At 38.3% G+C, this 144,179-nt stretch overlaps 2 protein-coding genes across 2 annotated transcripts; both read right to left on the reverse strand.

The window, feature by feature from the left end:
• Positions 1–12,687: 12,687 nt before the first annotated feature.
• On the reverse strand, positions 12,688–30,133 carry LOC115922633 (F-box-like/WD repeat-containing protein TBL1XR1). The gene is made up of 13 exons (XM_030981842.1): positions 29,926–30,133; positions 27,397–27,549; positions 25,398–25,543; positions 23,715–23,889; positions 22,741–22,873; positions 21,901–22,042; positions 20,346–20,568; positions 18,738–18,859; positions 18,136–18,210; positions 17,515–17,627; positions 16,053–16,218; positions 14,203–14,304; positions 12,688–13,134 (listed from the first exon to the last, which is right to left on the reverse strand). Exons 2-13 carry the CDS (start codon positions 27,452–27,454, stop codon positions 13,108–13,110), a joined length of 1,482 nt encoding a protein of 493 aa, XP_030837702.1. The 5' UTR covers positions 27,455–27,549; positions 29,926–30,133; the 3' UTR covers positions 12,688–13,107.
• A 7,247-nt stretch (positions 30,134–37,380) lies between these two features.
• On the reverse strand, positions 37,381–67,565 carry LOC100888914. The gene is made up of 22 exons (XM_030981372.1): positions 67,482–67,565; positions 65,871–66,042; positions 64,490–64,557; positions 62,930–62,964; positions 61,975–62,035; positions 58,822–58,885; positions 57,275–57,355; positions 56,422–56,531; positions 55,728–55,765; positions 54,525–54,607; positions 53,468–53,603; positions 51,712–51,920; positions 47,052–50,690; positions 45,975–46,514; positions 44,820–44,963; positions 43,870–43,990; positions 42,928–43,043; positions 41,936–42,043; positions 40,870–40,993; positions 39,944–40,201; positions 39,379–39,474; positions 37,381–38,500 (listed from the first exon to the last, which is right to left on the reverse strand). Exons 2-22 carry the CDS (start codon positions 66,021–66,023, stop codon positions 38,274–38,276), a joined length of 6,411 nt encoding a protein of 2,136 aa, XP_030837232.1. The 5' UTR covers positions 66,024–66,042; positions 67,482–67,565; the 3' UTR covers positions 37,381–38,273.
• Positions 67,566–144,179: the final 76,614 nt, after the last annotated feature.

Here is a 144,179-nt window from a genome sequence, read left to right on the forward strand (position 1 = left end):
AGGTCGTTGACTCATATAAATTATATAGGGCCTAGATAGTTTGATAACGCCTTTTGCATCTAAGCGGACACTATAGGGGGTATGAAAGAATGATAAAAAGTCAGAGAGACAATGACAACGTGCATATCCAGGCTCCCTCGTCGTCGGGCGCATCATCGAGATCGTTATCATACTCCCTCGAGTTCGCCCAAAGATGATGACGGAAATGATAAGAAATTTTGTGGATCTCCCGGTATTGAAGTAACTGTTTGACCTTATTGACTTTGATTTATTTATTTGCATCAAAGAGATATGAGGGGAAGTTAATATTCTAGATCAGATTCAAGATACCGAGATTCCGTACGGACTTTCGCAATTTTCAAATATTTCGGTGCCCCCCTCCCCTCCCCCCTCTCTCTCTCTCTCTCTCTCTCTCTCTCTCTGTATCCCCTCTCTCCCCTTTTCTCTTGTTTGACTCCCCGTCTGACAATTGTTTTGTTTTTAAATAATTTTGCCCGTGATAAAGTGGTACACTCTAGCTCAATGTTCATACGCACGACTGTGCATCATAATATATCAATACTCATTCAGCCCCGATTTGGACGAACTGCCCTTAATCTTATCACCACAAGTGACTGCAGTATGGACGTCATAGCATGGTGATTCACACGTCGGGTGTGTTCACCTTGGACTTCAGATCATATTAGGTCTCCCCGCTCACCCCACCCCGTTCACACCATAAAAAATGTATACGAAACTCGTATAAGAAATGTTATATTCAAAAGAATCATCGGACTTAATATTCATACACACGCAAGTAAAAATTTGCTCGTCCAGAATAAAAGGATCTTGTACGAAGTTCATATAGAAACATCATAATTATAAAGAATTATCGTATAGCGAAAAAGGGGGTATGTTTTTAAATATATCAGTGGACATCACTTATGTTTAGTAGTCATCGGAGATGTTAGCTTGTTAAACGTCAGTGCGCACTCGATATAATAAACCTGTAAGGCTTTCACCATCCGACGTTCACGTTAGAAGTGGAATCTTGCTTTATCCAGTTCAAGTTCGTTACGATGCTGAAACATTCGTTTACGACATTTCGTTATACGATGTAGTCGACGACTAAATATTTCTTAGTGTAAAGCAATGCGATTCTCGCTGGTCTGAACGAAGGGGTCCTCAGACACGGCTGTCCGCATATAGCTGACTTGTGGGGGTGAAAAGTTCACGAAATTAGATTGTTGAAGATAGATGAAGGGGGCGGTGATCGGGAGGGGGAGGAGGTACAGATTTACATCGAGGTATGGAGGTATAGACCTACATATTTTTTTATGGAGACAAATTTTCGCTGTTTCATGGCCAAGAGGACCTGACTTGAATGTGATCACTTCTTCTTAATATAAAGCTAGATATAAGAAAAGTCAGATGTAAATGAGCCTATTTTTATTTTATTTCTTAGAGGAGGCGCGATGGCTCAGTGGTAGAGAGCAGTGATCTCGTAACCGGTGAGGTCCTGAGTTCGAAACTAAGGCAAAGCGCGCGCTCTCTCTCTCTCTCTCTCTCTCTCTCTCTTTCTCTTTCTCTCTCTCTATCTCTCTCTCTGTTTCTTTCTCCCCCCTCCCATCCCATTCTTCCTCACTCACTCTCCTGGAGGGGGGGGGGGGGGGGAAAGGGGGTTGCCATCGATTTTTATTTCTTTAACTAAAGTGTTACATCACCTATAACTCTCGCAAATATTTACAGATAGGTCAATAGGTAATCTAGTCTTAGTGATCTAAACCCGCCTTTATATTTTTCCACCCCAACTTGGCAACGAATGCCTCGCTATTTCCTCTCTTATAAATGCCGCATCATTCAACATACTCTGAACATCAAGACCGACACCATCAGATAGTCGAACAGGAGACTTCCACGGAACGAGGGTGACAGCATGTACCCTATATCAATCCCAATCAAGGTTGTTTGTTTGGAACGGTTGCCCCTGTCAACGCGGGAAGGCCATTTTGTCTTGATGGTGGGGGGGGGGGGGCACCTGACATTCCAAAAGAACCGTGTTTCTGCTGGACGGGGTTCCTCATTTTGTTAACGTTAATGTACAGAATGATGAGCAGAGTGAGCAGAGTGGCGTGTATCGGGGGAGGGGGCGGAGACAACCCCCCCCCCCCCATGGATTTTTTTTTGTGTGTGTGTGTGTGTGTGTGTTGCCATGAGTGAAATATGGTTACTAGTAGGATTTAAAGTGCATATACTTTCGCGATTGAAAAAAAAAAAAAAAAAAAAAAATCTTCTCGCCCGGTCGCTGACCTCTCTCATGACCTCAATGTAACAAAATGTAACCTATATACAATGGGAAAATATTTCAATATGTGTTGACAAGAGATGGAAAATGTAAATTGTACAATATTTGGAATATAGAGGAAACAAAATGGTACATGTAAAGTAGCATAAGTGATTCAAGAGACTTGGGGGGGGGTCGGGGAATACCTCTGCCTGAAAAATTACTCACGGGCACCCCATCCCCCCCCCCCCTCCCCAACAAAAAATGTATACATAATCTAAACAATCACTTAACAGGTTGTTGTTCGTGTTTGATAAAAATCCAACCTTGTGATTTGTATCAACTAACTTAACGCTTTCTAATCCAAGTGAGAGAAAGAGATTACATATTGTTTTTAGATTAAACTTTAATTTACCTATCTGAGCTAATGAGCTCTAAAATTTTCACTCGCCCGCTTTACTCCTTCACTTTAACTAATGAATATGATTTATAAAGGAAGTCACTAGAATACATTTTCTAGACCACTAAATAAATACAAACAAATTCAGGGGGAGGGGTTGATTTACCCACACAGTCACCTCCGCGATTTGTCGCCACGCTTTATCGCACCCCCCCCCCCCTCCTCCCCCGTCCCGACAAGAAACCGACACCCCTTTATTGCAAAGGCCAGGTTGCCTGGAGAAAACAGTTGGTTGCATTTTTACTATCAAGACGTTGATGGCGATGTTCCTCTCTTAAATCAAAGAGATTCGATCATACACAATTTGGAGTCCTGTGTGAGTGAGAAAAAAAAGAGGGAACGGGAAGTGGTTCTCTTTAAATCAATTTTCATTAATTTCCCTGTAATTACCCACTAAAGAGTGCGTTTAGGGTATTACAGTTTCATTTTCCATTGATGTTTCCTCTATATCGAACGTCTCTGTCATTTGGGGGCTATTTTTTCTCTGAATACCCGGGCCGTCATTTAGCGCGGGAAGTATCGGGTCGTAATAACCCTGGCGCCCGGTAGACTGTGTCGGCTGCTACGGGTCCTTTGATGCTTTCTCTATCATGCAGGTAATAGACCAGTCACCAAGAGAATGGTGACTAATAAATCATTGGATGACTTTCTCTATATCTTTCTCTCTTTTTTTCTTCTCTCTCTCTCTCTCTCTCTCTCTCTCTCTCTCTTCCATCCAGCTTTCCATCCCTCTTCACCCATGTCATTCTCTCCCGTTCTTATACCCCTCTCTCTATCTCTTTCTTTCTTTCCCTCTTTCTACCTTTCTTTCTTTTTCCCCTCTCTCCCTCTCATACAAACACAAACACATTTTACACATTCACTCACTTTATCTCTAAATATATCTTTCTCCTTAGATCCTCTCCTCTGTCATTTCCTTTTTATTGTTAAATATATCTCAACTCTCTCTCTCTCTCTCCTTTTCTCTCCTTCCCTCCCTCTCTACATCTATGTCTATTCTGTCTACTCCCTCTCTCACAGACACACTCACACATACCCATCCACACACACACTCTTCTTCTCCTCTCGCTTGCCCCCCCCCCCCCATCCCTCTATCTTTCTTTCTCTCTCTCTCTCTCTCTCTTTCTCTTTCTTTCTCTCTCTCTCTTTCTTCCTCTCTCGCTCTATCTCTCTGAATAATCTGTATACCCCCTCTATCACACACTCACACATACCCACCCACACGCACACTCCCATTTCCCTCTCTGTTTTGTTCTCTCTCTCTCTCTCTCTCTCTCTTTCTCATTTCTCTCTTTCTCTTTTTCCATCCATCTTTCTACCCATCTCCACCCCTGTCGTTAATTTTGCTCTCATCCTCTCCCGTTCTTACCCCCCCCCCCTCTCTCTCTCTCTCTCTACACACACAATGTCATGCGCGCACACACACACACACTTCCTCTGATGTATCTTTCTCTTCAAATCCTCTCTTCTCTCTTTTTCTTTTTATTGTTCCCATAACATATCTCATCCCATCTCTCTCTCTCTCTCTCTCTCTCTCTCTCTCCCTTTCCATCTCTCTCCTTCTTCCAAGTCTATTTTCTCTACCTCTGCTATTTATTAGTACCCTCTATATTGGGATATGATAGGATAAACCGTGTGGGTATGATGCACTCTGTGGTTTTTTTGTTTCCATCTTCCGTTCTATTTATTTCAGAATTCGGTAGTTTTAGAAGACTTTTATACACCGTAATTAATAATTATAAAAGTTCACAGGTGCCTGCCTCTACCTCAAGTTTCCTTCCGACTCTGTGTCACTCTTTGAGGGGATACCACATCCTGTATCATCGTCATCTTTATCTTCGGGAACCTGTTTCTATTATATCGGCAGGTGGGATTATGGAAGTTTAAAGCCCCACTGCACTACTTACTTGCGCCCTCTATATAGTAAACAATACCTAAGTGGTGACCGTTGGTCTCTAATGGTCCCCTCTTTCGTATGTTAATTGAGAGCTGATTTGATGAGATATGCATCTGTCAGTGACCTTGCAGGGAGGTCTAATCCCTCCTGGCCAAACTATAAGTACACATGGGCTTTAATACTCGCTTTCTGAAGTTGAAGAATTCCGAGGTTTAATGTACCTCCGACACACCAAGTCCCATACCAGCACGCAGGTTAATACTTCCGAAAACGAAATATGGTTCCGAATATTTTGTGGCCTTACTCCAAAGGTTCGTTAATCCAAAATTGAAAAAGGGTTCGCAATTCCGAAGGTTCATAATTCCGAGAAGGAAAAAAAAAAAGAACTAGAACCCTGTATCGTTTTCGGAAATACGAATCTTCGGAACAACGATCCCTATTTCATTTTCAAAATTATGTACCTTCGATCGGTAAAAAAAACAACGAACGTTCTGAAAAACGACATTTAACCTTTGCATCAACCCGTCAACAGGTATTTTTATTATTTAGAAAACTAACATCCAGTTTCCCCTCCCTTCCTTCTCCTTCTAAGTTGCTTCCCCCATTTCTAATTCCTGGTTATAATCAGGTGCGATTCTAGAAGAGTAATGTTGAAGGGGCTTTGTGTATTTTCTGCACTGTTCTACGCTGTTCTAGCTGAGCTATGCCGTATAATGTGACGATAATCTATCAAAATTATAATTGTTTTTAAACAGGTCAAACATGAAAGTAGAAATTGATCAATCATCCAGATTATGCCTATTTAGGATTTGCAAACTTTGAACAAAAATTCATCACCATCATCATCATCACTATCATCATCATCATCATCACCATCATCACCATCATCATCATCATCATCCCCATCATCACCATCATCATATCATCATCATCATCATCATCATCACCATCATCACCATCATCACCATCATCACCATCATCATCATCATCATCATCATCCCCATCATCACCATCATCATCATCATCATCCCCATCATCACCATCATCATCATAATCATCATCACCACCATCGTCATCATCATCATCGTCATCATCATCATCATCATCTTTAATTCCATAAATAGCGCATTAAAATATCCTTCCATCACCTTCCTTACTCCCGCCAAGTCACCATATTCCAGAAAATCTTACCCTATAGTCTTAAACAAATGTTATTTCCATCTGTGGAGGAGTCGCTGTATCTATATAGTGGTTGGTTATATTATGTCGACTTTCCGAAGATTCATAATTCTACAGGTTCGTTATTCCGAAGGTTTGATATTCCAAAAATTCATACTTCCGAAAATGACATGTATCGTTTTTCGGAAAAATTCAACCTTCGGAAAAAGGAAAACACGAGCGCATCCATAGAGGCCCGAATTCACAAAGCAAGGTTTGAGCTCAGACCAAGGTTTGAGGTCAAACCTCCTTTTGTTTCGCCAAACCTCCTTTTGTTCTTTACAAACCAGGTTTGTAAAAAAACGCGTAAAACGCGTCATATGACGTACGAAAACCAAGGTTTGTCGACAAACCTCCTTTGTGAATTCGGGCCATAGTGTTTCATTCACTTGACTCTCAATCCAAGGGATGAGGGTTCAAATCCAAGCCCGACACTAACGTCCTTTGACAAGACACTAATTAACATTTGCCACTCTCCATCCAGGTGTTAATTTTAATCTGACATTTGCTGTGGGTAATACTAATTGCAGGGCCCGAAGGAAGGGCAGTTTTTACAAGCCTGCTGATGCAGTAACCCTGACCCAGTAATATTGTTTTAATCACATTTGAAGTCGAAATATTTTGATGAACAAATTACTAGACAATATTAAATCTGCAACGTTAGACTTCTCTAGATCTTTCCATAATATAGGTATATTTCTTTAAGGCCTCCACTATTTCTTTAAGGTATTTCTTTTAATTCGTCCAAAAACACCCAAACAGTAGCCGATATTAAAAACCGAATTAATGTTTTATTTTCATAGCACAAACTATACCTCATTTTCGTGTCCGCATACCAATATTGTGGTATAAAATACATGTACAATCTAAATGCTTCAGAGAACAGAGGAATTGCCTAATTTGCTGGAATAATTACTGTTATCTTGTTATGAAATAGGATAGTTACGGTTACCAGTAATTAAAATCAATTATAATTAAGACGTCAAACGCACGTCAATGAACCAGAAGAGGCCCGTTAATTGTTATCTTTGCTACACTGAAAGACATAGCCGGATTAATTATTATTTAGAAGGCTTTGAGAATTACCTACATTTTGTGATTGGCGTCAATCAAAATTACTCAGAGTCCTAAAATAAATTGGGCTCAAAGAAAAAAAAAAACATTGTGTATACTGCATCGACAGGGTGTCTGATTCAAGAGGAGAATAACAATCAAAGTCTTTAGAATCTTTAAATTGGCAACATGTTGAATAAAGGGTTTTGACCCAATTGATTTTCCATGCATATGTGTAAATGTTTCGCTTTAGACATAACCTATGTCTGTGTATATACATTTCAGATATATTGCTTTTTATCATAAAAATAGAGTGATAAAACGAAAAAAAAGAAGTGTGGCCAATTAAGAGAGACAATTTAAAGACATTCTGATTTTTTTCTTTCCCCTACTATTGACTTGAAAACAATTATTATGAAACATAAACTATTTATATTTGCTCACTTAACCAAATAATCTCGTTAATTTTTATTTAGAGCATTTGTTTTCATTATCATCCGGCAATTTGTCAGCAAGGCACCACGTACTCAGCCAAGTTGAACCAAGCACTAAATGTGCTTATTTTGGGAACATTTTGTAAATTCTAAAATAGTATTTCTTATTTGCTGTTTTCATTTCGATCGTTATTGTCCGTTTCCTTCTAAATTTTTCGCATTTGTTTCTTTCACAGTAATCATTATTCGTCTTCTCCGAGTCCTTTCCTATTACATTTCGTCTTCTTTTAATTTTCCTTTGTAATTTTTATTCCTTTTTTTTAATTGCTTTGAATACTTCTTTTCTAATCTAATATTGTCATAATTTGTGTGAATTTTCATTATTTTATTATTGTTAGCATCACTGCCACGTATACGCTCACTCTCTCTCTCTCTTTCTCTTTCTCCTTTTTTCTCTCTCCTTCTCTCTCTTTCTCCCTCACTCTCTCCATATGTGTGATCAGTTCTTTAACAATAGAAGTGAGGTTGATGGCTTTGTATAACAAGTTTATATTTTTCTCTTCAACTTTATTGACTTTTATATCATTTTTTTCTCCTTTCTACTTTTCCTACTTTTCTTTTCATTTCCTATCCTTTCTCCTTTATATAATTGTCACCAGCTAGTTTTTATCTTTTTTTTACATGCCCCATTTAAAACCATTACAAGACACTGTCCTGTATTCATATGTATTTGAAAGAATAAATTATACTTGTTTAGAAGTCAAACGTCCTTGCTAACGTTCAACTTTCCTTATCGAGCGGAAATCGAGAAATTTCTTGTTTTCCTCTCCCAAATTACTCCTCGATATACATTTCCTCTCATTCATGTTGCAGTAGCAAAAAAAACCATGGAAAGGGCAATTACTAGTACTGCAACGACTTGATTTGAGGTGCAACAGGTCGTGAAAGAGATAAAACTTTTTTATTGGAATTTTAAAAATAAAACAGTTACGGGAAGAGCCTGTGCGCACCGATGTGAAACTCCGAGGCACCGCGGTCAGAAAATAGACGCGGGAAAAATGGAATGGCGGGAAACGAAACTGGGATCGGTTGCTAGGGTAACAAAATGCGAGGAGAAGATGATTCACGATTGCATGCTTCGTGGTGGAAATCCTCTTCAAATTAAGGTTACTTCTGAACTAGAGGTATGCGATTTCCACTTCAATTAATGTTTATTTACAGCTAAGTCCACTCCTAGTTCCTCACGCAGGTGTCGTTCACCCTATCCCACCCTTCATTTCCCTTTCATATATCTCTAATTATCTCTTTTCCCTGCAACTATTCTCCTTATAATATCTAATGGTTTAGAGAGAGATAGAGAGAGGGGAGGGTGGGAGAGAGAGGGGGGAAAGAGGGAGAGAGAGAGAGAGAGAGAGAGAGAGAGAGAGAGAGAGAGAGAAAAGAGAGTCGGAATGAGAGAAACAAAGACAGAGATTGAGAGAAATGCTTCTAATCAAATATAATATCTCCCAATTTCACTACTCATTTCTATGCGATCAGGACGCCCGTTTCTCATAACTTCTTGCGAGTGTTTCACAAAGACATTTTTTTATAATTCATTATTGAAGCAAAAAATATTTTCAAGATCTAGATGGTGAGAAAAACCAGTGGCATGAATGGCCTGCCATAGTTAAGTCCAACTTAAAGCCTATCTGTACTAGTTTTACCAGGAGGCATTCGACCTCCCTGCATGGTCACTGACAGGTGGTTATCTCATCAAATCAGCTCTCAATTCACATAAGAAAAAGGTCAACGAATAGGCCATGTTTGCTATATAGAGGGCGCAAGTAGCTGTAAGTAGTGTAGTGGGGCTTTAAAGTCAATCTTCGTCTTTGTAAAACACCCCCCTCATCAATAAAAAATGCTGAAATTCTATAAAACATTTGCTCTTAGCCAATCAAAGGCAATGGTTTTAGTACCTTACAACAATTATCGTATCTTGATATATCTTTTGTTACAGGGAGAACAACATAAGACAATGTTTCTTTTCATTTTCTTTTTTCGCCACCAAAACTGTATATGAGCAGGAGGACAACACACAGAGTACTCTTCAAGAACTGCAGAAAATCCTTTTTATGCAAATGTTTCTTTATTCAACTATAATTACAGAAAAAAAGGATGATGGGATGACATACTCTGTACAAATTTCCATTACATTTACGAAGGAGAATAATAATACGTGTGTTTTTAACAATTATTGTGCACAGATTGTATCAAGTATAACAACAAAACAAACTCACGCTACAAGGCACACGCGGACAACACACTAAACCTGACCCAACCTGAATGTCTGTCTGCCTACCTACCTACATCGTCCTGCATGTGATGAGTTTAATACTACATATCCTTCTCTCTCTCTCTCTCTCTCTCTCACTCTCTTAGATCATGATTGCCCTCCTGCCCCCACCCACCCCCGAGCTCCCAGCCCCCTCCTAATATTTGGGCATTTTTGACTCTCCAAAAGCCTACTACATAATATATGATCTGACCATAACTGAATTTTGAGGGAAAGTTCAGATTAAAACTGGTTACAGAAGACAATCGTTGTCAACTAATCGTCTCTAGCCCTCTCCCTGGCAACTCAACAATTTGTCTTATGTTTACTGAGCGAGTTTTAAAGCAGCATTTTCGCTCTGTAGAGGTAATATTTGATGCTCGTTATTCTAAATACAGTACAGCAACATAGAACCCCTTTAATACAACAAAGGCAAAACAAATTTTGGCAATGCATGTACAGTTTAAAGGGAAATTCCACCTTTAACAGAGAACTGTTCTAAAAGAAGCAGACTGGTGAAAGTTTGGATTAAATCGGACCAAAACATTCGAAAGTTATGAATTGTTTAAAGTTGTACCCTAATCACTATACATATGGGTACTACTTATTGGCTGAATCGGTAATGACATTGTGACAAAGTGCCGGACTACTTTCCAATTTGTTTCAACACACAAAATGATTAAGGTGTCATTTTTTTCTCAGAATGTATGATTCAGGAGGGGTCTTTCTTTTTAGAGGATCTATAAAGTCTCATGACAACGTCACAATCCACTGACCAAATTACCAATTTGAGATTCAAATGGATTTAGTGATCTCACATTTCAAACATCCATACCTCCCTTATTATTGGCCTAATTTGTTTCAAACTTTCGTCATTCTGTTTCTCTTATTTTTCTGCTTCCATACCCCTAAAGTTAGAGCAAGGGTTGGATTGCCCTTTAACCCTTACTGTACTGGGCTATTTTGAGCACCTCCTGACTGGGGGGGGGGGGGGGCCTAGGAGGCCCCCCCTATGATCTCAGCCGTCGGATGTCCGATGAACACAAAAATTTGAATGTTTGTAGATATTTACGTAACGAACAAGATGGTGTAATTAGTTTTTTTTGAATATGCAAATTTTTGTCGTTATAGCCTAATTAATTATGCAAAATGCTAATCTTATGCATTTTACAGAAAACGTGTCAGACTCCACATTTTGAATGTTGAAACTCATTATTCGTATGAAACTTCTTTTCTAACACAAAATATTTATTTTGATGTAATTAATAATGATAATTTATGCAAATTTGATGCGGTTTTCAAATATTTATTTTCTTATGTATTTTATTGTTTTTTTATTTCTTATTATATCTATTGTTTTTATTTCTCATGTATTCTTTTGTTCTGGAATACATCAAGTTACTTTGAGAAACATATAAAAGCAATTCGATATCAATTCATATCACCCACTTAGGAAGGAATACATCTAAACCTGTATTCACATTTCTGCTTGTACATGAATATATGCAATTATAGCATATTTTTTGATGACATGCGCATACTAATTGTTATGTAACACCTCACAGGTATATCTGATCGCGACGAAATTGGTATCAAAACGTGCGTAAGACTTGAGGGAAAAAATTTCAAAATTTCAAGCGGTTGCGGCGCAATCTCCGAAAATGTCAAGGAAGGGGCCTACCAGGCCCCCCCCCCCCCAGTACAGTAAGGGTTAAGCTTGCCTCTCACCAAGTTCCATCATATTCATTTTGGTATCCTGACTTGAAAAACAAACAGATGTACTGGAACTCCATAAATAAAACCAATGAAAACTAATACATAACTTGCAACATGATGAAACAAACGTCTGTGTGTGAATGCTGTTTCAGAGAAAATATGGCACATATATTTCTCTTTTTACTCCATAAACAAAAAATACAAAATCTGGGTCTTAGGAACATTTCTTGCAAGCGTACAGAAACAATGGAACTTCAGAACAGAACATTTCACGTACGATTAAACAGTAATACGAATGAGGACAACCCGTCGTTATACTACAATTAATACATCCCGTAAATCTATACTTGTCGAGACATAATGACTCTTCCAACCGACTCTGCAGAGGGCCATTTGGACACTGGATGCGGGACTTGCCCATTTCTGAAAAAACAATGAAGAGTGTCTGTTTTCTCAGTCTGGTGTGCTGCAGTTTAAATTATCAAAAAAATATTGCCTTTGGTACAGTGTCTAAGGGTGGGAATTTACGAGCTCAGTCACAGCACAAATGGCTGTTAGGAGCCTAAAAGACGTTATCTCAAATCATTTTACAAAGAGTAAATACCCTTCTGGCTCCAAACGGACAACATTTGCTTGCCCCTAAAATGTCTCTAAAGAAAATGTTTCTAATGGACACATGACAATATTTGTTTACTTTCCCTAAAGGTAACAGTGACAAATTGATCATTCTACCCAATATCGATTGCTCTCGGTAATTTTGGCCACTGACCTGCTACGTGTCCAATCGGTGTTTTGGCGGCCTATTTTGACATCGGAAAGGGAGATTGCCCCCTGCTTCCTCGCAGAATCTACTGGCCTGAGCACTCCCCGACATAGCACCTCTACTGAGGCTCATGCCTCAGCACATAGCTCAACCTAAAACCTGGACTAGCTGGGAGCCTGGTGTGGAAGTATGTACACGATTTCGTCACAAGCCCCTCAACCAACACTGCATATCCTTCATTAAGAGCCAGAAGGAGATTAACTCACATCGCTTTACGAAGAACCAACATCCTCCTGGTTCTTAAGAGACGATGCGGTAGCTAGCTTTGGTAGCTAGCTTTGGTAGAGAGAGAGAGAGAGAGGCCATCGGTCATCCCTAGCCACACTTCAACGTTCATCTGGCCCTGAAACATTACCTCTAACAAACGTCAAAACCTATGAAAAAACCTCACGTTAGTGTCCTTTCAGCGTCAGCCCTCACCGTATGTAAACACCATGAAGGGCTTCTCCCCGAACGAACACCATGAGTTTTGCATCATCATCCTTAAAAAAGAGGCCATTGGTCATCCCTAGCCACACTCAAACGTCCATCTGGCCCTGAAACATTACCTCTAACAATCGTCAAAACCTATGAAAACCTCACGTTAGTGTCCGTTCAGCGCCAGCCCTCACAGATCGTAAACACCATGAAGGGCTGCTTCTTCCCGAATAAACAACATGAGTTTTGAATCATCATCCTCATCTTCTTCGTTACCATCTACAAACGTGTTGTCCATGAGTCCATCATCTGTCCTTACCTTCTCCCGCTCTCATTTTTTTTCTTTTGCGTGTTACACTAAACACACAAGTCACATCTCTCACTCTCTCTCTCTCTCTCTCTTTCTCTCTCTCTCTATCTCTCTCTCTTTCACTCTCTCTGTGTCTCTCTCTCACTTTCTCTCTGTACAAGTGTAGAAAAGGGAATTCCTGACTATTCCACACGGCGTCTTCTCATTTTCTTAAGTCCAGTACAAACACCTGCAGAGAAGAAAGGTAAAAGAGACAGACAGTTGTAATATCTTGGTGCAAAATGGTAGCAAATGTTTGAATGAAGAAATGAGAAGTTGTCAAAGTGGGTAAGGTTGGCTGAAGGCAACTAGTCCGCTGAGAGCCCGGAGGGTGTTAGAGATGAAGTAGAGTTCTTGTCACGCGATTGCATTGTGAAAGAAACGGTATGGAATCGATCAAAATAAGTTGATCGTGTAGCATGTAAGTATTGATGTGTACTGCAAGGTTCTGGAGTCATCAAAATGATAAGAAATTGAGCCCAGTCTTGGTAAAGTAACAAACACTGTACACAGAAAGATGTATATGGGACTACACAAACATGTGGCATAAAAGTCCAGCCTCATTTTTAAGCTGATACTTGTCATATTTAGAATATGGAGGCATTTGAAGAGCCATGCTTTTCAGGGAATGTTTTTTTCTCTGATGTTCTTCCACACTTGCATAATAACAATGATAACGCTCACAAATTATTTTTCATCTCTCCCTAGAACTCAACCTTCTCTTTAACTCTGTATTGGAGGATGGCTCTTAGGTACGTAGTTGAGACGATCTTAGATTTGGGATCTGTTTTTGTCTCTCCACTACAAAAACTAAAGCTACATTAATGGATCCAGGCTAATTGTGAGTACTCCAATCTATTGCAAACTTACAAACTACTGTCTATCATCCTAACTCTCACATCCAACTCCAAAGGTTTCATTGTTAAAATGCCTTTTTAAATTATGAACGAGTGGTATAGTGGTTCATTCACATGACTTTCAATCAAAGGGGTGAAGGTTCAATATCCAGCCGGGCACTAAATATCCTTAGGCAAGAAATCAATCCACTCTTGCCACTCAGGTGTAAATAGATATCTGATATGCCACAGCGCTACAATATTTGGCTGCCAGTTATGACCAGGTGGTAGGCCAGAAGCATCTATGATGGACATGCATGCTGTTGAAGAAGCCACCATTGTGTTGATTATCATTATTATTACAGGTAAGCGATTTGGGACGGACCCCTGGTCAACTCAAACAGGACATGACAAGCACTCACCGATCCATCTGACGCACTAGCTCCTACTTTATCTCCCGTATGATTCCAACAGACTTCAAAGATTCCTCCTGTCCCTCTATAGCTATGAACAAGACTGCCGGTCTGAAAGAAAAATAGTAGAGGTGTCGTGGTTGAGTGGATATGTTACTGGACTGTGGGTCACAAGGTCCGCAGTTCGAGTCCTGCCACGGCACTAATGTCCTTTGGCAAGATATTGATCTACATTTGCCACACTCGATTCAGGTGAGGTGAATGGGTACCTGGTAGGATTATTCCTTGAAATGCGCTGTGCGCCGATTACGGCTGCCGGAGCTAAAGCTAGGGTAATAATTTCCCAAGCTCTTTGGAAGCGCATAGAGACGTTATATAATGTGATATGTGCTATACAAGAACCAAATATTATTATTATTATATGCAGGCTACACTTATACTAACAGATCACAAAGCTGTGTTTGAATACATCTATATCATTGATTTAATTCCAGTTGACATTAATACAATCATATCATTTACTTAATTCCAATAAACTTCATAGCTTCCTCCTGTTCCTCTACAGCTATGAACAATAGCATATGCATATGCACGGTACTGATATACCAACCTATCATCCACTTGCAAACACATAATCATTAACTGTCAAGTTCCATTTCTTTAACTCAGAACCAAAAGGGCAGTAACTTGAATCATTTAACACAACCTTGCTAATTGTCTGATGTCATAATGCTTCTCTGCCAATCTGGCTTTTTCTCCGTCTGGAAGGGGCCCACAAAAAATATTAGGCTTTAGTTTAAAACCTACAGATTATTACGAGAGGGTTCTACATTATTTATTATAAAATGGCTCTAGTATTTTAAGCATCGTGATTGGTCAATATGCGTCACATGACATTGACAAATTTTTGATGCAAGCACGATTTTGCAGAAATGAGTGCAGAAAAAGCGCAACAAAAAGTTATATTGCACGGCGCGTACGTGACCATGGAGATCCAGTGCGCGCGCGTACGCGTAGTACTAGTACGCTCCCTCGAGTGCATTGTAGGCTATAGGCTACGCGTAGCTAATATTGTACGCTCCATATCCACCATGATCCCCAGCGCAGCGTACGCGTAGCTTAGCTCTAGCTAGAACAGGGTATTATTAGAAAGCAAATTTTTGTTTTACTTTTGCCTTGGATTTAGACCCGTTTTGACTTTTGGATTTCATAATGAAGCCAGGAATTTCAGCTGTCTGAAGTAGACTCGTCTCTAGACACCCTATGCATTTTATTTTTAATCAAACAATGAATCCCGTGGACTTTTTGGTAAGCCTGCAAGGTCTTAGACCCTCATTTTATTTCTAGAACCAACATAACTCTAGATCTAGATCGAACTCTCGTATACTTAAGATCTAAACTTTTGTTTGTTGCTGTTTGTGTCGCTATTTTATAAAACAAATAACGCACTTGACCCTGTTGTGCGAAACGTAAATGCAGTGTTCGCTCGGTTTCTTCAGATGGTTCGCACTGTCAACTCGCCGCAAGCGGCTCGTTGCACAGAGCGGCACCAATCTAAAGAAACCTCGCGCATTCTGCATTCACCGCTATTGCACTCTGGGACGTGCGTTATTTGTATAATATTCACCCTCTTGCACCTCACAATAAACGGATACCCAAACAGCGAAAGTATTATCGAAAAACAGCCAAGATTTGCCCATGACTGAGGGTGGTTTATTGAATCTCCAATTCACCAACCGATCTAAAAGCGCAAGCGCATACATTTACATAATCATGATTATGCATAAGTACTATTAACAATAGTTAAGATTCATAACCAGATGCGAAAAAGAGAGATGGGCTCAAAACTATGGACTCACCTGTGTTGACCATATATGTACACATTTGTCAAACGAGCCGCTGGCTAGGTATTTGCCCGAGGGGCTGAAAGCTACGCTGTAGACAGGCTCTTGGTGTTTGGTCAGTGTATGGATACAGATCCCCCTTTCTACATCCCATAGCCTCACTGTCGAGTCAAACGATGCACTGTAGAGGGACAAACGGGAAAGGTAGAATCAAGAAAATGAGATTAAAGTGACTCGGTAACAATGCCTCAGATTCTGAAACAAATCCTGGATTTAGCTCATGCTGCAATGATAATTATAAACTGTTAGGTCAGTCAGGAACCCCATGAGTTTTACAAGCCGATCCCCTGTCTGATTATCAAGATGTCTATGATTGGAATTTGAAATTTCAAAAAACGTTTTCCCCAACGGTTTTTATAACACTACAGTCAATTATATCAAGTGTCTCTCCAAGTTCCTCGATCTTCAGCCATCCGCTTCAACGTTTCATAACCTGTTGCTCCACATTCTGTGATTAAATCATCTAGAAAGCCTTTACGAGGTCTTCCCCTCTTCTTCTTTCCATGAATACGACCTTCTATAACTCTGAGCATCAAGCCCTCATCATGCCGCATTATGTGTCCAAGCCATTTCTTCTGTCTCTCTCTAATCGTTTGAATCAGCACCCGCTTTTTTGAGCTCGCTGCAACACCTCTTCATTCAAAACTCTGTCCCTCCAGGACACACCTAGTAATATGCGCCAGCACCACATTTTGACCGTGATTGATATCAATCGTAAATCAGTTGGGATTAACATCAACTCTTTATATGATGTGGCCCTGGTCTGGCGAACCCAGTCGCATGCTGCACTCCCCCAGCACTTCCATTTAACGAGAGAGGGCTAGATATGATGATTTGAGACTCTAGAATACAAAGTCTTTACAGTTTGTGGTGCAACATCGTTATCCTTGAGCCTAGAAACATGGGGGAGGTAAATCCCCCCCCCCACCTCACTTTAAGAGCAAAATTATAGTTCATAGTTTAGTTCATAGTTTAGATGCTGCTTTAAAGAGCAGATCGAGCTCAAGTAAGGTGAAAAATAATTTGTGTGCTTTTTCAGTCTTTCCTGTCATATCTCTTCCTAGAACAGTTAACCCCCCCCCCCCCCTTTTTCATACATTCCTTTTCAATTTGTATTTATCACAAGTTTAATTCAATATCATGTATTATGCATAAGCTATGATATAGTTGTACTATGTAAAGTGTACTAAGTGTTATTTGTTGTCATTTTTACCTCTCTCTTTATCATTATTGTTAGTTTGGAAAAATATCGCAGAAGAAATGCCTCTTGAAAATAAAAATTTTGAAATTCTGTGTGTCTTATTTTTCTGCTTTCATACAAAATAACTTATTACAAGGGTTGGATTGCTCTTTACATTCAAACCTCTTCTGTGAATTTAGGCCAAGTTGGAAGCTGATGAGATGAATCGTTTCTTACCTAGCTAACATGAGAGGTGTATTGGGATTCTTTGGGCTCCATTTGATGGTGTAGATCTCTTTGCTATGCGCCTGTAGATCATGTACACACGTATCCTGCTTCATCGACCATATCTATAGGAATATAAAAAAAAGGTGACAAACACAAATTGATAAAACATGATCAAATTGACCGTATTAATCTCTTTCCTGTGCGCCTGTGACCCATGTACACACTAATCTATCGACCATATCTACAAGAGTATCATTTTTTTAAAGTGATAATCACAAATTGTTGGAACAAGATGAATTTGACTGTATTATTCTCTTTCATGTGTGTCTGTGAGCCACGTACACACGTATCTTGCTCCATGGACCATATCTACAGGAATATATATTTTATTAATGATAAACACATATTGATAGGACATGATCAATTTGATGCTATAGATCTCTTCAAAGCTTTTGTCTCTTTGTAGCTTAACAATTAAAACTAGTCATACTGAAATATAAAGAGTATCATTTCACTTCATATTAAGTTTGATCCAAGCTTAAAAGTAGGCTTTGAATCTGATGCATTTTACTAAATAAACCAGTTTACTGACATATTCAAATATTGTGCATACTTTTTAAAGCTACATACCTTGAGTGTCATATCATCTGAACAGGAAGCGAGCATCTGACCAGACGGGTCCCATTTGATAGCATTCACTTCATTCTGAACAAGAAAAAAAACCAAGATAAGTAATAATAATAATAATAAATGATTGTCACATTAGCACTCAATACTATGTTTCTAGACACTTTCTCCATCTATCTAAGTATCTTCTCCCGGTTCAGAGGTTGACTGCAACATCTCTCCATTTCACTTTATCTTCTGCCATTCTGGTGCACTCTTGCAGTTTTTGTCCTCTTCAGTTCTTGACATTCTCTTCCCAGTTGATTCTGGGTCTCCCTCTAGGTCTAGTTCCTTCCACTCTTCCCTCCAACACATCCTTTAAGAGGCTTTGGTGCCTTTACTTTGTAATTATTATTGGATTGAACTGTTATTGCACATATTAGATAATGCACACTCTCCCCTTCCTGGGGGCTATGGGGAATATTCCAGCCAGGTGCCATTTTACAAGCACACACACGTGCCAATCCAACCCCATTAATGCTTGCCTCTTGCTTGGTACAAAAAATAAATGCACAATACATGTTTACAATATAATTCTTTGATACCCAATCTTCGATGAAACTTACTGAATGTCCTTGGAATGTTTTGATGGGTTTATCACTGCCGAGTTTACACACATGTATACTCTGGTCTGTGGAACATGATGCAAAGCTTGTGTTGGTTTGCCAGTCAACGTCTAATGCCGGTGCTGTAAATATTTAAAAAAAAACATCAACATAAAATACAAGATTAAATCAAAGAATCTTGTCTTAAACAAACATACAAATTTAAAAAGTTGTCTCAAAATTTTTGGTGTTGTTACATGTTTTCAAGGTACAGTATAGAGCTGTCACAGTTAAGGTAAAAAAAAAAATTGGGATAGAAATAAAACATGTTTAGGCTTATGCCATTCGGTACAATGGTCTGAAAATCAAGACTATTACTTATTGGCTCTATAGCTCCTAAGTCCGTTTGACAACTAATAGTCGTTATTTTCCCACTTGAAGACATTTTCAAGCCCCACCTTTTTTAGGGAAGTTTTAAATAAGTATTATCTTTCAAAAGCCGTTGGAATTTAACCTTTTCATTTTTTTGGCCTGCAAATGGGACATAGTACCTTTAATAACAGAAATCAAATAAATCTCTTTTTTTTTCAGGGATGAGATTTTAGCCCTTCCAAGTTTTCTCCTTAGAATCAAGCCTGCTTCATAGCTGAAAAATAATCCATTAAGCATTATAACCTAAGCATTATAACCTAAACATATCAATACTACATGTTAATATCTACATTCTCCAGGTCAAAGGTCATTAAGTATTGTTCTTGTGACAGTTGCTTGATATTATCATAAAGGCCTGTTTTATTATAACACAATCAGAAATTAACATTTAGGCTTCTGATGTCTTGTTCTCACGATATGGGAAACCACTTCATTAATTTATTTATTTATATTTGCAAGTGAATAGCAAGAATAGAAGAGCAAAAGTAGCTGCATGCAAAAAAGGCTCTACATTATCTGTGCGATATAAGATCTAGAAATGTCAAATGTTATGTATGAATATTTTCAATAAAACAATTCTATGCAGTTGATTTGCAAATATAAATTTCTCCATGGAATTGTAAAACTGGTTCAGCTGATTCACAGTGAAACCATGACATAATGCATTTAGATACAGAGCTGCCAACCTTCAACAACCAAAAGAAGGAACCATGATGGCAAAAAAAAGGAATTTTAAGCAACTAATAAAAAGAATTCTTAAAAACGAAACTTACAACCACGGGCGACAAACTTCCAATGCAGAAATGTCCATTCTTTGTGCTTTTTTTTTTTCCTTTCCATATTAGGACCTATAGTTTATTTACAAGTAGGTATTTTGTTGTTGTCATTTTCGTATTATCGGCATTTCATTCTTTTTGAGAATATTTTTCTCTTCAAGTATGTTTTAACCATAGTTTTCTATTGAATATGTGATCAAATGAACATTTTAGGGCAGTTGTTTGACGTGCGGTATGTAAAAATATGTTTTTTTTTCAATAAAACAAAACAAAACACAAAAAAAATTATTAAAAATTATTTAAAAAACATATTTTATGAAGAAAAAACAGAGTAATTCCGGGAAAAACGGAATGGTTGGCAGCTCTGTGGATATGTTGTAAGAAAAGGGTAAAAGACATATGACCAGTTACAAATGCTTACCAACATGGAAAGGAAACTGCTGCTTGCATTCTCCAGTTTGGGCATCCCAGATGATGGTGGTCTTGTCCACCCCTGCGCTCAGAATGTAGTTGCCCTCTTTGTTCCATTTCAGCGCAAAAATGGGACCCTTGTGTTGACCTAGCGTGCTGACCAAACGACCTTCCGTAGACCAGATTCTTGCATAGCCGTCGTAGGAGCCCGTCGCTAATAAACTACCGTCACACTGCAGGGGGCAAAGAAATTGAAATTTCATAAGTCATTCAAATAATAATAATAACATTCCGTTTTTATATAGTGCCCAATATATCGATACAATGATGTGTCTAAGTGCTTTACAGATATACTATTACACCGGTCATCGGATTCAGGCTTAACCAATATGAAATATAAATATATATTGATTGATGGCGAGTCTTACAGCTATAAATCTTATGCAAAATAAATAAATGCCTACATCTGACAATATTCCCAAATAATATACTTTAAACAAATTAGGGACTATATTTTACACACATTCATGGTAAGTCTATATGCCTTCCGGTTTAAAACAAATTCATTTTGTTTTCCAAGTATAAAGATCATTTTGCGGATCAAGGATTCAATGACAAATTTTACAAGTTTTTAAATTAAAGGCACAACTTCTTCCAATAATAAACTTTTTGATAATAACCATTCGATTTCCGTGGATTATGAACTTATTACTGAGTATCTCGATCATCATAATACAAAAATTATTTTGGGAGAAATAAATGAAAATAATCTATTGTAATGCCACAATACGATCAGGGTGGTCTCAAAGTGTGCAGTATGACCCATTGACAGCTCATGATATAGTGTATGAATGCCATGTGCAACACCTGACAGGGTTTACTTTAGTGATTTCGACATGCGACATTACTCGCTGAAAATATTTTAGCATGTTTTGAAATTCATGATCAATAAGTGATTTGCAAAATTCGCGAAAATAGAACCCACACGAAAATCGCGAAATTAAGTTCAGTTTACAGTGCCATATAAAGGCAGGGCTTGACATTAACAGGCACTCGGGATGCATGAGCTCCCAAAATCTAAGTCTGGACCCCCCAAACAAATAGTTTTTACCTAGGATTCGTACATGTACGGACTATAAAACGTTAAATACAGACACCCTTCCAAAAAGAGTTATAGTGGACCTACCGTGGACCCTTGGTATATGAATGCATACCTGCCAACCTTTCAAGCAAAAATCAGGAATCTATGGATAAGGCTCCAAAATAGGAATCCTTCCTCCAAAATAGGAATTGTTGGCAGCTATGTGTCTTGGATATGTCACCGGACTGTAGATCACAGGGTCCGCGGTTCAAGTCCCACCGCGGCACTAATGTCCTTTGGCAAGACATTAATCTACATTTGCCACACTTGACCCAAGTAAGGTAAATGGGTACCTGGCAGGAATTATTTCCTTGAAATGCTAGAGCACCAAATTTCCAATTTCCAAATTTGGAAGCGCATAGAGAAGTTTAAATGTGATATGCGCTATACAAGAACTGAATATTATTATTATTATTAAACTTACATTCCAGTCCAACGAGGTGACATCTTTGTTACTTGGGACATCTTGCCCGCCTTCTCGGATGCAGTGCCGTAGAACCAGCTGGTGTTGTGATGAATTCTGACCTTCACTCAGGTTCCATATCCTAGCAGTCGAGTCCCCAGACCTACACGGATGGAAGAAGAAAGGAAGAAGGAGAAGGAGGAGAAGTAGAAGAAGAAGGAGAAGGAGGAGTAGAATATGTTAAGAAGAAGAAGAAGAAGAAGAAAAAGGAGAAGAAGAAGGAGATGGATTAGGAGAAGAAAAAAAGAAGAAGAAGAAGAAGAAGTAGAAGAAGAACAAGAAGAAGGAGAACAAGAAGAAAGAAGGAGAAGGAGAAGGAGAAGGAGTAAAAGATGTTAAGAAGAAGAAGAAGAAGAAGAAGAAGAAGAAAAACAACAAGAAGAAGAAGAAGAAGAAGAAGAAGAAGAAGAAGAAGAAGAAGAAGAAATGGAACAGGGAGGAGAAGGTGTTACAAAGAAGAGAAGAAAACAAAAAGAAAAGAAGAAGTAAAGAAAAAAAAGGAAAAAAAGTAGGAGGGGAAGGAGAAGAAGAAATGATGAGAAAAAAAGGAGAAGAAAAGAGAAGAAGAAATAAAATGAGATGAGTAATAAAAATATAAACAATAACAATAATGTAAACATAAGTTTGAAAAGGATTACATCTCACTCCTGTATACCGATGATGATGATTTCAACAATATAGAACCATGCTCTGATTATGTACACTGCATGATGATGATGATTAACATATGACATAATACCTTGGACTTGCCCATTCAGAAAAAGAAAATTGGTGTTGCCAATTTGGTCAGTACGCTCTTACCCTGATGCAAGAAGATCTCTGCATGGATTCCATGCACAACTGAAGACTTCTGATTCATGACCTCTAAGAACGGTTGCTTTACTAGGAGGGATCTCTATGCCACCATCGATTTCCATCGCTTCTGAGTGGTTTGCTGAAAGAAAAAGAAAAAACAACAGCCATTTTAATAGTCGTTTAAAGCATCAGTTAAAATTTTTGCCTTAGCCCTAATTAAAACGTGAAAACTTTTTAGAGCTCAACTTTAATGTCAATGCTATCTTGTTACGTCTTTCATCAGCAACCTTACAAACATGCTATCCCAAACAAGAGTATACCTTATCACTGGGTAGCATACATTCACAATGCACCCTCTACCCCCCCCCCCCCCCTTTACATCCCCTTCCCCCAAAAAGTACATTCATACATGAATGATATCTACAACACAAACACACAGCCATCTTCAAATAGTTATATTAGGCCCAAATTTTAATTGATGATCACTTGAATATGTTAAAAACATTTCCAAGGGTTGTTAGCTCTGTTTTTTTAAGGATCTTTTCATGCAACTTTCGAAGTGCGACAATATGAAGGGATATTGCAAGGCCTGTATGAATCCAGTTCAGGTACTGCTGTTTTGTAAAAACACTGATAAACTGTCATATATTTGACAAAGAGTGAAAGTGAGACAGGGCGAGCATCGTCTGCCGAGAACCAGAGGGTTGTTAACATCCAAGTAACAAACCGTTAAGGCCGCTCTGGCTCTCAACAGACGCTATACAATGTCTTATAATAATATTCCCAATTATAGCGCTTAATACATCGATGATGTCTCTATTACTGCATTACAGATATATTATTACCCTGGTCGTCAGATTCAGGCTTTCCCGCACACACAATCTATGCACATTCTCCACTCCCTAAAGAGCATTCCAGCCAGGCGCCACTTTAAAGACGCTCACAATGCATTACACTAAATAAACTACGACAATACTCACACTGAATTAACGTAACTGGGGGGTCATCGCCATTTGTTCCTTCTACTTTACAATTGTTCTGTCCGTTTGCTGCTACCTGCCTCAGTTCCAACTTTCTTGTGGAGATCACATCTGGCATGACTGCGTCGATGAGGGACAGCGAATCTAATGCCCTGCTGTCTACGACTGATCCATCCTGTGATATTCAATGCAATTTAGACAAAAATGTTAGGATAATTTCTCAAAACTAACAGTAAGTCTTTACAGTTATCATCATCCAGCACCAAAATGAACAATGATCATAATGATGAAGATCAAAATAAGAACAGTCATAATAAGAAATATAATAATAATAACAATTATAATACTACCGTAATATTATTTCTCTACTACTACTATTACTACTACTACTACTACTACTACTACTACTACTACTACTTCTAATAATAATAATCATCAGCATCATCATCATTAAGATCATATAAATGTCATGACTTTATTGTCACGTTTAAAAGTACTCATAAACATCTCACATAAAGACTTAAGCCCATCGCACACTTTATGACCCGTCTGCAATCTAATTTTTTCTCGAAGAAATGGCAATTGTACTAGATATATGGAAATCTAAACAAAGACCAACTTTCTGAATACTAAGAAGAATACTATTAGTCCGAACAAAAGCTTATCATCTACGATTCGTAGATATCGAACTATCGGTCTAACGTTACTACAAGTCTGAACCGATTTAGCTTTTCCCCTCCTCCAAAGAAACCTTGAAATCCTTTGAAATTTGTATTCTATCATTAATTTCTGTTTCTTCTCCCTTGGAGCACTACTCAAAGTATATTATAGGTTGCATATTGTAATAGGTCCTCTAAAAAGAAAAGACCCTGACTCTGTGAAAAATTTAAATTTTGGTTATTTTATATGTTGGAACAGATGGAAAAGTAATCCGGCACTACATCACATTGACATTACCGCTTCAGCCAATTTTAAGTGCCCATACTAAAATGATTACAACTTTCAAAAATTGATAACTTTTTTATATTTTTTCAGATCTAATTAAACTTTCATCAGTTTGCTTCTCTGATTTTGCTGCTTTTCTTTGTCGTAGTTGTCTATTTGGGTTAGGTCCTCTAAAAAGAAAAGACCCTAAATTTGTGAAAAATTAAAATTTTTGTCATTTTATATGTTGGAACAGATGAAAAAGTAATCCGGCACTACATCATCACATTGACATTACCGCTTCAGTCAATTTTAAGTGCCCGTAATAAAGTGATTACAACTTTCAAAAATTGATAACTTTTTTATATTTTGTCGGATTTCATTAATTCTTTCATCAGTTTGCTTCTCTGATTTTGCCGCTTTCTTTTAGAGTAGTTGTCTATTTGGGTTGGATTTCCCTTTTACTGTCACAACTGGGGAGGGAGGACGGGGTAGAACAAATACATGCGCAATACTCATTATTATGTTATTATATCTGTGTAGTTATTTTATTCATTTGGACGCCTGAATCAACAAGCTAACATAAGCTTCCTACAGGTGCTCCCTTTTCCTTCTACTCATTTTCACAGTTTGTTTAAATTAATTTAACACAATGCTCATGATTTGTATATTTTAAACTGTCTGTACTTTATCACATGTATATATTTGTATGTTTTTTAACGGAAATAAAGTCTTTTGAATTGAATTGAAACTTCTTACCTCATTTATACTGACTTCTGCCTCTACATATTGCAGGCCTTTCTGTATGATGGAGATGAGCGCTGCCGGCGGGACTAGAGCCCCGTTGATGTTGGACTGGCTGATGTGACTCTCTATTCCAAATGTGAATGCAGAGTGTGAAAAACCTGAAAAGAAAGTTTGGATTTGAATTGAATTGATGATTTATCACTTAAATTCATGTTATACAACGGCAACAACACATGTATGTAGTAGTATGTTCATAAACATATTTGGGTACTGTAAAATATTACTAAATATCATAATGCTAATTGAGGTTAGTCTTATCAACATGCATTGTATATGAATAAGTAATTACTTGACATTAAACATATTAATATATACAGTTTGCAAATATTAACAGATAAAGATTGGGTTCATCTATTAGACTGAAAAGCTGTCAAGCCACTGGCAGGTTCTAAACACACGCGCACATGCCACAAAGCAAATTTCCGATAACTTGCTTCTCAAGTGTTGACTGCTCTATGTACATGTTTCACCATTTTGTAAATGAGACAGGGCTTTCCCTCCTTGTCAATTAAAGGGATCGTTTAACAATGTTAAATCTGAGATACACGGTCCTAAATGTTACCAGTGTCTGTGATATGGTGTAATATTGAAGCCCTAAAAAAAATCGCGCTTCAAAATGGTCAAGAAGTGCCTCAAAAGAGTAAAAATCTTTGAGTGACCGGTTTTGCCATACTCGTTTTCCCCTATAGACTGTAGTGTTATGAAAACCTTTCGGCGAACGGTCTTCAAAATTTGTAATTCCAATCATTAATATCTTGATAATAAGACAGGCGATCGGCTTGTAAAAGCCATGGAGTTCCTGACTGACCTAAAGGTTTATAATTATGATTGCAGCATGAGCTAAATCAAGGATTATTTCTAAAGGATCTAAGACAAAGTTACCGGATCCCTTTAATACAAAAGAGATATGGATTGTAACTTCCTTGTTGGAGTAGTTCAATATCAACTGAGAAATTTACAGGCATTTTAACGCCAAAGACCTGTGTTTAATGCAATAGAGCTTGATTAGCAGAACGGCAAAATGGCAAAATGTCGTGGTCGAGTGGTTTAAGGCGCTTGACTGGAGATGCGAAGGTCGAGGGTTCGAATCCCGACACGGCACTAATACCCTTTGGCAAGATATTAACCTGCACTTGCTACTCTCCACCCAGGTGTTAAATGGGTACCCGGTAGGATGCGACCGTCATTGTTGGTCAAACAGCTTGTGAGCGTCAAGTAACGCCCGGCTGGAATGCTCCCCAGGGAGTGGAGATTGTGCACACAGTGTGTGCGGGCAAGCACTGAATCCAATGACCGGGGTAATAGTATATATTTGTAAAGCGCTTAGAGACATTTGTATTAAGCGCTATATAAAAATTAAATATTATTATTATTATACGCCCTTTAGCCAGCTGCAGAATGAAGTACTACAGTGTACATGTTTGATTCTTGGAGATATCTGTATACCAGGAAGTTGACCTGTATTTGTATTTTGTATTTATTAACATTTATTTCCTTCTCAACAGTACAATATGAAACACAATGTATATATAAACGATATATGTAACAATTATTTCAACATAGATTATACAGTAAATAATTCAGATACGGAAGGAGGCGAAAACCCGGAAAGCATAGCTTGAGTTGGGAACGACCATAATACTTATGAAGTTAAGGGGATTCTTACAATGATAACGTCCTTCTGCTTTATATGCAATAGTGCATGTTTGCATTTATCAGAACGGCGATATGCGCTTACGCCCTTCTGCCAACCGCAGGACGAAGCACGTACGTACCTTGTTCAGATATGGCAGGGCAAACCACAAACAAAAAAAACGGCCACGTTAATGAATGACAAATATTTCAAACAAAAGACTAGAGCTTATCAACTGAGCTCTATGCTATAAGATACAGAAATATGAAGCGTAGTATGCTTTAAAACGTCATGCGACGTCTCTGAACAAGCCTTTACCTGACTCCTGGAGATATCTGTAGACAAGAAAGTTCACTTCGTCACTGCTTATGCTCATCGTGACATGCTACAATTCCTCCAAACCTTTGTAGATGTGCTCTGCCTTCCGAGAATCGCAGGGAGATCTCTCTACTTCTCGTCTGATTTTTATGGCTATCAAAAATGAAAGATAAAAACCAGAATTAGACAAATCAACTTACAGTGTACCTATTACATTCCATTAACATTTCACACATGTATTGTAGATTCCAGGATTAAACTGCTCAAGCCTCAATGATCGAAAGTAATTTTTTCACTACGTCTACGTCTATGGTGGTACTCGTCAAAAGCTTTTTCAGCAACTAAACGAGGATATTGTGGTGTGGTGTCTCTCATAGTGGTCATGATTGATTAGTGCATAGTGCTTATATACAAGTTGTGCGAGTAAAAAAAAGTTCCTCCTATGATTTAGGCACTGATGGCTCCCTTGAACTTCTCCACAAAGGGCAGGTAATTACTTACACTTTTTTTTAACATTGAGGATCTACAGTAAGTGTACATGTACAGGAGCCCCATGGCCCTGTTTTACAGAGAATAGGCCATTTTTTTAATGTGATCAAAATTCAATGCACAAATCTTAATGCTCAAATGCAATTTGCATTCTGACTATCAAATTACAACTATTTGTATTACAACTGAATAAAATAATTTGTAACAACTTCACAGAGATTTATGCATCAAATTTGATTACATTACAAAAATAATCTATTACGATTGATCCAGATTGATCGCAAGTCCTCCAATCAATCACAGACAAACTCTTGTATCCTTTAGTTTCATAGTACAGAGTTACGAAATATGACAGTCGATTTTGAAACATTCAGATGATAGGAAATTTATACAAAACTCATATGAAGAAAGAATTATCTTATAATGAAAGGAGTGTACAGACTAGAAAAAAAACTGTATAAAGAAACGTCATGTCAAGAAACTAATTTAGAAGAGGTCAATCAACACGACAGCTGCATGGCCATTCATCAGTGATGTGTTTACCTCTGGCATTTTATACCTTTTTTACCTCTATCTATGTTTTCTCATATTTGAAACAAATTTATTTAGATCAATTACTGATTACAACCAAATGGATCGACGTACAGCAAACTTTGTAGACTCCAAATGGGTGCAACTAGAAAATCTATGTATTCTCATTTTTCAACAAAATTATTTAGATCAATTACTGAGTACAACCAAATGGATAGCAAAATTTGTAGACTACAAAATGTACATATGGGTGAGATTAGAAAATTTACCATCAAAAATAATTCTGGCGATATCGTGATCAAAATATGCTACATGCATGTTGAAAAAATGACAACAACAAGCGCTTAATTCGCGTACGAGAGTTTACGAGTGATCCACAAAAAAAAAAACTAACCACCAAAGGTAATTAGGTACTTGCAAAATTTGCCAAAGTCAAAATATCATACAAATACAATTAGTTGGTATCACTATTTGTAATTTATTTACAGTTTTGAAGACATCTTCTCTTCTCAAACTCTTGTTGAAAAGTTCATATTTTCTAAAGGAAATCTGGGCACCAGGTTAAGTTAATTTCATGTTCCTGAATCCTTTTTCCATCGTTGATATCAGATTTTAGAAATCTTACTGATTTTTTGAGATATGGAACTGTTCTTTAGACCCTATATAGCAGAATTCTTTTGTTGATTTATAATTTCATAGTTGCACCATTTGTCTACAATTTCACCGTTCATCTGGTATTAATTGATTTAAATGAATTAGTGTAGAATATGAAAAATGAAGGATCAAATACCATATTCCTAATTATTTGTTAATGTCGACTGCAAACTTTGGACATCCCATCATGCGTGCATGTTGACTGTCTATGGTAGATCTACACCACATAGATTTTAATAATCAGTAGATTATAATGTAGACTTTTTCGCAGAAAATAGGATCACGTGGATAATTGTGACATTTTAGAAGAATAACAAGTGTGCGAAATTTGGTAGCCCCATCGTTTCTACACAAAATTATTGAATGTTGTTCCCAAAACCAAGACGAAAAGCATGCCAATTTCTTTAATTTTTAAATTGAATGAAACTGAATCAAATTGTCACTTTATTACATAAAACTAGCCTGATGATTGTTATAAACTAAATGTTGGATTTGCTGGATTTTAAAATACATAACTAAAGGTAATGGTCATCATTTTTAACAATCTACCATCATCCATGTTGAAAGAATGTTGAATAGCATTTTGTAGCTGTTCAAGATCTGCTGGATGTGTTCACACTCCATTTATTTGAACATGACCTGTGAGCTCAAACCACGCTAACAACACGATTGGGCACCTATCGATAGCGGGCATCGCATTCTGTGTGAACACTCCTGTTTCTTGTGCACATCATCACACAGCCTGCACACAGAGTGCTCCGTAAACGCACGTCCACACACCACGGCTACGAAACACTCGCGTCATGGTAAGGCATACTGCGATCAATGCTACATCAAAGACGAAATGGTACTCACAAATTATAACTTCTTGAACCAGCTCAGATTCCACCGGATCCTTATTTTCATTCCACCAGTTGAATCATTGATATTTTTATAATTATTTAACTAGGTATACCGCTCTCGTTTTTTCCTCGTTAAGTCGTAAAAGGGATGAATTTACGGCCAATTCGTCGGGATTCCTCTCACACAAAATGGCCGCGATTTCACTCTAAATTGGTAGACACTAGTTGGCGTCATTCCGGTATATGTGACGTCATCACGATGATCCTGAAGGCCGTAATTTAACGCGCGTTATTTTGAAGAAGAAAAAAAATGAGGCAAAAAAAATTTCTCTCTTTTCTTCTTCTTCTTTTACCTATTCTTCTTCTTCTTCTTTTACTTTTTCTTCTTTTTCTTCTTCTTCTCCTCCTCCTTCTTCTTCTTCTTCTTCTTTTGATCTTCTTCGCGTCTTCTTCTTTTTTTCCTTCTTCTTCTCTTCTCCTTTTTTGCTTCGTGATTTTTTTTATTTAACACAAATTTGTATTAGATCTATATATATTTTGTTTAGGTGGGGGAGGGCTATTTTTAGTATTTTTCTGTTTGTTATGTTTCGTTTATGATTTCTACATCAAACGTGTGGTACCGCTGCATGTAGGCTGATAGTATAGACTTCGTTTAATTTGGCGGAACATATAGTAGGGCAAAACCAAACTGATGTGTAGCATTTTATATACTAGTAGCAAACTGATCTTTGTCATTTTGTTTAAACCTAAGGAAATTGTATCCCCTTTCAAATTTCCAACCCAAGAGGCAGCTGGGGGAATTTTTAATATCATTATTACTAATTTTTTTTAAAGTTCGGGTACTGCCCCTTTTGACTAGTTTATTTATCGAACCCTGGGTATCAATCTTTGTTTAGTCCGCAGGCTGAAGGTTCTATTTTCAGTCTACTGTGAAAAGAAAATATTAAGCTTTAAACTAATTTAGAGAGAATTTTCTTTAAACAGAAATATAGACTTCCAACAATTAATCTCTAGCTCTCTCTCTCTCTCTCTCTCTCTCTCTCTCTTTATCCTTCTCTTCAACCCACAGTCATCTCTAACTTTATTGTTCTTAAATTTCTTTCCTCTCTCTCGATCTTGCTTTGTCTCTCTAAGAAGCTAAAACCTGCTTTATCTCCATCCCTCTCTCCCACCATCTCTCTTCAAGCAACGAAGTCCTCTAACTTCATGTTCTTAAATGTTTCCTCTCTCACACTCTCTCTCTATAAAGAACACGGCGCCTTCCCCCTCTCTCCCTTCAAGCCAGTCCTCTCAATTTCAATTTATTGTTCTTAAAATTTTCCTCTCACTCTCTGTCTCTCTAGAGTTAAGACTGCTCTGTCTCGCTCTTCCCATCTCCCCAACACCCCCTCTCTCTCTCTCTCTCTCTCTCTCTCTCTCCCTCTCCCTCTCTCCCCCTCCCTGCTAAAATACATGGGTCTGCTTTGCAGTTTTATGTCTCATCATACACAGAAAAACAAACAACACAGAAATTTACTACATCGCTGACAAACAAAATTGGTGGCATTTATATCTTTATACAGCAATGTCTTTAATTGCACATACTTTATCGGACTTTTGTGCCCATGCAAAAATATAAATCAGCAGAGAAAATTAGAAAGAACATTATTTCCTATACTTATGACAATAATGACATACAGTCAATAATACCCTTCAGGTTCTCCACAGATGGATACGGTAGAACACACTAACACAATATTTGAAACTTAATTTTAAAAAGGAAAGAAAAATAAACAGCATGATGATAATCTTGTTCTCATAATTTTGTAAGATAACGGCAAAGAGCCTTTTTCTGGGGTCAGATGACAGTCGTTTTTTAAAATCAGGACTGAAAAGAATGCAAAAGGAAGAAAATAGTTCACATAGAAGCAACTGAAGAATAAAAATGAAAATCTGAAGTGAATATTTACACCTAGCGCTTCAACAGGTCATTTCCTAGAAACACTGTGGAAAAACCTAGATTCACAGAAAAAGGTCTATTCCTCACAATGTAAAACATAAGTATATCAATATGTTCAAAGTATAAAAATACAATATTTGTTATATGTTTTTCTTTCTTTTTTCTGGCATAAAAAAACATATACTCATATCTTGGCTCACTAACAAAATAGTGCAGATTCTTTTTCTGCCTACATAAATTCTTCAACAAAAATATGTAATATTTTACATAAAACTGTTACAAATACAACCAGAACAAAAGAAAATAGCCTATGTAAATTATGTGTTATCATAAAACAATTAAAATATGAGTAAATAAATTGCAACAAAGCTCTTTAAAACACTAAAGATTAAATATCACCAGATGTATTAACAAGGTTTGTACACTGACTGATTTCTACCCTCTTCTTCATCTTTAAAAAAATTAAATCATGTTACCGGTATTCAGAAAGCAAACCACATTGGATCTAGCTTAACGCTCATATGTTGTTTTTCTGAAGGTTCATAATTCTCAACCTTATACCGTAGTTATTCTATAAGTTCGTAATACCAAAATTTCTGCTTTGAAAGCTTGAAAAACAACAAAAAGTGGTAGAAAAACAAAAACAATAAATTGCAAGGTACAATATCGGAAATGGATACTGCCTCATTAACAAAGAACAATAACAAAAAATAAAGTTTAAAAAACACAGAACAGCACCTAGTTTTAACGCAAAATTAAATTAATTTTGCGTTTCTTACAACATGGCAAGAGAACTAAAGCAATTATACCTTTCCTTTCTATGTTTATGATTTCATACACATATGTGAAAGTGAAGAAAAAAAATGCATCTATTTTAATGCGGCAATCAACTGTAAACAAAATCAGAGAAAATAGTTTTGATATATGCCTGGTACAAGGGCACAACTGGATGCACAAGGCAGCCAGTAAATGTATATTTATAGAAGAGCATATTTTAAAGTTTTGAACCGTAGGTGTCACTTTCATATCCAAAGGGGTAAATAAACATGATCATCAGCTGAGTAAAAAGTTACCCCTATTTGCAGATGTTCATGAACATTACCCACACAATATGACAATTTTTTGCCTTACAACAGGTACAAACTGGGCACCAAATATAACCATATGTTTGGCTCCCCAAGTATAAATTTACAAAAAGGACCCTATTTTTCCGCGAAATTGCATAATGTTATTTGAGGTACAGGTTCCTCTTTAAAATATGTGACCCTTTAAAAAAAAAAAAGATTTGTTTTTCTTTTCAAAGTCTATGAACATTAAAGTCTTCACGAACATCCCCGAAAATGAACCTTTGGTTGAAATTTCTAACTATCATGCGTACACATTGTCAATATAAAGCGACACCATCAGGTACTGACCTTTCATCAGATACATCTACATAGCGCATATCAATCTAAACACTGTATCTCAATAAATGTTATCAGTGTTAAAATAAATCTTATCTCTGTCACTGTTTTAATCCATCCCTTTAATACAAAATCAAGAAACTAAAAAATAATGACATTAGTTTGTACTCGTGCTCTTCTTCCAATAAAAAAAACCAAATACACTTTAGGATATGCATCGTTTATATTGTAAACCAAATCTTGCATATGATGTATATATTTTGCGAAATATATCTTTAAAAATTCAATCAATCAAAAAAATATGCTGCATTATAATAAGAGATTGCAATGCTTCAATCACAACAGATTATACATGCACTTATCCGCACAACTTTAGACAACACTTGTTGACGATCTTGCCTGCTTAGAGCTATAGGTAGGCATTATCGAAAATACTTTAAAGATAAAGGTGAGTTCTTGTCAGCGATTGTATTGTAAAAGAAAAGGTGTGGAATGGATCAGAAAAAGTTGATCATGTAGCATGTAAGTATTGGTGTGTACTGCAAGGTTCTGGGGTCATCAAAATCATAATAAATTTGGCCCAGTCTTGGTAAAGTAACAAGCACTTTACACAGAAAGATGTGTATGGGACTACACAAATGGTGTCAGGGCTAGTACTACCTTGATTTCCTTATCTTTCTATGCTCATTACTCAGCCAGTATACATTTTCTTCCAAAATTGTTTGGCACATGACATTTATTTGTAATCTTGAACATTCAGTGTACGTTTCGTTAGATTCTTTGAGAATTCATTTTCTTTTTTTTACCAGAACTCAAGTTTATCTTTGTTATCTCTTTAAAAACTTTAATTTTGAGTTAACGCTCTTCTTCATTTAGCTTTGATGATTCGTTCGCTGTATATATATATATATATATATATATATGTGTGAAATATTTCTACATATAAAAACTTAGTATGTACGTTTATAAAAAAAAAGCACTTCCAATTGCCGTCAGCTAATTGTTTGCTTACAGTACAATGACCATATCCCAAAAGAATCAAATTAAGTATCACTGAACATGGTGATATTGAAAAAGCACTCACTATGAACATAACTGACAAAGAAAGCGGACAAAATATACAGTTCCTCAGGTAGACAAAGGAACATCCCTTCACTGCCATTATGTAAAAAATGTGTAGAACAGGTGTCACATGCATATTCACCTTTTTACATAATAGCAGTGAAGGGATGTTCCTTTGTCTACCTGAGGAACTGTATATTTTGTCCGCTTTCTTTGTCTGTCATGTTCATAGTGACTAAAGGCTTGTTCAAATATGACACGGTAAATTGCCGCACAACAAAATATTTTTTTTTAAAATTTAAGTGTAAATGAATGGCAATGGCTGGTAACAAGGTCCTATGCATATTCACTGAGGTATGTGTTATAAGATGCACAAATGTTAAGCATATTACAGCTGACCTCATCATAAAACAGCCGCCGTGGTTTACTGCTTCATATCTGAACCAAAGCTTGACTTGGAACCAACCTCTTCGATGTTACTCAAACCATGGTCTACGAGATATTGCAAAGCATTCTGTTCAGTCTGGGAACAAAGACATGTTCAGACTACATGAAATTTGCGGTTTACCTCAATATATATAAAACAACCGCCAAGGTTTACCGCTTCATATCTGAATCAAAGCTTGAGTTGGAAACAACCTATTTGATGTTACTTAAACAATGGTCTACGAGATGTTGCAAAAGCATTCCGTTCAGTCTGGGAACAGTAGCATGTTCAGAGTACATGAAATTTATGGTTAACCTCATTATGAAGCAACTGACATTATTTACCGCTTCATATCTGAACCAAAGCTTGAGTTGGAACCAACCTTTTCGGAGCTACGTACTCAAACCATGGTCTACTCGATATCGCAAAGCATTCTGTTCAGTCTGGGAACAGTAGCATGTTCTGACTACATGAAATTTACGGTTAACCTCATTATATATAAAACAACCGCCGTTGTTTACTGCCTCATATCTGAACCAAAGCTTGAGTTGGAACCAACCTTTTCGGTGTTACTCGAACCATGGTCTACGAGATATTGCAAAGCATTCTGTTCAGTCTGGGTATATAGAATCATTGTTTTGTGAAAGGAGCATACAGACTAGAAAGCAACATCATATTATAAAAAAAGAATCAGTATAATTTTGAAGAGGTCAGGTGACATGACCTTTGGACAATCATCAATGCGCGCTCATGATAAGCCCCGCCCAGTTTTACAATTTTCACACGATAAGACATTCGGACTAAAGCGCAACCCTGATTTTTTTATCTAGTTTTCATTCGAAATTATGCTAAAACATGCATTCTGCTATACAACGTTTTTGATACCATGTTCAGACGAGAAACGATATAATTATTCATCGTATAGCTATACGATGACTTCTGGTGGCCTGCATGCAGGGTAGGACCTCACTATTAAGATGACGGACAAAGAAAGAGGACAAAATAAACAGTTCCTCATTCTACCCTCAACAATTGCTGTGGTAGACAAAGGAACATCCCTTCACTGCTAATATGTAAAATAAGTAGAACAGGTGAATATGCATGTGACACCTGTTCTACACATTTTTACATAATAGCAGTGAAGGGATGTTCCTTTGTCTACCACAGCAATTGTTGAGGGTAGAATGAGGAACTGTATATTTTGTTCTCTTTCTTTGTCTGTCATGTTCATAGTGCCTGTTTTTATAACTTTACCTTTGTTGCAAAATCTAAATTGGCAGACAATGGGATTTTCCCAAAGAATATCAATAAGCCTTCCATACATGTATATCATATTTAAAACATAGACTGTACTTTCACTATACTTTCTCAAAGAGCAGTTTAATATCTAATATACATGATGGTACTATAAAATTTTCAACTTCTATTTGAAATCAGAGTTCTACACACAAAATTGCATGTAAACATGTAAGTACATTGAACGAGTACAATGCTCTTAAATTTTACAGAATAATTGGTAATTTCTCGAAAATCACATGATTTTTCTTTTCAACATCAGCTAGCAACAATGAAGTACAACTGCTACAGACTGTTACTATTTGGCACATCCCTCATTTGCATTAGCAAGGCATCGCACATTACTTCAACTGTACAACAATAATATGGGACATATACATAGCACCAATAAAAAATGTTTTTAATACATGTACATGTATTATCCTTTAACATGTGATATTCAATACAAATTTCAGTCTTAACATATATGTCTGATGTGGACAATGTAAGATGGTATGTAAGGTAACAAAAATTAAATGCGGATTTTCCGCAGACACCAGGCTTTGCATTAAAGGGATCATTTAACAATGTTAAATCTGAGATACACGGCCCTACGTGTTATCAGTGTCTGTGATATGGTGTAATATTGAACCCCTAAAAAAAATTGCGCTTCAAAATGATCAAGAAGTGCCTCAAAAAGTAAAAATCTTTGAGTGACCGGTTTTACCATACTCGTTTTCCCCAATAGACTGTAGTGTTATGAAAACCGTTAGGCAAACGGTTTTTAAAATGTGTAATTCCAATCATAACTATCTTGATAATCAGAGAGGCGATCTACTTGTAAAAGTCATGTGGTTCCTGACTGACTTAAAGGTTTATAATAATCATTGCAGCATGAGCTAAATCCAGGATTTTGTTTATCCCTTTAAAGCCAACCTTGAGCTCTGGTATGGGCATCGTATGTCGAGAGAACATGGCTATAATTCATTCTGGATTGTTTGTCCTGCAGTAGATTGATTGTTTGAACCAGTAAAATAATACAAACTCACAAAAACTTGCTGTAAATCATCTTCAATAAAACCACAACTCTCATTTGCACATAGTAACCTGCGGTTAAGCACATGGTGTCGGGCCTACTTACCTTGATTTCCTTATCTTTCTTTGCTCATTTCTCAGCCCTTATACATTTTTCACCAAAATCTTTTGGCACTTGTCATTTATTTGTAATCTTGAACATTCAGTGTAAGTTTTGTTGGATTCTGTGAGAATTTATTTTCTATCATTACCAGAACTCAAGCTTATCTTTAAGCTACCATTAATAATGTTCAGAGCCAAAAGGGCGTTAACTCTGTCTAAAACAATACAAAATTACGACCATCTGGCTCCAAACAGACGAAATGGTCTTATTTACCTAGGGTAGCGACATCAGTATTATGTGGTCTTTATAGACAAGTGATCTTTCTATACAGATGGCCACTATAAAAAAAAGCCCATTTCTCTGTACCATATTATCATTTTTTCTACAGAATACTGGTACTTCATGACTAAAGCTGTCAAACCTGCTTTAGTGAACACCTGTCTACAAAGACCACATTTTTTGTTTCCCTTGAAAATGGTTTCTCATTGAAACATGTGCTAAAGGAACCTGTCTACAAAGACCACTTTTTGTGTTTCCCTTGGGCGGTCGCTATAGACAGGTTTGACTGTATAATCACCCATAGGTTTTTAGTGATATAATTTATAACTATAATTCACATCTGGGTGCAAGACCAATATTGCTTATTCTGGATCAACAAGTAAAATAATCTTTATTCCATTACATCCCAATTTCAATGGGATAAAGTTAGTTATCTGGCATCTATATTAGAAATGAATAAAACACTATAATCTTATAGATATCAAAGGCTAATCACTTAAGCATAGTTCTTATTAACAAAAAAAGCAAAATACAATGCTTGGGACGGATCTGATAATAATATACTATTAGGTATTTCTAAAGTCCCAACCTTAAACTAAATCAAAAATGTTGCACATCGTCACTTTGAAGAGCGTTAAATCTGTGTTAAACAGCCTTCTGGCTCCAAACGTACGATGCATCGCTACATTGTGAATATACATACCTCACAATTGGTCAATAAGTACCATTTCCGAACTGCTCATAGCTTGAACTCTGTTTACCGCCTAACATCAAATGTTTAACCTTTTTATCATTGTTCAGTTATACCTTTTACTTTCCATATGACATGCAAAAATAATCATTTAGTCTCTTCATAAACTTTATCTTTGACAACCTCTGGTTGATTGCTTTCGTCCGGGCTCTCCAGTTTTCTGCAGAGGTTGTTGATCCCTTCTGCCAGTTTCTCTGGGACAGCATTGACGGCCTTGGCGACCCACTGGCGAAGCACTTGGGAGGCCACTCCCTGGTTGCTAGGCGACAGGTCGTAGATTGATTGAGCAGTGTAGAGCTGCATGGGCCATGGAACTGCAGCAGAAAGTGGATGAGATAAAAATACAGCCCTGCATTAGTGACCACATGTCTACAAAGACCCCATTTTCTTGTTTCCCTCAAAAATGGTTTCTCATTGAAACATGTACTAAAGGAGTTCTGAACCTTTCTACATAGACCGCCTGTCTACAAAGACCACTTTATGTGTTTCCTTGGGCGGTCACTATCGACAGGTTCGACTGTACTAAAAGTGCACCAATCACTCCTAAAAAAGTATTTTTCTCTGCATGTTTCCAGTTTCCTGTCGCTATACTATATATAAGCTTTGACCTCCAAACGTAACTTCTATGATCATAAAGAAATATTGCAAGTTTATTATAAACTCTCAATTAACATTAAAGCTAATTGAAAGCTGACTAGTCAAACCACCTGTACATGCTCGCACAGAACCAGAGTCTGACATGGGTTCCATGAACGGATTTTAATGTTTTTCTTTATTTTTGTCATACTCCATATCTGGTAAAATTTTCTGAGGTTTATTTTATATAGGCTACGAAAGGGGGTGGAAAAGAAATAGAATTCATTATACCACAGACTCAGTTAAATCATTTACACGAAATGCAGTAATTATATCAATGTTCATGCTGTAATAAATATTCCTACAGGTTACATGTACATCAATGTAGAGCTATACATTTCAAAGGATATAGATAGGAAAGGAAACACATCGAACATACAATTCAAATTATCTGAAGCATTGGAATTATCAAAAACACTAGATTAACACTTTGTATACAGGAGCCGAGCGGTCCCTGTATTAGACCTATGGGAGTTAGATAATTCAGAAGTCAACGGGTTAAATTAATCTATTTAATTCCCTTTAAAAGAAATTAAGAAATAACAAATTAACTTACTGCTTTGAGATGGTTGCTGTAATACTGCTATTAGCATTTTCATGAGCTGCTCAACGGACTGAACATTCAGTACAAGCCCAATCTGTCCAACGTTGCCTATGAACAAAAAGATATACAGAAAATGTTTATTTCTTTCATTCACTTTCCAAATGCAAGTTAAGAAAACAAAACATGCGAAATCCAAAAAATTAACGTAAATTCTATAAAATACAAAGGGAAACTTAGATACAAATATACAAACAAATTATTAGTCATTGACAAAAGGTGGAAATAATGAGTAAACTATAATGTTGCTTATTTTAAGATTTCATCAACTGAATGTCATTAATGAAAACTATTGTAAATGTATTAAAATGAGTTTCCTTTTACACCCTTTACAATTCTGTTCCTCATGTCTTTACTATCCTTTCATGCTAAATTTCTCAAACGTCCTATACAAAATTTCCAATATTCTGACAAATTTAAAAAAAATCAATAACTGCATGCATACCTAACAATTCTTGGATATTTAGAATGCCTGATTCACATTCTAAACAGCAATACAAATACAAACGGGATCACTCACCAATAACCTTCATCACTGCACAAGCAGTAGCCAACGAGGTGCTTGATTGTCCTGCTAGACTTCCATCCCCAGGAGTTCCATCCTCTTTCTTCTCAGCAGTGCCCTTGGTTAGACTCTTGCTCCAGTCTTTTAAAATGGGCCAAAGCTGTCCGATGATGAGCTTATTATTAGTCCATTCCCAGCCTTGAGAAGAGGCTAGAAGCTCGACAGCCTTAATCGTTTCAAAGCACTTGTTTCCCAGAACGATCTGTGTTTTATCTGAATTTCAAGAGCAAAATAATGGGTTTCGAGTAAAATCATGAAGTACCGACGCATGTACATTGTAAGCAAAATTGAAATAAACACTATCTAAAATTTAAGAAAGAATAAAGGATTTTAAGTAGCCCTATTCCACTGTGAGCACATAAGGGAGCATTGATTAATAATAATAATGATAATAATAATCAATTTTTATATAGCACACAACACATTACAAAGTATATCCCTATGCGATCAATCTGCTCACTCATCGCTCTTCTATTATTGAGAGTGTATGTAGAGGTGTTGTCTAGTGGTTTATTCACCATACTGTGGATCACATGGTTTGCGGTTCGAGTCCTGCCACGGCACTAAGGTCCTTTGTCACGATCGACCCAGGTGAGGTAAATAATATCTGAGCGCCATTATGGCAGCCATGTTAAAGCCAGGTTAATGATTGTGAAGCGACAGGAGTGTCAAGTCTGACAGACACGAGCGCTATACTAGAACCAACAGTACTGTTATAATTATTATTATTATCATTATTATTTGAATGTGCGATATCTCTTCAAAGAATTGATATTTGAAGCCCGCATTTCAACTATGGTATGTCGACGTAAAACCCTGAACGTCCGGAGCAAAATACTTTTTAATGATTGATACACTTGAAGGAAACATCTTCAACTTACTTTGTTGGAACGTTGCTATTTCAGGATCCTTTAGCAGGCCTATCAGCCAATGAGCATGAGAATCTCCCTTTGACTCCGAGGCCATGGGATTCCAATGGCACAGATGGGTAAAACACTTAATAATCTAATGGAAAATAGATTAGTAAAAAAAGTATATCAAATAAACTTGCTAGTTGAAATGTTTTATAATTCAATGACCGACTATATCATGGTTGACACAAGCTAAATAGTAATATTACAGGTGTCGTAGTTCAGTGGTTTAAACACGAGACTGGAGATGCTGGAGGTCATTGGTTCAAGCCCCAAGGCATTAATCTACATTTGCCACTCTCCACCCGGGTGTTAAATGGATACAGGACGGAAGGAAAGAATCCCTTGCATTCCTTGCCTCTGGCCTCAGTGAAATATAACATCGCTCCACAAAACTCTGACTTTGTCTGTTCATATATTTTGTTATAGTAAATACAATTATCACCATTATCATCAATTATTATATACAAACAAGTCTGTTTTCCCAGGGAATAAAATTATATACAAACAAGTCTGTTTTCCAAGGGAATAAAATCATGCATTTCATTTGTTTTGTTTGATCAAGTTCAATATTATTAGCATATTGCTTTTTCTCTGTATATTATGTCACTCCACCTGTGGAGAGTCAGCATGAGATATTTGTTACAATATTGCAAACCGAGCGTGATTTTCTCATATTTAATCTTGCGCATGTGTATGAGTATTTACTCACAAGAAAAGCCAGGTGTTCTCTTGCACCCACAGTAAATTTCACTGCAGATATATTTATTCGAATTTGCATCTATGATAATACAAAAGCTTTCTTTTGTGGTATATAAGACAAACTGCATTCAGCTAGCACGAATAATGCTCTTGTATACAACTCATGCAATATGCGTCAAAATGGGCAGCCTAGCATATCCGGGTAATGTTACGTGCGCTATATAAGAATCCAATATTTTTATTATTATTATTATTCTCAAGCTGAACGCAATACATGTATATCAGATATACCACTCACGGGCAGCCGATATCTTATAAATCATTTTGGCCGTACCTTCTCTGCAGTTTCTCTCGTGAAGGCATTAGTGCTCTTGGCGTCAGTCTGAAGTTGGTGCATGAACAAGATTTCCATTGTAGAAATGAGGGGGTGAATACCACCATCCTGAAAAGAAAGAAAATCAAAAGTCATTGCTTAGTAACAACATTTCTGGTGATAACTGAGGAAAGAACCAAGATGTCTTCAATTTCAAATCTGTAATAAAATATAACAATTCTTGCTACCTCAATTACAGTATTTGGCCGTAGAGGGCAGCACCAGCAATGGGTATATTTGGCAAAGGCATTTCCGGTTCTATACAAATACAAGTCCGATAGAAATTATAGTTTCGAAACCAAAAAACTTCAAGTAACAGATTATGATGGTGCCTACATAGATCTCATCAAATCATTGGGGAGTTCATGAAACCTGAACAAAATGGCACAAATGACCAAAAATATCCATTGAAGTTTTATTTCATCATTATTATCAAGGGCAAACATTGTCTGTTCCATCTCTTCAACCATTTTCAACGACCTTGTTACCATCTATCACTTTCCAAACCAAGATAGTTCATCGTGAACATCGTCATGGTCATCAATGTAATAACTGCTAACATCCCTATCTGATATTAATCCTCCCCTTCGGCTCCCCCTCCTCCTCCCATCATCATGCTCATGCTCATGATCATGATCATGATCATCATCATGATCATCATCATCTTCATCATCATCATCATCATCATCATCATCATCATCACCACCGCCGCCGCCGCCGCCGCCGCCGCCGCCACCACCACCACCACCATCATCATCATCATCATCATCATCATCACTATCATCATCGTGATCACCATTACTGCCACTACCGCCATCACCAAAATCATCATCACCACCATCATCATCATCATCATCATCATCATCATCATCATCATCATCATCATCATCATCATCATCATCATCATCATCATCATCATCATCATCATCATCATCATCATCATCAGCTCATACCTTCTTTCTCAGAATGCTCGGCCAAACAGCAGCCATGGCAAGTAGAAGATGATAGCCATTGGGTAGACTTTCCCTGAGGATATCATAACACATGACCCTGGCTCGAACCATCCAATCTGTGCAAACAAAACCAGAAAAATAACGATATAATCTAAAATTGTCACTCTTCAATGCATTCCAAAAAATTATTTTGCTCTACATTTCAGAGGTTTAATGCCACTATACTATAATATATTTTCTGTGATGAGATATCGCAAGTATTTGAATAAATTCTTAATAAATATATAAGCAACTTTGTGATGAGACTAGTAAATGGACTGATTCACACTCACAAAGACAAGGATGCACACACTTAAACAAAGTTCAACTTTTGGTTCTGTGTGTGCTGTTCGATGTTATTCTTCTTTTCATTCATACTCCTAAACCTAAAGAATACTGGGTAAAGTTATTCAGGGTCGGTTTTATTTATTAAAGCAGTACATCAATAACTTTGGAAGTGATTCATAGTACTCTTTAGGGTGTGTTAAAATCTTCAGTTCATAGAATGAGAAAACAACATTCAACCCCACACAAACCAGAAAATAATTCTACATGTAGTCTTATTTCACCTATATGTTTGTTTGTTTGTTTGTATTGATTGTTTCAGGGGTGATAGTGAGCACAAAACGAAAAATAGGTTTTTGTTTTCCCCTCAACCACGCCCCCCTTGAGTAAAAAAAAGAGGAGAGGATTCCCCCCGTTCGAGAAAGAAAATTGGGAAAAAATTAGGGCAAAATAGAAAAAATAACAGGGAAATCTGTAAAATCAGGATAAAAGAGGGAAGAAGAACAAAAATCTTTTTTTTTTTTTTTTTTTTTTAATCGGGAAGAAAAAAAAAAATCGGGAAACCGATTTAAATCGGGTTTTGATGTATCGAAAGTGATAATAACGATTCATCTCTACCTGAATCTCTGCAGATGGCGGCAAACAGTCGGCTGAAGGTCAGAGTTCGACTGAGGTCCACGCCTTCCTGACTAGCTAGTCTTTGCCCAAGTTCGCTCATCAAATAATGCATCACATTTTTCTGTGGACAACAAAAATAGTGTTAATGCTCAAAATCTGAGTTGGGGCTTGCTCAGATATTTTGTGGTATTAAAATTGCCGCAAAAAAGCTGCCCGCGATTTCTCAACGTGTAACTGAATGGATACTGCAAGCAATAAAGGACTTGTGCGTCTTCACTGAGTTCTGTGATATTACATTCAGTAATGTGAAGCACATTACACTTTACGTCATCATTTTAAAAACCCAGCGATTTTGCCACGTTATATCTGAACGAGCCTTGAAGAGGCAATAATATGTTTAAAGCTAGATGCTTTGAACAGTTCTGAAAAAAAAGGAGAGAAACAGCTTGAAAATTATTTGAAAGAAGTTGGATTAAAGATTAAAGAATCATTTACAGGCTGTGGAGAATAACACCTAAATTTGTTTTCCCTTAGTATTACAAACAATGTAAACATGATTATTGTAGGTTTAAGAGCATAAGGTGTTAATTTAGATCTATGTAAGAGTATGAGTTACAAGAGCAATACTTCAAAACCAAAAACTTTCACACATAAAAAAATAGGGTAGATGGCCTTTTCTAATCGTTTGCAATATTCCAGACCCCTTCATTTTTGTTTAAATCGACAGCATGGGAAAAGAGTCTTGGCTAATTCTCACTGCACTGTCCAAGTAGTAACTGTAATAGGTGATGCGAAACACAGCATGCAGCTTTTGTAGGGTACATGTACAAGTACTAAAAGATCTGTGGGTATTTGGGGGTCACTCGTACAAGTGCAATCTCCATAGTGGACTATTGACTAAGCGAGAGATAATCATAGATATATATATATATATATATATATACACTCACTCTTTTCTTTTCTCTGGTCCACAAGTAGACGGTCTTTGAAATCTGCTCTTCATGAGGGGAGATCACGGGCTGCGTTGACGTGTTACCCACAATGCACTTGGCATAGATCGCTGGGAAGAGGTTCACACTGTTCTGCCCCAAGAACTATTGAAACAGGAAAAACGGGAAGCAAGACAGGGAAACAAATCAGATAGACAATAAATGAATGAGAGCAATTAAAGAGAAGGTTGAGGTCTGGGAAGAGGTGAAAAATAATTTATGAGCTTTACTCATTCTTATTATGCAAGTGTGGAAGAACATCAATTAAGACATGTTCCCTGAAAAGCATGGCTCGTCAAATGCCTTCATATTCTAAATATGCATGTAACATCGTAAAAATCGGGGGGCCGGCTTTTTACGCCACGTGTTCGTGTAGTCCCATATACATCTTTCTGTGCAAGTGTTTGTAACTTTACCAAGACTTGGCCAAATTTCTTATCATTTTGATGATTCCAGAACCTTGCAATACACACAAATTCTTATATGCTAGATGATCAACCTTTTCTGGTCGGTTCCACACCGTTTCTTTCACAATGCAATCGCATGACCAGAACTCAACTTCATCTTTAAGAAGTGCTACATATGTTTTTTTTTTATTTCTTTTTCTTTTCTTGCAATCTATGCAAATACTTAATTTACATATAAACGCAGGTAACTCAAACGCAAGTAATTACAGATGTGTTCTTGTGATTTAGACACTTAATATTCTCATTCAACACTGTGCGATGACTTTGTCATACAGTATTGTTGAACAATTTGAGTGCACCTTGTCTTAACCTTTATAATAACAACATGTACAGCCAGTAGTTATGGCTTAACAATAACAATTTATTTTTTATCAATGGAGACCGTTTATTTTCAAACTTTTGAGAATGAATCTAGACGAACCTCAATGATGTAGTCAAACAAACCAGTGTATAATGGCTTGGTAGAGAAACCTGTTTATTTTTTATTAATGGTGACCATTTATTTTCAAACTTTTGAGAATGAATCTAGACGAACCTCAATGATGTAGTCAAACAAACCAGTGAATAATGGCTTGGTAAAAAAACCTGTTTATTTTTTATTAGTGGGGACCATTTATTTTCAGATTTTTGAGCATGAATCTAGACAAACCTCAATGATGCACTCTCCAATAGGGAAGACTGATTCCTTTGGGCTGTGTTCTCGTATCAGACGAAGTACATCATGAAGATGAAGCTTCTTCAGGGCCTTAATTTGGTCTGGCGTCACTGGACCAGACAAGAGCCTGGACTGGCTTGGTCTTTTAAATGCAGTCTTGGCCTGGGCCTTGCTTGGGACCCCATCTTGAGAACAAGTTCGAGTCTGGTTTAGGATCCCCTTTGAATTTGAGGATTCAGCTTGTGTTGTGCAGGGTGTAGTCTTGTCCAAATCCTGGACCTGGTTTACAGGTCCTGGTCCAGGTTGGGCTACATTCGGTACAAGGCTATGGAGGGCTTCCTGGGGTGGTGCTGGGACCTGTGGCTTTGGTCTGGAAGCCGGAACAAACCCTGGGTAGACCAGTCCTCTGTTTCTCGGGACTTGGTCCTTACTTGGAACCTGGACCGAATGCTGGACCAACACATGAGTGGCAGGTATAGGAGGCTCACAAGGAACCTTAAACTGGGGATTAGCACCATTTTCAGACTCCTTGGACTAATGAAAGGAAAAAATAAATAAAAATGGTAAGATAAATAAAAAGCATTTCATAAGAAGAAGCACACTGTCTTTATAATAGTGCAGGGCAAAATACTATACACATCTAGAATAGAATGAACCTAGCATTCCAAAATAAGGAACAAATCACGGGTTAAACATACAGCATTTCAACAACTCTACTGAATTTCTAGACCAGATTTCAGAAGAAAAAAGGTATTTTTCAAAGACAAAATTCCATGCTGGTAACAAAAAGGGAATCGCTATAAATTTGTTGAAAGGATGATGTTTAAAATTGAGAGTACCTTTCTGCTCTTAAAACACACTAAATGTCTTTCGTTTTACTTCTATAACATTTCATGCCCTTGTTCTGCATTCCATTTAAACTTAAGTCAACTACCAAAGAACTTTTTATATTGTTATGCAAAAGTTTCGATTTAAATGCAAAGCAGATATGGCTATAACTCCTATTATTTCACACCCTTTCCTTCTATAAGTAATTTACATTGTTTCAAAACGTACAGGGATTCAACTTACCTGAGAATTTACCGAAGTCCCCTTGGTTTGCTTCTTCTTTCGACTTCGATTCGCTCTTTCTCCTCGGTCATGAAAGGCCATTTGTCCCCATATGTTCCCGACAGTTGTCTTGCTTGGTAGCTTAGAGATGGGTTTATCAGGAACTACAGGTTCTGTAGCATCAGGCACATTTCTTCCTTCGTTGGGTTTTCCTTGGGTTCTCCTGTCCGGTACAAGGCGTGTCTTCTCATCGGCACGTTCATCACGAGGGATCTTTGTTTCTTCAGTCTTGGGGGGCTGCATGGAGGAGGTTCCACTACCGGAGGATCTGTTCTCCTCCCGGTGAGGGATGACCCTGCTAAAAGCCGTTGCGTCTTCATGTCCATCCGTCCTCCGCAGGTATTCGCTAAAGCCACTCTTATTCTGTAACAGGGGTGGATGCACCACATCGTTCTTTCCATGCAGTTCTCCTAGATTATTTGTGCAGTTTCGGGGCAAGGTCACACTTTGGCTTTCTTTCTCTAAACCGTCATTTGTCTTTTGCTCCCGAGTTGAATTGTGAGGTTGGTTGGTGGGTTCAGGTTTGGCACAGATTCTTTGGGTATAGTTTAGAACAAGATTTCCGCTGTTGATGGCTCGCGTTTCGTTCCTCGCCTCAGAATGAGATGGTGGATTATTCTGGCTGGTATCTCCAGGTTTCTTACCAGGTTCTTCAGCACTGGACCTTCTGGCTATCAGTTTCTTTGAAAAGCTACTTCGGTGATCCCCTTTGTTGTCATCTCTGTCCAGGACAGCGTTGAGGCTTCGGATGGCAGTGGTTTTGTCCTGGTTATAGCTCGGACTACTATGCTGAGGTCGCACTGTGATGGCGTCCGATGGTGCTACAGAATGGAAAATCCTAGGAGAAGGCAGTTGGGGACTCTTTCCTGGAGAAACAGTCTGGATTGTTTGGACACCCAGCACAGGTGGTTGGACATCTGCAATAGGTGAAATCTCAGGGGGATGTTGGACATCGGCTATAGGAGAAATAGCAGGTGGAACGGACATCTCAGGTATGGGCGAGACAGCGAAAGGGACGGGTGTCGGGAAGAGCGGAGATATCATCCTTGGCTGAGCTTGCGCCTCAGGATTCTCCTCGGACATCACTTCTTGCATGTCCCCTTCGGTTACATCAACAGTGACTTCTGCTGGATGGTATCGTGGCGGACTTGGTGGCAAAGGTGATAGCATTCTAGGGAAAGCTGGCAAATCGAAGAAGAATGTAGGCATGATAGGAGACACCCTCTCGACAGGCCTTTCAGGAGACATGGGAGATATCGGCCGAGCGTCAAATCCTTGAAAGGGTTCTTGAAGAGGCGACACAGGGCTGTTCCTCCCTGAGGAAGGCAGTGATGCAATGGATGCATGTCGTTCCCGATGCTGAGGAACTAGAATCGGAGGCTGTGCTCTGAGCGCTTCTACATGAGCACCTTCCACCGATGATTCTAATCCTCTGCTAGTGCTTGGTCTGTCCAAATGTTCGTGATTCCTTAACTTTCTGTTGGCATCAATTGCTGAGTTTTCATCTCCTGCATCATCAAACACACCTTCCATACATGATGAGCTCTCTCCTTTCTTTTCAATCGTATCCACAGAAGAAAGTTTGATTCTTTTACTTTGTCTGCTGGGAAGTTTTCTTTTCTTTGTGTCTTTCACATCACTTGGAATGGTCTGGTCTTTTTCTGCTGTCAAGCTCTCTCCTGTCTGTTTCCCAGTCTCAATTTGTTCTTCTCCATCCATGCAAGGAACATCGTCCATGCATGCAACAAACTCTTCAGTCTCCGACCGCATTAAGACTTTCCCTTCATTTCGCACAGGTAATTCCTCATTATCCTCCCCTACCTTGTCACCATTTCCACTCTCCACTGCTCCTGTGTCCATCGATTTTGAGATCTTAACCCCTTTCTCATCCTCAGAGCTTTGAGAATCACTATGAGTTCGTTTCTGCGATAATCTTCTCGTTGGATTTGCAGCAGCTTTGGTGAGTCTTGAGGATTTTTCATCTTTTGAAGGTGAGTAACGATCTACTTTTACTGAAGACTGGTCTTCCTGTTCTGAACTTGTCTTCCCTGTGAAGGGCAAACAAGATTCAGATGAATCAAAGTTACGTGATGCTGATCTTGTCAGACGAGCCGGTGAAGACAAGTTTCTAAGAAGTGTCCTTCCTTGAGACGATGTGTCTTCGCCAACACTCTCTTGTCCTAACTTGGATGGCATACCATCTTCTTTTGACGATTTACACAAAATGGAGTTCTCATCCTTAGAAACACTTCTTCCAGGCTTCCTTTGATATTGCGAAGGTCTATCTCCACCAGACTTATCATCTTCAGATCCTCGTCTGGAACAGCTCGTTCTTGGTGGACTACTCATTGATCTCAAAAGCTTCCTATTCAAATGTCTAGTCACTCTCTTTTTGGCTAGCAATCTTTGAGGATTTTCTAAAGACTGTTTATCATTATCAGATACTCTTTCTCTATCGTTTGTAGCTACTTTGCTTTGTATTTCAGTCATATCTTTGGAGTGTTCTGTTTTGTTGCCAGTGTTTTCACTGGAGGCCTGTGTTTTGACATTCCTCTGTCGATGTGCCAACCTTCTTGATGTCCTCCTAGCGTTGGTTAAAGAATCTGCCTCGCTGTCTGATGTCAGTTTATTAGATTTATTGGATTCATCTGAAAGCCGCTTTCCAGCAACACCTTCAATCAGCGATGCTTCGGGCTTCCTTGACTGATGACGAGTACCTGCAGATGGTTCAACCATATCTTGGCTTGGGTGTGTTCCATTGACTTTTCGGCGATCATCTTCACTTTCGCTGCTATCGCTCAGTGCACTTGATTTTCTCAGGGTCTGTCGTTTCATAGTCAGCCTTTTCTTTCTCCCAACAATGCTTGCCGTTTCACTTCCATCGCTAGCAGCACTGCCCCCAGGGTTGTACATCGAACGCTTGGATTCATCACTGGACAATACCAAGGGCAAGACATTGCAATCTTCTGACACACTTTGCCCACTCGCAACCTGTCCTTTGGTCTTTGAGCGGGTGCGTACGGCCGACACCCCATTGCGCTCCCTTCTACACTTTCCTCCTGCATCTTCTTTCCTCTCCACCTCCTCGTCAGAGGATGACAGGGTCTGAACTCTCCCCTGCAGTCTCTGCGCAAGGTCTTCCCTATCATCACTATCCACATCGGTATGCTTCTCTTTGCACACATCCTTGACTTTTCTAGGCCTTCCTCGTGGTCTCTTCTTCTCAGACATGCCATCCGCTGAATTTTCCTGCTCAAGTTTATTCGACTCCCTGGAACATGTTCCGGTAGAAGGCTTACGAGATCCTTCACTACTTTCAGACGACTTCCTCAAAAATCGAAGACCCCTTCGAGATCCTGCTCCATCTGCATTACTCTCAGGATCCTCTGTTGCACCTGTACTCTTTGTTTCTACTCTTCCAGGAGCTTTTCGTCTCGAGGAGACTCTGGTTGATGGTCTACTTTGCTCCTTATCAGATTGTTCAGTTCGGTGTCTCAGAAGTACCGGAGTGGACAGCTGGGCCTCGATTTTGGCTGCAGCCTCTGCCAGCGTAGTATCGCTCTCATTATTGTCAGAGCTATTCGATTTTTCCACTCGAGTCTGTGAATATTACAACAGAGAAATGAAAAAGGGTTGTTACCATGAAAGATATACCAATGTCAATTACTATTTTTGTCTTCAGAAACATATTTGGACCAATTTTTCATGCCACATGTGCCACTTAGTCCCATATACCTGTTTCTGTGTGCAGTGCAAGAGGCATTTTTAACAAGGCTGAGTCTGTATATTAATCCTTTTGATGATTCTAAAAGTTCACAGTATACACCATTTCTTATATGCTATAAAATAGACTTTCCTTTTTGCTTCCACATGGTTTCTTTAAAAATGTATGCACATACACCAAACCAAAAATCAACTTTATCTTTAAAGACAACTGAATACTAGTTTCATAGTCGCATGAATTTAACACTTCACTGAAAATGTGCAGGTCATGGGTTCGAGTCCCGGCATGGCACTAGTGTCCTTTGGCAAGTCATTAACCTACATTTACAACTCTCTGCTCAGGTGGTACCCTGTAGGGTGTGGTTGGATTGGCATTTGTGCACTTGTAAAATGGCCCTTGGCCAGAGTACTACCCAGGGAGCAGAGTATGTGTACTCTCATGCACAGGTGAGCAATGGAATCCAATGATAAGTAATAATAATAATAATAATAATATTCAGCTTTTATATAGCGCTTAATACATCTATGATGTCTCTATTATATTACCCCCGTCATTGGATTCAATAATTGCCCGCACACACTGTGTGCACAATATAATGCACTTTTTAATATAAAGACAGTATTAAACATTGTACAAGCGCAACAACTACTATTATTATTATTACTACCATTGCTTTTATGATTATTATCGTTAACATCATTAATATTATCATTATCAATATTATTATCATCATTATCATTATTATAACTTTAGCATGACTTTGAGCATTATTGTTTTTAACTATCATTACTAAAATTACCATTATTATTATTATCATTAATACAATTATTTCAATATTATTATCATTCATATATTACTTATTTAACTTATATATTATCCTTATTATTATAAGCTTACATTCGGTGGTGAGGGTGGGAGAGGTGAGAGACAGGCCACGGAGGTGAAATCCATCTTAGGAAAAGGTCTCCTACTTGGAGGAGCACTTGAAGGCTGAGACTGGACACCAGACTGATGAGGACGATACGTTGGCACGGTAACGGGTTTGACCGCATCTCTCGGGGTCCTCTCCTTCGTCACCATGGTAACTCTGCCACCTCCATCCTCATCTGACAGGAGAAATAAAAGGAGAGGATTTTTCATCAACAGATCATCTGCTACATGCTATTACAATTGCTACTACTACTACAACTACTACTACTACTACTTCTACCACTGGGCAATTCCACGGTAACGGAAGGACACTCAGACAAGATTTTTGAACTTCAGGTTCATACTAAAAGAACTGTTTTATTAGTATAAGATGTGAAACAGTACAGATATAATACCTATATAAGTGCCTTTAATTCTCCCCCAAAAAATTGTCATTATAGTTAAGTAGTTTAAGAATGTGCATATTAATTATCTCGGTAACGGAAGGACATAAAAATGGACATGGTTTTTCCAGTTAATTAGTGTTTATCCAAACTTTGTGAAGTTGATGAAGCTTTCCACTTGACTGAAACACATTTTGTTCCCCATAGTTTAATACATACTAATAAAACATTTCTTTTAGTATGAACCTGAAGTTCAAAAATCTTGTCTGAGTGTCCTTCCGTTACCGTGGAATTGCCCCACTACCACTACCACTACCACTACTACTACTACTACTACTACTACTACTACTACTACTACTACTACTACTACTATTACTTCTAGAAGTAAAAATACTACTAGTAATAATTATGTGATGATAATGATAATACATATAATAAAAACAATGATAATAAGATACGTCACAGAGTTGCCAATTTCTGTTTGGTTGACTGCACCTTTAAAAGTTCATAAGTTTGTTTTCACTATTTTCCATCATTTTTTGCTCAAACTTTCACTAACCCTTTTCTCTCCTTTTTCTGCTTCTATTAAAACCAACTTAATATCAGGGTGGACTTCCCCATTAAATACACATATTTTGCCCACTCTTGAAGACAACGTTCAATATATTTCATAACGTATTGCTTCTTCCGCGATATCTTCACATTTTCCACTTAATCATAACCGACGACAACAACAATTTCATCTCCTTCTTTTTTTACATCTCTACTATGCTTGTAGTACCGGTAATACAAACTGGGTATGTAAGCAAGTTGTACAAATGCCAATGGAAAAGTGTTGTAACACTGTATGCCATAGTTGTTCTCCTTAGTTGAAATAAATAATAAATGACCTGGACAACAGGCAAACAAACTTGTAGGGATGTACCCGATATACATATACATATGAATAGTAATATTGGCTGAATCTGCTTTGGGGAAATATTGAAAATATTGGCCTTAATCGAAGAATCATATTGCCCTAGTTTGTGACTTGGGGCAATACATTTATGATTCTATTGAAGGCAATTTTTTCTGATACCCCCCCCCCCTGTGGCCATCTAATATTTCATGAATATTACTCAAAATGAGTGCCTAGAATGAATCTTGATTGAACCTTGCAGGGAAAAAAATATTTAAAAAATTTCGGGGCTACTTTCAACCTTGCTTGCATGAAAATAACACTCTTTAATTTGTTATGTATTGAACTCTATGCAATTTTTTTTTGGCTCTTTTTGTGGGCTCTTTTGGGCATTTCGGGGGCTAATTCACTACAAGCCCCAGTGTATATTTCCCCCTGGTACCTTGGTCGCTTGAATCCGTCTCCTCCATGTACTCCTCTTCTTCTTCTGCCTCTTTGTCGGATGAGCCGAATCCTTTCATCCTTGGGGCCCTGACGCCGTGACGGGTCAGGAGATTGCACAGTTCTTTCATCTTTGTCTGGTCAATAGAATCACAAAGATAAAATGATAATAAATAAGGATAACAAGGAGGATGGTAATGAGGATGATGATGATGATGATGATGATAGGGACTTTTAGATTTATACGACGAGAACGTAGACCGCCACGTGTGACATCCTTTTAAGGTAATGTGACGTCCTTTTAAGGCACTGCCGGGCACGGGGACTTGATCGGCAGTTTTCATGTGCAGAAGGCCATAATTCGCTGACACCAGACTTTGTGGAAATACCAAGTACAAATCTGCACACAGCAAACCCGTTGGCCAGTCTAGAATTACCCCCTGATCGCTCGGACAGCTTCGGGTGTGAGAAAAGCGAAGCATTACAGGTCTAATGGTCATAAAACTGAAGGCTAACCCTGGTGATTGACAACACTTGTTATTGGGTAAACATCCGAACGGTGTCGAATTCCCCATGAGAGCTGACTTCTATGTGACTTTAACACAATGTCACACACGGCAGTCTACGCTCTCGTCGTGTAAATCTAAAAGTCCCTAGTGATGACGACGACGATCTTTGTACGTTCAATAGAATCACAAAGATGAAATGATATCAAAAAATTATAACAATGATGGTAATGATGGTGATTTATAAAGACACTTCAGGAGAATGCATAATTCTTTTATCTTTGTCTGGTCAATAGAATAGAAAAATTTACACAATCAGAAAGGCATTAATCTATATGAAAACTACATGGGATTTTTAGATTTTTTTTTTTAAAGTCAAGTGAAGTAAAATTTCTCAGAATGCAGGGAGTTTGTTCCACAGGCACGTAGCAGCGGATCAAATGGATTTGAAGCGAATCTGTTTTGGGTGATTTGGAAGGAGCTGATGTAGATATTGTCTTTGTCCCTCTCTGATTTTTGTTTGAAGGGTTGCAACTGATCGGAGTAACATACCTTAGCTCTTTCAAACTTCATGTTCACAGCGGCTTTGGACTTCCGGACTTGACTCATCTCTTTTCTCAACTTGCTGGTATCCTCTGTAAGTACAAGCAAGAGGTTAGAGGCTAGAGGTTAGAGGTTAGAGGTTAGAAGTTAGTGGTTAGAGGTTAGTGATCATAATGTGTATACCTGAAGCTAAAAACCTCAAGAAAAACTTTCACCTGGCATCATATAAGTTAATGATTAACGAGTATGAAGTGAATGTAGGATAAAGTAAAATGGCGCGTAATGAACGCAAGTTCAACTTGGGTTCCATGCGCCTTTTTCTACACAAGGAAGTATGCAAACATTAACTAGTCTGCTCAACAAGCCGTCTTACTGTTTACTAAAAGTATTAGTTAAACTATGATATCTAGTTGTAGAAGTAATATTCAAACTTTTTGAAGCTCACATTTGGAATACAGTATAGCACACGTGCAGTATAGTGACATGGAACCCCTTACCTCACGGGCAAACCGGTTTAAACCAGACTAAATGTAAGTGAATAGGTGAACAGGTGGGTTAAAGTGTACCAATCGCTAAAAAAAAAAAGATTATTTTTTCTGCATGTAAGTGCTTCCTTGATGCAATACTACACCCAAAATAAGAGGTTTACAGATATCAATTCTACAAAGAGAAACTTGTTGAGTAGACTACAGTCAAAGAAGCTTTGGCGACCACCCGCATAGAAAGACCACATATTTGATTTCCCTTGAATATGGTTTCTCTTTGAAACCTGTTCTAAAGGAACCTAGTACATTAAAGACCACCTGTCTATAAAGACCACATTTCATGTTTTCCTTGAGCGGTCTTTATATACAGGTTTTACTGTAGTTGATGCACCTGTACATGCTCGCATAGAATATTAGAGAACCATCTTCACTATTTTTGATTATTACTTTATATCATGCATGTATTTGCAGGGTGTTTTTATTTGTAAAACATTGTAAAACTCAGCTTAATGGCTACAACACAGATTTTTACTAAATATTACTACCGGTATTATGAACGTTACAATTGCCAATTATTCTAAAATAAGATCGCATTTAGTCTCAGGTCATGTGGCAGAGAGAAGAAAAAAAAGGGAAAACAGGAAGAAAAAAGAAAGAAAGAAAGAAAAAAAAAAAAAAAAAAAAAAAAAAAAAAAAAAAAAAAATCATTTTTAAGGCATACACTCACCCTTTGCCTTTTCCAATGAGGTGGATGCTTTCTTGGAGCTGACCAAAAAACAAAAAAAAGAGAAAATCATCAAAATTCATTTTTATTCAATAATATGATATCATACTAATTACAAGCATGTTTTAAAAACCGAATACTTGGTGAATAGCCTTGGGGAAAAAGCACACTTGACATTAAAAAATACAATAGCAACAAGCTAATATTCAGTTCAAAGAGTAGAAAGCACATGAGAAATGCAGTAGTAAACTGTGTTTAAATGATGTAATGCGTAATACGCCCTACATTTCATTTCCTTATAACACAGAGCTAAGTTAATATGTGAAGAAGTTTTGTAGCGCACAGCTGTGATTCGTTTACCTACACATAAAAAAGGAGTTGACTTTACCAAATAGAGGGATGAGTGGAAAATAGGCTTGTTTGTCATGAAACTCAAAGCCAATCTCGGTGATTGGCAAACACATGTTATTGGTAAACACCCAAATGGTGTCAGATTTCCCATGAGCGCCCATTACTACCGGGTATGCATCTTAAAGGTTTTGTAAAAAATGACCTTCATCCGCCAATGAGCATCCAACCTGGGGGTATGGACGGGTTCTAAAGGGGTACATGACCAATGGGAGGTTTTGGGGGAGGGGTGTGAAGGGGTGGGGGAGGGGAGGGAGGGGGAGCTTGGGGTAGTCCCCAGGATTCTCACCTCTGTTTCATGGCATCCGTCTGAGACTTCAGCATGAGGATGTCCGACTCTAAGGTAGCTTTCTCTTCATCGCACACCTCGAGCTTACTCTCGTACTGTCGGATCAGAGACTGGGAGGAGAAAATGGAAATCAAATTTGTTACAGTCAAAGATACATGTTGGTTGGTTGGTTTGTTCTTTGACCCGACTGCTAAGAAAGCATGACCTGCTCAACCACTGAGCCATTGCGCTTTATTGCTTGACTGTACATTTTTTTTGTTTAAAATTGCGTATGACAGGACATTGTCATTTATAAGAATTACCACAATAATTAACACAGGCTACTTTCAATACGTAAGAGACTGGAGAAAACGGTTTTCAATGTCACTGAAGTCAAAGATAATACTGCATCATCATATGTAATTGCATGAAAGGTTATGCGTCAACCAGAAAATGAAAATTTAGTGTATCTCACGCTTTAAGTCATTCATGGTTTGGGTTGCATGAACACGTACAAAAGTGAAAGCGCATTTAAGATTCGCAAACAAATAAAAACATGTGCAAAAATAAAACAATATCTGAAGGATTGTGAAGAAGTATCCAGATGACTGTGCCATTCCTGGTTTGGGGTGCACGAACATGTAAAAATGTGAAAACACGTATAAAATTCGCAAAAAATAAAGATCTGTGCAAAAATAATGGCTTATGTACGTGGTACCCTCTACTTGCAATTTCAGCACCAAAATAATGTGAATGAACCATGTTGTTCGGGTCCCATTTCAAACAGGACTTGGTCTATAGTTGGGTAAGGCTTTACCGCTAATTTCAGAGATTATTTATGTGGCATATAAAGAGTTGATTTCTTTCTCCTTACCTCTTGAGCGCTGAGTTTATTGTGAAGAACCTCAAATTGTTTCTTGCTCTCCTGAGACTCCTGAAGGAATCGTTCTTTATCCTGTAACAAAGGTGACGATAGCAAATTAGACATTTTCTTCGTTATTAGATAGCTCTTACAGATACAAAGTTGTGATTGGTTCAAAGCTCTTCTCGTGATATCGATTGAGAGGAGCGTAATTCACATATTTCACTCCTATTCATTTTTCGATGTTATATTGACTGCCCAGGGGGGTGTTTCACAAAGACTAAGATTGACTCTAAGTTGGATTAACTATGCCAGGCCGTTCATGCCACTAGTTGCTCTCACCATTTACTGGCAATGGTCTCTCAAGGGACGTACAAATCATGGTCACACATCTACAGAATTGAGCTTTTTTGACAATTTATTGTTGAAGGAAAGAATATTATCTAAAGATCATAATTAAGAGACCAATGGTGAGAGCAACCAGTGGCATGAATGGCCGGTCATAGTTAAGTCCAACTTAAAGTCGATCTTCGTCTTTGTGAAACACTCCCCAGGTCAAATGAGTCTATTTTTGCTTCATACCGTATCCAATTAACCCTGCGTGCACTGGCGCATACCCATTGTTTGCATTGTCTTAGCAATGCGCATAAGACGTGGAAGGCTGCATGGCTTGAGAAACAAACAAGGCACCAGATCGCAATTATCCTTGATTTTATGAAACAAGGTGTAATCATGGTAATAAAGGCTATTTAATTCAACAGATATTATATTGGAATTGTGCAGTTACATAAGACGTACTTATCGAGCAAAAATTGTTCTTTATCTATAGCTGTACTGAAATGAAGCAAAATCTAATGTATTTCTTGTGTATTTCAAATAATGATATCCATTGTCATATATTATTGATTAATGAAATGATTCTATGATCTACTCTGGTTCCTGTTTTGGGGTCTCCTCCAAAGCCTGTATACCAGTATTTTATTTCTTCTCCCTTCCTTTTGCGCATGTCATTGCCCAAAGACGGCCGAGCGAACTCCAATATAACCCGGCCTTTTATTAAGGGTTAAAATGTACATATATTGGGAGAAATCCAAGCTATCGTGTCCCAAATTGTTCCAGAAATATTAATATTTTTAGCATGTTCCATGACTTTCCATGACCCATGACCAGGGGGGTGTTTCACAAAGATCCTAAGTTGAAATTATCTCTAAGTTGGACTTAACAATTATGGAAAGCAGTTAACATCTATAAAAATATTTTGTACAAATTATTTTAAAAGGCATAAAATGTTGATTCAAATCATTCATATTTTCCATTACCAAGGAGTTTTCATGTTCTTGATGTGGAATTATTAAAAAATCTAAAATACTTCAATTTTTGCTTTTAAATATATATTTCTAAAATGCTACTAATGGCTCTCCATATTTTTTAAGTCCAACTTAGAGTTAAGTTCGACTTAGGATCTTTGTGAAACACCTCCCTGATATTAAAGTACATTTTGGTATGGACTAGCCATTCACGCACAAATTAGAAACTTCTGACCAAACTGCAATACTGACCTTTTTCCATGGAATAATGTCTTTCAAGGTTGTGGCGAGCTGCTCCTCCAACACTTTACAATCCCTGTCAGGATAAAAAACAAAACAAGATACCGGTAAATGTGACTGCGTCTCCTACAAAAATGTATACGCCTCCGCCCGAGATTTATTATGGGAAATGGATGGAATTATTCCTGACATTTCATTCCATTTATTTTCATATTTCTCATGTATACATTTCAAAATAAAGTACAAGTTGTTTTTTGTGTGATAAAATAACAATCAATAATACATAATAAATAACATAAAGATAAGTGGTCAATATAGAGTACTGATTTAACTGAGAGGAATATGATGGGACCTACATGTACATGTACATGAAAGCACGCTTGTAAAGCTGTAGACATATGACGATGAAAAGAAAAAGCCCATCATCAAATTTCAACGAACGACTATGATTTTAACCTTCTAGCCCCAAAATGTAATTGGATCATCTTCCTATAGTAATAATGTCACCATGTTTAGATATTGCGATAGCAAGACTAAAATCCTTCAATTTCATAAATTGACCTCTGTGACCTTTGACCTACATACCTTAATTCACCTTTAGTGGGCGGAGACAAATAGACCTGTTTATTAACTACACTCAAACCTGCTTTAGTGACCTCCTGTACGGAAAGGCCACCTGTCTATAAAGACCTCATTTTTTTCTTCCTGAAAAGTGTTTCCCATTTAAACAAAGAGACCTTTATATAAAGACCACCAGGGGGGTGTTTCACAAAACTTGTCATCAGTGACAATTGACAGTTTTTGTTATAAGCTACTGAAATCCTTGCTTCTGATTGGGTATCAACAGATTTGTCACAGATTTTTGTCATTCGTCATTGAAAAAAGGCTTTGTGAAACGGGTCCCAGGTCATAAGGGCCCCATTTCTTGTCCCCATTAGTGGTCTTTATATACAGGTTTCACTGTACTTGATTCACCTGCTGTGCACAAAGGCATAGGCATGAATTGAATGCACTTTGCATAAATTGATTGTAGCTATATCTGACACTCCTCAGGCAAGCTTTCAAGCTGTCAAGAAAAACCTAAGCTCAAGAAGTAACTTGACTCACCTGCCATGCACAAAATCAAACACACCTAGGATACATTGTCTGCTGCTATATCCGGTGAGCCTTAGGCAAGCTTTCAAGCAGTCACAGGGAACTTCAGTTCAAGAAGTATTCATGACATTAGTAAACAGGTCTTTTTTATAAATCGTCACTACTGTAAAGATTTGGACTAAACCGCTCGCATGAATAATTACAGGTATATGTACTGTACATTCAAACGTACATATCAGCACCCAATTCTGGGACCTGGTCATTGGTATTCTTATCAGCAGAATACAGTCCACATGTACTTCCTCTTTCGTTGCTCTGAACTGATAGTCAATACAAGTACAATTATCAATAAAGCTCCAAACAAAGAGAAATATCATAAATAAATATTTATTTAGATTGCAGCAATTGAGCCAGGGACCTCGGTATTGCATGTTCATTCAGTATCAATTACTGTAATACAACCCACTTCCCCTTTTGTTTTCATAGAAACATAAACTTCCCAGTGACAAATTTTTCTCATTCAAATTACAACTGAAAACTTATTTGTTTCTTTCGTTGTAAATATTGTAATATTTTAATTTACCATGTCTAGGAGAATTTCGATTTTTTTTTCCCTTTCTTATGTCTGTTACATGTCCTTTTTTTTAAGCGCCATGAGCACCGAAAGGTGGACCTGTGCGCTATACAAGTAGCCACTATTATTATTATTATTATACCACATAAGGACGTTCCACAGTAGTATTTGTGCACAGGGCCAGCTGATCATGTATTTACTTTGAACGATACCAGGAACTGCAAGCCTTATGCATGGAAAAATACATAAGTGCGCAGCTAAGGTGCGCACGGACATTACTGCGGGCCGCCCTTAAGCCAAACCAAAGACTGTTCACATTATGACATGGTAAAATTACAGCCTCAAACTTCCCTTGGGGAGCATTTCACCCAATCGTCCTTTTTTACAGGCATACATGCCCCCAGAATGCAAGGAATAATTCTTAGTATTATTTTTTAACTGTTCTGTATAAACGTTATGCTTTTTGATGTAAATATGTTCATGTTTATTCAGGGCCTAACTCAGACACTGCACATGCAAAGCAAACCCCCTTATTGTAAAAATGCAATGTAAATCATGGAGCCTTGGTACACCCGCCTGTACATGAATTGTTTTCATTAGATTGAGGAGGAAGAGGAGGAGGAGAACAACAACATAGACAAGGAAGAAGAAGAAGAAGAAGAAGGAGAAGGAGAAGAAGAAGAAGGAGAAGGAGAAGGAGAAGGAGAAGAAGAAGAAGGAGAAGGAGAACGAGAAGAAGAAGAAGGAGAAGGAGAAGGAGAAGGAGAAGAAGAAGAAGACGAAGAAGAAGAAGAAGAAAAAGACGAAGAAGGAGAAGAAGAAGAAGAGGAAGAAGAAGAAGAAGAAGAAGAAGAAGAAGAAGAAGAAGAAGAAGAAGAAGAAGTGGAAGAAGTGGAAGAAGAAGAAGTGGAAGTGGAAGAAGAAGAAGAAGAAGAAGAAGAAGAAGAAGAAGAAGAAGAAGAAGAAGAAGAAGTGGAAGAAGTGGAAGAAGAAGAAGTGGAAGTGGAAGAAGAAGAAGAAGAAGAAGAAGAAGTGGAAGAAGTGGAAGAAGAAGAAGTGGAAGTGGAAGAAGAAGAAGAAGAAGAAGAAGAAGAAGAAGAAGAAGTGGAAGAAGTGGAAGAAGAAGAAGTGGAAGTGGAAGAAGAAGAAGAAGAAGAAGAAGAAGAAGAAGAAGAAGAAGTGGAAGAAGTGGAAGAAGAAGAAGTGGAAGTGGAAGAAGAAGAAGAAGAAGAAGAAGAAGAAGAAGAAGAAGAAGAAGTGGAAGAAGAAGAAGAAGAAGAAGAAGAAGAAGAAGAAGAAGAAGAAGAAGTGGAAGTGGAAGAAGAAGAAGAAGAAGAAGAAGAAGAAGAAGAAGAAGAAGAGAAAGAAGAAGAAGAAGTAGAAGAAGAAGTATAAAAAGATCAAGAAAAAAGAGAAGAAGAAAAAGAAGAAATGTGATCTATGTCATATGTGACAAGCCTTAATCTTAGTCAAATCAAAGAAAAAAAGTATGTTACCTCTTGGATTGAGCTAATCTCGCAGTCAGATTTTGAATGCTCTTCTGTTGCTCTTCGAATGGTGCAGTGGAGTTAAAGAAAATGATACAGGATAGATACACAGTACATGTAGCCCTGTTAACAAAACTTCTCTTCAACAACAACAATGAAATAATAATAATAATAATAATAATAATAATAATAAGTAATAACAATAACCATTATTATTATGATTATTATCAAATGTTTGTATTACTATACATACTATTGTTATCATCATACTCATAATTATAAACATACTTTTAATGATACTACTGGTGCTACTACTTATATTACTACTACTACTACTACTACTACTACTACTACTACTACTACCACTATTACTTCTACTTCTAATAATAATAACTGTTTTTTGTAGAGTGCTTCTCAGTTTAAAGAAAATATTGCTATTAAATTCAGTATATCAAGTCAGTAATTCTATTTTTCTCGAAACTATGAGGTCTTATACAAATAACAGATATCATTATTATTAGTAGTAGTCGTTATAATATTGGTACATCTGACTGACATGAGCGCTATACAAGAACCCATTATTATCCTTTATTATTATTATTATTTACATGTATGTTGTGGCATTGATTCAAGAGCATTTTATGCAGTTGAACTTGACTTTTTAAGCTTTAAACAGGAAATATGATCTCTAAATTATTCTTCAGATTCAAAATTGATGTCTAGTGATTTTTGCAGATATCACTTAGAAAGGGTACAATGCAATACGCAAAACATATGATTGTGATCTGTAAGCTTCCTGGTTTCTAGTGATACATTATTGGCCATATTTGGGATTTTCTTTTAATGTCTACTTTAAAACAATAAGAAAAAGTCTCCATTTGCAGAACGAGAAAGATCAACTTTATCATTATTCTCAAAAATACCGGTATCTAAGCAAATTATTTAAATATTATTCAAAGGATATCTTGACATTTGCTCTGGTGTTTCTGGATAAGTGTGCTGTAAAGAAAAAAAAGAAGAAGAGAGATTGAAAAACAAAAATTATCATCTGACAATTACTATAAAATCAGAAATTTTGCAACAAGAAACTTTTGAATCAAGAAACTTTTGCAATTGTTTATGAGCAGCCACTTTCATGGCAATAAACTTTCACGAATAGCAAAGAATCCAGTGTTATGTCAAATATGATCATCAATTTATTTTGCGGGCCTAATACTTGCCGAGCCAGAACCACTTGCCAAGCTTACCAAGACATTGTGCACATTTAAAGGTTCCTACTTTTAATACAGTACATAAATAGTACTTTAACTGAACAGTAAAAAATACATGATAATGGACATCTCTCTATTAAAGTATAAAGACCAACTGTTTACAGTGGCCACGTTTAGTGATTCCCTCTAGGAAGATGTATGTACTTGGATGTGCTGTGACACCTGTAAAAAAAAAATAGGCCACAAGTCTACAGAAGCCATTTTTCCTATCCTTTGGGGGGCCTTTGTAGAAAGCTTTGACTGTATGAAAAATTCAAGGTGATCCACAAACAAAATTTCAGACATGTAAAATTGGAACTTGGAAGGAGTATGACCTGATTCGAGCAGAGCACAGAGTCCCTTGTGGCCAGGTTCCAAGGCTTGCTCTCTTTTAAAAGCTGTAGGGTTCTAATTCATGTACTGTATGCTCTCTGGTGCAATCTTAGCCATATGTTGGAGAATTTTCAAAGACATTTTATGACTGATATTTCATAAATCAAATAAAATGTTGGTAGGTAAAGAATTTTAATCAATCTCTTAATTTACAAACATGTAATATCAAAATGTAAACCTGCTGCTGTTACACGTTCAAACCCCTTGCGCACTTCCCAAATCATAATAGTGGGAGACATTACACATCACTAAAACATAAACAGGTCTTACAGAGATAATGTGGCAACACTACAGCGCATCCCAGAAAAACAAATCAAACCAAAAAAAGGAATTTCAATTATGACCCAATTCTATGCTTTATGACTATAATGACCTATTTTTCATAGAGTAGAATAAGAATACTAACTACTACTACCACCACCAACAACAACAATAATAATTGTAATAATAATTATAATAACAACAACAACAGGGGGTCTTTCACAAAGATCCCAAGTCAAATTTAACTCTAAGTTGGACTTAAATATTATGGAGAGCCATTTGTAGCCTTAAAATACAACACATTCAACAGTGAAAATTGAAGTATTTTAGACTTTTTATAAATTCTACATCAAGAACATGAAACATCCTTGATAATAGAAAAATATGAATGATTTGAATCAACATTTTTTATGCCTTTTAAAATATCTTTTAAGTCCAACTTAGAGATTAGTTCAACTATAGATCTTTGTGACACACCCCCCAACAATAAATTTTTTATGCCTTTTAAAATATCTTTTAAGTCCAACTTAGAGATTAGTTCAACTATAGATCTTTGTGACACACCCCCCAACAATAAAAAAAAAAAAAAATGTATTTCTATAGTCTAAATGTACACTCACTCTGTCAATATCATCTTTCTCTTGATATCTACAAAGAATGCTCTGTCCCTTTTGCAGTCTTCAAGCTCCTGTAAAAATGAATAAAAAATGTAAGGTCTTAGTCCTGTCTCTCTTTTTATTTATCTTATTTTGTACCGAAAGACATCTAAGAATTTATAAATATTGATGAAACTAGAGGCTGCTTTGGTAACGGGCGAATCAGAATTTGCAAGTAAGAGGATACCATAACTCATATCCAATTGCAGAAAAGACCCTGGTTTTATTTACAGTTAAGAAAATAATGAAAATAAGATATTTCATGACAGTTTAAAAAAATTAAATCAAATAATAAATGTGATATGGTTTGTATCAAGGTGCTTGAAAATGGAAAAATATCTACAGAAATACCTACCGACATGCGAAGACTGTCGTTATTCTAATGGGTCTGTAATTACAGACTTTCCATCTTTGACGACTTTTTTATGATAGAACGATGTATGTTCAAATAATATTTATCTCAACTACTTGTTAAGGCATCAAAACTTTATGAGAATAGTTTTTTTGCTTGAATAATGCTTTTATATAAATACCAAAATGTGATTATGACAGGTTTGGAGTCGTGACAAGTCTCTTGTCGGGAAAGTTTTTCATGGACTTGGCAAAGACGGTTTTGTGAAACACTTAATGGACAAGTCGAGCGACAGCGTAGAGATGTCGTTGATCTTGTACTTACATGTATGATGGTTATGACCTCCTATCTTAAAGACCATCCGTACTAGTGTACAGGAGGGATTGGACCACCCTGCAAGGTCACTAGACAGTTGGTTATCTCTACACATCAGCTCTTAATTAACATAAGAAAAAGGGGACCATGGGGGACTAATGGTCACCCATTAGGCATTATTTGCTATATAGAGGGCGCAAGTAGCTATAAGTAGTTCAGTGGGGCTTTAAAAGACCACAAATCTCCCTTGAGCAGAGATTCCCATTAAAACCTGTATTAAAGGAACCTGTACATATAGACCACCTGCTCATAAAGACAGCTTTTATTGACTCCCTTGAACGGTCCTTACTCACAGGTTTTCACAGTATCACTATTCATAAAATACCCCTTTGATGTAATATCGTCGGTGGGGTGACAAAACCTCGAATCTCAATTTTTTGAGATTTTGAGATTTTGATTTTTTTGCATAATTGTGTACCGAATGGCCTACGACACCACCTGATAAATCCATGGAACGCCTCCTGTCTCGGTTTTTTTCACAAACTCCACACAAAGGACGGTGTCACAGCACTAAATCTGTTGAGACATGAAATGTTTTTTCGCTCTCCTGAAAATTCATGATTTTTGAGATACGAGGTTTTGTCACCCCACCGACGGTATGTCAAAGCTTGGTCATACCTTCTGTAAGACTGTGCAGTTGTGGCATCCAGGCAACTCTACTTCTGTCTGTACTCCTTCTGCAGAGAGGACAACATCCATCATGTCCGGTTCTGGAACTGGCTCATGGTGACGAGGTTCGGAGGCACCTACACCTCCGGACGATGTATCCATCTATCGCACACAACGTGACCTGAAAAGGAGTCAGTTTAAGCATTTGATTCCATTTGTCTTGATTCGAAGCACTCACACAAGCACAAGGTCTATCAATTATTAACCAACAGCAGCACAGTGTCTCTTTTTAGTCGGGTGATTTGTCCGCGTTTATGAAGATATCGTCGTTTATGCGGACGATCCTTATTCTCGGACCAGCATCCCGGCTGCGACATTGTTAAACCTAACCTAGCCATCCTGCACTGCATATTAATATTTGAATATATTAATATTTGCGTTGGTACTGTGTGGTGGAGATCAAAATTAAATCGACCAACTTCTGAACTTAACCAGTATGCCACAATGATTTTGGACAACTTATGACCTGGCTAGTCATTCGTTTACGGTAAGCCACCCGATTTTCTCGCAATGTCATTCAATTTAAGTAAATCATTATTTGATAAATTATTGCATCGGATTCTGTGTGCGTGCGTGTCGTGAATATTTATGACTAGCACATGACGTATGGTTCCTATTGAGCCAATCAAATGCAACGATAGGATGGCAAGGTTAGGTTTAAAAAAGACGCACCCCAGCCCTACTGCTAGCTGCTAAGCCTTTAGACCTAATCGTTTATAGATCTAGATTATAATTGAAAGATTTATGAAATATTGCATGCAGGCTAGCGCGCCCGGTATTCGGTCACTTAAGTTAAGGGGAAATCGCAAATAGATCTATTTTGAATTCTTACCTCCTTTATTTGGCAATCTACCCATCAAAAGAGAAGAAAATTGGTCCTCTAACAGAATTTTAAAGTCACTTAAAATATAAAATGATGATAAGCAAAATATTCCTGAAAGAAGAAGGAGCAAGTCGGCGTCAGAGTTACAGGAAGTGCAGAAACTTGTGCGACACTAACTGATTTCGAGGTAAGTTGGAGATCTTTCCGGGGTACCTAATTACCTGATTTAATTTTGAAAGTTAGGATAAGTTACTCAGCTGCCTGATTTGTGCAAGTTTCATGGCTCATAAAATATTTTTTATTTTGTTACAGCTGTTGAAACGGCTGACTGACCGAATACCAGGTGCGCTTTGCCTTTGTCATGTTTGTAATTGTAAACTTCTTCAAGTTCAAATTACTGTTTTAAATAATAACCATCCTGATACACAACCTTTCAGTAAACACTTCTGGGTAGATATAGAATCTAGAAAAATAGTATAGATAGCAGATCTACTACTACACAAGGCATAACAATGATATTGATAACACTTGACATCGGACTGTCACTAGAGTAGAAGTAGAGACTCTTCGAATTAAACAACACGGTTTTAAACGTATGGGGCATGAGAACAAAAATGTATGGGAAAAGACGTTCATTCTTTATAATTATTGAAGGTTTTAGGAGTTAAATACGTAATGACAGTTGGATGCTGATAAAATGATGACATTTCTGTACGGATATAATAAATATGACTTACTGATAAATGGAAAACACGGGTGAAAAAGCAGAAATTTTCTTGCATTGACCTCCAAAACAATATTTTGACTTTAGTGAAATGTCAACACGTACGTACGTTCACGCACGCACGCGCTTAGCCTGCATAGGATAGACGTACGCATTGAATTTATAACGTCATACTTTTCACAACGGCTCTGGAGTGCTAGGGACTGCTAAAATTAATCCCAAATAGGATAAAATTGCTCTTAGGCTCGATATCACTCCTATAGAGCAATATCGCTTTTAAATTAATGGTATCGAATTAAAAATAAACCTCGTTTAATTTTTTTTGTGGGATAGGGGGGTAACTGCCCCCCCCCCCCTCCCCATAAGCACGCCAGTGATACAAGTGTTGTTTTTTGTGTTTTTTTAAAAATGTTTTTTTAAAGGATATCTTCATAAATGAGCATCATGCATGTGATGCAGGCGCGGATCCCGGATTTCTTAGGGGGGGGGGGGGGGGGGGGGGGGGGGGGGGGGAGGCCCAAATTTGACATTATGCGAGCCAAATATTGGTACGTAATGGTGACCAGCAGTGATATGGGGGAGGGGGGGGGGTGCAGGGATGGGCGAGTTTTTCCACCTCCTCCTCCGAGAAGCGCAGAAACTTTGACATTTCAATACATTATTAACTGGAAAGAAGGCGATTCGTTGTACCGTTCCAAAAAATAATCCTCGTCTGAATTATGTTCCCCCCCCCCACCCGCGCGAAGCGAGGAAGCTTTTACGTTTCATTAAATCATTAGAGAAAGAAGACGATTCGTTGTGTCGTTATCGACTCTTAATCTTCGTCTAACTTCAGTTTCCCCCCCTCCCACGCGAAGCGCGGAAGCTTAGACGTTTCATTAAATTATTAGAGAAAGAAGACGATTCGTTGTACCGCTCACGAAAATAATCCTCGTCTGAATTTATTTTCCCCCTCCCGCGCGAAGCGCGGAAGCTTTTACGTTTTATTATAACATTAAAGAATGAAGACGATTCGTATTACCGTTATGACTTTTAATCCTCGTCTAAATTCAGTTCCCTCTTCCCGCGCGAAGCTTTTACGTTTCATTAAATCATTAGAGAAAGAAGACGATTCGTTGTACCACTCTCGAAAATAATCCTCGTTTGAATTTAGTTTCCCCCCATCCGCGCGAAGCGCGGAAACTTATACGTTTCATTAAATCATCAGAGAAAGAAGACGATTCGTTGTACCGTTCTCGACTCTTAATCCTTGTCTAAATTCAGTTCCCTCCCCTCCCGCGCGAAGCGCGGAAGCTTCGACGTTTCATTAAATTATTAGAGAAAGAAGACGATTCGTTGTACCGCTCTCCAAAATAATCCTCGTCTGAATTTATTTTCCCCCTCCCCTCCCACGCGAAGCGCGGAAGCTTTTAGGTTTCATTAAATCATCAGAGAAAGAAGACGATTCGTTGTGTCGTTATCGACTCTTAATCTTCGTCTAACTTCAGTTTCCCCCCCTCCCACGCGAAGCGCGGAAGCTTAGACGTTTCATTAAATTATTAGAGAAAGAAGACGATTCGTTGTACCGCTCACGAAAATAATCCTCGTCTGAATTTATTTTCCCCCTCCCGCGCGAAGCGCGGAAGCTTTTACGTTTTATTATAACATTAAAGAATGAAGACGATTCGTATTACCGTTATGACTTTTAATCCTCGTCTAAATTCAGTTCCCTCTTCCCGCGCGAAGCTTTTACGTTTCATTAAATCATTAGAGAAAGAAGACGATTCGTTGTACCACTCTCGAAAATAATCCTCGTTTGAATTTAGTTTCCCCCCATCCGCGCGAAGCGCGGAAACTTATACGTTTCATTAAATCATCAGAGAAAGAAGACGATTCGTTGTACCGTTCTCGACTCTTAATCCTTGTCTAAATTCAGTTCCCTCCCCTCCCGCGCGAAGCGCGGAAGCTTCGACGTTTCATTAAATTATTAGAGAAAGAAGACGATTCGTTGTACCGCTCTCCAAAATAATCCTCGTCTGAATTTATTTTCCCCCTCCCCTCCCACGCGAAGCGCGGAAGCTTTTAGGTTTCATTAAATCATCAGAGAAAGAAGACGATTCGTTGGACCGTTCTCGACTCTTAATCCTTGTCTAAATTCAGTTCCCTCCTCTCCCGCGCGAAGCGCGGAAGCTTCGACGTTTCGTTAAATTATTAGAGAAAGAAGACGATTCGTTGTACCGTTCTCGACTCTCAATCCTTGTCTGAATTAAGTTCCACCCCCACCTTCCTGCGCGAAGCGCGGAAGCTTTGACGTTTTATTAAATTATTAGAGAAAGAAGATGATTCGTTGTACCGTTCTCGACTATTAATTCTGTCTGAATTTAAAAAATGTTCTTTGTCTACTTCCTTTTCTTCCTACATGTACGTTCTCTTCCTTTTCACTCCTCTCTTTTTCGGGGGACCACCTCACCCCCCCCCCCCTGGCTACGCGCCTGCGGTCAGATGAACATATGTTGATACCTTGTCCGCCCCCGGAAGCTCAGGGGTTTAAGGCAATAATTTAAGGTCAGATTAGCATTATTTTGATACCTAATTGTGACACTGGCAGGACAATATTTGGCGTGGGGTCCAGGGGGCAGAGCCCCCAGAAATCAGGGGGTTTAGGCATGAAATTACCGTCAGATGAGCATCTAAGGGCCCGCCTTAAGGCCCTAGGTGGAATAGGGGCAGAGCCCTCGGGGTTTTAGGCATTTAATCATGGTCAAATGAGCATATTTTCATACCTCCTTATAATGTGACACTGGCAGTTAACTATTTTTTCTTTCTTGCTCTCTTTCTTTCTATTTCTCTTTAATATATTTTTCAAAAAAGTGGGGGGGGGGGGGGGGCCTCGAGGATCCCTATCCCCGCCGTTCCGCGGGCCCTGACATGTAGGCATCTCAAGAAGCATTTTCTTGCCTGGCTGTAAATTTAGGAATTACGGTCATTTTCCAACAAACGCATAAAAAAGTATAATTTACTTATTAAAAGTGAGGAAAAATCTCGGAAAATTATGTCATTTCAGCATTATTTGTAAACCACCGTTATGGAATTAGAAATAAACCACGTTTGAATTTTATTTCCCAAAAGCCCCCCCCCCCCCTCGATCTACACCTTGTTGGCGGGAAAATTGCAACTGATATCCCTTACCTTTCTTCATTCTCATTTTTTCTTCTTTCCCTTTCTCTCCTCTTACCCTTTCCCTTCCCTTCCTTCTCTCTCTCTTTTAGGTTTGCTTGGGGTCATTTTGACCCCCATCCCGTTCCACACATTGTTGGCGGGATTAACCGCAACTGATCTCCCCCTTCTTTTCTCCCTTTTCTTTTCTTCTTCCTCTTTTTTGTTCCCTTTTAGCTCTCCTCTTTTCCCTTTCATTCCTTCTCTCTCTTTTTTAGCGGGGACCGGGGGGGGGGGGGTGAGCAAGGGCCTTTTGACCCTTCCCCCCCCCCCCGATCCACAACTTGTTGGCGGGAAAATTGCAACTGATATCCCCTTCTTTTCTTTTCTTCTTCCTCTTTTTTCCTTCCCTTCATCTCCTCTTTTCCTTTTTTCTTTCCCTTCCTTCTTTTTTATTTTTTGATTGGGGGGGGGGGGGAGGCAACAGCCAGGGATGCAAGTCCTCCCCCCCCCGATCTCCTTCTTCCCTCTTTTTTTTTCTTCTTCCTCTTCTTTTTTCCCTTTCTCTCCTCTTTCCCTTTCCCTTCTTTTCCTTCTCTCTCTCTCCTTTTTTTTTTTTTTTTTTTTGGCGGGGGGAGGGGGGCAAGGCCCGCTCGGCCCCCCTGGATCCGCGCCTGATGTGATGAATATGTTGACGTTTAAATCAACCAATTCGGCACCAAACAATCAGCACTCCATCAAAAGATTTCCATAATTTATATTGCTTGCGGGAAATATGTTCATTATTCATTATTCATATTCATTATTTGCTACATTATTTTTGACTTATTTCTTGTTTATTTCTGGTATGAGATCGGTTGAACTTTTTTAGACCCCTTTTTTCCCCACGATCGATTACATGTATGAGCCCCCCCCCCCCCCAAAAAAAAAAAAAAAACACATCAAACTCTGGCTACGTGCCTGTACATATACTGGCTAGCAATTGCTACACCAGCTCTCCTCAGCTAGCTGCTCAAAGTATCCGGCTGGACCTCTGTGACGAACAGAACTTATCCGTAAGACACGATGGTCATATTTTTGTGTATAGGTACGCATGATATGTTATCTGGGCCAGGCGCGGATCCAGGATTTTTTAGGGAAGGGGGCCCAACTTTTTTTTGTTTTGCTCCCGAAAATTTGAAAATCGCGCCGGCCGAAATGTCGCTCAGTTGGGGGGGGGGGGGGGGGGGGGTGGGGGTAGTGAGCACATTTTTAAATATTTTTTTGGCCCTCGAAAATTTAAAAATTGCATCCCCCCCCCCCCTTGGGGAGAGCCCATCCCCCCAAAAAGGTAAAAATCACGTGTTTTTGCATGATTTTTTTGTCCAGGGGGGGGGGGGGGAGGCCAGGCCCCCCGCCCCCCCCCCCCCCCCCCCCACCCCCCTGGATCCGCCACTGATCTGGGCTATATAATTCAAAGTTCATTTCACGATTATATTTTTAAATAAAGGATAATATATGATGCATAATGTTGTTCTTTTATAATCTTTTTAACACAGTCTTTGTCATGTTTCTTTGTCTGCTCCTTTTTCTCCCTACGTCCTCTTACTTTTTGCTCTTGTCTCTCTCTCTCTCTCTCTCTCTCTCTCTCTTTTTTTTTTTGGGGGGGGGGGGCAGCGACCGCCCCCGCCACCCCCTGGCTACGCACCAGGAAGATGGGCGGTTTACAAATGAGTTAACCGATAGCGTCACACACTCTCTATTCCTTATGTATTTTATTATCTGAAATTTAAAATATTACAATTTGTTGAACCAATAATATAAAACATGATTTGACTCCTCATGGAACATGTCAAATCATCATTACTGCAATTTCACTCAGTTTTCTTCTAATGTTAGAACGGAATCAACAGAGTAGGGGTGCGGCAAGCACAACTACGGAAGCCCAATATATTAGTGCCACCATGTGAATTAAAATTTAAGAGGAATTATCTGGCGAGCCAGATAATTAACAAAGTACAGGAGCGATAGGCCTACACGGTATAGCCCTTTTAGGTTAGGACAATAAATAACCGTACTATGGGCAATAAACCCGGCCCAGCCAAATACCAGCGCAATTACCCCCCAAGCACAATTACCCCCGAGAAAATTACCCCCTAGGACAATTAGCCCCCGTGGGCAATTACCCCCGAGGACAGTTATCCACCTCCGGTGAACATTTTCCTCTTGGACAATCACGCCCGTCCCCCCCCCCCCTCCTCGAGGATAATTTTCGGAGGTAATTGTTCGGGGGTAATTGTCCCACTTGTAATAGCCCGGGGGGGGGGGGGGTGTGATTGCCCAGGGCGTAATAATCATATTGCTCCGATTGTCTCATTTTCGCTCGCGTGAACATTGCCAGCACAAAATACACTGACCTCTACCTCCTGGACGGATCTTTGCCCATTCCCATTCACTATACGTTATGGCCCGGTCCCACTGGCCGATGGACACAGAACGTATGCATAAAGGACAAAGCGGACGAGCGAAATTTCGGGGGTGGCTCCATCCGTTTTCATCCGCTCCAGAAATGGACAAAATTTGCGAAAATTTGCGAAAACAGAACGGAAAATAACGGACGTGGGTAGTATGTAGCGGGGATGTTAAACGGATGTTCATCGGAAGCCTAGAGGATGAAAGCGGATGGAAGTGGATGACAGCTTTGAATACTTTATATACGAGATGCATACGCTTACATCCTTTCTATTTCCGTGCTACTAACGATGTAAAGACGTTCCATGTACCTTATCTTTCCTCCCTCTTTCCGTTTTTAGCTGCAGCGGATGTGAGTTGCGAGGATGCCCAGAGGATGCAGAGAGGATACAACGGACGTTTTACGGATGATAACGGACATAGAACGTTTGTTGCTCGTATTTGTCGCGGATTTACATCGTACACGGCGGAAGTTCATCCGTTCTAAAAGTTTTGTGCAGCTCAAAACTTTTTGCGCGGATGAATTCACAGTGGACGGATGCTCGATGGATAGAGCGTATGAAACACGTATGCAATGAGTACACAACGGATGCATAGCGTTTTCCAACGGATGGCAAGATTTGTTTACGTTTTACATCCTCTTTGCATCCGTAAGTGCCGTGGGACCGGGCCTTTACGTACTAAAAGGCTGTATTGTCTGACCGTTCATGAATATTCATGTTTTTGCTAAACTCGGCAAAATGTTTGCTTTTACTAAATGGAAAAATTACGGTGGGGGGGGGGGGGGGTGGATGAAATGGACATAATGAACATAGCAGAAGTGATAATTGATAATTCATGCTTCTTATCCTTCGTGTGCTTGACCTATAATCTTACAATCACTTGGCAGACTGAGTCCAAAGTTCGACTTGTTTCACATGTGTATTATAGGCAATGGCGAGCTTGCCACCTATTTTGAAAAATTACGGTGGGTGAACTTTCAAAAGTCAATGAGACATGAGGGCTCCAATGAAAGAGCTAGTGATAACATACTTCGGGGTGGATGTGCTTTTCGTTTAAACAAAAAATAATTTTTTAACGATTAAAAAAAAAAACGTCCATACGGCTAACATGTATGGCTGCTGACTCTGACGATAGGGGGCGTAGTGAAATGAGACTAAACGGAGCTATATGTGTCCTACAACCTGTATATAGAACTTAAAAGGGCTATACCTGTACCGCTCAAAGCGCTCATGTACAATGTTAATTATGTGGCGGCCGCAAGATAATTACATTTTGGCTCTAGTTAATTCCCATTAAATTTTAATTCGCATGGTGGCACTATTGGGCTTCCATATAGCCTACAAAGAGCTATGTGCCCGTACGGCCATGTATACGAGGGATGGAAACTAAATCCTCTTTGATTATGTTTGAATCGGGGTAACGCGAAACTTTTAAACTCCTAAAAGGGTGCCGTGACTGAAAAAAGTTGGAAAATTAAACGCTGATCTAATAGACTAAAGACTTGTACCCCCCACTCCCACAAGACTGTACCCATGCTACGCCACTGCTAATTCACATTCCTTACGAAAATGTCATCAGCCTGGAGGAAGTGGTAGACAACCCCCCCCCCCCCCCCCCCCACTCATTGTTATTTAGGGTACGCATATGCGTGTTCCCTCCTTTTGAAAACACCCCCTAAGTCCGGTGTGTAAAGTCAATTTTGTGTATGTTTACGAGCCGGACTTTGGTGCGTGAAAAGTACCCCTTTACCGGACATTTTGGTAACACGCATGCGGTCATTCCGACCCCGGAGTGGGGGGGGGGGGGGGGTAGACATACTTGAAAAGAGCCATCCAAGGAGGAGGATGCTGCTCAGTCTGATTATTATGTAAACGAAACAATGCAAACAATTAATTACATAGGTAGGACACATGTAGTATTATTAGTGAAACCGTTTTGGTATTCAAAATTGTACCAAAAACTTGCTTTCCAGACAGAGAATGCCAACATTTTCCCTACCCTACCAGCCCCCCCCCCCCTCCCTCGCTCGGCCACTAATTGCGACCTCGATAGGGTGCATATCATATAATGTCTGCACCCCCAAAATAAAATCCTAATTACCGGCCTTATATGCAGGGGCGTGGCTAGATCTTTTTCAGTGGTGGGGGGGGGGGGGGGGGGGTGTAGAGGCCAACGATTACCGACAAAACTAGCCACAAATTACTGACAAAATTAAATGTCCAATATCTACAAATTCAACACTATAAACCTGGGGCCGAAGGCTAAATTGTTTTCCTATGGACTATCTATAGTACTTGCATATGCGCAAAATGGTCATTTTCCTCGACGACATAAATATACGAATTATTTCTTCAATTTAGTCAGCATCATAGCTATATATTTTAATGCAGGCGCGGAGCTAGGATCTTATTTTAGGGAGGGGCGGTAGTGGGCAAGAGAATCACTTAACTGAAGCGCGCTCATTAGGGGGGTGTGGGTGATGGCCTGATGGGCCTTCCACGCGAAGGTTTAGACGTTTCCTTAAATTATTAGGAAAAGAAGACGATTAATTGTACCGTTTTCGATTGGTAATCCTTGGCTGAATTAAGTCCCCCCCCCCCCCCTCCCGCGCGAAGCGCGAAAGCTTTGACGTTTCATTAAATTTTTATAAAAAAGAAGACGATTTGCTGTACCGTTCTCGACTGTTATCCTTGTCTGAATTCAGTTCCCCCCCCCCTCCCGCGCAAAGCGCGGAAGCTTTGACGTTTCATTAAATTATGAGAAAAAGCAGACGATTCGGTGTACTGTTCTCGACTCTTAATCCTTGTATGAATTCAGTTTCTCCCCCTCCCGCGCGAAGCGCGAAAGCTTTGACGTTTCATTTAATTATGAGTAAAAGCAGACGATTCGGTGTACTGTTCTCGACTCTTAATCCTTATCTAAATGAAGCTCCCCCCTCTCGCGCGAAGCGCGAAAGCTTTGACGTTTCCTCATATCATTAGAGATAGAACACGATTCGTAGTACCGTTTTCGACTCGAAATAAGCCCTATTAATTTTGTCTGAATTCAGTTTCCCCCTCTTTCGCTCGAAGCGCGGAAGCTTTGACGTTTCCTTAAATTATTAGAGAAAGAAGACGATTCGTTGTAACGTTCTCGACTCGTCTAAATGACATTTTCCCCTCCCGCGGGAAGCGCGGAATTTTTGGCGTGTCATCACAATATAGAGAAAGGAAGACGATTCATCGTACCGTTTTCGACTCTTATTAAGCTCTATTTATCTGAATTCAGTTTCCCCCTCTCGCGCGAAGCGCGAAAGCTTTGACGTTTCCTCAAATTATTAGAGAAAGAACACGATTCGTTGTACCGTTTTCGACTCTACATAAGCCCTATTAATTTTGTCTGAATTCAGTTTCCCCCTCTCGCACGAAGCGCGGAAGCTTTGACGTTTCCTTAAATTATTTGAGAAAGAAGAGGATTCGTCGTACCGTTCTCGACTCGTCTTAATGAAGTTTTCCCATTCCCCGCGAAAGCGGATTTTTTGGCGATTCATCACAATATAAAGAAAGAAAGACGATTCGTCGTACCGTTGTTGACTCTTAAACCTTGTTTGAATTTAGTTTCCCCGAAAATTTTAAACCTCTGATTTCTTTAGCTGATATTATAGGAAAGTGAAACTTCGAGAAAATACAAGTATTGTAGTTGTAGTCACTCTCGAAGTCGTCTCAGCGGATAAGAAGTCACAGTTCGTAGGGAAAAAAACTTGTCGGCCGACCGACAATATACATCTCACCGACTTCAAACTTCTGCATTGATATAGTACACGAGGATCGAGTAAGAATACCGACACAGCTGACCCGACACAGCAACATATTTACCCGTGTCTTTCTTGCTCCCTCGACGAGACGACTCCAACCAACAACCCCCTTCTCTCTTTTACTTCCACTCCTCCTCTCTCAGACTCTTACCTCCCCTCTCTCTCCTCTCTTTCATCCCCCGTTTCTTTTGTTTCCCTTTCAATCTTTTTTCTTCTGTTTTCCTTTTCTTTCTTTTCCTTTCTTTCCTCTCCTCCCTCTTTTTCTTTTTTCTCTTTCTTTCTTCTCTTTTCTTTCCTTTCTTTCCCTTTCTTTCCTTTCTTTTCCTTTCTTTCTTTTCTTTTCCTTTTCTTTTTTCTTTTCTTTCCCTTTCCCTCTCTTTTTTCCCTCTCTTTGTTTCCCTCTCTTTGTTTCCCTCTCTTTTTCCCCCTCCCCCTTTTCTCTTTTTCCCGACGGCAGCGCAATTTTACCGACAATATCCTGACAAGTGGGGGGGGGGGGTGTCGCACCCCCACACCCCCCTTTGGCGACGCCCCTGCTTATATGCCTTATTTATGACCAAACACTAAATCTACAATAGTAATAGATTGTTTTCATGATTTACACATTACACAAAATCGAAATTAGGATAGCTTCAACACTAATATATAATATGCAATATCATGTACATAAGGGCGAAAATTCGATGCTTGATGGAATCATTTATTCATTTCTAATTCATACACACATATATATATATATATATAGGTGTCATGTCATGTCATGTCAGAGTTGAGAATACTCGCACTTTTATATATATATATATATATATATATATATTGTCTTACTGTCAAGTCGTATACCTTTTTCTTTTCTTCCTTTTTATGTGAATAGAAAAAAGAGAAGTAAGAAAATAGGTTGTAAAAATTATTACCAGAAAAATAATTTATTGTTATCCCTGCGTCAGGGAAGAGACATGCAGTAGTAGGTTAATGTTTTTCTTCCTGGTCATCTTTACTCTTACATTCAAATCAGCCAATCTATGTTTCACTATAATTTTGAAATTTGTTATCAAGTGTTATAAACAAAATTGAGAATTTAAATCAATAACACTTGAATTATGAATGGTCCCCAGCCCCCAGGCTCACCCCCCCCCCCACCCACACCCGCCGCCTACGCCTATATGACGACGACTAGGACATTCATGTAGCGGGCGTTAATGTTTATCTTCGGGGGGGGGGGGGGGTTGAGCTAGTTTGCTTATAAAATATATCGTCTTGCCACCAGAGTGAGTTTCTTAAGTTTGACTATCAGTTGAAGGGGGGGGGGGCAAGATTTCCCACAAGGGGGGACAAATTACGATAGGATTATGTGTGTCTTATGTTTTCCTTTTGTTTTATCACCACTGGAGGGGGGAGGGGGATATATTAGTTAGATTATGGGGATGTATCTATATAATTATCAAAGCTAAAAAGTAAAATATATTTTTAGAAGACATAATACAGGGGATGTCACCGTTTGCATAATGCCTTACGGTAAAACTAAAAAATCGTACCTGATTTGGCTTAAAATCTTGAATATCCAACTTCCTTACTATATGGAAAATATGTCGTGCAACATGGTATATTTACAAAAAGCTTGAATATGGCATACAACTTAAATCCCTACAACCCCCTCTCTGTCGCTTCCTTTGCTAAGGAATAGGGACATGATAGATCAACCCTAGTCTGCAGGCACAGACCCTAATTTGACACTTTATCAAAAAATCATTGTGCTTTGAGGGAAGTCTAGCCCAGGTACCTACTGGCTGTGTCAATAACAGCTACAGAACATGGCCCATGGTAGTCTTATAGTGCAGACTCACTTTTACGACTGACCAGGGTTTGTGCTTGCAGACTAGATCAACCCCTTGAAGGCAACGCTGCTACAACCTCACCGCCCCCCCCCCCACCCGCCCCCCCCCCGTGAAACACACACAGAGTACGCCATTATTGAACTACATGTACCAAAGGAATACTGCGGGGAGGGTGGGAGGAATAGCGCAGCGTGGTCGGACTGATTGGGGGGTGGGGGGGGGGGGGCTGGGGGCGGAATGATGGGACACGTACATTATTGGGCGCGCCTTTTTTTCCCCTTTTTTTTCTTCAGAAATTTGAGTTTTCCATAAATGTTTTCTTTAAATATTCGTGGCCATGTGGCTCCCTCCCCCCCCCCACCCCCGCCTACGTCCTAGCCACGGCCTATGCCACAGTCACGGGGTGTCCCCTATACATTATATCGCTTTCTTATTATAATTTTGTTTATTGCTTATGTCATTTTCACTTTTCGCTATTGTTTATAGCGACCCTCTTCTCGTATTATGAATAGCAACCCTCTTCTCGTTTCATGAATAGCGACCCTCATTTCGTATTACGAATACCGACACTCTTCTCGTTTTATGAATAGCGACCCTTAATTTATATTATGAATAACGACCCTTTCCTCGTATTATGAACATTGACCCCTTTCTACTATTATGAATAGCGACCCTCTTCTTCGATTATGAATAATAACCCTTATGAATGATGACCCTTACGTATAGCGACCCTTATTCCGCATTATGAATAGCAACCCTCTTCTCGCTTATGAATAGCGACCCTCTTCCCCCATTATGCAAAGCAACCCTTAGGCCTATCTAGTATGATCATGAATAGGGACCCTTATGAATAACGACCCCGATTTTGTATTATGAATAGCGACCCTCTTCTCATATTATGAATACCGACCCTCTTCTTTGACTATGAATAGCGGTCCTTATTAATAGTGACCCTTATGAATAATGACCACATGTTCTCAAATTATGAATAGCGGTCCTTACGAATAGCGGTCCTTATAAATAGCGACATTGACCCGATTTAGACGCCATTTCATGATATACTCTGCTTGATTATGTTAGTATGGACGGCCGTGTTCATCACGTATCTTTCATTCACCCAAATTCCATTTATGCCTGTGAGCCCTATCAAGGTCCCCTCCTTCATCCCGATCCCTTTCGAATTGAATATCTGCAAGCGACTTGCATCTGTTTTTTAAATCTTGTTTAGTTTCTTTAAACAAATATATGATTTAATTTCTAGATCATTGTGCACGAATCTATTACTCTTTTTTGAAATTCTTAATGGAAACGGTAATAATGCCTTTATTTTTTTTAATACGTATTTTTTTAGTGAAAGTGCAATGTCGAGAAGAAATTTTGATTGAAATATGGACACGAACAAATATGTTAAACTCCCTTTTGTAAGCGACAATAGAAAAACGTGTAGTTTGGTTTGTATTATTTTGTGTTTCTGTCCATGTTCACGCACAAATTATTAATAGCCATCACACAACAAAGAGTTGCCACCCTGATGTCTATAAATATTATCGGGTATTTGTTTTTCTTGCTGTGTGTTTCTTCCCATGCTCACGCACAATGGATTGGTAGCCTTTACGCAACAAAGGGTTCCATCCCAGATGTCTATTTTATAGGGTATGTGGCTGTTTTCCAGTATTCAACGTGTGAAAATGGACGCGGTTATTATATTGGTTCCATATGGTGATATGACGCAAACCCTCAGATAGTGTTTGACTATATTCTCCCATCCCGCACTGTACGAAATCCACGACTTCCGCAAACCTGCTTTGAACAAATCGCGACTCGACTTGATGTTTTATTTTTACAGGATGCGCATTTTGAGTGGAAACGCACTGTACATGTACCTTTTATATGATAATTCCAACATATTAGCAGTATAAGTTCATGGGCCAGAGACTGAAAAGACGCACACCACGTGAGACACAATTCGTTAATTAGGACCCTTCCCTATTATGCTTATTGACCCTACAGTTTGTTGTGTATGTGACCACGATGGCTATGTTTGCTAGTTCAAGTTAAAACACATTGTAATTATGTCAATGTAATTATGGTGTGTGTTTTTTTTATTTTATTAAAAAGATAACTAAATAGAATAGTAATCTAAAGCTGATATTTTTTTCTTCTTCAAAGTTAAATAAAAGGTTGCAGGATTTCAAATGATGACTTACTGTTTTCCAGGACCCAAGGGTATGATGTCTGATTGCCATAAATTAGGTGATGGACGTGAGCGCTAAGCCGTCATAATGAAAACTAATCGAGACATATTGGAATGTTAAGGAACACTATGGTTTTCAACAAAATGAAACAGATAGTAAGCATCTAATAACTTTGATTTTGATTTTTTTATACTTTTTTTCACTCAATTTCGTCCCGAAACTTCTTAAACTTGCACATCTGCTTATCAATTTTGTCTTAGGTCATTCATCTTTTTTAAACTTTGTCCAATCACTATCATCATTTCGCATCAAATTTCGCATGAAAAACACAGAAATGAACAAGACATAACAGATCAAAATTAAAATTTCAAAAGCTTTTAATGATTACTATATGTAGGACCTAATTTAACAGCTAATATTGATTCAGGTGACATGGACTACAATAATTCCTTGAATTTCCGACGTGAAAATTCCTTATTTCTAGTACTCCAACCAATCATTATGAAGTTATTAATGTTGTCCAACACCTTAATTCTACAAAATCTAGTAGCCATAATAGTATAAGTGTTCACTAATTGAAACAAATAATCTTTAATATCGTAATCTCCCTGATATATATATATATTTATCCTATCAATTTTAACGAGTGTATGCCCAAATTTGCTTAAAATCGCTAAAGTGATTCCTATTCATAAAAAGGACGATTCCTCACTAATATATTAGTAATTATAGGCCAATATCATTATTACCAAGTATCTCTAAAATTCTTGAAAATATAATATATAAAAGACTTAACACTTTCTTACAAAATTACTTCATTGATTCCTAATCAGTTCGGATCTCGAACTGGTCATTCTACCGATGATGCAATTTTGCATATGTATGATAAAATAATTGAGGCTTCTGCGAACAGTGAACATATTATTGGAGTATTTATGGACTTGTCAAAGGATTTTGATGCGATTGATCATAAAATATTAATTCATAAATTACAGTACTATGGCGTAAGAGGTCAAGCTGTTTCATGGTTTACTAATTATTTACAAGACAGACAACAATACGTATCTTTTCAAATCATGAATGAAACAAATTAACTATTAAATGTGGAATACCGCAAGGATCTATGTTATTTAAAATGAAATATTGAAACCTCTTCAATTTTAAATGTTATCATTTTTGCTGATGATACGAGTATTTGTTACTCCCATAAAAACTTTGATACGCTCATAACACGTTTAAATTCTGAATTAATGTAATGTCTAGGTGGTTTAAATCTAATAAGTTATCATTAAATCTTAGTAAAATAAATTTCAATTATTTTAAAAAGACCAACGTACATGATATAAGGATTTGTAATATCGAAATTGACGGCTTGCCTCTCATTGAAAAACTATCCGTAAATTTTTTAGGAGTCACTTTTGACTCTCATCTAAATTTTAATGAGCATATACGTAATATACATACATCAGTATGAAGGAATATTGGAATACTGTATAAGATTTTTTTTTTAATTTTATGAAAGATCTATGATTATATTATTCAATTCTCTAATCTTATCACATGTGTTATATTGTAATATTGTATGGGGGTAATTGTAGTTAAACAGTGATTAATTCCTTATTTTTGCTTCAAAAGAGAGCGATTCTCATAATTACTCACTCAAATTATATCTTACATACGGAACCTTTATTTCATCGTTTAAAACCATAAAAATAATAATAATAACTAGATTTGTAATACTTGTTTGGAACAAGTATAGGTGGGCTGGTCCAACTAAAATTTTAGACAAAATGAAGGGTACATTTGAGATAGCTCTTTGTCTCAGCTACATCATACTCAAAGTTCAGCTTAAACGAAGCTAAAACGACGGAGATATTGCTCGCGAAAGACGGGAATGTAGAATCCAGTTTTGAGAAAAAGTCATGTCCCATAGAGAATACACGCAAAAAGTGAAAAATTGACATGCCTCCTTTAATCGCAAAAATACGCCATGATTCCTTTGTCAAAAATGAAAAATTTTGTTAACTACATTTGTAACGAATTGTCTCAGCTAGAACATATCGAAATTTGGAAGAAAATCGATCAATATTTACAGAGATGCAATCAATTTTTGAAAAATATACTGACATCATAATATGCAAATTGAAATTATGAGTTCGGAGGCCATTATGATGACGTCATGAGAAAAGTAAGGGTCAAATGAGACTTGAAATCATATCTCCAATTCATATTCTATCACAATAAGAAGAAAAAAATTCGGGTCACCTTGCATCCTAAAGAGCTACAATGGATTTTGTATAGGCATCTTTTTGCCCATTTATGATATGTATTACAAGAGCTCGCGCGCACGGAAATTTATGTTAAACGGGGGATCATTCCGTTATTAATAGTAAACATGGTATCAATTTGTTTGTAAAAATATGTGCAATATTATGAAAGAAAAAAAATGGCGATTCTATGTTGTGTAATAGTTTTACGCGCGAAAACGCGCGCGCATGCGCGCGTGCGCGATTTTTTATAAAATGCTTAGAATGGACTAAAACGTATGCAAAATGATTTTGAGACGATTTTGAGCATTTTACAATTTTGCGCGCGCATTGACGCGCGGACGTACGCGCACGTGCGCGTTATTTGACCTGAAATTGACCGGACGGATATTGACCTCGATCATGATAAATATGAATGAGAAATAGCTTTTGGTTATGAAGATATGATCATGAGTTGATTTTTACAAAATGGTGCCTAGATGACGTCATCAGTGAAGGTCAATGTTGAAAACGTTATTGTGCTTTGTACATATGCCTATACATATGTGTGCCAAATTTCAAGGCATTTGATCGAGCCATTTTCAAGTTATCTTGCTAACAAAAAAGTGGTTAGAAATAAGAAAAATATTTAATAAATAAATAAATAAAGGCAATTCTAACGAAATTATAAGGTGGTCTGTACGTTATACAGCCCACCTGATAATAATAATAGTCTAATAGTCCACTCCAAATTTTATTAAACCGAAACGGAAATTCTTTTTGCCCAATTGATCGTGAGCCCGGCAGCCACTGAGCAGCGCCAGATCGACGTTGCTCTATCCCTTAATGTTGAACGCCAAACAAGGTAGCAACAACTCCCATCTTTTAACGTCTTTTGGTATGACGCGGCCGGGGTTCGAACCCACGACCTCCCGGTTGTGAGGCGGACGCTCTACTGACTGAGCCAACACTCCGGTATAAATACAAGATATCCACATTTTCCAGACAAGCATTTTTATGTACAAATATTCTCATAATCAACTACCATCCCTATTTCACAAAATTTACAGTTTAAACTCAAACATTCACACATATTCCAACCGTTGTTCAACAAATTATCCCAAAAGTCAGTAAGACATCAAAGTGGACCAGATGTTTGGAACTCCTTACCAAATTCAATAAGGCATTGTTCATCTCTATAATCTTTTAAAGCATCTCTTAAAAAACTCTTATATCGAAGTACCTACATAATTGATTTCAACATGCAGTAGGCAATTATCATTCATATCTCAAATATTGGTCACATTATTATTATATAACAGTTATTGCTGCTCTTTGATACAACCATCAACATCGAACCATCAAAATACAACCATCAATATCCAATGATTCCTCAACCCTTATTGACAATATTTTCACCAACTTCCTTGAACAAAACATTAACTCCGGGATAATAATAAGTGATATGTCTGACCATTTCCCTTTATTTGCATTCACTTCTACCCCTCTCCCTATAGTATGCTCTGCCCGAACAATGACCCGAAACTTTTCGGAAAATAACGTAGATAGGTTTAGGGAAGGCTTATGCTAAGTTTAAATTATGTTCCCGGCGGAACATAATGTTTAAACTGTCAAATTTGTTTGGTTTTCAATACTGTAACTACAATATTGCAATGTTTATAATAATGTTTCCAGATTTAATATCCTTCATGTTGTTATATGGTTTCTATGTTCTGGAATACATTCGAGCATGTGTGATGAAGAAATAAATGAATTCAATTTCCCTAAAAATTAAAATTGAAGGAGAATAAACTATGAAGCAGCATAAGGTTATACACGGCAGTAGCGTGGAAGGTGAAAAATCCCAGTCAAAACTGGCATTTCGCAATACTGTGGAATGCGGAAAAGGGTAAAAATGTAGATAATTGTAATGTATGCAACTGGGATTTTGCAAGTGTGCTTTAGCATAAATCGTATTATTTATTTTTTCTCTATGTATGCCTACTGATCGAATCAAATTACCAGACATGAAACAGCTTCAAACCAATGTCCGTCAAAGTAGTTTTGGTGGAAAGTCAAAAACTGACCACTGAACCAACTCACATCTCTTTAAAACGACAATTGACCACCTCGTTACAATCGAGTGAAGCGAATGGGCGTGGTAAAATCGTAATTTCGATAGAAAAGATTCAAGATATATTTGGGTACCCCGCTGTCAAAGAAAAGGATTTTCGTGCACCTCGTTGCCCACGTAGGAAGTATTCAGGCAACTAGCTGCCTTACATCATTATTTTTGTAAACGTTGCGAACGAGTGAAGAGAGCGAGGGAAAAAGACTCATTAGAAGCTGGAAATAAAATACTCCCGTGTTTCTAACCTTCGCTTTATTTATTACATGAAATCGATGTTATAGCTGTTGTTTGCATCGATTTCACTAGGTCTACAATGCCCAGTATTATGCAACAGCCTGTCCATTTTATGCAGCTCAATGGATATGAAGTACTCTGACATCACAATTTAAATAAAAATGGCCAAATTCCATTTGATTTCCCTAACGGACAATTCTTTTTTTATAACGATGCAAGAACAAAAACCCACCAAAAATACATTTTTATAGGCACTATCAAAACAATATTTGTATATGTCATTCATATACATGCTTCAACACAAGCGATTCATGTTTTCCATTTATAACAACATAAATGTACTTAAGATATGTCTTATTTATTTTTTATTTCACGAAAAACGGAAAATGTCTTATTAACTCGAGAAAAATATAATTCTAGTATTTTGATCCTGTTTACGTGTATACACTGAATATTCAATGGGAATGATGGGGGTTTCATGTGTGTTTTGGTAATGAACAGGGAAAAGGGCATCGCTTGAAGAAGGGTGGGGGCGGGGGCGCAACAAACCTTTAACCCCAAATTAAACAATAAATTACATCGGTAATTTTTTTTATTTTTTTTTTATTCTTGTCACAGAATACGAGAGTGCATGAACCATCGCCTGTGGTTTTTGTGAGATTTTTGTCACGTGATATATAAGCAAGTGGTACCCGACTTATCAGCAAGCTGACTGCTCTGCTTGATACAGGCCTATACAAACTGAACCTAGAATACTCAAGTATAAGACAACACCTTCTCATTTAAGAAAACAATTACTAACACGATTTACCATAAAATATCTTATGAAAACAAGAGTATTCAATAAAATATGCCATATCTGTAAAGAACATGTAAATGCATGACTCCGTGCGAAACACCAATAAAAGGGAAATGATATTGTACACTGTTGGTCATAAAGGTGGAATATTTATTTTTACCCCAGTTTAGGGAAGGATTTTTAAAAATTATTTATTTCTAATAGATCTAGATAATGGCATACATTCTCAGATTTTATTGAATACTAATTTGCGAGTATTTGTTTTGCGTGACTGCTTCATCATATGTGTGTTACTATGCTAATCAGCTAAGGGACCTACGTCCTTAAGTCATGATTGACAGTAATGAGGATTAATGCCTCACAAAAGGGCACTGATATATAGCTGATCGACACGATTTTTATCCTGGGGCCTCACAGTAACGAGGCCATTGCTTAGCCCCTGAATCATGACTGTACGCAGTGTTTGCTAGGGTACGCGGCCCCTTCCACAAATCCCCCAAAACGAAGAAAATGCAATAAATTGTCAAAAATTCATTGCATTTTCCCCCGGCCCCCAACAGGAAAAATTCCTCTGTAGGGTCATGCATTATGGTTCAAGGCATGGCCACACAGAGAAATTTTTCCTGTTGGGGGCGGGGGGAAATTGCAATGAATTTTTGACAATTTATTGCATTTTCTTCGTTTTGGGGGATTTGTGGGGGCGGCCGCGTACCCTAGCAAACACTGCGTACAGTCATGATTCAGGGGCTAAGTAATGGCCTCGTTTCTGTGAGGCCCCAGGATAAAAATCGTGTCGATCAGCTATATAAGTGCCCTTTTGTGAGGCATTAATCCTCATTACTGTCAATTATGATTTAAGGACGTAGGTTCCCTAGCTGATTAGCATAGTAGCACACATATGATTTAGCAGTCACGCAAAAGAAACACTCGCAAATCAATATTCAATAAAATCTGAGAATGTATGCCATTATCTAGATCTATTAGAAATAAATAATTTTTTTAAATCCTTCCCTAAACTGGGGTAAAAATAATTATTCCACCATTATGACCAACAGTGTATATACATGTATATTATGTATGAAAGGTGAATCCTAAAATCATAGTTCTAGTGAGCAGGTGAGGGAATGTTTTTGAATTGAACAATTTGGTACGATTTCTCTTGGGGACGCACGTATTATTTATTATGTGTCTTTATAATTATTGGATAGTCTCTTCAGTGTATAAAAACTGCTTTGCAAGAGAGTCCTATATTACATAATACAATTAAACTACAATGTGAAACTATAAACAACTTAATAAATAGTGAAATAGTACAATACATAATAAAACAAAGCAAGATCATAGTATAGACTGATACTGGAAACAAGTATATTAATGCTTTTGATCACGATACACAATTCAGCTAAAAATATACAAGTACTTTTATCAATGCGTAATAGACGTCAATATGTTATTTTTAGATATAAAACGTTGAATATTTCACCATTAAGTGCGGACTACCCCAAGTGTTAGGTCCATTATACTGTTTGAATATACGTGAATGATATTGCTAATGCATCACCACTCTTAGGTTACGATTTGTTCGCAGATGATACTAACGTATTTTATTCACAAAGACTTCATAATTATTACAACCCTCAATTTAGAATTAAATATATATATTGTCATCTTTGTTAAAATTCAATGTACTTTCTCTAAATAATTATATTCATCTCAAAAACATACACTCTATCAGATATACTTCATAATATTTTGTTTTAGATGAAATGCCCATAATTGAGCAAGAAAATACAAAATTGTTAGGTGTAATGATTCATTCGTATCTTACTTAGGCATTCTAAATAAATTAAAATATTATGTGCTACATTATCAACCATTTCCGATTGCTTCCACTCAGTTTCTTTTCCAGTGCAAATCACATGACCAGAACTCAACTTTATATCTTAAAAAAGACTTACAGCTTGGTCGCAAGCCGGAACTAAACTTAAACATAATTATAAACAGATTTACTATTTAATCGCAAAGAAATCTGATCAAATATGTGTTTTACAAGGACGTGTATTAGTTTTTGCATAATATTATTCAAAACAGTGATAACTGTTTAAAAACTAGAAAACAAACAAATTAAATTTTTCTCGCAGTAATCTTTAAAGTTCTTGGAATAAAACTATTTTAGCTTCTTCTCCGTTTCTTTCCCAAATAATGAAATAAATCATTTGGAGCGTTATTTCCCTCCCTCACCGTAACGTGAAATAGTACTCTGAAAAATATGTTTTTTCCTTCTTAACTTTACGGATCACAGTACTTAATAAGGTCTGGTGTTTTATCCCTCATGAAACATATTGGTCTGAATTTGCTACTGAAGATCGAGGAGGCATCGCAAAGCAATTACAGAAAGTAAACGTTAGAGAGAGAGAGAGAGAGAATAAAAAGAAAGTGTAAATAAAAATTAGAAAAACATGCTCATGACGTTGTAGACGGAGCAAATAACAATCAGGGAACGACAAAAAGAAGGTAGTCTTATTTTTGTCGTTGTTTTTAATGATTTTCTTGTATATGATCATTATATTTCATTATTGTGTTATATTTGTTTTTATAAATTTTTATACCATTCAAAATTAATAAAAACATATTCATACAAACCTAATTAGGCCTATATTCCATCAATGTGATATGTTAGGTTTTTGTTATATTTCATACTTTTTAAAATCAGTAAAACGTATCTATAAAAACGAAAAGAAAGAAAGTAATAATGTTGTTTTAAGTTGCATCTTTATCCACCAGCTAGGGGCTCATTGCGCTTACTCCAAAATTAGGTACATAATGATCAGTTAAATTTGATTAGTATTCATACCATTTGGTTTAATTGTATCTAGAGTCATCATCATTCTCTTATCTTTTTCTGTTGTACGGTGATCTCATCACGGACACTCTAAAGTCGTCAATAGTATGATCAGAAAGTTTAAAATGCGCGGCGATAGAGAATGGCTCAGTACATGATTCATGTTTAATACCTCTATAAAGATCACTCATCGCCGTTTTCAGCTTCTGACTTCCGGTTTTACCAACCCATACTTCTGCGCATTTCTCGCAGCGGATGTAGACGTGTACACTTTTAGAATGGCAATTGAAGTTGCCGATAACATTCACAGTCTTTCCTCTGGGAAAAGTCACAGTGGAGAGGTCTGTTATCCGGTTGCATGTCTCGCATCCAGGTTCGTTACAAGGTTTTGTTCCTCCTACGTTTGTTGGTTGGGAGGAGCCTGAAGGTGAAGGTGTACTTGAGCTTGTAGATCCACTGATATGAAGGGCCTCTTGCAGCTGTTGGCAAAGCAAATTTACAACAGCAAATTTATTATCTGAACTTAAAATGGTTAACTAAAAAAAGTAGACCTTTTTTTTCCTTTTTGGGGGAAGGATGGGGGGGGGGGGGCAACGATTAGGCCTATATATATATATATATATATAATGAATATGATCGTGTTTTTGAAGCTGTTTTCCTTAACCCCTGATATTTGTAAGCGGCCTGATTTAATGTCCAACTTTGCTCTCTGTAGGCTACATGAAGGGAGATAATAACATCTGTTTCTTAATATACCGTTTTACCATTAGCTGACAAAAGGTGGTTACAGTACTATTATGTCTAATAGGCACATAACATATGACTTAAATGAACCACTAAAACAGTAACACCAATTTTCAAGTTCAATACTACAAAACTGTTCAATTGTAACGAACGAGAACTTTTAAACAACAACAACAACACAATTCTTCAAAGGTCAAATACATATCCTCTACTAATATAACTCGCATATTTCAGTTGCTGAATCGGTATACACGTATAATGTAATTCAATCTTTTACAATTTACATAACTTTTGCTGGAATAAAGTGATTCCACATTACTCTCTGGCAAACAATTACAAAATTATCATATCTTGTTAAAGTTTGTATTTTCATGTTAATCGGTGTCCACCTGTTTTCATTCAATTTTTATTTAACGATTAGAAATATGACAAATCAACGTATCACAATTATAATACCAAGGAGTTATTAAGTCACCTCCCCTGATAATACCTGGTCACTTGCATGTGTGGAGAAAAAACACCTTGCATGAGCACGACTAACAATTACTAAATTCGGTTTTTATGTATACAGGAGAGATGTAAATTCTGTTGATAGGCTTACCAATATTAGGCCTGGCAGTGATATAAACACTTTGGTTCTACATGTTTATTGATAGTATTGAATCACCTGATAACAAATATCAGATCTATTTTATCATCAATGTATTTCTACTGAATACGCTAAATCATGAAATTAAATAATAAATCACTTTTTTTGTTTGTCAATCTAGGAATTGATAACGCTGAACTATTTGTGGTTCATATAGTACAACAACAGTCTTGACCGAAAACTTCAATTCAGTCTCTGATATCGACGGTTAATTAATTGTTCTGCTGAGCTAGACTACGTTTGGCTCCATTGCACTGGCCGCCTGTGTATGGGGAAGGTTGACAAATGTCAGTTTTATTAAAGAATTCCCCACACCAGACGGTTTTTTCTGTCTACATGTCGTCATGCTTTTATGCATTAAGCACTTTCCAAAAGAATGATAATTTTGGGCACTTACCCTGGTAACAGAAATCTTCGAGCACTGAGTGCAGACCATGTCATGGCCGAGATCATCAGGCAAACAATTTTTCTCGAAACAGCTCCTGCATAACGTGAGGTGTACACATGCAATTTGTATGTTCCTTCGGAAAATTTTGTCGCATTGTTGGCATACAAGTTTAAATGAAGATGTATTTATCTCTTCTTTTACGCCTCCCTCAGCCATTGGAACCCCGGTTCGTGGTTATTAAAGTACATGCACCAAAAACAGTATCATTATCATGAAAATCACAAATTAGGAAAATGTGTCGAGGCTAAGTCCATGCATATGCCTTAAAAACAGTACACGTATTTACATTGATGCTCGTCCTAAGCATGAGGCTGTTGTAATATTATGAGAGACTCGATCGCATATCGAGGCGTAGTCCGCAGCCTGGACCGTTTCCGTGTCGTGCGCACAACCGATGAGCTGAGAAAATAACACACCCTCAACGCTGAACCGATAACAGTTGTCCTTGGCCTCTCAAGTACCCCGTGTATGTGTGTGTGTATTGGGTTTTTACAGACGTGTATCAATCAGATATGATTATTTACGTCCCGATGACGTTCTTTTTAGTCTAGTTCTGGACCCTTTTATCATTTTTTTTCATCCGCTGACTATAAGCATTAAGCCGAGTGATGGCGCGATCCTTAGTGACGGCGCGATCCCGAGAACTTGTTTCTGATGCTAGGAGTCCACTGGGCCGGCGCCAGTTGGTGCCAGTTCGCGCCAAAGATTATGTGATTGGCGCGTAGTGGCTCGCTGTGGCGCCGAATTAATGTCCGCTCGGCATGTGTCGCCAAGTGGAATAAACTGGGTGCCATAAGGCGTGCGCCAAATGCCACCCGGCTTGCTCCAAAATGTTGCGCCAGTTCGCGCTAGTTCGCGCCATTACACGGCCATTTGATTCCAAAATTCACCCTGTTGGCGCCATTCGCGCCAATAGACGGCTACTTTGCGCCACTTGGTGATTAGTTTGTGCCAAAGGTCGCCAAATTGGTTTGAACTTGCCGCCGCTTGGCGCTACTTGCCGACTAAATAAATACCGGCCATTGGCTACCTGGTTCAGACCCTCCTCAGCTGCTGTATGAACAACATCTCTACTAAATATTTACAATTTTGATATGTCCGAGGCTTTTGATAATGTTGGAGTGATGATGCTGCTCCATCAGAAGATGATGAGAGATGCTGAGGTGGCCACTGCCTATCAACTTTTGCTGGCCAATCCTGAATAAGAAGAGCCTCCTAAGAAGAAAAGGAAGCACAACTGGTGGTTTAGACCCATGCTCCACCCACAGTTGAGGGCCGAACGTGGACAGTACCAAACTTTGATGGAAGAGCTGAGTGAGAATGACAGGAGGAAGTTCAAGAACTACACCAGGGTGTCCCCAGAGATGTTTGATGACCTGTTGGTCAGGCTAACACCCCACTTGCAGAAGAAGGACACCCACATCAGGAAGGCCATTCCCCTGGTCTCAAGTTGTCCGTCTTCCTGCGCCATCTCGCCACTGGGGCCACCTATGCCGAGCTGTCGTACAACTTCCGAGTGGGCAAGGAAACCATCCAGAAGTTTGTCCCTGATGTAGCCAGAGCGATAGTGGATGAGTATGCCGCAGAAGTCATCTCCCTCCACACAGCCAATGAAGGCTGGCTTGAGGTTGCAGGTGATTTTGAAGCCAGATGGAATCTTCCTCACTGTCTGGGAGCCTATGATGGAAAGCACATCCGTCTCCAGAAGCCCAACAAATCAGGCAGCCTTTACTTCAACTACAAGCAGTTCTTCTCGGTTGTCCTGATGGCTCTGGTAGATTCAAAGTACCAGTTCCTGTGGATCGATGTGGGTGGGGTTGGCCATCAGTCTGATGCCCAGATCTACAACAACAGTGAACTGAAGGAGTGCATTGAAGCTGGCACTTTAGGCATCCCAGATCCAGCTCCTCTTCCCCATGATGATGAAGAGCGCCCTATGCTGTACTTCTTCGTGGGAGACAATGCCTTCGCCATGAGGACGTACATGATGAAGCCATATGGCCGTCGTAACATGGACCAACAGCAGAAGATCTTCAACTACAGGCTGTCCAGGGCAAGGCGTGTGTTTGAAAATGCCTTTGGAATTCTGGCTCTGCGGTTCCAGTGCTTCCTTGGCCAGATGAGACAGGAACCAGACACAGTCCGCCTGCTCATTGGAGCTGTCGTCATGCTGCACAACCTCATCAGGAAGCGCTATCAGGCACTGGACGTCCGCATGTTGGACCAGGAGGATGCCCAGCACAACCTCATCCCTGGAGCTTGGAGAACTGCCGCCATCACTGTGAGAAAGTCCTGCGATGCCGCCCTGCTTTTATAGGCGGCAAGTGGCGCCGAATGGCGGGCAATCAGGTGGCATTTGGCGCGAAGTAGTCACCAATCGGGTGCCGTTTGGCTCGCGTAGTGGCGCAAACAAGGTGCCCCTTGGCGCCAAGTGGCGCCATGTGGCGCGAAATCCCATTGGCGCATCTTGGCTTGCGCCATTACATTACAGTGGATTCCAATAGGCGGGTTGTTTGCGCCAAAGGGCGATATGTTCGCGCCATTTGGTGCCACTTGGCGGACACTTGGCGCTGATTGCTCGATGCAAGTGGCGCGACGAAAATTTCAAAAATTTTGAAATTTTCTTGCCGCCACATTCAAATTTGGTGCCGTTATGCTAGGAGTCCACTGGGCCGGCGCCAGTTGGTGCCAGTTTGCGCCAATGCAATTTACTGTGGCGCCTAGTGTCGCCAATAAGGTGCCTAGTGGCGTGTAGTGGCCCGCCTCCCAAACTGCCTCCTAACTGGCTCGTGGTGGCCCGCAACGGCGCCAAATTTGAATGTGGCGGCAAGAAAATTTCAAAATGTTTGAAATTTTCGTCGCGCCACTTGCATCGAGCAATCAGCGCCAAGTGTCCGCCAAGTGACACCAAATGGCGCGAACATATCGCCCTTTGGCGCAAACAATCCGCCTATTGGAATCCACTGGAATGTAATGGCGCGCGCCAAGTTGCGCCAATGAGATTTCGCGCCACATGGCGCCACTTGGAGCCAAGGGGCACCTTGTTTGCGCCACTACGCGAGCCAAACGGCACCCGATTGGTGACTACTTCGCGCCAAATGCCACCTGGTTGCCCGCCATTCGGCGCCACCTGTCGCCTATAAAAGCAGAGCGGCATCGCAGGACTTTCTCACAGTGATGGCGGCAGTTCTCCAAGCTCCAGGGATGAGGTTGTGCTGGGCATCCTCCTGGTCCAACATGCGGACGTCCAGTGCCTGATAGCGCTTCCTGATGAGGTTGTTCAGCATGACGGCAGCTTCAACGAGCAGGCGGACTTTGTCTGGTTCCTGTCTCATCTGGCCAAGGAAGCCCTGGAACCACAGAGCCAGAATTCCAAAGGCATTTTCAACCACACGCCTTGCCCTGGACAGCCTGTAGTTGAAGATCTTCTGCTGTTGGACCATGTTACGACGGCCATAGGGCTTCATCATGTACGTCCTCATGGCGAAGGCATCGTCTCCCACGAAGAAGTACGGCATAGGGTGCTCTTCATCATCATGGGGAAGAGGAGCTGGATCTGGGATGCCTAAAGTGCCAGCTTCAATGCACTCCTTCAGTTCACTGTTGTTGTAGATCTGGGCATCAGACTGATGGCCAACGCCACCCACATCGATCCACAAGAACTGATTCTTTGAATCTACCAGAGCCATCAGGACAACCGAGAAGAACTGCTTGTAGTTGAAGTAAAGGCTGCCTGATTTGTTGGGCTTCTGGAGATGGATGTGCTTTCCAGGCTCCCAGACAGTGAGGAAGATTCCATCTGGCTTCAAAATCACCTGCAACCTCAAGCCAGCCATAATTGGTTGTGTGGAGGGAGATGACTTCTGCAGCATACTCATCCACTATCGCTCTGGCTACATCAGGGACAAACTTCTGGATGGTTTCCTTGCCCACTCGGAAGTTGTAAGACAGCTCGGCATAGGTGGCCCCAGTGGCGAGATGGCGCAGGAAGAGAGACAACTTGAGACCAGGGGGAATGGCCTTCCTGAAGTGGGTGTCCTTCTTCTGCAATTGGGGTGTAAGCCTGACCAACAGGTCATCAAACATCTCTGGGGACACCCTGGTGTAGTTCTTGAACTTCCGTCTGTCATTCTCCCTCAGCTCTTCCATCAAAGTGTGGTACTGTCCACGTTCGGCCCTCAACTGTGGGTGGAGCATTGGTCTAAACCACCAGTTGTGCTTCCTTTTCTTCTTAGGAGGCTCTTCTTATTCAGGATTGGCCAGCATAAGTTGATAGGCAGTGGCCACCTCAGCATCTCTCATCATCTTCTGATGGAGCAGCATCATCACTCCAACATTATCAAAAGCCTCAGACATATCAAAATTGTAAATATTTAGTAGAGATGTTGTTCATACAGCAGCTGAGGAGGGTCTGAACCAGGTAGCCGATGGCCGGTATTTATATAGTCGGCAAGTAGCGCCAAGCGGCGGCAAGTTCAAACCAATTTGGCGACCTTTGGCACAAACTAATCACCAAGTGGCGCAAAGTAGCCGCCTATTGGCGTGAATGGCGCCAACAGGGTGAATTTTGGAATCAAAAGGCCGTGTAATGGCGCAAACTGGCGCAAACTGGCGCAACATTTTGGAGCAAGCCGGGTGGCATTTGGCGCACGCCATATGGCACCCAGTTTATTCCACTTGGCGACACATGCCGAGCGGACATTAATTCGGCGCCACAGCGAGCCACTACGCGCCAATCACATACTCTTTGGCGCGAACTGGCACCAACTGGCGCCGGCCCAGTGGACTCCTAGCATTACGGGCCACCACGAGCCAGTTGGGAGGCAGTTTGAGCCACTACACGCCACTGGGCACCTTATTGGCGACACTAGGCGCCACAGTAAATTGCATTGGCGCAAACTGGCGCCAACTGGCGCCGGCCCAGTGGACTCCTAGCATTATCGACGGTTGTTTTGGGGGATCGCGCGATGAGTGGATCACACCGCGCTGTGTGTGGGATGCGTATGATTAATACAAAAAGATATAAAAACGGACAAAATCTGGACTACCTATCATGATGCGCAATGAAATCCGAGTCTAATGCAACATCAATTAGGTTCACACGACGGTCGTGGTTATAAAGACCTCCCCTAAGTCTCCCCCTAAACACACTTATTCCAAATGTTAATCAGATAAAAGAAACTTAGTAACCTATTTTAAAGTATTTTCTCTTCTATAATCATCATGCGCTACATGTTTACGAATGCATTAGTGAATATGAACTGCATTGCGTGCAGCTATAATTTATAGCTGCACGTAGGTTATTTCAAAGTAGGATAATAAACGAAACTTGTCGAGTTAATTGTTCGTCTCATTGTGCCTTAACCAAGTGCAGTGCATTTTTCACAAATGCACTCGCAAATAATTGCTCCCTTTTGAAAGCGACAACAAAATCATGTGTGGGTTGCTTTGTATTATTTTGTTTTCTTACTGTGTTTTCCCCATTTTCACGAACAAAGGATTGGTAACCTTCACGCAACAAGGGTTCCCACCAGAGGTCTATATCATCAGGTATCTATTTGTCTTGCTGTGTGTCTTTTCCCATATTCACGCACCAAGGCTTGCAAGATTTCATGCAACAAAGGGTTCCCACCTAGATGTCTATTTTATCGGGAATTTGTTTTTCCCCACTTTTCAACGTGTAAAGATGGACGAGGTTACTATGGTTCCATATGGTGATATGACACAAACCTGACTGAGTGGCATTTTCACCCCCCCCCCCCCCCCCCCCCGCTCCGTACAAAATCCACAAGTGCCGCGAACGTGCTTGAGGTCGTGACTCGACTTGCTGTCTTGGATGCGCATTCTGACTGGAAACACACTGTACATGTACCGTATATGGTAATTCCAACATATTAGCCGTATAAGTCCATGGGCCAAAATCTGAAAAGACACACACCACCTGAGACACAATGTGTTAGTTAGGACCCTCCCCTGTCAGAATATGCTTATTGCCCCTACAGTTTGTGGTGAATGTGACCACGAAGGCTATGTTTGCTAGTTCAAGTTAAAACACATTGTTATTATGTCAATATGTGGTGTGTGTTTTTTAATTAAAAAGATAACTAAATAAAATAGTAATCTAAAGCTGATTTTTTTTTTTATAGTTAAATAAAAGGTTGCAGGATTTCAAATGATGACTTTCTGTTTTCTAGGACCCAAGGGTATGATAAACTTTCTGTTTGCCATAAATTATGTTATGGACGTGAGCGCTACCCCATCATAATGAAAACTAATCGAGACATATTGGAATGTTAAGGAGCACTATGGTTTTCAACAAAATGAAACAAATAGTAAGCATCTAATAACTTTGATTTTGATTAAATTTTGATTCATTTCAATTAATCAAATCAGGCCGCTGCCATGAATTACTAAATGGATTTTAAAGAAGCTGTTATCTGAGCAAACAATATTAAATAATACATGTTTGTTATGTAGTACCCTCAGCTATCAAAATCTACTCGTTTTGTCATAAAGTTGGTGGTAGATGTGACCACTATGGCCGTTATCGATTTGAGTCTGATAAATACCCCCATTTCTAAAGTTTAACAACAAATATAGAAAACAAATGTAAGCATCCCAGTTTGTATAATTTTAGATTCCAGTTTGGTTTCAATCCAATCTGAGCCAGTAAGGTAGACAAAATGTGTTTAATACTTAAAATCGTTTTATAAGAAATTAAATATTTTGGAAAACATTAATGTAACTGACTGGAATGAACAAGAAGTAGTCGTGTCTGTATTTCACATCCTGATCCAGAAGAATGTTTTCAGATAATTTTCAAGTTTGATGGAGCAGTTGCTATGAAACCTCATCATAACTAGGATATGTTACCAAATTGCCATGCTTATGTCTCACGGTTTAGGCAAAACACCTTGTCAAAAGGTGTAAGCAGTAGCACTGATAAGGAACGAACCTTTTGTATGAGAGTTAACAGTCCTCCTCGCCAATATCCCACAGTGCTCATGTTATTTGCATATTCAGAAGTTGATAAATAACTTTTTGACATTATTTTCAACCTAATATTATCAACATTCTCTATTTGATGGGAAAATTTCACTTCAATTGTATTATAATGTTAAAGAGGATGTCAATTAAGACACACTTCTGCAATGATTTTCAAACAAATGTGTTTGAAGTCGAATATTGATGACAAAATGCAAAATTTAAGTTGTCTGCTTACAATTCTTTTTTTTTAAATAATGTATTCTTTTATGAATATTTGTCTTCCTGGCAAACACTTTTTCTTATGGGGAAAACCTTTGCAGAATTGTGTCTTCAATAACATCCGCTTTCACATTATGATACAATTTAAGTGAAATTTTGCCATCAATTTTTTGACGTATTTGGAGCTCCGAATCCCTTAATGGGGCTTTATAATTAAAAAAAATGTTCCCAACTTCTGTTCGAAAGATTTAACATAGAGGGAGAGAGAAGTAAATATTGTTACGATTAACGACCATATATATATATATTTAGGTTTTCCCGTCCCACTTTAACATTTTTCAATCAATTTCATGCTTTATTTACACTCAATTTCGTCCCGAAACTTCTTAAACTTGCATATCTCCTTATCAATTTTGTCTTAGGTCATTCGTCTTTTTTAAACTTTGTCCAATCAATATCATCATTTCGCATCAAATTTTGTCAACGTCAAATCAAGTTTGTCAACCTCGGCTGCAATGTTCACATTTAAGTCTTATTCATTCTATTTCCAATGATTTAAAAATGTTTTCAAAACGATATAATTTTTATCGAACGTAAATGTAGCATATGACAAATTTCTGAAAATTATATTATATTATCATCATAAGAATATACCCTTTGTCAAAATTAAAAAAAGGTAAAAAGACCAAACAGCCATGGATTAGTAAGGGTATTTTGCGCTCCATAGTCGCTCGTAATAAGTTGTATAAGGAAGCCCTTACAAGTCAATTTAACGATTAGCTTAAGAAGTATAAAACGTATAGGAATCATCTTACATCTCTTATAAGATTGTCCAAGAAGTTATATTACTCTAACAACATGGAAAGTAATCAAATTAACAATAATTTAATATGGACAACTGTAAAGGAACTCTTAGGCAAGAAAAATACAGAAAGTAATAAATGTTTCTTAAACAATGAACAACGAATAACAGATCCAATTAAAATTTCAAAAGCTTTTAATGAGTACTATATAGATGTAGGACCTAATTTAGCAGCTAATATTGATTCAGGTGACATGGACTACGATAAGTCCTTGAATTTCCCACGTGAAAATTCTTTATTTCTTACTCCAACCAATGATATGAAGTTATTAATGTGGTTCAACACCTTAATTCTACAAAATCTAGTGGTCATGATATAGTGTTCACTTATTGAAACAAATAATCTTTAATATCGTAACCCCCCTGACATATATATTTAACCTATCAATTTCAACGAGTGAATGCCCAAATTTGCTGAAAACCGCCAAAATGATTCCTTACTAATAAGTAATTATAGGCCAATATCATTATTACCAATTATCTCAAAAATTCTTGAAAAAATAATATATATAAAAGACTTAACACTTTCTTACAAACAAATAATTCATTGATTCCTAATCAGTTCGGATTTCGAACTGGTCATTTTACCGATAATGCAATTTTGCATATACATAATAAAATAATTGAGGCTTTTGCGAACAGTGAACATATTATTGGAGTATTTATGGACTTGTCAAAGGATTTTGATACGATTGATCATACAATATTAATTCATAAACTACAGTACTATGGCGTAAGAGGTCAAGCTGTTTCATGGTTTACTAATTATTTACAAGACAGACAACAATATGTATCTTTCCAAAATCACGAATCAAACAAATTAACTATTAAATGTGGATTACCGCAAGGATCTATGTTATTTATTATTAAATAAATGAATTATTGAAACCTCTTCACTTTTAAATGTTATCATTTTTGCTGATGATACGAGTATTTCTTACTCCCATAAAAACTTTGATACGCTCATAACACGTTTAAATTGTGAATTAATGTAATGTCTAGGTGGTTTAAATCTAATAAGTTATCATTAAATCTTAGTAAAACAAATTTCATTTATTTAAAAAAGACTAACGTACATGATATAAGGATTTATAATATCGAAATTGACGGCTTGCCTCTCATTGAAAAACAAACTGTAAATTTGTTAGGAGTCACTATTGACTCTCATCTAAATTTTAATGAGCATATACGTAATATACATACATCAGTATGAAGGAATATTGGAATACTGTATAAGTTTTTTTTTTTTAATTATGAAAGATCTATGATTATATTATACAATTCTCTAATCTTATCACATGTGTTATATTGCAATATTGTATGGGGGTAATTGTAGTTAAACAGTGATTAATTCCTTATTTTTGCTTCAAAAGAGAGCGATTCGCATAATTACTCACTCAAATTATATATTACACACGGAACCTTTATTTCATCGTTTAAAAACATTAAAAAGACAAGATATTCAAATTTTCCAGACAAGCATTTTTATGTAAAAATATTCTCATAATCAACTACCATCCCTATTTCACAACATTTACAGTTTAAACTCAAACATTCACACATATTTCAACCGTTGTTCAACAAATTATCACTTAGAAAATCCTAAAATAATTTATCCCAAAAGTCAGTAAGACATCATGGACCAGATGTTTGGAACTCCTTACCAAATTCAATAAGGCATTGTACATCTCGATATTCTTTTAAAGCATATCTTAAAAAACCTTTATACCGAATTACCTACATAATTGATTTCAACATGCAGTAGGCAATTATTATTCATATCTCAAATATTGGTCATATTGCAACTCGTGTTTGCAAATTTCGTATTCTATTTCGTATTCTTGGTTTCCTTTATTGAAAAGGCTACATTTTGTTTTCACTCCACCATACCATAGAGAGCTACGTGCACATCCAATATTCGCTACACACACACACACACGCACACACATACACACACACACACACACACATACATAATATACACTCACACAGCACACTCACAAACTCATACATAAAGAACGTTCAAACACTTTTTCATTTTAAGTTTTACCTTAAGATTTTTTTAAATTTTTTTTTAGGCCGCTATCCTAATCAAGCTTCGCTTATGAATGTGGTCTCCTGCACTTTTTACAATTGATAGTTTTGATACTTTAAATTTATAGTAATATGTTATAGAAATATTAAGGTTCGTAATTGTATGTACATATGTAAAACAAAAAATTGACAGGAAGTCATCATTGTTTGTATATTTTATATTATACCTTACGTTCATATGTTCTTTGTTATTCTGTTATAATATTTGGAAATATGCAGAAATCAAATCAAAATCAAATCAAAATCATAACCTAGCTTAATGTCTCAAAAGCAATATTAGCAATGATTTTTGTGATAATGATTATTATATAACAGTTATTGCTGCTCTGTGATACAGCCATCAACATCGAACCATCAGAATACAACCATCAATATTCAATGATTCCTCAACCCTTATTGACAATATTTTCAACAACTTCCTTGAACAAAAAATTAACTCCGGGATAATAATAAGTGATATGGCTGACCATTTCCCTTTATTTCATTCACTTCTACCCCTCTCCTATATAGTATGCTCTGCCCGAACAATGACCCGAAACTTTTCGGAAAACAACGTAGATAGGTTTATGGAAGGCTTATGCTATGTTTAAATTATGTTCCCGGCGGAACATAATGTTTAAACTGTCAAATTTGTTTGGTTTGCAATACTGTAACTACAATATTGCAATGTTTATAATAATGTTTCCAGATGTAATATCCTTCATGTTGTTATATTGTTTCTATGTTCTGGAATACATTTGAGCATGTGAAATGAATAAATAAATGAATTAAATTTCCCTAAAAATTAAAATTGAAGGAGAATAAACTATGAAAAGGTTATACACGGCAGTAGCGTGGAAGGTGGAAAATCCCAGTCAAAACTGGCATTTCGCAATACCAGTCAAAACTGGCATTTCGCAATACCAGTCAAAACTGGAATTTCGCAATACTGTGGAATGCGGAAAAGGGTAAAAATGAAGATAATTATAATAGATGCAACTGGGTTTTTGCAAGTGTGCTTTAGCATAAATCGCATTAATATATTTTTTCTCACATGTATGCCTGCAGATCGAATCCAATTACCAGACATGAAACAGCTTCAAACCAATGTCCGTCAAAGTAGTTTTAGTGGAAAGTCAAAAACTGACCACTGAAACAACTCACATTTCTTTAAAACGACAATTGACCACCTCGTTACAATCGAGTGAAGCGAATGGGCGTGGTAAAATTGTAATTTCGATAGAAAAGATTCAAGATATATTTGGGTACCCCGCTGTCAAAGAGAAGAATTTTCGGACACCTCGTTGCCCACGTATTGCCTGAATACTTCCTATAGGAAGTATTCAGGCAACTGGCTGCCTTAAATCATTATTTTTCTAAACGTTGCGAACGAGTGAAGAGAGCGAGAAAAAAAAACTCATTAGAAGCTTGAAATAACATACTCCCGTGTTTCTAACCTTCGCTTTATTTATTACATGAAATCGATGTTATAGCTGTTGTTTGCATTGATGTCACTAGGTGTACAATGTCCAGTATTATGCAACGGCCTGTCCATTTCATGCAGCTCAATGGATATGAAGTACTCTGACATCACAATTTAAATAAAAATGGCCAAATTCCATTTTATTTCCCGAACGGACAATTTTTTTTAATAACGATACAAGAACAAAAACCCACCAAAAATACATTTTTACAGGCAATATCAAAACAATATTCGTATATATCATTCAAATACATGCTTCAACACAAGCGATTCATGTTTTCCATTTATAACAACATAAATGTACTTAAGATATGTCTTATTTTATTTTTTATTTCACGAAAAACGAAAAATGTCTTATTAACTCAAGAAAAATATGATTCTAGTATTTTGATCCTGTTTACGTGTATACATTGAATATTCAATTGGAATGATGGGGGTTTGAGTGTGTGTTTTGGTAATGAGCAGGGAAAAAGGCATCGCTTGAAGGAGGGTGGGGGCGGGGACGCGACAAACCCTTCTCCTCTTTTACCCCAAATTAAACACTAAATTACATCGGTAATTTGTTGTTGTTATAAATTCTTGTCACAGAATAAGAGAGTGCATGTACCATCGCCTGTAGTTTTTGTGAGATTTGTTTCACGTGACATATAAACAAGTGGTCCCCGACTTATCAGCAAGCTGTCTGCTCTGTTTGATACAGGCCTATACAAACTGAACCTAGAATACTCAGCCAAGTATAAGATAACACTTTCTCATTTAAGAAAACAATTACTAACAAGATTTACCATAAAATATCTTATGAAAACAAGAGTATTCAATAAAATATGCCATATCTGTAAAGAACATGGAAATACATGACTCCCTGCGAAACACCAATAAAAGGGAAAATAATATTGTATATATACATGTATATTATATAAAAAAAGCCGTAATCCTAAAATCATAGACTTAACTTAAGTTCTAGTGAGCAGGTGAGGGAATGCTTTTGAAGTGAACAATTTGGTACGATTTCTCTTGGGAACGCACGTATTATTCATTCTGTGAATTTATAATTATTGGATAGTCTCTTCAGTGCATAAAAACTGCTTTGCAAGAGAGTCCTATATTGCATAATACAATTAAACTACAATGTGAAACTATAAACAACTTAATAAATAGTGAAATAGTACAATACATAATAAAACAAAGCAACATCATGATATAGACTGATACTGGAAAAAAGTATATTAATGCTTTTGATCACGATACGCAATTCAGCTAAAAATATACAAGTACTTTTATCAATGCGTAATAGACGTCAATATGTTATTTTTTAAATATAAAACATTTAATATTTCACCATTAAGTGCGGACTACCACAAGTGTTAGGTCCCTTATACTGTTTTAATATTCGTGAATGATATTGCTATTGCATCACCACTCCTAGGTTACGTTTTGTTTGCAGATGATACTAACGTAATTTATTCACAAAGACTTAAACATTCATATTACAACCCTCAATTTAGAATTGAATATATTGTTATCTTTGTTAAAATCCAATGTACTTTCTCTAAATAATTATATTCATCTCAAAAACATACACTCTATAAAATATACTTCATAATAATTTGTTTTAGATGAAATGCCCATAATTGAACAAAAAATTACAAAATTCTTAGGTGTAATGATTCATTCAAATCTAACTTGAATAGTGATATTAATATCATATGCATGTTAGTCTAGAGAGGCTTAGGCATTCGATATAAATTAAAATATTATGTGCTACATTATCAACCATTTCCGATTGCTTCCACTCAGTTTCTTTCCCAATGCAAATCGCATGACCAAAACTCAACTTTATATCTTAAAAAAGACTTACAGCTTGGTCGCAAGCCGAAACTAAACTTAAACATAATTATTAACAGATTTACTATTTAATCGCAAAGAAATCTGAATCTGATCTAATATTGTGTTTTACAAGGACGGGTATTAGTTTTCGCATAGTATTATTCCAAACAGTCATTACTGTTTAAAAACTAGAAAACAAACAAATGGTATTTTTCTCGCAGTTACCTTTAAAATTCTTGGAATAAAGCTATTCCAGCTTCTCCGTTTTTTTCCAAATAATGAAATAAGTCATTTGGAGCGTTATTTCCCTCCCTCACCGCAACGCGATATAGTGCAATAAAAATGTGTTTTTCCCTGCTTTATCCATCATGGCACCTGGGCCTGAATATGCCACTACAGATCGAGTAGGGATCACAAAGCAATTACAGAAAGTAAACTTTCGAGAGAGAGAGGAAAAAGAATGTGTAAATTAAAATTTAAAAAAAAAACGTGCTAATGACGTTGTAGACGGAGTGAATAAACAAACAGGGAACGACAAAACGAAGGTAATCTTATTGGTGTCGTTTTCTGTTAATGATTCTCTTGTATTTGATCATTACATTTCATTATTGTGTTATATTTATTTTTAGATATTTTATACCATTTTAAATCGGTAAAACATATTCATAAAAATGCCATATCTCATGGCACTTACTCCAAAATTTAGTATAGTATTCAGTTAAAATCGATTAAACTTTATTTAAACCATATGGATGAATGGTATTTAGCTTTATCATCACTCTCTTCTCTTCCTTCATCATTGTCTCACATGATGTGTTGGGAGGGAACGTTTTTATCACGCAAACTTTAAAGTGTTCAATAGTATGATCATGAAGGTTAAAATGAATGGCGACAGAAGATCTTGCATTCCCTTGTTGTATATCTCTACAATGCTGACTCATTCTATTTTGCAGCTTCTGTGTAGTTTTACCAATGTATCCTATATCGCATTTAGTGCAATGGATGTAGTAGATGAGCTTTTTAGACTCGCATGTGAAATTGCCCTCAACATACACTGTCCTACCACTGGGACCAGTCACCTCGGATTTGTCTGCTACCAGGATGCATGTCTTGCAAAGAGATCCGAGACAATGTTTTGTTCCTCCTACTTTTGAGAGTTGGGAGGAGCCTAAAGGTGAAGGTGAACGTGAGCTTGTAGATTCAGTGATATTCTGGCTCTTGTCCATCTGTTGGCAGATCGCATTGACATCAGGAGTGTCGCAATTCTCTAGGACATTGAGGAGACCTCGCCTGCATTTAGCGCGAAGATGCATCGAATTTAAGACGTCTTGCTGGGAATCCCAGTTATGACCCTGCCAAAAAAAAAATCAGTATATATATATATATATATATATATATATATAAAAGGAAATTAGGAGTTGCCATAAAATTCTATACGAAATAATAGTCAAACTCATGCACGAGGAGGTTCATGCTCGCCTAGATTTTTTTAAATCCAACCAATCAAATTCAAATGGAAAATCTATGAAAATTGTATAGACATTTTTTCCTCTTTTTTTTCATCAATTCCTTATAGTGCTTTATTCAGTTTTGTTTTCTCGTTCGGACGGAATGGGAGGGTAGTAAAAATGGTGAACTCAAACAAGTAGACCTTTTCCTTTCATTTTTTTAAAGGGGGTGGGGGCAAAAGATTAGTCCTATACCTCTTGTCTAACTTTGCTCGCTATCCATGAAGGGAGATAATGATAATAATAATAATAATAATAATGATAATTATAATAAGACCTTTTTCTTAATAAAACGCTTCATAATTGAATGACCAAAGGCGCTTACAGTATCATTTTGTCACACCTTTCGAAATTGCACGTGTCCCCGAACACCCCACTGATCACCCAACACATCCGTAGAGAATCCTGCATCCGCCCCTAGACATCGTCATTGAAAAATGTTTTTCATTTACTCATTTTCAATTTATTTCAAAGTTATTTTGTACTTATATTTTATTTCATTATTAGAACAATAAACGTGTTAATTTCGATTGAGAAGATTCAAGATACATTTGATTACCTCGCAAATCAGTCAATGGACTGCCTGAAATCATTATGTTTCTAAATGTTGCAAGCGAGCAAAGAGAGCGAGGGAGAAAGACTCACTAGTATCTTTAAATAACATTATCCCGCGGTTTCTAGCCTTTAATTTACATGAAATCGACGTTATTCCATCACCTGCGCATTAGCTCTGATCTAGTGAACACAATTAAGCATACTTGACGTGTAGGTCGCTGAATGTTAAACATGTATTAATTAATTGATTATTTGATTTAAGCTTAATTTTTCCCTATACTCTTTTCCTCCACAGGGATGTTATTGATTTTTTAGGTATTAAGGTATTACATTCATAATATAGACAAAACTGACTAATCGAGGCACAAATATTGTTTTAACTGTATAGCTAACAGAATGCATAAAAGGTATACAATTACTTTTTTGAGACCACTAATGATTAGGAAGGGAAAACACAGAAACACATCTTTTTATCTAAACAAATTCCTGAATCGAAACCAATTTCTTGTGAATTAAGTATTTCTACAATTCGAATCTGAACTATATATTTCGTTCTTTAAATAATTTATAATCGAAACTCTAATATTATCAAAGTCGGGCCAATGTTTCTTTATTTTGCAAGTATACATCATCTGTCGCACCACAACCCAAATACAATTCAATTCATAATTATTTGAACCTCTTAAATCAAATAATTTATCTTGTAGTGAAAATGTTATTCTATTTCCGGTTCCAGTGTTTCAGCCTATCCCAAATGTGTTGAATATGCGTACAATCACATCGTAGAGGTATAATGTTTCACTCTGTTCATTACAAAATGTGCATTTTCTTCTTCGGACAATATCCATTTTAAACAGTAAATCATTTGACGTATATAAATTGACACAATCGCAATATTTTTCGACTCTTGTCATTAAGGTAAACAATTCATTTCCATTTAAGAACATTTTTTAATTCTTCTATCATGTTGCTCCGCCGTCTAAATAACTTTATGACATTTGATTTCTACTTATTTTTTCAGGTATCTCCCCCCCCCCCCATCCCATTGAAATCTATAAAAGTGAGCATTTATATCTTTAGAAAGAAAACAAATTCCTGGATTAGGGAGAGACAAAAATAAGGTAGTATAATTTGGATACCAACAATGATCAAAGAACAGTGACTCTTCCAAGAACAGTTAAGTATCGTCTTAACCACGATGTCTTTGACTTCTGATTTCTTTAATCGTTGTCATTGTAATTGTGAATTACCAATTTGTGTAGATTCGTACGAAAGTATACAGCTAAATATTTGAAATAATCATGAAACACTCAATTTAGCTTGCTTGTTAAAAGAACACCGTCTCTCTTGTTTTTTTATATCCTCGTGTCTTATATATATTGACTTTTAAACCAGACATTGCATTATATTCATCTGGAATGTTTAATACATTGTTTAATTCCATTACTGACCCGTTCAATGTTAAAAGAGTATCTTCTGCATACTTAATTATTTGTCTATCAGGTAAGCTCAAACCAGCAAAGAAGTCGGATTTTCTCAACAAAATACATAGTACTACGGCACATAATATAAACATATAATATATAAGCTGACAGGGGATCTCCTTGGTTGCATGTCGCTTTTCTAAAGTTCGCATTTCCTATTAAGTTTTATAATTCCGAAGGCTCGTTACTCTGAAGGTTCGTAATTCCAAAAATAAAATAGGGTGAGTAGTTCCGAAAATAAGATAGGGTTCGTAATTCCGAAAATGAAATAGGTTTTGTAATTCCAAAAAATGAAATAGGGTTCGTAATTCCAAAAATGAAATAGGGTTCGTAATTACGAAAATGAATTAGAGTTCGTACTTCCGAAAATAAAATAGGGCTAGTACTTTCGAAAATGAAACAGGGTTAGTAAATCCTAAAATCAAAAAGGGTTCGTAATTCAAAAATGAAAGAGGGTGCATAATTCCGAAAAAGAAAAAAAAAAGGGATCATAATTCCGAAAATGGAATAAGGTTCATATTTCGGGAAAGTGGAAAAAGGTACTTAAACAACAAATGAACATTAAAAGAAATTCAGGAGGCCGAGAGAGCCCACCCCTCTCCTAATCAGAGATCCAAAATGACAGGAGAGAGAGAGAGAGGGCGAGATAGACAGAGAGACAGATGCAGAGACAGGGAGAAATAGCAGAATACAACAAAGGACAATAGGACCATATAAAGGACAACTTTTTTTAAGGAAAGAAAGAAAGGAAGAGAGGAAAACTAGAAAGAGGGTATAGGATTGAAATCGGTGATATGGAGTGAAATATATAGGGGGGGGGGGGTATTATAATTGATTAACGAGGTAGTAAGTAGAGGTCATTCTCACCGATTTCGTTTCATTTCCTGATTCACTTACTTATTCATTTGTTTGTTCGTTTGTTTGCTTTTTTTGTTATTTGCTCCCCTTCCCCTTTTTAAAGTTTATTCATGGGATTGACCGTCCTCTCTTTTCAGGTTCTTTGCAACCAAGTCGGAAGCAAGAAACCGCACCTGGAATGACATTCAATTCTATGCTCTGGTCCCATATAAAGAGTGACAGACGAGTCATCTAGATATATGGTAAATGGCCTGGAAGCCGTTTTTGAGGGGTGGCCATACGTTAATTCTAGACCCTACTCCACAAAGTTCTCCTCTCTGATCTGCATGTGGTTGGACAAATTTGAACAAAGTGTCATTTTTGAAATGTCCGTGGAATGTCTGTATAATGCCAAATAATCTAGCTATCTTTCCTTATGTTATAGTTGTAGATATAAAGAGGAAATGATAGAAGAATAAAAACAAACAAAAACATAATGAGAGATAGAAAGAGAAGATAGTAGGATAAAAACAAAGAATGATAAGAAGAAAGATAGAACGAACGGAAGATAGAAGGGAAAACAAAGAGTTACAAAATCAAGATAGTTAGTGAAAATGATATAAGAATAAAAACAAAAAGTAACATATATATATGGAAAAATTGAAAGAGAAGAAGATGGGAGAATAAAAACAAAGAAACACATAAGGAAATATATATAGAAGGCAAGGATAACATAATATAACAACACAATCATGATAAGAAAAGATAGCATTATCTGGCGGCCGCCAGATAATTAGTTCTTTCCTGAAGTATACAAAACAAAGAATAACAGAAGGAAAGATAGAAGTATCCGGCAGCCGCGGATTCACTGGTTCTCTTTCAGTAATAGATTTCTTTTCCCTTTTATCTCTCTCCCTTTTTTTACCCTTGATATGGAGAGGGGGGCGCTGCTCAGTTGTTTTATTCCCCCTCCCTTCTTTTTAGGTACCTTATTCCATTCGCGGTATGAACCCTTTCATCTTCGGAGTTATGAACCCTATTTAATTTTTGGTATTATGAAAAGTTTTTCAGTTTCGGAATTATGAACCCTTTTTAATCTTTGGAATTATGAACCCTTTTTCATTTTCGAAAATACGAACCTTGAGAATTTTGAATCCTTTTTCATTTCCGGAATCATGAACCTTATTTCAGTTTCGGAAATATGAACCTTTTTCATTTTCGAAATTATGAACCCTTTTTCATTTTCGGAAATACGAACCTTCGGAATTACTTCGGAAAAAAGAACCTTCGGAAAGAACGAATGCCCCCCCCCCCAATCGCTCTATTGAAAATCTTGGAGACAGATGTTCATTTATCAATACACAGGATTGAGTATTTTCAAACTTTGAAAAGTGTATAAAATAAAAAAAATCTTTAAAAATCGTGAGAAATAGAATCGAATGTTTTTTCAAAATCTGTATGTAATTCGCGGCTTTTAGAGTACTAAATTACACGACCATTGTGATAGACGAGACCATCGCCATTACGCACTTGACAGAGCAGACGGGATCTGACAACTTGACCGAAGGTCCACAATACCGAAGGCCCACGAGGCCGATTTCCCCCCTTAGATTTGTTTCCTTTCTCTGCATCCCTCCATGTAAATTTACATTAATACCCCCCCCCCCCTCTCGCAGTGAAAAACGTTCTGCTGCCCCTACTACATGTATAAGTGATAATGATAGTTATATTCTGATATAGCGCATGATACTAACAGAAGTTTCTATGCGCTTTACAAAAAGAGTGTACTAAAAAAACTCTGTAAAACATTAGAGGTTTTCGGTCTAGCGGGCCGTATATTACAGGCGATCATCTTGCATAGGATCCTTGTCTATGTTGAATGATCATAATCATTGTAGCGATGTTCATGAATAAGTTGCCATCTTGAAAGTGCTTTATTCTGGTATTCCTCCCCCCCCCCATGCACTCAGTATTATTTAAGGTACGCATAATTATGCGTGTTCCCAGCACTCCCCTTTCAGCAAAAGTCCTGGGTGTAAAGTCAATACGGGTAGATTTTTTTTGTTGTTATAAAAGCTTTTCAGCATCCCCCCCCCCCCTCTTTCAGCAAAAGTCCGGTCCGGTGTGTAAATTTAATACGGGCAGATCTTTTTTTCTTTGTTACGAGCCGGAGATTTTGGGAATACGCATGTGGTCCTTCCGTTCCCGGAGTGGGGGGCCGGGTCCTCCGCCAATCGCGGCCTCGTAACAAACATCAATGCTAGCTCTGTAAATACATTTAAAACAATGCTATAAAAACACATCTCTTTAAGTCTTGTTCCTGAATAGCCCTTTTGACCTTTTGCCTTTTATTTTTTTATTTTTTGTAGATTAACGTAGGATACTATTAATTAATGAACTATTTGTATTATGGTTGTAAGTGATTTGTAATTATGTACATGTATTATTTTCATTTGCAAAAGTGTTAATGGTAATTGAATTGATGTCATTTTTAATGCAAATTCTGTTTCCTTTACTTATCAGCTATTTTCTATTAAACCGCTTAGAGGCAATTTGTAATACGGTATACAAATATCTTATTATTATTATTATTATTATTATTATTTCTAGAGCTTTTGCAATCATTCTTTTTCCTTTTTTCTGTATCCTTCTTTCTTTTTGCCTTCTACTGTTTTCCTCCATTTTCCCTCTCTTTTAGTTCTTTACCCACCAAGTTCATAATTTCTTAGCCACATATTTTTTCTATTTATTGATTTTCTAAGTATACTCTGTTTATGTTATATTGTAAAACAGCATCTGAGGAACTAACACTTCAACAAGCTCTGCTTCTAGTTAGTTCCTCTTTTCTCGTGCTAATTCTATTTTATTTGTCGTTTCATTACATATTTTTCTGTATTATAATTATTAATTGTATTATGTTTTGCTTGAGAAATAAAAAGCATTTGAACTTAAGTCTGTCACCCGGATCAGAAAGAGTTGATACAGTAAATGGAAACACCCAGATGGCTAATTCTGTCTACATGTCGTTATGCTTTTATGCATTGACTTTTTGAGCACTTCTCAAAAGAATAATCATTTTGGGCACTTACCCTTCTAACAGGAGTCACCGAGCACCTAGTGCAGATCATGTCATGGCCGAGACCGTCAAGCAAGCCATTTTTCTCGAAACACTTCCTACAGAACGTGAGGTGTACACATGCAATTACTATGGCCTCTTGGAAAATTTTGTCGCAGAGTTGGCATACAAGTTTAAATGAAAATGTATTTATCTCTTCTTCTACGCCTCCCTCAGCCATTGGAATGCCGGTTCGTGGTTATTAAAGTACATGCACCAAAAACAGTATTGTTATCATGAAAATCACATTTAGGAAAATGTGTCGAGGCTAAGTCCATGTATATGCCTTAAAAACCAGTACACGTATTCACATTGATGCCCGTCCTAAGCATGAGGCTGCTGTAATATTATGAGAGACTCGATCGCAAATCGAGGCGTAGTCCGCAGCCTGGATCGTTTCCGTGCCGTGCGCACAACCGATCAGCTGAGAAAAAACCGCACCCTCAACGCTGAACCGATGACAGTTGTCCTTGGCCTCTCAAGTACCCCGTGTGTGTGTGTGTGTGTGTGTGTGTGTGTATTGGGTTTTTACAGACGTGTATCAATCAGATATGATTATTTACGTCCCGATGACGTTCTTTTTAGTCTAGTTCCGGACCCTTTTATCATTTTTTTTCTTCATCCGCTGAGTATAAGCATTAAGCCGAGTGATGGCGCGATCCTTAGTGACGGCGCGATCCCGAAAACTGGTTTCTGATGCTAGGAGTCCACTGGGCCGGCGCCAGTTGGTGCCAGTTCGCGCCAAAGATTATGTGATTGGCGCGTAGTGGCTCGCTGTGGCGCCGAATTAATGTCCGCTCGGCATGTGTCGCCAAGTGGAATAAACTGGGTGGCATAAGGCGTGCGCCAAATGCCACCCGGCTTGCTCCAAAATGTTGCGCCAGTTCGCGCTAGTTCGCGCCATTACACGGCCATTTGATTCCAAAATTCACCCTGTTGGCGCCATTCGCGCCAATAGACGGCTACTTTGCGCCACTTGGTGATTAGTTTGTGCCAAAGGTCGCCAAATTGGTTTGAACTTGCCGCCGCTTGGCGCTACTTGCCGACTAAATAAATACCGGCCATTGGCTACCTGGTTCAGACCCTCCTCAGCTGCTGTATGAGCAACATCTCTACTAAATATTTACAATTTTGATATGTCCGAGGCTTTTGATAATGTTGGAGTGATGATGCTGCTCCATCAGAAGATGATGAGAGATGCTGAGGTGGCCACTGCCTATCAACTTATGCTGGCCAATCCTGAATAAGAAGAGCCTCCTAAGAAGAAAAGGAAGCACAACTGGTGGTTTAGACCCATGCTCCACCCACAGTTGAGGGCCGAACGTGGACAGTACCACACTTTGATGGTAGAGCTGAGTGAGAATGACAGGAGGAAGTTCAAGAACTACACCAGGGTGTCCCCAGATATGTTTGATGACCTGTTGGTCAGGCTAACACCCCCACTTGCAGAAGAAGGACACCCACATCAGGAAGGCCATTCCCCTGGTCTCAAGTTGTCCGTCTTCCTGCGCCATCTCGCCACTGGGGCCACCTATGCCGAGCTGTCGTACAACTTCCGAGTGGGCAAGGAAACCATCCAGAAGTTTGTCCCTGATGTAGCCAGAGCGATAGTGGATGAGTATGCCGCAGAAGTCATCTCCCTCCACACAACCAATGAAGGCTGGCTTGAGGTTGCAGGTGATTTTGAAGCCAGATGGAATCTTCCTCACTGTCTGGGAGCCTGGAAAGCACATCCATCTCCAGAAGCCCAACAAATCAGGCAGCCTTTACTTCAACTACAAGCAGTTCTTCTCGGTTGTCCTGATGGCTCTGGTAGATTCAAAGTACCAGTTCCTGTGGATCAATGTGGGTGGGGTTGGCCATCAGTCTGATGCCCAGATCTACAACAACAGTGAACTGAAGGAGTGCATTGAAGCTGGCACTTTAGGCATCCCAGATCCAGCTCCTCTTCCCCATGATGATGAAGAGCGCCCTATGCTGTACTTCTTCGTGGGAGACAATGCCTTCGCCATGAGGACGTACATGATGAAGCCATATGGCCGTCGTAACATGGACCAACAGCAGAAGATCTTCAACTACAGGCTGTCCAGGGCAAGGCGTGTGTTTGGAAATGCCTTTGGTATTCTGGCTCTGCGGTTCCAGTGCTTCCTTGGCCAGATGAGACAGGAACCAGACACAGTCCGCCTGCTCATTGGAGCTGTCGTCATGCTGCACAACCTCATCAGGAAGCGCTATCAGGCACTGGACGTCCGCATGTTGGACCAGGAGGATGCCCAGCACAACCTCATCCCTGGAGCTTGGAGAACTTGGCGGGCAATCAGGTGGCATTTGGCGCGAAGTAGTCACCAATCGGGTGCCGTTTGGCTCGCGTAGTGGCGCAAACAAGTTGCCCCTTGGCGCCAAGTGGCGCCATGTGGCGCGAAATCCCATTGGCGCGTCTTGGCTTGCGCCATTACATTACAGTGGATTCCAATAGGCGGATTGTTTGCGCCAAAGGGCGATATGTTCGCGCCATTTGGTGCCACTTGGCGGACACTTGGCGCTGATTGCTCGATGCAAGTTGCGCGACGAAAATTTCAAACATTTCGAAATTTTCTTGCCGCCACATTCAAATTTGGTGCCGTTATGCTAGGAGTCCACTGGGCCGGCGCCAGTTGGTGCCAGTTTGCGCCAATGCAATTTACTGTGGCGCCTAGTGTCGCCAATAAGGTGCCTAGTGGCGTGTAGTGGCTCAAACTGCCTCCCAACTGGCTCGTGGTGGCCCGCAACGGCGCCAAATTTGAATGTGGCGGCAAAAAAAATTCAAAATGTTTGAAATTTTCGTCGCGCCACTTGCATCGAGCAATCAACGCCAAGTGTCCGCCAAGTGACACCAAATGGCGCGAACATATCGCCCTTTGGCGCAAACAATCCGCCTATTGGAATCCACTGGAATGTAATGGCGCGCGCCAAGTTGCGCCAATGAGATTTCGCGCCACATGGCGCCACTTGGAGCCAAGGGGCACCTTGTTTGCGCCACTACGCGAGCCAAACGGCACCCGATTGGCGACTACTTCGCGCCAAATGCCACCTGGTTGCCCGCCATTCGGCGCCACCTGTCGCCTATAAAAGCAGAGCGGCATCGCAGGACTTTCTCACAGTGATGGCGGCAGTTCTCCAAGCTCCAGGAATGAGGTTGTGCTGGGCATCCTCCTGGTCCAACATGCGAACGTTCAGTGCCTGATAGCGCTTCCTGATGAGGTTGTTCAGCATGACGGCAGCTTCAACGAGCAGGCGGACTGTGTCTGGTTCCTGTCTCATCTGGCCAAGGAAGCCCTGGAACCACAGAGCCAGAATGCCAAAGGCATTTTCAACCACACGCCTTGCCCTGGACAGCCTGTAGTTGAAGATCTTCTGCTGTTGGACCATGTTACGACGGCCATAGGGCTTCATCATGTACGTCCTCATGGCGAAGGCATCGTCTCCCACGAAGAAGTACGGCATAGGGTGCTCTTCATCATCATGGGGAAGAGGAGCTGGATCTGGAATGCCTAAAGTGCCAGCTTCAATGCACTCCTTCAGTTCACTGTTGTTGTAGATCTGGGCATCAGACTGATGGCCAACGCCACCCACATCGATCCACATGAACTGGTACTTTGAATCTACCAGAGCCATCAGGACAACCGAGAAGAACTGCTTGTAGTTGAAGTAAAGGCTGCCTGATTTGTTGGGCTTCTGGAGATGGATGTGCTTTCCAGGCTCCCAGACAGTGAGGAAGATTCCATCTGGCTTCAAAATCACCTGCAACCTCAAGCCAGCCATAATTGGTTGTGGGGAGGGAGATGACTTCTGCAGCATACTCATCCACTATCGCTCTGGCTACATCAGGGACAAACTTCTGGATGGTTTCCTTGCCCACTCGGAAATTGTAAGACAGCTCGGCATAGGTGGCCCCAGTGGCGAGATGGCGCAGGAAGAGAGACAACTTGAGACCAGGGGGAATGGCCTTCCTGAAGTGGGTGTCCTTCTTCTGCAAGTGGGGTGTAAGCCTGACCAACAGGTCATCAAACATCTCTGGGGACACCCTGGTGTAGTTCTTGAACTTCCGTCTGTCATTCTCCCTCAGCTCTTCCATCAAAGTGTGGTACTGTCCACGTTCGGCCCTCAACTGTGGGTGGAGCATGGGTCTAAATCACCAGTTGTGCTTCCTTTTCTTCTTAGGAGGCTAATCTTATTCAGGATTGGCCAGCATAAGTTGATAGGCAGTGGCCACCTCAGCATCTCTCATCATCTTCTGATGGAGCAGCATCATCACTCCAACATTATCAAAAGCCTCAGACATATCAAAATTGTAAATATTTAGTAGAGATGTTGTTCATACAGCAGCTGAGGAGGGTCTGAACCAGGTAGCCGATGGCCGGTATTTATATAGTCGGCAAGTAGCGCCAAGCGGCGGCAAGTTCAAACCAATTTGGCGACCTTTGGCACAAACTAATCACCAAGTGGCGCAAAGTAGCCGCCTATTGGCGCGAATGGCGCCAACAGGGTGAATTTTGGAATCAAAAGGCCGTGTAATGGCGCAAACTGGCGCAAACTGGCGCAACATTTTGGAGCAAGCCGGGTGGCATTTGGCGCACGCCATATGGCACCCAATTTATTCCACTTGGCGACACATGCCAGGCGGACATTAATTCGGCGCCACAGCGAGCCACTACGCGCCAATCACATAATCTTTGGCGCGAACTGGCACCAACTGGCGCCGCACAGTGGGCCAGGGAGGAACCAAAGTGCGCCAAAACTAAGTTTGGGTGATTTTTTTTTTTCAATTTTTTTCTTGCCCAGTTGAAAGGTAATACATAGAGGAATACCTCAGTGAAATATTTAATTCCTATATGCACAATAAGGGTATAAATTTACTACTTCAAACAGCAAAATCCTACATATTCACAGTTTTAGTGCAAAAGTGACTTATTTTATAAATCTTTCAATTCAACATGAAGTTTTTAAGTTAATGATATGAAATTGCTCTCACATATTCCTGATAGTTCATTTCGTTGAATGAATGGGTTAAAATTAATAGAAACACAATCTTCATGATATATTATAGGGTAATTCACTGAAAAATGGACTAATTATCCATGTTTTTTATACATCCAGAAGAAATGTTTAGATCTCCGCAGTGTACCGCTTAAATTTTAATACCACCATTTCCTCTGATGTCTAAGCTTTAAGTTGATACCAAATTTGGCTGCCCGATCTTGCCCGTTGTTATGTTAGAGCCGATTTCCCTTGCCACATTGCCCCGAAAAATGTGGGTTTTGGGGGTCCGCGGCTGAATCATGAAGGATTCGTGGTCATAAATCACGGCGCGAGGGGGCGCGTGACACTTATTCTGACACCGCGGACCGAAATAAACACATTTTCGGGGCAATGTTGCAAGGAAAACGGCTCTAACATAATAACGGGCAGAATCGGGCAGCCAAATCTGGTATCAACTTAAAGCTTAGACATCAGAAAAAATGTTGGTAATAAAATTTTAGCGCAAATCCCTGGAAATCCAAACATTTCCTCTGGATTTATAAAAAATAAATCCCCAAACATGAGTTTTGGCGCACTTTGGTTCCTCCCTGGCCCACTGTGCGCCGGCCCAGTGGACTCCTAGCATTACGGGCCACCACGAGCCAGTTGGGAGGCAGTTTGAGCCACTACACGCCACTAGGCACCTTATTGGCGACACTAGGCGCCACAGTAAATTGCATTGGCGCAAACTGGCGCCAACTGGCGCCGGCCCAGTGGACTCCTAGCATTATCGACGGTTGTTTTGGGGGATCGCGCGATGAGTGGATCACACCGCGCTGTGTGTGGGATGCGTATGATTAATACAAAAAGATATAAAAACGGACAAAATCTGGACTACCTATCATGATGCGCAATGAAATCCGGGTCTAATGCAACATCAATTAGGTTCACACGACGGTCGTGGTTATAAAGACCTCGAAGTTTTACGGATCAAATAGCCTCCCTCAAAATAGATAAATTTAAGTCTCCCCCTAAACACACTTATTCCAAATGTTAATCAGATAAAAGAAACTTAGTAACCTATTTTAAAGTATTTTCTCTTCTATAATCATCATGCGCTACATGTTTACGAATGCATTGGTGAATATGAACTGCATTGCGTGCAGCTATAATTTATAGCTGCACGCAGGTTATTTCAAAGTAGGATAATAAACGAAACTTGTCGAGTTAATTGTTCGTCTCATTGTGCCTTAACCAAGTGCAGTGCATTTTTCACAAATGCACTCGCAAAAAACAAAAACATGTGTGGGTTGCTTTTTATTATTTTGTTTTCTTACTGTGTTTTCCCCATTTTCACGAACAAAGGATTGGTAACCTTCACGCAACAAGGGTTCCCACCAGAGGTCTATATCATCAGGTATCTATTTGTCTTGCTGTGTGTCTTTTCCCATATTCACGCAAAAAAGGCTTGCAAGATTTCACGCAACAAAGGGTTCCCACCTAAATGTCTATTTTATCGGGTATTTTGGTTTTCCCACTTTTCAACGCGTAAAGATGGACGAGGTTACTATGGTTCCATATGGTGATATGACACAAACCTGACTGAGTGGCATTTTCACCCCCACCCCACCTCCGCACCGTATACAAATCATAACTGTCGTGAACGTGCTCCGGGTCGTGACTCGACCTGCTGTCTTGGATGCGCATTCTGACTGGAAACACACTGTACATGTACCGCATATGGTAATTTCAACATATTAGCAGTATAAGTCCATGGGCCAAAATCAGAAAAGACCAGGCGCGTACGCAGGAGTTTTTCAAGGGGGGGGAGGGGTTTAACATTTATTAATCGGTCCGAAAATTTCGCACAAGGACATTTTTTTTTTTGGGGTCCCGAAAAAATCGCAACGACTCACCCGACCGCTGAATAAGCGGGGGGGGGGGGGGGGGGGGGGGGGGGGGGGGGGGGGGGGGGTATAAGAGGACACTTTTTTTGGTCTCGAAATTTGGAAATTTGACATTTTGCTTCGTTGGGGGGGGGGGGGGGTAAGGTCACCTTTTTTTAGGTCGGTCATGTTTTTTTTTTTTTTTTTTTTTTTTTAATAAATAAAAAAAATAAAAAAAATCCCAAAGGGGGGGGGGGGGGGGGTTTAGGTTTTTTTAGGGGGGTTTTCATACATTAAAAAACCAAAGGGGGGGGGTTAACCCCCCTGCGTACGCGCCTGGAAAAAACACACACCACCTGAGACACAATGTGTTAGTTAGGACCCTTCCCTGTCAGAATATGCTTATTGCCCCTAAAGTTTGTGGTGAATGTGACCACGAGGGCTATTACTTTTTATAATTTTAGAAAATGCCATATGTTTGCTAATTCAAGTTAAAACACATTGTAATTTTGTCAATATATATGGTGTGTTTTTTATTTTTTTTATTAAAAAGATAACTAAATAGAATAGTAATCTTTAAAAAAATTCCTTCAAAGTTAAATAAAAGGTTGCAGGATTTCAAATGATGACTTACTGTTTTCTAGGACCCAAGGGTATGATAATATGTCTGGTTGCCATAAATTAGGTGATGGACGTCAGAGCTAAGCCGTCATAATGAAAAATAATCGAGACATATTGGAATGTCAAGGAACACTATGGTTTTCAACAAAATGAAACAAATAGTAAGCATCTAATAACTTTGATTTTGATTTTTTATACTTTTTTTCACTCAATTTCGTCCCGAAATTTTTTAAACTTGCACATCTACTTATCAATTTTGTTTTAGGTCATTCATCTGTTTTAAACTTTGTCCAATCACTATCATAATTTCGCATCAAATTTCGCAAGAAAAACACAGAAAGTGATAAATGTTTCTTAAATAATGAACAAGAAATAACATATCAAAATTAAAATTTCAAAAGCTTTTAATGATTACTATACATATATATATATGTAGGATCTAATTTAACAGCTAATATTGATTCAGGTGACATGGACTACAATAATTCCTTAAATTTCCCACGTGAAAATTCCTTGTTTCTAGTACTCCAACCAATCATGATGAATTTTTTAATGTGGTCCAACACCTTAATTCTACAAAATCTAGTGGCCATAATAGTATAAGTGTTCACTAATTGAAAAAAATAATCTTTAATATCGTAACCTCCCTGATATATATATTTAACCTATCAATTTTAACGAGTGTATGCCCCAATTTGCTTAAAATCGCTAAAGTGATTCCTATTTATAAAAAGGACGATTCCTCACTAATAAGTAATTATAGACCAATATCATTATTACCACGTATCTCTAAAATTCTTGAAAATATAATATACAAAAGACTTAACACTTTCTTACAAAAATACTTCATTGATTCCTAATCAGTTCGGATCTCGAACTGGTCATTCTACCGATGATGCAATTTTGCATATGTATGATAAAATAATTGAGGCTTTTGCGAACAGTGAACATATTATTGGAGTATTTATGGACTTGTCAAAAGATATTGATACGATTGATCATAAAATATTAATTCAAAATTACAGTACTATGGCGTAAGAGGTCAAGCTGTTTCATGGTTTACTAATTATTTACAAGACAGACAACAATACGTATCTTTCCAAAATCACGAATCAAACAAATTAACTATTAAATGTGGAATACCGCAAGGATCTATGTTATTTATTAGTATATACATGAATTATTGAAACCTCTTCACTTTTAAATGTTATAATTTTTGCTGATGATACGAGTATTTCTTACTCCCATAAAAAAAATTGATACGCTCATAACACGTTTAAATTGTGAATTAATGAAATGTCTAGGTGGTTTAAATCTAATAAGTTATCATTAAATCTTAGTAAAACAAATTTCATTTATTTTAAAAGACTAACGTACATGATATAAGGAATTGTAATATCGAAATTGACGGCTTGCCTCTCATTGAAAAACAATCAAATTTTTTAGGAGTCACTATTGACTCTCATCTAAATTTTAATGAGCATATACGTAATATACATACATCAGTATCAAGGAATATTGAAATACTGTATAAGTTTTTAAAAATTCTTTATGAAAGATCTATGATTATATTATAAAATTCTATAATCTTATCACATGTGTTATATTGTAATATTGTATGGGGGTAATTAAAACAGTGATTAATTCCATATTTTTGCTTCAAAAGAGAGCGATTCGCATAATTATTCACTCAAACTATATATTACACACGGAACCTTTATTTCATCGTTTAAAAACATTACAAATACAAGATATCCACATTTTCCAGACAAGCATTTTTATGTACAAATATTCTCATAATCAACTACCATCCCTATTTCACAACATTTATAGTTTAAACTCAAACATTCACACATATTCCAACCGTTGTTCAACAAATTATCCCAAAGGTCAGTAAGACATCATGGACCCAGATGTTTGGAACTCCTTACCAAATTCAATAAGGCATTGTTCATCTCTATATTCTTTTAAAGCATGTCTTAAAAAAACTCTTATATCGAAGTACCTACATAATTGATTTCAACATGCAGTAGGCAATTATTATTCATATCTCAAATATTGGTCACATTATTATTATTATATAACAGTTATTGTTGCTCTTTGATACAACCATCAACATTGAACCATCGAAATACAACCATCAATATCCAATGATTCCTCAACCTTATTGACAATATTTTCACCAACTTCCTTGAACAAAAAATTAACTCCGGGATAATAACAAGTGACATGTCTGACCATTTCCCTTTATTTGCATTCACTTCTACTCCTCTCCCTATGGTATGCTCTGCCCGAACAATGAGCCGAAACTTTTCGGAAAACAACGTAGATAGGTTTAGAGAAGGCTTATGCTAAGTTTAAACTATGTTCCGGGCGGAACATAATGTTTAAACTGTCAAATTTGTTTGGTTTTCAATACTGTTACTACTGTAGCCACAAATAATGTTTACATTATTGAAATTTCTCCCAGGAAGCATTACATTTATAAAAAATAAAAAAAATGTAACTACAATATTGCAATGTTTATAATAATGTTTCCAGACGTAATAATCCTTCATGTTGTTATATTGTTTCTATGCTCTGGAATACATTCGAGCATGTGAAATGAATAAATAAATGAATTCAATTTCCCTAAAAATTAAAATTGAAGGAGAATAAACTATGAAGCAGCATAATGTTATACACGGCAGTTGCGTAGAAGGTGGAAAATCCCAGTCAAAACTGGAATTTCGCAATACTGTGGAATGCGGAAAAGGGTAAAAATGAAGATAATTATGATAGATGCGACTGGGTTTTTGCAAGTGTGCTTTTGCATAAATCGCATTAATATATTTGTTCTCACATGTATGCCTGCAGATCGAATCCAATTACCAGACATGAAACAGCTTCAAACCAATGTCCGTCAAAGTAGTTTTAGTGGAAAGTCAAAAACTGACCACTGAACAAACTCACATCTCTTTAAAACGACAATTGACCATCTCGTTACAATCGAGTGAAGCGAATGGGCTTGGTAAAATTGAAATTTCGATAGAAAAGATTCAAAATATTATTTGGGTACCCAGCTGTCAAAGAGAAGGATTTTCGGACACCTCGTTGCCCACGTCGGAAGTATTTAGGCAACTAGCTGCCTTAAATCATTATTTTTCTAAACGTTGCGAACGAGTGAAGAGAGCGAGAAAAAAGACTCATTAGAAGCTTGAAATAACATACTCCCGTGTTTCTAACCTTCGCTTTATTTATTACGTGAAATCGATGTTATAGCTGTTGTTTGCATTGATGTCACTAGGTGTAAAATTCCCAGTATTATGCAACGGCCTGTCCATTTCATGCAGCTCAATGGATATGAAGTACTCTGACATCACAATTTAAATAAAAAATGCCAAATTCCATTTGATTTCCCGAACGGACAAATCTTTTTTATAACGATACCAGAACAAAAACCCACCAAAAATACATTTTTACAGGCAATACCAAAACAATATTTTTATATATCATTCAAATACATGCTTCAACACAAGCGATTCATGTTTTCCATTTATAACAACATAAATGTACTTAAGGTATGTCTTATTTTATTTTTTATTTCACGAAAAACGAAAAAAATGTCTTATTAACTCAAGAAAAATATAATTCTAGTATTTGTATCCTGTTTTCGTGTATATACTGAATATTCAATTGGAATAATGGGGGGTTTGAGTGTGTGTTTTGGTAATGAACAGGGAAAAAGGCATCGCTTGAAGAAGGGTGGGGGCGGGGGCGCAAGAAACATTTTACCCCAAATTAAACACTAAATTACATCGGTAATTTTTTTTTTTAATTCTTGTCACAGAATACGAGAGTGCATGAACCATCGCCTGTGATTTTTGTGAGATTTTTGTCACGTGACATATAAGCAAGTAGTACCCGGTTTTATATCAGCAATCTGTCTGCTCTGATTGATACAGGCCTATACAAACTGAACCTAGAATACTCAGCCAAGTATAAGATAACACTTTCTCATTTAAGAAAACAGTTACTAACACGATTTACCATAAAATACCTTATGAAGACAAAAGTATTCAATAAAATATGCCATATCTGTAAAGCACATGTACGACACACCAATAAAAGGGAAAATAATTTTGTATATACATGTATATTATATTTTTTAAAAGCCGTAAATCCTAAAATCATAGACTTAACTTAACTTCTAGTAAGCATGTGAGGAAATCTTTTTGAATTGAACAGTTTGGTACGATTTCTCTTTGGAACGCACATATTATTTATTCTGTGTCTTTATAATTATTGATAGTCTCTTTAGTGCATAAAAACTGCTTTGCAAGAGAGTCCTTTATTACATAATACAATTCAACTACAATGTGAAACAATAAACAACTTAATACATAGTGAAATAGTACAATACATAATAAAACAAAGCAAGATCATAATATAGACTGATAATGGAAACATAAATGCTTTTGATCACGATACACAATTCAGCTAAAAAATTATTTTGTATTACTTCAGATAAAATACAAATATCACAAAGGGTCAGTATTCATTCCCCATTATTATGTAATGTGTGGCCCATAGTGGCCATATATGACTATCGAGAGAGAGAGAGAAAGAGAGGAAAAAGAAAGTTTAAATTCAAATTTTAAAAAATGCTCATGACGTTGTAGACGTGTTGAAGAACAAAGGTAGAACGACAAAGGAAGAATGTAATTGTATTGTTGTCAGTTTCTTTTAAATAATTCTCTTGTATTTGATCATTATTTATTAGTTATTGTTTAATACTAGTTTTTTATGATATTTTATACATTTTAAATCAATAACAGCTATCAAATTTTGATTCAATAATAATAAGGACCATACGGGTTTTTCGTTGTTGCGTTATATTTGTTTGTTATAATTATTTACTTATTTCTAAAATCAGTACAAAAATCTGTATGTATAAATATTTCGTGAAGAAACGAAAGAAAGAAATAATAATGTCTTTAGTAGCATCTGTATCCGCCAGCCCGGGGCTCGTGGCACTTACTCCAAAACCAGTACATAATAATCAGTTAACTTCGATTAACCTTTATTCATACCATGTGCAATGGTATCTAGAGTAATCATCATTCTCTTCTCTTCCTCCTTTATTTTCGCATCTGATGTCCTGCTGTGGAATCGTGTGATCACGCACACTCTTAAGTCTTCAATAGTATGATCAAGATCGTTAAAATGATCAGCGACAGAAGATCTTGTATTTCTTTGTTTTATATCTCTACAATGTTGACTCATTCTATCTTGCAGCTTCTGTGTAGTTTTACCAACGTATCCTGTCTGGCATCTAGTGCAATGGATGTAGTATATGACACGTTTAGACTTGCATGTGAAATTGCCTTCAACCTTCACATTCCCACCACTGGGACTTTTCACATAGGGGGCGTCAAATACCAGAGTGCATGTCTTGCATCCAGATCCTAGACAGGGTTTTGTTCCTCCTTGGGAGAAACCTGGAAGTGAAGGTGTACTTGAGCGTATAGGTTCATTGATATTAAGAGCCTCAATCATCTGTTGACAGAGCAAATTTACATCAGGATTGTCACAATTCTCTTGGAGACCTCGCCTGCACTTAGCACGTAGTAGCATCGAATTTAAGATGTATTGCTGGGAATCCAACTGTTGATCCTGCAATTCAATTAGTATATAGAAAGGAAATTAGGAGTAAGCTTAGAAATCTATATTGAATGATGCTCAAGCTCATGCTCAAGGAGGTTCAGGCTTGCCTAGATGTGTCTTGGTCTTACCAATCAAATTCAATTGGACGATCTATTAAAAAAAAAAAAAATCTTCAATTCCTTATAGTGTTTGATTCAGTTTTGTTTTCTCGTTCCGGCGGAGTGGGGTGAAATATACTCTCTACTTAAATGGTGAACACCTAAAAGTACACCAGTTTCTTTAATTTTTGAAGAGGGGGGGGGGGGGGGGGGGGCAAACGATTAGCATTAGCTTGAGTTGACACAAGAAACAAGAACTTATAGTGTAGATCTTTGAATGTTATACTGTGTTTAATTAATTATTTTATTATTTTAATAATAAGTTATTTTATTTAAGCCTAATTTAATTCACGGCTTTCGGAGTACTATATCACTGTCACACAACCATTGTTATCGATACGACCACGGTCACCACGCACTTTTGACTGTATAGACGGTCACCTTGCAGAAAAGATCCTTGTCGTCTTGGTTGAATGATCATTATAATACGAAATGAGGGTCGTTATTAAAAAATTGAATAAAACAATAAACAACATGCTTTTAACAAAGGGAAATATATTGGACGGAGGACACCCCAAGGCTATGGCGTAGCTGTCGGGTGAGGGCGACACATGGCCCTGAATAATTGTCTTTTTTTTGTTAAAGTAGGTATATTTCACCTTTTATCTTTGATAATTATACAGAGACATCCCCTGCTCCTGTGGTGACGAAAAAAAAGTAAAACATATACACATATAATCCTATCGTAACTTGTCCTCCTTGTGGGAAATTTTGCCCCACCACCCTGTCCCCGACTGATCTTATCCAGCCTGAGACATTAAGTAGACCAAGCAAACCCATTATATAGTATTAATGACTGCTTTGAGAGAAATAGTTGTTTTTATACGCTCAAGGGAAGGTTAGAATTGTACTATTACCCGAGGCGTGCCGAGGGTGATAGCTCAATTGTGACCTTCCCGAGAGCGTATAAAAACAACTATTTCTCGAATGTTAAAGCAGTCATTAATACTTTTATATGCCGAAAAAAAAATTTAAAAAAAGAAAAAAGAAAAAAAAAAAAAACTTTTTTCGAAGATGGGAGTCGATCTCTTGCGTACAAAAGGTGATGGAACTAAAATATGCGCCTTAAACCGCTCGGCTATCGCGCTCTGTTACCATTCTTAGCAGTTTTTTCTTATATATACATTAAAATGGATTGAAACGGCTTCGCGTTGTGGATTCTTCGCGGCTGCTCCATTAAACAGGCCCTTCTTTTACTTTTGCAATGCATATTGACACGAATTTAGATCAAGATCTATCGGCAGATGTTGTTTTTTTGTTTTTGGAAGTTTATTTTCGTCTTCATGTCAACAATGGAAGATAAAATTGTCGGTAAGATCGATCGAGGTTCAATTGTATTGAAATTACCGACCAATTCTTCGCACACGTACGGTATCCCCGATCGCTCAGACCATTTTCAACATGTACACCTATGGGGTAACCATGGAGACTGACCTATTTTCCCAATAACCATGGTTATTGGGATTTTGAACTGTTTTTAACCATGGTTACCGGGAATTTTCGGGAACAGTTAAAGTTTATGAAAGCAATTTCGACCAATCAGATGGCTGGATTTCTTAAGTGAGGTATATAATCATAATTATTTAAGGACTGAGTTTGCTATTTCAGAAAATAGTTATTGTTTATACGACAATAATGTTTTGTTGAAAGTTGCTGTTAGTAGGACTTATGGACCTACAAATTATATAGCGGGGTTTGACCGGACCATAATCCTAGTTACTGCCCGGTGAGGGGGAGGGGGGCACTTTGGAATTGTGATTTGTTTGGGACTTTGGGGGAATAGGGGACTTGAACACTTTCTGACCTTGAAGGTTTTCGCGTCATGTAGCGTACAAAGAGGTAATGCGATCCGAATATGAACCAATTATTTATTGTCTTTTTTTGTTGGGGTGAGGGTGATGGTGATGGTGATGGGTAAGGAAGTTTGACAAGGTTTATATAGTGCAACACAATTGAAGTAAAACATGCCTTGAGAAATTGTTTTGTTTTTATTTTGGGTTGGATATCTATCCCTCGTAGCAACAACGGGGCAGAATAAAATGATAAATACAAAACAAACACAGGAAATTACGGAATGTAAACATAAATATGCATGCAGGTTCATAACAAGTTGAACATTCATTAATTTGAGACATGATAAATTCAAAGCAAACACTGAAAATACATGAAATAGTTATTTAAGTCGATGTATACATGCTTAAAGGTTCACACACGAAATATAAATAATCAATTACTTTAAATAGCCAAACCAAAGTTTAAAAAATAAAATACAAAAAAGGGAAAGAAAAGAACCAAAAGTAAGGCTGATGTGAGTTGTCATGAAACAAGATAGATAATTACAGAACAAACACATGATAATGTACATACCACCTTTCAATTCATCATACACATTGAGAACAGACCACAATATTAATCTTGATGGAATTTAGTATTGTAAAAAGCATTGTATATTTTCATCCCATGCTCACTGTCTTCCACGAATTTGGAATAAGGACTTATTGTCGGGGTCATCTCGTAGGAGAGGTTGGATAATCATAAAGCATATATATATATATATTGTCTTACTGTCATGCCGAATATCTTTTTCTTCTTTTTCCTTTTTATTTGAATAGAAAAAGAGAAAGAATGGAAAAAAATTGTAAAAAGTATTACCAGTAAAATAATTTATTCTTTTCCCTGCATTATATTCCAGATAGAGACATGCAGTAGTAGGTTAATTTTTGTCATTCCTGGTTGTTGTCATCTTTACTCTTACACTCAATTAGTCTATCTATGTTACACTATAATATTGAAATTTGTTATCCAATGTGATTAAAAAATTGAGAATTTAAATCAATACAATTTGAATTATGAAATATCCCCCATGAATAGCGGTCCTTATGGACAGCGACATTGACCTCATAGGCTAAATCATTTACAAAGTTTTGGTAATTTTCAAAAAATGGCTGGATAGTGATTCTTTACAATGTTGATATATTTGGATGCCCCTATGGATGTATTATAAGCACTAAAAAGTTGGCCCCTAAAACACTTCTGCTTTCGAGAAAAATTGAATATAAAAATTTACCGGTGCTCCCGGTAAATTTTGATAAATTTCAAATAGCGCCTACGGCCATACGATGGTAGCTGCGACCATGAAAATCTCAGAATATGCAGTTGTGATATATATTCCAAATGGTAAATGGGGGAGGGGGGGGGGGGGGGGGTAGGGGGTGAGCACATTTTTTTTTTTTGATCCTCAAAAAAAATTTCAATTTGCACCCCCCCCCCCCCCTTGAGCGCCAGGGGGGGGGGGGCCAACCCCCCAAAAAGGTAAAAATCACGTGATTTTACATGATTTTTTTCTCAAGGGGGGGGGGGGGGGGGGCCCGGCCCCCCCCCTGGATCCGCCACTGCCTATATGTTCATTTGAACCAAATTCATGACCCCATACCAAAACTTTGTATTACCTTTAGACAAATATTTAGTTAGGTTTGTCGATCTAGGAATTAATAATGATGAACTGTTGCCGTTGTTCATAATTATAGTACCACAACAGTCTTGACCAAAAACTTCTCAATTCAGTCTCTGATATCGACGGTTAATTTATTTTTCCACTGAGACTACGTCTGGCTCCACTGACCGCCTGTGTATCGGGAAGGTAGACAAATGTCAGTTTTATCAAATAATTCCCCATACCTGACGGTTTTTCTGTCTACATGTAGTCATGCTTTGATGCATTAAGCAATTCTCAAAATAATGATCATTTTGGGTACTTGCCCTGTTAACAGAGATCCCCGAGCACCGAGTGCAGATCATGTCATGGCCGAGATCATCAGGCAAACCGTTTTTCTCGAGACACCTTCTGCAGAACGTGAGGTGTACACATGCAATTGGTATGTCCTCTTCGAAAATTTTGTCACACAGTTGGCACACAAGCCTAAACTGTGTGCCTGCTAAAGCCATTGCCATCGGAACGTCAGGTCGTGGTTTCGTACCAAAAACAGTATTGTTATCATGATAATCACATTTAGTAAAATATGTCGCGGTTTGGTCCACGTTTAATTATGCCTTAAAAGCAGTGCATGTATTCAGATTGATGTCCGTCATTATGTATCCATGCATGAGGCTGCTATAATATTATGAGAGACTCGATCGCATATCGAGGCGTAGTCCACAGCCTGGACCGTTTCCGTGCCGTGCGCACAACCGATCAGCTGAGAAAATAACACACCCTTAACACTGAACCAATGACAGTTGTCCTTGGCCTCTCAAGTACCCCGTGTGCGTGTGTGTGTGTGTGTGTGTGTATTGGGTTTTTACTGACGTGTATCAATCAGATATGATTATTTACGTCCCGATGACGTTCGTATTAGTCTAGTTCTGGACCCTTTTATCATTTTGTTTATCCGCTGACTATAAGCAATAAGCCGAGTGATGGCGCGATCCTTAGTGCGGTGCGATCCCGAGAACTGGTTTCTTATCGACGGTTGTTTGGGGGGATCGCGCGATGAGTGGATCACACCGCGCTGTGTGTGGGATTCGTAGGTCTATGGTATGATTAATACAAAAAGATATAAAAACGGACAAAATCTGGACTACCTATCATGATCCGCAATGAAATCCGGGTCTAATGCAACATCAATAAGGTTCACACGACGGTCGTGGTTATAAAGACCTCGAAGTTTTACGGATCAAATAGCCTCCCTCAAAATAGATAAGTTTAAGTCTCCCCCTAAACACACTTATTCCAAATGTTAATCAGATAAAAGAAACTTAGTAACCTATTTTAAAGTATTTTCTCTTCTATAATCATCATGCGCTACATATTTACGAATGCATTAGTGAATATGAACTGCATTGCGTGCAGCTATATAGCTGCATGCAGGTTATTTCAAAGTAGGATAATAAACGAAACTTGTCGAGTTAATTATTGTTCATCGCATTGTGCCTTAACCAAGTGCAGTGCATTTTTCACAAATGCACTCGCAAATATGTATCATTTGTATATCATAATCTGGGTACAAGAATGTATAGCCAATGAGAAGCGTCGAAATGGATCACGTGTGCGTTCATTAATTCTTACCATATACAAGGGGTGTGCCATTTTGGTGACAACAACCTTTGGCTGCATGCATTGGATACATTTTTGAACCCATTTTATAATATACAAATAATACATATATTTTCCACTGCAGCAGTGAATATGCACTGCACGCAGGTTAAGTCACAGTAAAATAATGAACGAGACTCGATCGTCGAGCTCATTGTCCGTCTCTTTATAACGTAATCAAGTACAGTGCTCTTAATGCACGAGCTATAACATGTATTATTTGTTATATGAGATAGGTCTACAATACGAGTATAAAGTCGAGATATTGACGGATGTTAATCACCGCCAAAATGCACTCTCCGTGCATATGGAAAAAATGACGCACACGTGATTCATTTCGACGCTTCTCATTGGCTACATTCTTGAACCCATTTAAAAAACAAGATCAAGTATTATCATTATTATTAGGGACCCAAAGAACGCACTCGCGACTAATGATCTTTATACGGCCTGGTATCGTTCTCGTTGCATGGTGTGACTGGGCTGTAAATATTATACAAATAATACACAGCGGTGTGGGCATTAGTAAGAATTACACACAGGAGGTACCTTGGAACAGTCTAACACGCTTGAGGCGATAGCCGCGGGTGTTTGGACTGTTTCGAAGGTACAGAATGTTGAGTAATTTTACTAATGCCCGAACGAAATGATCTGTAATATTTGTTTTATGATGTGTTTTATAAAATGATGTGTCAATGACCGGTCAGAAGTAAAATTACGTGTTATGCAAAATAAATGCCTGGTCACGTGTACGCTCTCAACCAATCATTTGATTAGGATTCGCTTCATCATATTATAATCATTACTAAGACGATTTTGTGTAAACGTAGCTATAGTCATAAAGGCTGGTACATACATTTAGATCAATGGCGTATCGAGACCTTAATTGGCCTTGGGAGGAGCAAAACATCTCTGCTTATGATCGACCATACACTTCAACGAGCAAATAACTTTTCGAGGGCCCTTTTTTGAAAATATACAATTGGTAGTATATTTCTTGCCCCTCCCGTTAGAAAAAAAATTTGCAGCCACAATCAGTTTTTTTTTAAAGGGGTCAATGCACCTAAGAATGCTTTTATTGAAACGCAAGAGATATACTACTAATTCTCAAACAAGGGCCTTAATATCATAATCTTTATCTTCGTCGTCGTTAGTGATATTTGTATTGATTAACATTAATTCGATTTTAATTGTATACTGTACAGTGTAATGTGACAAATTCTAACTGATTATATAATTTCTTTAATACCCCAATGTGGGTGACATGATAATACAATGTCATTTTTATTGTCATCGTCATCGTCATTGTCATTGTCAAATAGAGGGGACACGAACAAAAACAGTCACAAAGAAAAAGAAGGCAGCGAGTAAGAACAAGTGCGTAGGAAAGAGGTATGACGTAATAAAACGTCATTAAAGGTAATACAAAGTTTTGGTATGGGGTCATGAATTTGGTTCAAATTAACATATTGGAAGCATAATGCGGTCCTACAATATTCAGTGATTGTTGTCGCGGTTGAACACTCTTTATGTTGGATAGCTCCCTCTTAAGGTCAAGATATTAATTAAGCTATAAAACAATGTTTATTGACTGAAATAGACCGATTAGCTATTCCCGTTTGTAAATTATATTTCACAAGTACATATTCTGAGATTATTGTCGCAGCTACCATTGTACGGCCGTAGGCGCTACTTGAAATTTATCAAAATTTACCGGGAGTATCCGAAATTGTTATATACAATTTTTCTCGAAAGCAGAAGTGTTTTAGGGGCTAACTTTTTTGTGCTTATAATACATCCACAGGGGCATCCAAATTGTAAAGAATCACTATCCAACCAATTTTCAAAATTTCCCAAAACTTTGTACAACCTTTAAGAAACCAAAGGAAGACAGAGAAGGAAAGTTCAGAAGAGAGGACGTGAATAATAACTCGCATCTACATATCCAGGACAAGAACAGAGCGTTATAGGAACTCGACCATTCCATGTCAAGTGCGACTGATAAACACTATTTAAAAATAATTTCACACGCAAACTCTAATAAGTGCAATATATATATAAGTAGGTACATGTATTTATATTATAGTAAAAATGACTGCTATGACAGACATAGTTTTTTTAATACGCTCAAGGGCAGGTAACATCGTGCTATCACCCCGAGGCGTGCCGAGTGGTAATAGCACGATGTAACCTCCCCGAGAGCCTATAAAACAATTATGCCTCGAATATTAAAGCAGTCATGTTAACTTTTATATACCGAAAAGGGTCATAGAATACATGTGCGACTTACCAATAGTGGTAATCAAGTTGGTTTACGCTATCGAGACCTAGTCTTAATAGGGTGTCTGATCACGCACCACTTGAGTTTGTGTGCTAAAATCCTTCCCATTGAGATTGCACGCACATACTATACGTAAAAAGCCACCACCGGTCAATAGTCTTTTGAAAAGTGCCCTAGGGCGTTTTTTTCGAAAGACTGTTGACCGGTTTGGGCATTTTACGTTCTTTACGGGAATGGCTAAACTCACGACTCTAATTTCGACCAATCATTCGATTAATAGAGAGAAGAGGAGAGGTGGAAAAGCGAGAAAGATAGAGTGCAGAGTAATCTTTCTTGAAATTAGGTGAAGACCTGAGAAGGACTTTAAACCTGACGAGATAGTAGAAAGTAGAGAAGGTGATGAAAAGGCTTGACGTTTCGGACAGCTTGACCGTCCGTCATCAGGAGTTACTAGTTTTATTCATGGTTATTTTTCCACATATAGAAAATTAATTAATTAATTATTATTTTCTTTTGGATTGTTGAACTTTGTATGGTTTATTGTTTGCTTAATAAAAACATTTTGTTACAATTTTTATTATTTTATCTTATTATAATGAATTGATGACTCAAAAGATTATTACATGAAAGGAGAATAAGAAAATGCACACTCAGTTTTTACGAATTTAGTATTGATAAACATGAAAATGGCCTTTGTGATTTTGTTATCATGAAGCTTAATCAATTGAGCGTTATTTAATGGTCTGTCAAAAATATATACGAGATAGTAAAACGTTGTTTTCAAGGTTGAAATTAAAAAAAGAGTTAATTTATTGGGGAAAGAAGATAATCTGCACGCTCTGAAATGAGACACTGAAATGCCTGAATCAATATTTGAGGCAGATAAAAGGAAACAGCGCCATCTAATCATCATTAATGAATGATTCGAGGAACAGTTTAGCAAGGAGGAATAATCTTTCGAGATTAGACAGCCTTAAAACCCCAAAGCCAACAACTACAACAACACTGGCATAATTTAACATGTTGGCAGTCCGCCAAACGAAAACTCTGTCTTGTGATCTTTGAGAATACTTGTACATGAAAGAAGCCTTGCATTACCTACCAAAATATCAGGTAAAGTGTCATAAACAGAAACCAAAATATTGTTTCCATTTTTCACTTTAGTTTATGTCTGTCTGAGATTTCCCGTATAATTTATGGTAGCGAGGAATGTTTGTATCAGAGCGGAACGAAGTACTACCCAAATTTGGACATGCTTACACTTCAAATAATTTTCCATTGTAGTTTTACTCTAAGAATCTATTCGGCAAATACGTTTTTGAGCTTCAAAACACCCACGCTCACGAGGGTACTCTCAGTGATCGTAATGTTGAAATATTTGTTTTTAATCGAAAACATAACAACAAACAAACAACCTACCAGCGTGAACATCGTTACAAAAGAAATCAATCAAGGCACACTTCCTTGCAGAAAGTTCCTTTCAAATGTGTTTTTCTTTCTTCTTTTACCCTTGATAGAAGCCCAGCCGTGTGAAATATCGTACTCACTGACGATACTGTGACGTGATTTGAAGAGTGTGCCAGCCGGTGTGCCAGTCCGTATAATGGTGTGATAATTGTTGGATCAGACATAGATTTGTGGGATTTCCAAGCAAAGTCACTCTTTTATCCCCCCCCCCTCTCTCTCTCTCTCTCTCTCTCTCTCTCTCTCTCTCTCATTTGTGTTAAAAACCAGGGTCCATGAGTAAACCCATAGGCCCGAATTCACAAAGGAGGTTTGTCGACAAACCTTGGTTTTCGTGCGTCATATTACGCGTTTCGACGCGTTTTTACAAACCAGGTTTGTAAAAAAAAACGCGTAAAAAAGATTATATCATATGTTGTGTGGTTTGGAATAAATGACTTTCAACTTGAACTTGAAGGTAGTTTCTGGACCACTCCAAGGCTATTCCTCTGGTTCTATAATAACTGAGTTTGTACAAAAGTATTTCATGATTAATTGTATCGAAAGCCTTGGAGAAGTCCAGGAACACCCCCAACAGTATGTTCATAAATCAATCCCACTAGCAATATTATTAATCATGGTCAACAACGCCTGAGTAGCAGGCGCGTACGCAGGGAGGGGGGGGGGGGTGGGGTTACCCCCCCCCCTTGAGTTTTTTTATGTGTATGTTTTTTCAGGAACCCCCCCCCCTTTGAGTATTTTTTATTTTTTTAAATAAAAAAAATGATAATAATAATTTCAAAATGTTAACCCCCCCCCCTTAGAAAAATCCTGCGTACGCCACTGCTGAGTAGTGCTGTGTTTTGCTCGAAACCCAAACTGCAACTGGTATACTAATGCGTGTGTCCAGGGAATTAGATGTACGTGTAAAAAAACTATGGGGGTGGGGGGGGGGGGGCAACTAATTCAGACTAGGATTAAGAGTAAAAAAACGGTACAATGAATCATCTTAATCTTTCTCTAATAATAAATGAAACGCAAAAACGATTTCGGACAAAGATTGAGAGTAATAATTTAATGAAACTTGAAAGCTTCCGCGTTTCGCGCGGGATGGGCGAAAATGAATTCAGACAAGGATTAATATTAATAATTTATTGAAACGTCAAAGCTTCTGCGCTTTCTCTATAAATTTAATGAAACGTGAAAGCTTCGCGCAGGGTAGGCGAAAATGAATTCAGACAAGGGTTAAGAGTAATTATTTATTGTAACGTCAGAGCTTCCACATTTCGCGCGGGCGGGGGAGGGGGGACTGAATTCAGACAAGGATTAAGAGTCGAGACCGGTACAATGAATCGTCTTCTTTCTCTAATAATTAAGTGAAACGTCAAAGCTTCCGCGCTTCGCGCGGGAGGGGCGAAACAAGAATTAAGAAACGAGAACGGTACAACGGATCATCTTCTTTCTCTTATATTTTAATGAAGCGTGAAAGCTTCAGCGCTTCGCGCGGGAGGGGAAAAACTGAAAAATAACTTAGTTCCTGGCCCCGGGTTTGTAGGGTTAAATTTGTAGACATTTGGACTTTGGCATTTTTATAGTTGTCGGTAATAGTATTGGTGGCTCGTTTTGTGAGTAATCGGCGGCCTCGACACCCCCGACCCCTCACCCCCACTGAAGAAGATCTAACGACGCCCCTGATAACGACACAGTTTATACACTCGAGATAATTTTTGCAAATACTACTGGTGAAGTACCGGGCCACCGTCTTTGTGCATTGTGCGGCATCAAAGCATACTTTATACGTCTCACGACGTGACAGATCACTTTTCTCTAACTTCTAACCAATCAGGAGGCCTCTTTTTTTTTCCATGAAGTGCCGGTGGACATTAATGCGCCAAATGTGGTTCTCAAATTGCAAAAGGCCCCTACTCTTGGAAGGGGTAGGAGAAAGCAATTTACGTCATATTACGCCAGGAAGTGCCTGAAAATGCGTCTAATTTTGTTCTAAAATGGCAAATGCTTCTTACTCTGGGAGGGGCAAGAACCCCATTCCAGACCCACCCCTGTTTGGTCGCTCCGCTCCCTCGCCGTTAAAGCCTCGTTCTGATGCTTCATCGTTTTACATATATTTCACCCCCATGCCATTTTGTGCCCCCCCCCCGGTAAGAAATTCCTGGATCCGCCACTGATGCCCATACCCCTTGAGTTTTGGGGCTTCGCCCCTTGAACCTCGCCGGGGCTTTCCCCCTAGACCCCACTTTGAGAAACGTTCAGCGGGGCCTGCATGTTAGAGTGGGGTGATTCGGATTTTTTTTTTGTCAGCCCTCCGAACGTTTTTGCTCATTACGCCACTGACCCTATCTATTATGATACCGTTTTCACAATTGTGCTGGCAAGGACAACTAAACAGCAGGCTTTTCAAAAGTATTGTCATAATGAATGTGGGTCAAAAGCCATTATGTGTGTTGTGGTCGAGTGGATACGTCGCCGGACTGTCGACCACAAGGTCCGCGGTTCGAGTCCCGCCGCCGCACTAATGTCCTTTGGCAAGATATTGATCTACATTTGCCACACTCCACCCAGGTGAAGTAAATGGGTACCTGGTAGGAATTCAGTCCTTGAAATGCTAGAGCGCTATAATGGCAGCACAGCTAAAGCCGGGGTAATAATATCCAAGTTTGGAAGCGCTTAGAGACTTATTGTGATTTGCGCTATATAAAAGCTGAATATTATTATTATTATTATTATCATTGAATATTAGGCAGTTGGAAACAGAAAGGTGTTAATATCAACTTAAACTCAAGGAAATATCTTTCTTATGATGATTAGAATCTTGACTTCATTCACTTCCCTTGTTAAAGGTAACCTTGTCATTGAGTAAAACTGAATGGATAACGTTTATTTGAGATGTTAGCTTTTTTAAACATGAAAGTCTGCTGTCAATTTCTTTTACAGTGTATCATCATAATTATGTGCCTTTTCTTGCATTTAGGTTAAGTAAGCTTTTAGTTTGCATACGCTATACGAAATAAACACCTTATGCTCCTTCCGCGTGTGAAATGGTGCAGTGAACAAGACACAAGTAAGCAGAGAGAACTTAGATATCATGAGACAATTAGTTAGTAGGCTGTTTAAAATAATTAAATTTTAAACTGTGGATTGAAAAAAGGTACTGCTAAAACCTAGATACATTACATCATTTTAAGCAGTAAAGCACTGAAGCACGAGGCATAATGTACCTTTCAAAATGATTTAAAACCAAAGAAGCACATGCATATGACCTGACCCACATTGGTTCCTTAACCCAAACTTGGAACAAGGCGATTTTGACAACACTTTCTAAAGACCCTGATGCTCATTCACCTACAGCAGAAATATTATGATTATGGTATCATTGGACAGAAAATACGTTACTTTTTATCATGAAATCATTTCAAAGTCAAATTGGATATGAATTTTTAATTAGGAGCTATCAAAGTTTGATACACCTTTGTTGTTGATACGCATTGTATACCAGCCCTTTGTTTGCATTGACCTTGCAACCCATAATTATAGCTTAAAAACGGAAATAACACAAATGTCATCTAGCAATTATTTGGCACGCCGTAGGAAACGTCATCAATAAACTGGTTCAGAGGCAAGGTGATTTAGGATTTTTAGTCCCTCCCACTTCCTAAATCTGTAATCCAGAACCAGTATATTTAATTTGATCTCCACCACACCAGCAATGCGACCTGCCCCACCGAAGATGGCGTGATCATTAAGTTAGGACGCCATATTTATGAGTTCGTTGATAACACCATCTTTGGCGGGATTAGGGGTTAACCCCCCCCCCTTGAGTTTTGTTTATGTGTATGTTTTTCGGAACCCCCCCCCCCCTCCCCCTTTGAGTATTGATTTTATTTTATTTTATTTTATTTTTTTAATAAAAAAATTAAAAATAATAATAATAATTTAAAAAATGTTAAAACCCCACCTTGAAAAATATCCTGCGTACGCCACTGCTTAGTAGTGCTGTGTTTTGCTCGAAACCCAAACTGCAACTGGTATAATAATTCGTGTGTTTCTAGGAAGTTAGATGTACGTGTAAAAACTATGGAGTTGGGGGGGGGGGCAACTAATTCAGACTAGGATTAAGAGTCTAAAACGTTACAACGAATCGTCTTAATCTTTCTCTAATAATTAATGAAACGCGAAAATGATTTCAGACAAGGATTAAGAGTAATAATTTAATGAAACTTGAAAGCTTCCGCGTTTCGCGCGGGATGGGCGAAAATGAACTCAGACAAGGATTGATAGTAATAATTTATAGAAACATTAAAGCTTCCGCGCTTTGCGCGAAAGGGGGGGGGGGACGGATTTCAGACAAGGATTAGAGTCGAGAACGGTTCAACGGTACAATGATTCGTCTTCTTTCTCTAAAAATAATGAAACGTCATAGCTTCCGCGCTTTGCGCGGGAGGGGCGAAACAAGCTGTAAGAGTCGAGAACAGTACCACGGATCGTCTTCTTTCTCTAATAATTAAGTGAAGTGTCAAAGCTTCCGCGCTTGGCGCGGGAGGGGAAAAACTGAAAAATAAGTTAGTTCCTAGCCCTGGGTTTATAGGGTTATATTTGTAAACATTTGGACTTTGGCATTTTTATATTTGTCGGTAATAATATTGGTGGCTCGTTTTGTCGGTAATCGGCGGCCTCTACACCTCCCCCCTCTCCCACTGAACAAGATCTAACGACGCCCCTGATAACGACACAGTTTACACACTCGAGATAATTTTTGCAAGTACTACTGGTGAAGTACTGGACCACCGTCTTTGTGCATTGTGCGGCATCAAAGCATAATTTATACGACGTTTCACAACGTGACAGATCACTTTTCTCTAACTTCTAACCAATCAGAAGGCCTCTTTTTTTTCCATGAAGTGCCGGTGGACATTAATGCGCCAAATGTGGTTCTCAAATTGCAAAAGATCCCTACTCTTGGAAGGGGTAGGAGAAAACAATTTTACGTCATATTACTCCAGGAAGTGCCTGAAAATGCGTCTAATTTGGTTCTAAAATGACAAATGCTTCTTACTCTGGGAGGGGGCCAGAACCCCCTCCCAGACCCACCCCCCTGCTTGGTCGCTCCGCTTCCTCGCCGTTAAAGCCTCGTTCTGTCGCTTCATCGTTTTACATATATTTCACCCCATGCCATTTTGTGCCCCCGCCCCAGTAAGAAATTCCTGGATCCGCCACTGATGCCCATACCCCTTGAGCTTCGGTGGCTTCCCCATCTTTGAACCCCGCCGGGGCTTTGCCCCTAGACCCCACTTTGAGAAACGTTCAGCGGGGCCAGCATGTTAGAGTGGGGTGATTCGGATTTGTTGTCAGCCCCCCCCCCCCGAACGTTTTAGCTCATTACACCACTGACCCTATCTATTATGATATCGTTTTCACAATTGTGCTGGCAATGACAACTAAACAGCAGGCTTTTCAAAAGTATAGTCAAAATCCTCTTGTACCATGTTGGGGCTGCAGTAATGAATGTGGATCAAAAGTCATTATGTGTGTGTTATCATTGAATATTAGGCAGTTGGAAACAGAAAGGAGTTAATATCAACTTAAACTCAAGGAAATATCTTTCTTATGATGATTAGAATCTTGATTCATTCACTTCCCTTGTTAAAGGTAACCTTGTCATTGAGTGAAACAGAATGGATAACGTTTTTTTGAGATGTTAGCTTTTTTAAACATGAAAGTCTGCTGTCAATTTCTTTTACAGTGTATCATCATAATTATGTGCCTTTTCTTGCATTTAGGTTTAGTAAGCTTTTAGTTTTCATACGCTATACGAAATAAACACCTTATGCTCCTTCCGCGTGTGAAATGGTGCAGTGAACAAGTAAGCAGAGAGAACTTAGATATCATGAGACAAGTAGTTAGTAGGCTGTTTGAAATAATTAAATTTTAAACTTCGGATTGAAAAAGGTACTGCTTAAACCTAGATGCATTACATCATTTTAAGTATTAAAGCACTGAAGCACGAGGCATAATGTACATTTCAAAATGATTTAAAACCAAAGAAGCACATGTATATGACCTGACCCACATTGGTTCCTTAACCCAAACTTAGAACAAGGCGATTTTGACAACACTTTCTAAAGACCCTGATGCTCATTCACCCACAGCAGAAATATTATGATTATGGTATCATTCGACAGAAAATACGTTACTTTTTATCGTGAAATCAATTTCAAAGTCAAATTGGATATGAATTTGTAATTAGAAGCTATCAAAGTTGGATACACCTTTGTTGTTGATACGCATTGTATACCAGCCCTTTTTTGCATTGACCTTGCAACCCATAATTATAGCTTAAAAACGGAAATAACACAAATGTCATCTAGCAATTATTTGGCACGCCGTAGGAAAGGTCATCAAAAAAAAACTGGTTCAGAGGCAAGGTGATTAAGAATTTTTAGTCCCTCCCACTTCCTAAGTCTGTAGTCCAGAACTGGCCTATTTAATTTGATCTCCACCACACCAGCAATGCGACCTGCCCCACCGAAGATGGCGTGATCATTAAGTTAGGACGCCATATTTATGAGTTCGTTGATAATACCATCTTTGGCGGGGTTTGGGGTTAACCCCCCCCCTTGAGTTTTGTTTATGTGTATTTTTTTCGGAACCCCCCCCCCCCCTTTGAGTATTGATTTTATTTTATTTTATTTATTTATTTTTTAATAAAAAAGGTTTAAAAAATAATAATAATTTCAAAATGTTAAAACCCCACCTTGAAAAAAATCCTGCGTACGCCACTGCTGAGTAGTGCTGTGTTTTGCTCGAAACCCAAACTGCAACTGGTATAATAATTCGTGTGTTTCTAGGAAGTTAGATTTACGTGTAAAAACTATGGAGTTGGGGGGGGGGGGGCAACTAATTCAGACTAGGATTAAGATTCTAAAACGGTACAACAAATCGTCTTAATCTTTCTCTAATAATTAATGAAACGCGAAAATGATTTCAGACAAGGATTAAGAGTAATAATTTAATGAAACTTGAAAGCTTCCGCGTTTCGCGCGGGATGGGCGAAAATGAACTCAGACAAGGATTAATAGTAATAATTTACAGAAACGTCGAAGCTTCCGCGCTTTGCGCGAAAGGGGGGGGGGCGGAATTCAGACAAGGATTAAGAGTCGAGAACGGTTCAACGGTACAATGAATCGTCTTCTTTCTCTATAAATTTATTGAAACGTAAAAGCTTCCGCGCTTCGCGCAGGGGGCTAAAGTGAATTCAGACAAGGGTAAAGAGTAATAATTTATTGAAACGTCAAAGCTTCCACATTTCGCGCGAGCGGGGGAGGGGACTGAATTCAGACAAGGAATAAGAGTCGAGACCGGTACAATGAATCGTCTTCTTTCTCTTATAGTTTAATGAAGTGTCAAGGCTTCCGCACTTCGAGCGGGAGGGGGGGGGAACTGAATTCAGACAAGAACATGATACAACGAATCGTCTTCTTTCTCTAATAATCTAATGAAACGTGAAAGCTTCAGCGCTTCGCGCGGGATGAGCGAAAGTGAATTCAGACAAGGATTAAGAGTAATACTTGTTAAAAACGTCAAAGCTTCCGCGCTTACCGCGGGAGGGAGGGGGGAACCGAATTCAGACAAGGATTAAGAGTCGGGACCGGTACAATGATTCGTCTTCTTTCTCTAATAATATAATGAAACGTCATAGCTTCCACGCTTTACGCGGGAGGGGCGAAACAAGCTGTAAGAGTCGAGAACAGTACCACGGATCGTCTTCTTTCTCTAATAATTAAGTGAAGTGTCAAGCTTCCGCGCTTGGCGCGGGAGGGGAAAACTGAAAAATAACTTAGTTCCTGGCCCTGGGTTTATAGGGTTATATTTGTAGACATTTGGACTTTGGCATTTTTATATTTGTCGGTAATAATATTGGTGGCTCGTTTTGTCGGTAATCGGAGGCCTCTACACCTCCCCCCCCCCCCTCCCCCACTGAACAAGATCTAACGACGCCCCAGATATGGACACAGTTTATACACTCGAGATAATTTTTGCAAGTACTACTGGTGAAGTACTGGACCACCGTCTTTGTGCATTGTGGGGCTCAAAGCATAATTTTTACGACGTTTCACGACGTGACAGATCACTTTTCTCTAACTTCTAACCAATCAGAAGGCCTCTTTTTTTCCATGAAGTGCCGGTGGACATTAATGCGCCAAATGTGGTTCTCAAATTGCAAAAGATCCCTACTCTTGAAAGCGGTAGGAGAAAGAAATTTTACGTCATATTACTCCAGGAAGTGCCCGAAAATGCGTCTAATTTGGTTCTAAATGACAAATGCTTCTTACTCTGGGAGGGGGCCAGAACCCCCTCCCAGACCCACCCCCTGCTTGGTCACTCCGCTTCCTCGCCGTTAAAGCCTCGTTCTGTCGCTTCACCGTTTTACATATATTTCACCCCATGCCATTTTGTGCCCCCGCCCCAGTAAGAAATTCCTGGATCCGCCACTGATGCCCATACCCCTTGAGCTTCGGTGGCTTCCCCATCTTTGAACCCCGCCGGGGCTTTGCCCCTAGACCCCACTTTGAGAAACGTTCAGCGGGGCCAGCATGTTAGAGTGGGGTGATTCGGATTTTTTTTGTCAGCCCCCCCCCCCCCGCACGTTTTAGCTCATTACACCACTGACCCTATCTATTATGATACCGTTTTCACAATTGTGCTGGCAATAACAACTAAACAGCAGGCTTTTCAAAAAGTATTGTCAAAATCCTCTTGTACCATGTTTGGGCTGCAGTAATAAATGTGGGTCAAAAGTCATTATGTGTGTGTTATCATTGAATATTAGGCAGTTGGAAACAGAAAGGAGTTAATATCAACTTAAACTCAAGGAAATATCTTTCTTATGATGATTAGAATCTTGATTCATTCACTTCCCTTGTTAAAGGTAACCTTGTCATTGAGTGAAACAGAATGGATAACGTTTATTTGAGATGTTAGCTTTTTTAAACATGAAAGTCTGCTGTCAATTTCTTTTACAGTGTATCATCATAATTATGTGCCTTTTCTTGCATTTAGGTTAAGTAAGCTTTTAGTTTTCATACGCTATACGAAATAAACACCTCATGCTCCTTCCGCGTGTGAAATGGTGCAGTGAACAAGTAAGCAGAGAGAACTTAGATATCATGAGACAAGTAGTTAGTAGGCTGTTTTAAATAATTAAATGTTAAACTGCGGATTGAAAAAAAAGGTACTGCTTAACCTAGATGCATTACATCATTTTAAGCATTGAACCACTGAAGCACGAGGCATAATGTACCTTTCAAAATGATTTAAAACCAAAGAAGCACATGTATATGACCTGACCCACATTGGTTCCTTAACCCAAACTTAGAACAAGGCGATTTTGACAACACTTTCTAAAGACCCTGATGCTCATTCACCCACAGCAGAAATATTATGATTATGGTATCATTGGACAGAAAATACGTTACTTTTTATCGTGAAATCAATTTCAAAGTCAAATTGGATATGAATTTGTAATTAGGAGCTATCAAAGTTTGGTACACCTTTGTTGTTGATACGCATTGTATACCAGCCCTTCTTTGCATTGACCTTGCAACCCATAATTATAGCTTAAAAACGGAAATAACACAAATGTCATCTAGCGATTATTTGGCACTCCGTAGGAAAGGTCATAAAAAAAAAACTGGTTCAGAGGCAAGGTGATTTAGGATTTTTAGTCCCTCCCACTTCCTAAGTCTGTAGTCCAGAACTGGCCTTTTAATTTGATCTCCACCACACCAGCAATGCGACCTGTCCCACCGAAGATGGCGTGATCATTAAGTTAGGACGCCATATTCATGAGTTCGTTGATAATACCATCTTTGGCGGGGTTTGGGGTTAACCCCCCCCCCCTTGAGTTTTGTTTATGTGTATGTTTTGCGGACCCCCCACCCCCCCCCCCTTTGAATATTGATTTTATTTTATTTTATTTTATTTTTTTTTTAATAAAAAAAAAATAAATAAATAATAATTTCAAAATGTTAAAAACCCACCTTGAAAAAAAATCCTGCGTACGCCACTGCTTAGTAGTGCTGTGTTTTTGCTCGAAACCCAAACTGCAACTGGTATAAT

This window comes from Strongylocentrotus purpuratus, unplaced genomic scaffold (assembly GCF_000002235.5).
Source record: "Strongylocentrotus purpuratus isolate Spur 01 unplaced genomic scaffold, Spur_5.0 spur5_scaffold_12, whole genome shotgun sequence".
NCBI classification, from domain to species: domain Eukaryota; kingdom Metazoa; phylum Echinodermata; class Echinoidea; order Camarodonta; family Strongylocentrotidae; genus Strongylocentrotus; species Strongylocentrotus purpuratus.

Excerpts from the sequence above, each read along its gene's own strand:
- LOC115922633 (XM_030981842.1), bottom strand. The coding sequence starts at position 27,454 with ATGAGCATAAGCAGTGACGAAGTGAACTTTCTTGTCTACAGATATCTC. Across the intron at positions 20,569-21,900 it reads TCACCTCGTTGGACTGGAAT|TGTGACGGTAGTTTATTAGC; the intron begins GTAAGTTTAATA and ends TGCCCCCTGCAG. Across the intron at positions 18,211-18,737 it reads AAACATTCCAAGGACATTCA|AATGAAGTGAATGCTATCAA; the intron begins GTAAGTTTCATC and ends TTTCTTGTTCAG.
- LOC100888914 (XM_030981372.1), bottom strand. The coding sequence starts at position 66,023 with ATGGATACATCGTCCGGAGGTGTAGGTGCCTCCGAACCTCGTCACCAT. Across the intron at positions 58,886-61,974 it reads AGATTAGCTCAATCCAAGAG|GGATTGTAAAGTGTTGGAGG; the intron begins GTAACATACTTT and ends TTATCCTGACAG. Across the intron at positions 50,691-51,711 it reads TCCCACCCTCACCACCGAAT|ACTCGAGTGGAAAAATCGAA; the intron begins GTAAGCTTATAA and ends TAATATTCACAG.